Raw genomic sequence first — 144179 nt, forward strand, 5'->3', positions numbered from 1 at the left:
CAAGGCTTATGGGTCAATACTACAGTATTCGATAGTACAGCACACTGCCCTCGTGGTCAGACTGTAGCTTTTAAACTACAGCCCACACTGGAGGGGATACAGAAGAATGACAAGCAAGCACTGTGTTACTGCTGTGCAGTGCTTGCTCTGCTATTCTTTCTACACAGCCCACTCCACCACACACTACACTGCGCATCTGTTCAACTCTGATTCTACTGTACAGTTTCTGAAACTGCCGTTTCCAGTACCAATCATCCTGTATAAATGTGTTACTTCCAAACATGTCATATAATTGGCGCCATTCACTTTTCTGTTTTATTCTCTAGGCTGGATTGATGTATGGCAATGGATGCTGTTTCCATCGGCTTTCCCCCCTTCATTCACTCTGGAAGTTCATATCTCAATTTTTCCTCTATTATACGGCACTCATCTTCTTAGCCAAATCCTCCTTCTACAAGGCTATATACATAAAGTGTGGGGTCAAGCATAGCAAAAAAAAATCCTGGTGCTATTACAGTTTTATTTATTTATTGCTTTAAATTAACAAACTGCACACTAATATCCATCCATCCATATGTTTGATTAGAAATGAGACATATAGGTGAAACTATGGAGTAAATATTAGAGGTGGGCATATCAGTTCATATAAAATAAGAATGGACCTGGATCTGCTGTCAGAACACAACCCAAACATTTTTAAAGATTAAAAATCTATTTTAAAACAGTTTTAAAAAAAGGTTTGGGCACCTCTGTAGTTCTTGGTTTGAATAGGAACTGGAAGTATCATCAAAAAAAATTAGGAAGGTTATTCCAGTACTAATCAGATGCATTAATCACATGGGGCAGTCTGCTGACCTGAGATTCCATCCCAAATTTAGTGTGGTATACTGAAGAAGTGCTGATATGGTCATTTAGATAAACACTCAGACTTCAGAAGGATTCTCTGAGCTAAAATGGATGTCTGAAGGTTTTGAGATTTACCTGTCAGCACTAAAGAGTATCTAAACTACTTGGTCCATATGTTCTTCTGGGAGAACAATGTGCTGCCACAGATAGACCCCAATTTTGTGGTTCCTGTTTATTGGTTTCAGACACTATTGTCTTCCATACCCATTACACATCAGAGCGACTCTTCCCATGGATGTATTTCACCTGTGCAGACGAACACCAAAATGGTTGATCTGCAAAGAGGAAAATGGCACTTGACAAACTAGGAAGTTGACACTACATCTGAGATGCAGCCACCTCTGAACTGAGGAGACACTGGGAATGTTTCAGAAATGAGACGGGACATTTTTATCATGGGCAAAACTTTACCCTGATAAAGGATCCCATGGTATCTTCAGAGTCCACAGAGACCAGACAAGCCTTCAGTTTTCAAGATCTCCATAACACACTGCATGGAAGAAAAATATACAAGCAGTCTTCTCTGAGACCCTTCCTACCCCACGAGCAAAGGAAGACAGGAGTCAGAAGATTCTGGAAGTGAATCGCTGGCTAGGTAAGTGGTGCAGGGTGCAGGGCATTGGTTTTGTGGAACTTTGGTCCACCTTCTATGGGGAGAGGGGGCTGTATAGTCTGCATAGCCTGCACTTCAGTAGAAGGGGACGGGCTGGCTAGAGAAGTCAGGAGGGGGTTAAACTAGTAACAAAAAGGGAAGTTAAAAAGAGGGAAGATATGACCTAACAGATAAAGAGAAATGTATCCCAAATCTAAATTATACTGGTAGCTTAGGTACAAGTGATCATGACTTGGTCACATTTATCATGTACAAGCAGAATAAAGTCATACCAATAATATAAATAGTTGGTGCTTTAATAGGGTCAATTTCACAAAACTAAAAACAATTTATGAACCAAATCAGCTGTGAGGAAGAATTTATTCAGCAAAATATGAATGATAATTGGCAATCACTTAAGGACACCTTACTAGGTGCCCAAAAAGACACAATCCCATAACTGAGGAAGAAAGCTGTGCTGGTTTAAAAAAAACAAAAAACAATATGCTTTAGAGGGGACATGAAAGCAGCTGTAAAAAATTTAAAAAATAATATATAACAAATGGAAGAAAGGGGAAGTTGATAGTAATGAAGATAAATCAGAAGTTAGGAATTGTAGACAATTGCTAAGAGAAGCCAAGGTACACAAGGAGCCCTCTATGGTCAGCAGAGATAAAGACAATAACAGGGAGTTTTTAAAATATATTAGGAACAAAAAGAATCCTGACAAGGTATTGGTGCATTGTTAGATGGAAATGGTAGACTTATCAACAATAATGCAGAAAAGGCAGAAGTGTTCAATAAATATTTGGGGGGGGGTGATGATAACACTGTTTCTATTCCACTTCTGTCTCTGAGGATGTTACACAGAAACTACTAAAGTTAGACATTTTTAAATCAACAAGTCCAGATAACTTGCATCCAGGAGTTTTAAAAGAGCTAGCTGAGGAGCTCACTATACTGTTAATGTTGATTCAGTAAGTCTTGGAGCACTAGGGAAGTTCCAGGAGACTGGAAGAAAGCTAATGTTGTGCCAATTTTTTAAAAAGATAAATGAGATGACCCAAATAATTATAGACCTGTCAGCCTGAGATCAATCCTAGGCAAGATAATGGAGCAGCTGATATAGGGCTCAATTAATTAAGGGCTAAAAGAGGCTAATGTAATTAATACAAATCAACACGAATTTATGGAAAATAGCTCTTGTTAAACTAACTTGATTTTTTTTATGAGGTTACAAGTTTGATTGATAAAGGTAATAGCATTGATGTAATATACTTAGACTTATGTAAGGCGAATGACTTGGTACTGCACAACGTTTTGATTAAAAAACTAGAATGATATAAAATTAACATGACACATATCAACTTGCTTAAAAATAGGTTAACTGATAGGTCTCAAAATGTGACTGTAAACAGGGAATTGTCATTAAGGGGGTCTGTTTCCAGTGGGGTCCCTCAGGGATCGGTTCTTCACTCTATGCTATTAACATCTTTATCAATCATCTGGAACAAAACATAAAATTATTACTGGCAAAGTTTGCAGATGTCACAAAAATGGGGGGAATGGTAAATAATGAAGAGGACAGGTCACTGATTCAGAGTGATCTAGATTGCTTGGTAAACAGGGCGCAAGCAAACAATATGCATTTTAATACAGCTAAATGTAAGTGCAGACATTTGGAAACAAAGAATGTCGGCCATACTGACAGGATAGGGGACTCTATCATGGGAAGCAGTGACTCTGAAAAAGATTTGGGAGTGTGTTTGAATAATCAGCTGAATGTGAGTATCAAAAGAGCTAATGCAATCCTGGGATGCATAAACAGGGGATTCTCAAGGAGGAGGAGAGAGGTTGTTTTACCTCTGTATTTGACACTGGTGCGACAGCTGCTGGAATAGCATGTCCAGTTCTGGTGCCCACAATTCCAGAAGGATTTTGATAAATTTGGAGCGGGGTCAGAGCAGAGCACCGAGAATGAATAAAGGATTAGAAGACAGTAACTTAGAAAAGATTAAGGGTTATGTTACAGTATATAAGTACCTACATGGGGAACAAATATTTAATAATGGGCTGTTCAGTCTATCAGAGAAAGATATAATACACTGGCTGGAAGCTGAAGCTAGAAAAATTCAGCCTAGAAATACCATGTAAATTTTTAATGGTGAGTAATTAACCATTGGAACAATTTACCAACTGTAGTGGTGGATTTTCCATTGGTGACAATTTTTAAATCAAGATTGAATGTTTTTCTAGAAGAGCTGTTCTAGGAATTATTTGGGGGAAGTTCTGTGGCCTATTATCGGATCCTCCCCAATATTAGAGGCTTTGTCTTATATACACAACCAACCCTCTTCCCTCAGAAAAGAGTCCTGATTTTTCACACTTGCTATCTGGTCACCCTATTCAGCATGCAGCAGCCCACGGATGCAAACACATTAGGGTGGGGCTCTGGCTGCTTCAGTGGCTCCCCACCAAATACTGGCTCAAAGTCAAAGGCTTCTTTTTGATGATTCAGGTCTGGACTATCTCAGGAACCCGCTCTCGATCAAAGTTCAGGCCTTACCACATCAACAGTACTCGAATGGTCAAGAAACAGTAAGACTAGTACCAGTAGGGCAGTGGTTCTCAACCAGGAGTCCGGGGCCCCCTGTGGGGCCATGAGCAGGTTTCAGGGGGGCTGCCAAGCATGGCCAGCGTTAGACTCACTGGGGCCCAGGGCAGAAAGCCAAAGCCCTATTGCATGAGGGTGAAGCCTAGGGCCCCGCCACCTGGGGCTGAAGCTGAAGCCTGAGCAATGTAGCTTCCTGGGGGTCCTTTTGGCGTGGGGCCCCCAGCAATTACCCTGCTTGCTACCCCCCCATAATGCCAGCCCTGGTTTCTATATGCAGAAAACCAGTTTTTGTGACACAGGTGGGCTGTGGAGTGTTCATAGCGTGTTGGGGGTGGGGGGGCTTCCGAAAGAAAAAGGTTGAGAACCCCTGCAGTAGGGGACAGAATGTTCTTGTGAGTATGGAAAGCCCTTCCATGAGAGCTGAGAACCACCTTCAGTCTTGACACATCCAGGGTGAAACATAAAACCCATCATTGCCTCACGGCTTTTCCCCAAATTAAAAGAAAAACTGGCTTTGAGATATGCTGTTGGAAAGGGAGAGAAAACTAGAGACCCGAGTGATTTTCATTTAGGCGCTCGGACACCACAGTGAGAAGTGCAGTAAGAATACCTAGCTTGTTCACTGCCTAAGTAATCACATCTGTGCATTAGCACATCTACCCTGGGAAATTATTAGTCACATTTTGGTTACATTTGTGTAATCCCAGTGATTTCAGTGCATTGACTTGGGCCGTGTCACACAGCTGGGATGGAGAGCAGAATTTGGCCCTATGGCTGGATTGTGTGCATAGGGAGATAGCTCAGCCAGTGTGTGTGTTGAAAAAATAAATTGGTATTGAAATGTAGGTCTCTTCAATTGAAGTATTATTGAGCTACATGTATCAAGTTAAATGAAAATAATGGTAAAGCGCTAACTATGCCTTTAAGGAACAGTGCCAGGTTAGAGAGCCTGGCAAACCTTCTCAAGATGGGGCGTGTTCTGTCTCAATGCCGCAGAATGTTCCTGCAGTGCCCTAGGCGCACAGGGGACGTACTCCCACTATGACGTCTGTTTAGGTGGTACAGCCTATGCCTTTGAGTGCGCCAGTCCCACTTCCCAGACAAGTGAACAGGAGGTTATGGTCATGACTCCCCCACGTTCCCAGCCATCCTACACCCTATGCTCCCAGAGGAATAGGAATGGGGCAGTTTCTGAGCTCCCTGTGTGCAGGAACTGAAATTCTACTTACCTAGCTGTGCAAAGGCCAGAAATCCCTGCCCCGCCATCTGTACACCCAAAGAAAGGCCAAGCAGAATCTGGCCCAAAGTGCTACAACCCTGATGTAATGTGATCATGTGTGCCAGCAGTTCAGTCTTCTAGGCATAGAACACTTTCCTAAGCTCCTTGAATGGAAAAGTCCTACAGAATTTAATAATAATTGATCAACTTTGCAGAGTTTGGGTTGTTTTTGTTTGAAACCATTATATAGAATTTAATGGGGGAGTGTGTCCCTGTTACAGAATTATGTAGATTGGTTAAAAACAACCCTATAGGCTCTATTCATGGTGTATTATATGTGATTGGTTTTTTACACACAGTAGTTTGTACACAAGCCTATTACATTTTATAGGACTTTTCCATAAGACGTATCATTTGAAGAATCAGATTTTGCTCTCACATCCTTTCCCTAAAAGTGGGCAACAGAGGGGGAGATGGCAGTAGAAACTTTTTGGATACTGTGAGCATAAATATGAGTAGACACCCCACCACACACCAATACCATGGAATCTCCCACTTCCTGCGTTTTCTGGTGCCATAATCTCCTTTGCTGCTTTAGAGGTTTCACAAGATATTTCAACATACATATGGTGGTGTGTTTCCTGAGGAATGTTCCCTGAAACACAGCAGACAAGGGTTATTTGGGTGAGGAAGGGGGAAACAAAGCTATCTTTGGCTAAGTTTAACTCCGAGAGAAAGAGAGAGAGAGAGAGCGAGCCAGGCAGAAGGCCAATGCCTGTTCTTGGTCGTAACAGTGTAAGTCCATGTTTTACAGACTCGTCCTAGAACAGAGGGAGATGACAGGGGAGAGAAGCTCTGATAAAGGAGATGGAACAATAGAAAGCTCTGAAGAGAAAAACATAATTGAGAGCTGTTGGTTTCAGCCTTTTCTCTCTCAAGCGTTCCCTGGGCCAAATTCTGCTCTCACTTCCATTAATGTAAATCAGGTATTAACTCTGAACTTCATCTGAAGTCAATGGTGGAACTTCGGATTGACACTGCTATGAATGAGAACAGAATCTGGCCCAGAGAAGGCGTGGAAGAGGAAAATGTTGAGCCCAACAGCTTTGAATTAGGCTTTTCTCCTCTGAGCTGGCTCCATGCCTTTCCAGGCTTACCTCAGCTGCCAGTCCATTCGGTCTCTGTATTCTCTCTGCTCTTGGACAACTCTCCTCCCTTACTTGGTGACGCTACTAGGAAGGGTATCAATTAATGCCAGTTGTGATAGGTTTTGTGGTGTGTTTCTATCCACAATGGTGTCCTTACGGGACATCCAATTGTCATCTGCTGGCAACACAATGGAGAAAAACTGATGATCTGATGGTGAAAGACTCTGCAAACTCTTATCAGTCCCTTGAGCCTTCCATTCGCAGTTTTTGTCTGACTCTTCCCTATACCCAGTCTTGTCTTCTCTGGTATTTTCCTATTCACAAATTCCCCAGATTTCTTCTCTGGCTGGAAGTGGTGATGGTGGAGAGAGTGGTGCCGAAAGGTGCTGCCTTTTGCTTCCTCCTCCTTCCCAGGCCCTGTGTCACAGTGATCTTACCCCTCCAATGAAGAGAGATGGACTTTACTCCCGCCAAAGCCTTTCAGTGCTGCTCCGGCAGGTGGCCAGATTTGTTCCTTGGAGAATGCTGTAACACATGGCATGCTCTCACCTCCCAGGGGCTCAGCACAGAACAACGGAAGCCAGACACAGATGGTCCCTATTAGATTATCCAGTCCAGCCCCATGACAATGCAGGATTGTTCCAGCCTACTTCCCAGGTTTTGTCCAAGCTACTCCTAAGCGTTCCAACTGTGGGGCATTCCTTGGGAGACTATTCCACAGGCTAATGTATCTCAGCATCAGGAAGTATTTCCTGATAGTCAGGCTTATTTTTTTCCTTTCTACAGATCAGTGCATTACCCCTTCCTTGTATCCCACTGTCCTACACTAAATAATTTGTCCTTCCTTGGTACCCTCGCCATAATTCAACAATCATAATTGCCAACTAATTTCCATAATACCTTGGCATGCACATCCAGATTAACCGATGTATATATGTTCTTATTGCCCTAGTATATCCCTATCTGCTCCTTAGCAATAGTTATTTGGACAATTAGGATAGAGCCTATACATATCTTTACTGTATTTTTCTTATATTTTTGGGTTCTCCCTCATTTCATCCCTCTCCTCAATCACTAATGAATGTACTTCCCCACCCCATCACATTTATAACAGCTCATCTTATTTCCCATAATTACTGTGACTGGCTTCATTTTCTTGATACCACTATCCTTCCCTGCAAGTCTGAGTCCTCCAGTTTGGTTGCTTCCCTGCTTTTTCAATACTAATATAGGGTTTTAGAAAATCTCAGATGTCTCAGCACCACATGTGATTCCACATCAGCCAGTATGATTTTTTTCTTCTATTCTTTTTCCAGAGAACTTGTAGTCTGTTGTACCTTAATCATAACGGGCCTGATCCTCCACTGTCACACACCTTCCATAGCTATTTAGCCCTGTGCAACGTGGGTGTAAAACACTACCAAATCAGAACAGTAGCATTTGACACCAATTTTGCAAAGGTGTAAATGAATATACAAGGTGCAAAGCAATCTAGAATCAGGCCCAGTATCTTTTACCATTCCCCAGATGGTGGATTTTAATACCTTCTTTGATTGCATCTTACTCATTGCTTCCACAATGCTCACAGCCCAAGCTGAGCCTTAGGTAAAGTCCTGAGCTTTAGCCTTTCAGAGTATGTCTACACTGGAATAAAGGTCAGCTGACTCAGGCTCATGGGGTTCAGGCTGCAGGGCTAAAATTTGCTGTGTAGACATTTGGGCTCGGGCCAGACACGGGTGTTTAATTGCTGAGTAGACGTACCCTAAGATTGATCCTCCACAATATGGTATTGCAGAGCCACAGTCCACGAGGTGGGGCCAGATAAATTTTCTTGAGATTCCCATCCAGGAGTATGTATTCTAACGATAGTAGGTGAGTTCAGGCTCAACGTCTTAGTGGGTTCAGGCTCAAGAAAGTTTACATCAGAATTTGGTGGTATATCACTTTGCTGCTGTGTAGAGGCAGTTTGTTTCAGTCAATTCTGAATGATATTTAATGTGGGAATTTGTGTTACTAGAGCAAGTAATGGTAAATATTATATTGTGCTTGTCAATGCTTAGTGATAGATTGGCTATGAAAGGAATGGGCACAAAAAGGTTGTTAGTATTTTATAAGTGAAATAAAATATCTCTAGCATTTCCTACCCCTTTCCCTAAGCCTTGATGTGCAACGAGTCCGCTAGGACAGGGCACAGATGTACTGGGATGCACTGGAGAGCCTTTAACCTTGCAGAGTACATCTATGTGGGGACAAAGGCCCACAGCACAACCCTTGCTGGCCCGGGTCAGCTGAGTTGGGCTCACAGGACTTGGGCTCAGGGCCTAAACATTAACGTGCAAATGCTTGGGCTCGGATCCCGAGCTCTGGGGCCCTCCACCCTCTCAGGATCCCAGAGCAGAGAATCCAGCCTCAGCCCAAATGTCTACACAGCAATTTTTCAGCCCCAGAGCCCAAGCCCTATGAGCTCAACTCAGCTGACCCGGGCCAGCCACAGGTTTTTTATTCCCAGGTAGACATAGACCCAGTAACCAATCCAAATTGAGATGTACAGTAGTCAGAGGGCCAAGAATTAAGGCCTTCATTCAGCAAAGCATTGAAGCAGGTGTTAACTTTAAGCATAGGAATAATATCATTGAAATCAATAGGACAACTCCTGTGTTTAGAATTAGGCATGTTCTTAATGCTTAGCAAAACTGGAGCTTAAATGACCATGAACACTCATCCTTTTGCCCTTCTTTACTGTCCCACCATGAAACTGAGCATTTCAAACTGTCAAGCCAGCACCTTTCCCCAGCACTAAATTCACCTTCATTTTAAAAACAACAAAAAGAGTGGAGTAGCATAACGACAGGTGAAGAGAGATGCAGGCTATGTCTACACTTGAAATGCTACAGTTGCAGTTTTCCTTCGCTGTAGGTAATCCACGTAGACAGAAGAATTCTTCTATCTATCTAGCGCTGTATACTCCAGGGCTTAGGTCAATTTAACTACATCTCTTAGGGGTGTGGATTTTTCATACTCCTGAGAAATCTATCACTGCCTATGTATTTTTTCAGTGTAGACCACTCTTTAGTCTGATTTCCAGTTTGGGCACTAGTTCAATTTACCCTTCAGTCCTTACGTGATAAGAAGAATACAATTACAGATTAATGTAATAATATGCATCTAATTATTGCATTAATATAGCAGGTGTGCTCAGAATTATTTCATTTTTACACATTTTTTCCTGGCGATTTGGTGGATTTTTGGTCACGTGTATAAGGAAATTTTATGTTACAGTGATGTGTGTTTTAGAATTCATTTATTGTCCTAAGTAATTTTTCTTTTTCTTTCCACAAATTATAGACCCAAATCCTGCTTGCCCTAGGTAAGATATCTCTTTGCTTTGTACACATGAATGATATGAGCAGGATCTGGCCCTATCATACTTGGAAAGCTATAAAAGCTTGAAATTATGTTTAAAATGGGTTATTATTTGTATTGTGTTTCTGGTTAATTCAAAGCTAGTTTCATCATTTCTAACTCTCTTCTCAGGAAGAAAAATAATAAAGAGTAGATGAAACCCTTGGAATGATGTTAAAAAATATCATGGACAACGATGACTTTTAATTGCATAGGATTTCTGAATAATGTTTCAAAGTGAAAAAGTAACTATGTGCCTGGTACACAAAGAACTATGTCTCCTGCCCTTTGTGAGAGAGGAATCAATGGAATTCATAAAAAGGGGAGGGGGAAAGATGAGAGATAGGAGATGCCTTGCTTAGCACAAGCAGGTCACAAGTCCCTTGAAAGGAAGTTGCTGACTGTATCTCCATATGTACAGTAAAAGCTGTGTTATCTGGCACTTTACCAATCAGAAAGCTCTAGAAACCAGCATTTCTGATATCTCCCAATATAAATTTTCAGTAGGGTTACCAGGCTCCCTACCTGGCTCTGCGTGGCTCCCCGGAAGCAGCAACGTCTCCCCGCTGCTCCTAGGCAGAGGAACAGCCACAGGGGCTCCATGCGCTGCCCCTGCCCCGAGCACTAGCTCTGCAACTCCCACTGAACCGCGGACAATGCGAGCTGCAGGGGTGGTGCCTGCAGGCTGAGGCAGCGTGCAGAGCCACTGGCTGCGTCTCCGCCTAGGAGCAGCAGGGACATGTTGCCACTTGTGGTGAGCCGCCTGGGGTGAGCGCCACCTGGATCTGGCACCCTGCATCCCCTCCTGTGCCCTAACCCCCTACCCCGAGCCCCCTCCTGCACCCAAACTCCCTCCCAGAGCCTGTGCGTCGCAACTCTCCCGTGCCCCAGCCCCTTCCTGCACTCAAACTCCCTCCCTCCATTGGTAAGTATAACTCTTAGTTAATTAGAATTTTTTGACTAACTGGCATCCCCCATTCCCCCCAACATGCCAGATAAAGCTTTTCCTGTACCTTTTTGTTCCTTGCCTTGGATTTGCTGATCAGTGACATGCCTCTTTGCCTGGCTCTATCTAGAGTCTGTAGCCTACAGGAATTTGGACAGAGTGGTACAGACATCGCCGATAGAGACTGCGATCACTGACTATTCCTTTAAATGCAGTCTCATGACTTAGACCTTACTCCACCACATATTAAAGAAGGGGACAGAAGTACATACGGAGCTCCAGCTCAGCCGCACAGGACACAGCAAGGCAATTAAATACAGCAAACTGTGAGTAAACATAAGGAGTTAGAGGTGCTCTCTAGAGCAAAGGGCAAAGAAAGAGATTTGTGTGAAATCCTAAACTGAAGCCAGAGTAACTTTTTAAAAAATACACATTTGCATAAAATATTCAGAATCTAAAATGGTGTATAGAAAACTAGTGTCTCATTTCAGCAGCTTGGAGGGTTGATTTATTTATTGCTTTTTAGGAAACATTCTAAATAGTTTTAATCTCTTACTACCTCAGACCTGATGAAAAAGATGACATTCCCCCCTATAAAAATCCAAAGCGGTGACCCTGTCAGCGATCACAGAGGTCTTTTGCAAATACAACCCCGTTTGCAGTGGAGGTATTCTATCATGGTATTTGGGAGGGATGCCTTGGCTACAGATTTTTGCACGCTAAGGTCAAAATTCTCAAGCCTGGTACTCAGCCCCTTTGAAAATTGATCACTTTTATTTGGGTACCTAACTATAGATGTAGCAGCCGATGGATACAGAGCCTGTAAGCACTCAAGGGTCAAAATTGTAGCTTAATAAATATTAAGGAATCAAAATCAGAATTGAACAGTTAGTTAATATGCTGGACAGCTGCTTTTCACACCATGGAGTATGAATAATTTTTTTGTGGGTGCATCTCTGGGTCACATGTATTGTAATGGTCAACCATCAAATGAGAGTTGCTATACTGGCTGTGGTCTTGAAGACTGGACATTTTTAGCTGGTGAAAGTACATCAGTGTCCAAAGACATTTTCCTTATGCATGACATCAGCTGGACTGTGCCTTGGTAGGTTCTTTACCAGTATTTATTTCCATGGTAAATCTCAGCTTAATGAGCCTGTAAAGCAATAGTTCAGATGTCATCTGTCCCTATCATTTTCTGACTGTTTGCATTGTTAATTACAGGTGTAATTATCTGTGGGAGATATTCCATAGGGTGCCTTCATGTTGCCCCTTGTCTTCACTGTGCTCGTTCTGTACTCTTGCTTCTTAACCAGTGGAAGCTGTGACCTCTATGATGAGCTAAAGGAGTTGAAAACTGAATTTGACATCAATCTCTACCAGCGATTAGCAGAACCAGAGAACAGAACTAACTTGATAGTTGCACCAGCAAGTGTGTCTATTTCTTTGGGGCTACTGCAGTTTGGAGCTCGAGGAAACACCTTTATGCAGCTGGAAAATGCTCTTGGATACAACATCCACGGTAATGTGCACTTAGACAAATTATTTTTAGCAATAACTGCTCTGCATTATGTCATAAATTCACACTACCTCTTCCTTGACTAAGGAGAAAGCAATTGCACAATCAAGCTAAACTTCTTTCTAATTAACAAGATCTGTAAGAGCTCATACTGAATTGTTTTTTTCCATATTTGACTGAACTGTAGGAACTGTTTAACCAGCTGATACGTATGTATGTATTCTTCCTACTTTCTGAGCAGTGCTCACTCTTTCTACTACACTTTAAAACAACTAAATTAAAAAAATGAAGATCTGGAAGGAACATGGAACTCCAGCTAAACTAATGTTGGATTCTCAGGATTTTCTTTTCATTTTAACCAAAGATTAATCCTACCACCTGACACAACATAGCTATTTTTCATGATCTGCACACTGGTTATAGAAAACAGATGACTGTCTCATCTTCAAAATTTGTAGCTTATACATACCGTGCCAGCTTTCGAGCTATCAGTATTCTTAAGCATGACATTTATTTTCATCACATGAAGCTAAAAGTTAAAATTTATAGAGATTGCTATGTTGTGTTCTGTAACCTTACATAGTCATTATTGCCTTTCTGTAAAGCATTTGTATTCAGAAATAACCATTCCAGCTCAATCCAGCTATTATATACAGAAAAAACCTATAGATGCTATATATTTTCTCTGCCTCTCACACACAGGATCTACAGCACAAATACCCTATCAAACAAAGGTATTACTTGCAATGATGCCATTTTGCTACAATTCAATCAAGTTATTTTTACCCAATACTCATTTATGTAAGCATTGTACCTTGCTATTTGCCATACACTTTGCCTCTTAGGGACTTAATCATTGAGAGAGCTTTAGAAAATGGACTAGATAATGAAATTAAGGCAATGTCCCATCCATATAAAAAGTGACAAATAGCACTGAAGAGGTTTTCCACTGATTGGTGAAACCTATTACTTGTTTCAATGCTTTCCTTCCTTCCTTCCTTCCGTGCTGTGGATAATATTAACAAAATGGAATATCCCTGAGGAAAGGCTGGCATTAGTTTTAGTTGTACACATCACAAACCACATAGGTTTCTGACTTCAGGTAAACATACTTGTGTTTAATGTGAAAATAAATCAGAATTGCAAATATGACCAATCTGCAGCAATAATGAACTTCCAGAAAGAAAAGAAAGAAAGAAAACCCATTTCCCCAAATGGCATGTTTGGCTAAATCCAGCAGAAATAGATCAAATAAACATTTTCCTTGAGATGAGTAAAACCAACTCACTGACATACATAGCAGATAGAAAACTGCATTCCTCTATTAAACTTTGGTGCTAACATTTTTGTAGCTCTGCCTTTAACTATGATGAGGGATGTGGTACAAAAATGCACCAATCTGACAAAAACTACCCCGATAGCCATCAGTATCCATTGAAAGTTCAATCGCTCTTTAGGGAGAATCAGCTTTCCCTGGCTTTAATAACCTCTTTTAATGTGCTGCAGCTTTTCTAATATCTGTTCTAGCACAGGCTGGTTGAGCAAAATAATGTCTAAAGACTTGTCTGTCTGAATAATAAATATCAAATACAATATTTGAAAGCAGTTTTGAACTAGCCTACAAGTAAAAATTCAGAACTTTGGTTAGCTAAGATTGTTGGTATTACTAAGGTTACAAGCTGAGGATACTGCATCTCATATAACATCTGCTTCTTATTTTACCATCTTTGAGTTCTTACATCCACATAGGAGCTTGCCAAACACTAGCATACTAATGCAAAACACATGAGAAAGGCACTTTACACCTAAAAAATATCTGATTCTTCTTGACATCTGTCCAAGGAATTCAATATTTTCCCCTTAAAGAGTAACAGAGCTAAGTTTTAACACTAAGCTGTATTAGTCTTCATGCAGGTTATTAAAGGGACACCATTAGGTTAAAAATCATGTACTGGATTCTGAGGTGATGTAAACTGGCCAATTTGGAATTTGGCCCCATATACTTAAAATGTCCTCACTGAGAGGCAGAAGGATCCTGTTCATAGGACATAGGTTTGGCAATCAGGAGAATTAGGTTCTAGTCCTTATTCTGCTATTAACTTGCTGTGTGATCTGTAGCAAGTCGCTTCAGCTCTCTATGTTTGTGTTTCTCCTCCCACCCTTTGTCATGTCCAATTAGATTGAAGCTCTTTGAGACAGGGGTTGCTTATTATGTGTTTGTAGTTGTGCCCAGCACAATGGAGCCCTTATTTCCATTGGGTCTCTAGGCATTGCTATATCACAATGAACTAATAAATAAATAATAATAATAATAAACACCACCTCTGCTTATTAAAAGGGGAAGAATATTTTGAAAAATCTACTTTGCTTTTCCCCATTTATGCTGTGTGTTTCCTGTTTGGATTTCTCCCCCTTTGAAAAGTGGTAAAGAAGCTAGTAATGTTCATTTTTGTTTGTAGTTAATTCAAGCCAATCATTGTCCCAGGTTCTCTTGCACTAGCAAAGTGCTGCTGTGTTTAAGTTGCAAACATTTCAGGGGGATGTTAATCCATTTACAAAATAAAAACCTGTTTCAATTAGAATTTGTTAACAGAGAATTTCATTGACACATTTTTAGTGGTTTTAGATTCTGTAAAAATAAATTGAAGCAAAATCTCTGTATAAAACCAAATTGGACGTGACAGTGTCCTGCTCAGTGTATTTTAGGTTTATGCTAGTTAATTTTGTGTGTTAAGCCCAAGGGGGAGCTTGTCTCCCAGGCGCTCTCCTTTTCTTTATACTGGGTAGGCTGGGTATCACCACTTCCGCAACATCATTCTCCTCTACCCCTGACTCCACAGAGGACACACAACAGTCCAAGACCCTGTGGAATGGGGCAGGAGAAGGTTGGGCACAACCTTGCCCTCCCTTAACTCCATGGAGAAATCCGTGCAGCCCAAGACCCCCTCCCTGTTGCAGTGGGGAGAATCCTGTTGCAAAATCCCCCTTTCAGAGGGGATTCTGGAAAGAGCTGTTGGCAGAGGAAGCGTTGGCACCACGTTTCCATTTGAGGGGAGAGCAGGAGGTTCCGGAGCCATGTAGAGGCAAAGGGTTCTTTAATGACAGTGCTGTGCTTCCAGCACAGTCCAAAAATCTGAGATTTAAGGGCATCAAGCATGTGTGTGCATCCCCTCAACAGAATGATTTAGGGAAGATTCCAGAAGGGGAAGCTCCAGAGTTTTCCCTCCCCCAGCATTCCTCTTACAGATGAAATGAAGCTTAGTGGATTGTATTTTAATGCTAATAACACCCTAGTTCTTATAGGGTGCTTTTAGATTAATTTAGATGCAAAATATTATTGCATTTTAAGACTTCAAAAACTTTATGGTGACCAAACCAAAACCAAGAATGTATAAAAGAAGGGTTACTTATTGATAACTGTTGTTCTTCAAGAGTTGCCTCTATGCCTTCACTAGGGTGACCAGATAGCAAGTGTGGAAAATCGGGACAGGGGGTGAGGGGTAATAGGAGCCTATATAAAAAAAAGACCCCAAAATCGGGACTGTCCCTATAAAATCGGGACATCTGGTCACCCTAGCCTTCACATTTATCTAGTGCCTCTAGTGTTGAGCTCCAGAACTGTACAATAAAGCCATGCCCACTGGTGGTGCAGTAGCGCTCTCCTATTAGAATGAGATCATCGGCTTCATCTATAAAAGGAAGTGCACCTCTCTGACAATCTTAGTTCCTTCTCCCTAGCCTGCAGAGTCCTGAAATACAAAGAACGCTGAGACAAAGGGGAGGGTGGGTTGGTAGTGTGACTGCACAGAGGCAACTCTTAAAGAACAGCAGTTTCTAACTTTCTTCAAGAGCCTCTGTGAATTCCCATGAATGGGAGTTTAGCAAGTGGTGCCACCATCAGAGGACAGCAGGCAAGGAGTTCTAGGAAAAAGCAGATTGCAACACCGCCTTACCACACAAGCATTGCCACGCGATACCAAGTCCAACGACTAGCACTTAGTGAAAGTGTGTCAGAACTACATGTAGCTGCTTTGTAAATCTCTACAATAGGAATTTAGCTCAGAAAAGCTACAGAGGCAACTGTGGCCCTAGTAGTGTGTACTGGTTTTTTGGTGAAGTAGTAACAATGTTCAATACGTCTCTTAACCAAGTGGGAAAGAGCTTGTTACTAATAGGCTCCCCCTTATACCTCTCCCCAGAGGCAACAAATAATCTGTTTGATTTTCCAGGGGGCTTAGTCCCACCCAGGTAATAGTAGAGATAGATGCAAAAAGAGACTTGTGCTGTTAAGTATAAACATCTTTTGACATTTAAGTATATACAGGACTCCCCTGGCTGAGCATGACATTTTGATTAAAAGACTACAACAATATAAAATGAACATGGCACATATTAAATGGATTAAAACCTGGCTAACTGCTAGGTCTCAAAATGTAAACGTAAACAGGGAATCATCACTGAGCAGATGTGTTACCATTGGGGGCCCCACAGAGATTGGTTCTTGGCCCTACACTATTTGGTATTTTTATCAATGATGTGGAAGAAAACAAAGTTTGCATTGATAACGTTTGCAATGACACAAAAATTGTGGGAGGACAGATCACTGATACAGAGAAATCTGGTTTGCTTGGTAAGATGGGCGCAAGCAAACAATATAAGTTTTAATATGGTTAAATGTAAACATATGTATCTAGGAACAAAGGCTGTCAGCTGTGCTTACTAGGTGGGGGACTCCATCCTGGAAAGCAGTGACTATAAATACATCAGAGGAATAAATACCACGGGGAGAGAGGAGTTATTTAAATTAAGCAGCAATGTTGACAAGAATAAATGGAACAACAAGTTTAGGATTGAAATTAGACAATGATTTCCAAATACCATAGGAGTGAAGTTCTGCAACAGCCTTCCAAAAGAAGCAGTGGGGGCAAAAAAAAACCTAACTGGCTTCAAGACTGAGCTTGGTAAGTAATGGAGAGGATGGTATGATGAGACTGCCCACAATGGCATGTAGCCGATCTGTGACTGCTATTAGCAAATATCTCCAATGGCTGGCGATGGAACACTAGATGGGGAGGGCTCTGAGCTACTTCAAAGAATTATTTTCCAGCTGTCTGGCTGGTGGGTCTTGTCCACATGCTTAGGGTCTGATTGTCATATTTGGGGTCCAGAAGGAATTTTCCCCCAGGTCAGAATGGGAGAGACCCAGTGAAGTTTTCGCCTTCCTCTGCTGCATGGGGCACAGGTCACTTGCAATTTTAAACTAGAGTAAATGGTGGATTCTCTGTAACTTGAAATCTTTAAATCATGATTGAGGACTTCAGTAACTCAGCCACAGGAGTGGGTAAGTGAGGTTCTGTGGCCTGCAATGTGCAGGAGGTCAGACTAGATGATCACCATGGTCCCTTCTGGCCTTAAAGTCTATGAGACTGAAAAAGAATTGTGGGTTGTGGTGGATAAACCACTGAACATGAGCACCCAGTGCAAAGCTGTGGCCAAAAGGGCTGATGGAGGAACTAACAATAAAAAGAGAGAGTTCTGTTTAGGTCTCTGGCAGCAGAGAAGGAACTGAGATGGATGGGGGCTGCATTGTCTTATATAGATGGAGCCAAAGATGTCATGTTAGCACAAGCACTACTGTATTTCCTCTTCTCCTCCCACAAGTGGCCACAGCTGTGTTACACAGTTCGGCAGCTCAACTCTCGCAGCAGATAGCATAAGTGGGGATACACAGTGACCCCAAAGAAGAAGAGTATTTTTTTAAAACAAGAGCCAATAGAATGTGATGTAATGTCAACTACTTAGGGCAGCCACAATATAGCAATTTCTAAGGTAATGTCTATCATACAGCTGCATGTAGTAACACTACAGAGCTTGGGTTAAATACAGAGAGAGGCTTTTTTTCCTCTGAATTTAATCAGTGTTTTGAATTCTCTTCAACTTCCTATGAAACAGATGGGCAGTTACTTGAACAGCCATGCCACCTGCAGGTATACATAGATGAGATCTGTAGCTACAGTGATTTTTGCTCACATGCACAGAGTGGAAATAGCAGCCAAATTTAACACCAGGGCATGTTGGAAGGTACCTCTTAGGCTTTCTTCACTTTCCTCTGGAGCAGCGAGCAGGGTTCATCCCTTAGAATTAAGTGCTCGTGGCCACACAGTCATTTTCCTGTGAGTGCAGTGAGGGAGGAGCATTGGTGGACCTTTGTTCTTTCTATTAATGTCATCTGGGTTTTGCTACAGAAAGCTCTCGGTATGTACAACGCATTGCAGGGTATCCCTAGGCAATAGTCTCCGCCTCACTAGTAGTTTCACATACTTGAATTTTGAATGACTTTACATTGTTGTAGCATCCAGAGCGCCCAATCACCATTGGAACCCTATTATGTTAAGTGCTGTTGCAATCACATAGGAAGAAATGGTCCATTGCTATTTGTTAAGTGCTGACAATTTTCTCGGCAATGAATTATCATTAACACTTGATTTTTGCTATTTTAAGTTCAACATGAGAATTACAGCATTGCTTTTTCTCCGATCTGGCAGATCCAAAAGTGCAGGACTTCTTGCATACCGGATACGAAGAAGTGACCAACTCTAGCCAAGGCCCTGTAGTTCAGCTGGCATGTGCCCTATTTGTGCAAGCTGGAGTTCATCTGTCTCCTGACTTCATTGAACATACTGCACTCTGGGCAAACAGCAGCCTGCAAAAAATCAACTTCAGTGAGCCTAACAGCACTGCTGCACAGATAAATGAATGGGTTACCGGTAACACTGAAGGTAAAATAACTAATAGAGATGATTATGTAGGACCTGGCTGTAATAATAAAAACTGTACAGATACCAGCAGTTAGCACTCTAGTGTTTAACCAAATGTAATAATGTTAAGTCTATGCTCTCTACAGAAAGGCATAGTTTAGCAGTCTTGAACACAAGGCTGGGAACCAGTAATGCCTGTGCACTAATCACAACTCTGATATTGCCTCACAGCATAACCTTAGGCAAGACTGCAGTAAGTCTAGGTACCTAAGACCTGGTCTACACTAGGGTGGGGGCTCGAACTAAGGTACGCGACTTCAGCTACGCGAATAGCGTAGCTGAAGTCGAACTACCTTAGTTCGAACTTCTTACCTGTCCAGACGCCGCGGGATCGAAGTCCACGGCTCCCCTGTCGACTCTGCCACCGCCGTTCGCGGTGGTGGAGTTCCGGAGTCGATGGAAGTGCGTTCGGAGTTCGAACTATCGCGTCTAGATTAGACGCGATAGTTCGAACTCCGAGAAGTCGAACGCTACGCGTCGACCCGGCAGGTAAGTATAGACCTACCCTAAGTAAAGGATTATGGGATCAAGCCCTTAACCAGTCTGCCTTAGTCCCTTGCTTTGTAAAATGGAAATAATATCATCGACCTCGCAGGGATGTTCTAAGAATAATTAGCTAAAACCAAATTCTCCCAGCTATCAGAGTGTAGTATTCACCATGATGAATACTTCCAGTACACTCAGTAGTAGGTGGCTGTAGTATTGACCCATTAGTTTGTACAGTGAAAATAGAAGATTAAATTAGCTAACTTTATTCCTTTACAAGACCAGGAAGTTTAATAGGCAGCAGGTTTAAAACAAATACAAGGAAGTTCTTCACACAGCACACAGTCAACTTGTGGAACTCCTTACCTGAGGAGGTTGTGAAGGCTAGGACTATAACAGCATTTAAAAGAGAACTGGATAAATTCATGGAGGTTAAGTCCATTAATGGCTATTAGCCAGGATGGGTAAGGAATGGTATCCCTAGCCTCTGTTTGTCAGAGGATGGAGATGGATGGCAGGAGAGAGATCACTTGATCATTGCCTGTTAGGTCCACTCCCTCTGGGGCACTTGGCATTGGCCACTGTCGGTAGACAGGATACTGGGCTAGATGGACCTTTGGTCTGACCCAGTACGGCCGTTCTTATGTTAAAGAAACTAAATCCAATCAATGAAAAATTGACTGTAAGCCAATAGACTCACTGGGCCAAATTAATCACTGGTTCATGCCACTGATTTTGCATGAGTTATACTAGGGATGAATTTGGCCATCAACTTGATCAGCAGATAACTAATGTGATTTTAAACATGCATGTTGAAGTTGATACTAGTTGCTCTTGAAAAGTCTCCTCTATCTTCCTCAACCAGAACTATAACAGGACTTTATGACAGAAATTGATTGCTCCAGGAAACATTGTTGACAATGTCAGCTCGCACTTTGATAACATTTTCCTATATTTTTTGACACTGCCAATGGCTTTCATAGTAGGGAGGTGAATAAAATGGCATGATCAGTTAGAAAACTTCACACTAGAGCTCCTATTTCATGGCAAAGAGGACACAACCATGCCCAAGGCCTCTTTTCTATCATTGACACTACCAAAGTCTCGGGGCATAATTTCACGTTCAACTTATTGCACATAGATTTAGCCACACTTTTTTCATTACTGCTAGAAGCAGTTATGCAGTTATTTAAGACTCTTAAAATTTACCCTTCTTAGAGATTTTAAGGTCAGAAGGGACCATCATGACCATCTAGTCTGACTTCCTGCACATTGCAGGCATGCAACCTCATCCACCACTCCTGTAATAGACCCCTAACCTCTGGCTGAGTTACTGAAGTCCTCAAATCTTGGCTTAAAGATTTCAAGTTACAGAGACTCCAACATTTATTCTAGTTCAAACCAGCAAGTGACCCAGGCCCCAAGCTGCAGACAAAAGTGAAAAACCTCCTAAGTCTCTGCCAAGAAAAAGTAAGGGATGCGCTATTTTTTCTGTGCTCAAATATGAACAAAAGTATGAAACAGATGTCAGCCTGATCCAATTTGTTGCAGGTAGAATGCTCACCTCTGTGACTTGGCCACTTTTGTAGCACATCAGGACAAAAAGATTCAGAAGAGTTTGAAAAAATAATCTGATAATTTGGTCCTATGTATAATGTCACTTAAAAAATGAGAGAGATAGATGCAGGATTACCTCTGCAGAGAGAGAGAGAGAGAGAGAATATAATTCTTCTCCTTTTCTTATGCAGGTGGAGAAGCAGACTGCATACATCTGGATACAGTTGGTTCACCACTTACTCAGATGGCTGTGGTGAGCACCATGTATTTCAAAAGCACGTGGCAAAAGAAATTCTCTTTCACAGATACTCAGTCCTTGCCTTTTACCACTGCGGAGGGTGTCACCCTGAAAGTGCCCACAATGTACCACATGGCTGAAGTCAATTATGGTAACTACTTTTCATGCCATGTCTGACATATGAAACAATATTGTAAACTACATACATTTTTTATTTACTTCCAGCACTGCCTGCAATGTGCTAGGTGCTGCACAAACATGGAGAAAAGCGCTTTGGGAAAACACCAAAATATAATAGCACGGAAATAGACCTTTTCTCTGACATATAAATCCTGTGTGTGTTCTGCTTCTATCCAAACTTCTTCTGAGATAGATACTGTAGTTTAATGATGACTGAAGGCAAAAGTAGGAGCCAGGAATGTCCTACAGTATCACAGGCTTGAACATGAGATCTTGTTTTAGGTTTCAAACCTGCCCTCGCTGAAGTACATGGCAAAACTCCTGCTGACTTCAGTGGGAGTAGGATTGGACTCTCATTGAGAGATGGAATATTGAGCAGAATACTGGGATTTTTCCCTGCTCGATCTGAAAAGTGTGGGATCTCTTCGCTTGGAGAGCCATTTGAGGACGACAGGAAGCACAGCTGATATTTTAACATCTCCTGGATAGAAAAGTGTCATTAACAGTGCAGCACCCTCTCTCGTGCATATTGCAAAGGCTACCTGGGTCAGAATCTAAATCCTACTGCTGTACTGGAACCCATGATTTTCAGAAGTAATGAGCACTACCAACTAAACCTTACTGACATTTTGTAATGATATGCAGCCAATTACTTATAGAGACATTATGGTTACACACCAGATAGATCTAATGATCATGGAGTCAAAAAAATCCAAACACCTCAACTCTTAAAGCAGGGGTAGGCAACCTATGGCACACGTGCCGAAGGCGGCACACGAGCTGATTTTCAGTGGCACTCACACTGCCCAGGTCCTGGCCACCAGTCTGGGGAGATCTGCATTTTAATTTAATTTTAAATGAAGCTTCTTAAACATTTTAAAAACCTTATTTACTTTACATACAACCATAGTTTAGTTATATATTATAGACTTATAGAAAGAGACCTTCTAAAAACGTTAAAATGTATTACTGGCACATGAAACCTTCAATTAGAGTGAATAAATGAAGACTCGGCACACCACTTCTGAAAGGTTGCCGACCCCTGTCTTAAAACATCAGCTGCTATATTTAACACCTTCTCTGTGCTGACCACTGCAGGAGTTGTTCTTGGACATGCCATTATTCCATTGGAACACTGGGTCCTTAAAGGGGGTTTAGCAGGGCTGTGATATTGTACTGCAAAAAGTTATATATGCATGTATGAGATGCAGTCAGCAACTAGTTAATATTAATGATACCTAAATTAATGGATGCTGTACCCTGTTCCCTAAACAATTATTCGTTTGAAGGTCCATTACATTGTATCCTTTTTTGTGGTTATAGGTTTAAACATTTTTGTCTGAATTTGACAGGTTTTAAATGCTTTGTAGTTCAATAAAGCTGTGTGCTTCTTGAAAGCAGCTTAACCTGTGCTATTGATTTGGGTGTATGGATGAGTGCTTTGGGCAAAGTACTTCTCACTGAGTCAAACAGGAGCTGCTTTTTCTTTTCATTTTTCTTTTCTAGTGTAGTTCTGCTGAAAGGTGCTACATTGAAAGAGCTGGAGAATGAAGCCATCTATTTATTCAAAAACAGCTGTCGTAAGACCAGTCACATTGTAAACTCACCCACTCTCATCAATGTTCCTCAGCCCTGACCCAAAGGGAGTATCATTAGGGTGAGAAGACAGCTAAATCACCATGCTCCATTGGACTGGCCACTGAGATAGCCACAAAGGATGTCAGTTATCGCTATATATGTTAGCAAATGTGCTATGTGGACACCTGTCTGCTCGGAAGTGGATTGAGATCATTAACTCAGTTCACGTGAGCCTGTGATCTTCATTTATTAACAACCTGATCCATATTCAAGCCAGTGACTTAGTGGTGAAAGACTCTGTATCCTCGTACTAGTGCCTTGAGCCACCTAGTTCTTCAGAACTGCTTTTTCCCTTGAGTGATGCCAAGGATTATGTTTTCAAACCCGCAGGTCAGTTCCACACCGCATCGCTGGAGCGGTTCAGTGTAGCCGAGTTGCCTTATCTGGGGGAGACAGTCAGCATGTTTGTGGTGCTTCCCAGTGATAGGAGGACATCTCTGACCCAGATTGAGTCACATCTCTCAGCTAAAATCATCACTGTTTGGGCCAACAGCTTAAAGAGAATGAAGATGGATATTTTTCTACCTAGGTAAGTGACACTCTCTTTCTCGAGGGCTTGGCCATCCTCTAACCATATATTTTATTGTCAGAGTTGTGTTGTGTACATTATTATAGGCATAACCAATGATATATAGGACATCTGTCCACCCAGGGCTGAAGTCCTTAGGGCTTCGGCCCTAGGCCCCAGCAAGTCTAACGCCAGCCCTGGCAACTCCATTAAAAAGGGTTTGCAACCCACTTTGGGGTCCCGACCCCCAGTTTGAGAACGGCTGTTATATAACTAAAAAACTATTTATTTATTTAAAAAACAACTTGAATTTGATTCTACAAGTCCTAATTATATGTAAGAAGTTTATTTGGGATACAATAACGCTTTAAAAATGTACAAAGGGAAAAAAATTGTGCCTATTTTTGCTTCTTTTTGCTTCATAAAGAAAACTTTAAAAAAATTGTCTAAATATTTTAAAGTATTTTACTATGTGTTTTTAATATTAGAAATATTAAATGGCGCTCAAGCACCTATTACCAATTACTGCATTTCTTCTGTGTACAGGGCAAGTTCACACGCTCCATCAATCCAGCCCTTCACTATTGCCAGAATTTGCACATGACCCCAACCCTATTTTTCAAACAAATAGAATGTTAGGATGTACCATCTCGGTGCAAAAGAGGGAAGGTATTTCCTGGATGTACTTAGCACATCAATCAGCACAGAAAAGCTTTATTACATACCTCCAAAAATACATTCCCCATGCTAATGAAACACTGAAAAATGTTTTGTGCATTAATGTTCTTTTTCCAAGCTAATGTTTTGCAGATGCATTCCTACCTACAACCAAATTTATTACAATTTTTTGAAAAAGAAAGCACAAATGGGGGCAAATGCAAAGTTCACGTATATATTTAAATGAAATCTACTGTGTTAATTTTAGATTCAGAATTCAAAGTCACTTTGACTTAAAAATGGTTTTACCTGCCTTGGGAATTACAGACATGTTTGATCCAACTGAGGCTGATTTTAAAGGTATTTCAGGTAAGATTATTCCCCATATAGGAAGTGATCACTCAGTGTATAGATTTGTTGTAGATGTTTATATGATATTTGTTTGACTGATTCAAGAGAGCTGGTCCTTCTGTATTAATTAATTAATTACTTCTGGCTCCATGAAAATTAAAAACAATCCAGATTCTAATTTCTTTCAAACTACTGCATTTTAGGTTAAGCAAAATCTGGTAGTGGGGAAAGATTTTTTAGAGATTAAAGCCTGTGAGACAGAACATTGCTGGAATGTGTTTGCTTAGGTGCTGGCTGAAGTCTACAAGGATTGCTGCAGACAAGGGCGGCTCTAGACCCCAGCGCGCCAAGCGGGCGCGTGGGGCGGCCCTTTCCCGGGGGGGCGGCATTTGGCTCCGGTGGACCTGCCGCAGGCATGACTGCGGCGGGTCCCCTCTTCCCGCGGCTCCGGTTGAGCTCCCGCAGGCATGCCTGCGGCAGGTCCACCGGAGCCGCGGGACCACGGCACCCGCCGCAGTCATGCCTGCGGCAGGTACGCTCGTCCCGGGCTCCGGTAGACCTGCCGCAGGCATGCCTGCGGGAGCTCAACCAGAGCCGCGGGAAAAGGGGACCCGCCGCGGGACCGGGGAAGGGCGGCGCAGCGCACCGCGCTGCTTGGGGCAGCCTGATTTCTAGAGCCGCCCCTGGCTGCAGATCAAGCATTTGTTACTGGTTCTAAATAGCCATTCCACAGTCAGTGACATTGGTGTAATAACAGGCCTCTTTATTCTGCGTCTTGATGTCACTCATGCAAACAACCTTTACGCATGCCTGAAATCTCCCTTTGTTTCTGTCCCGCAAGCCAGCAATCAACATAATACACCTCCATCCCAATATAACGCTGTCCTCGGAAGCCAAAAAATCTTACCGCGTTATAGGTGAAACCGTGTTATATTGAACTTGCTTTGATCCGCTGGAGGGTGCAGCCCCACCCGCCCCAGAGCACTGCTTTACCGCATTATATCCAAATTTGTGTTATATCGGGGTAGAGGTGCAATACCCAGCCCACAATATGCCAAGACCACGTGTTGTTAAGATAGAAACTGACTACCATGTCTCAAAAACCCTGATGTTATTCTGCTCAGTGGAAAGTTTTTTCTTGATTTAATATTAAAAGTCTCCATAACTGTCCATATGCTTTGACTGACCTATCACTTCCAGCAAGGTAAACAATTCCAAGTTGGGCACTTGCATTCAAAGACTCTTAAATGGAGATTTTATGGTAAGACTCTCAGACTTTCTAATATGATTCTGGTCAGTGTGTGACTGTCATTAAATGGAGGCACAGCCACAAGCCCATCTTGTGATACAGTGGAAACTGCTTTAGAGGAAGTTCCTGATGGAAGTTTGCTTCCACGGGACAAAGCTCATGGCACAGATTTTGTTTTTCACCTCCTATTAAATTTGAGTATGTGTTCATTATAATGTGATCATTAATTGCACAGAATGCCTTGTTAATTAGAAATGAGGTGTTAATATGCTGACTAAAGTTTGCTGATGGTTCACATTATAAATATGTATAACAGCTATTTAGATAGGATGAGTGCTTAAGGAGGATGAACTACAATGGACCAAGGCATACTGGGGACCTTCTTTTATACTATTTATGACTTACTCCCATTGTGCTTTTTGATTAAGAAAAATTTGAATGGCACTTTTCCGCAAATTTTCCCTGTTATATTATTTAAGGGTGTCTTTATTTTCCCTGTCTCCTCCCCTGCGGTATTATTTGAGTTGACCCACAGGCTCAGGCACAAACGAGAAAAGCAGTGCAATTGACTTTTACCCATAATAATAAATATTGAATGGGGAAGCTACTGTTCTGATAGATACAGAACTATCCTCAGCAATCTTTTTAAGTGTCACTTTTCTCAGAGTTCTATTTTGTTTTACCAGTGATTCTTCCTGCTCAACATGTTTTTGTGGGAGTTTCGTTGGATTGCTTAGTTGACCCAGCATTAGTTCATTGTTCCCAACACACTTGGTAGTTGTCATTCATACCAAGAAATCTTACTGACTACTAGAACTAGTGAAAGAACAATCAAACCACTAGTTGGTCACTTACCAATAGAACTCAGCATTTAATGCAGTGTTATTAATCATGTTTATTGCAGTAGTGCCTAAGGACTGACCAAGAATGGGGCCCTGTTGTGGCAGATGCTGTATAAACACTGAGTAGCAGTGTCCATGGCCTGAAGACCTTACAGTCTAACTGGACAAGATAGACACAGGGTTGGGGAGCGGGTAGAATACACAAGCAGCATGAACAATGTGATTGTAGCAAACGGCAGTTAGTTCCACTGTTTTTTGGTGGGGAGGAGGAAGAGGGTTAGTTAGGAAAGGATAAGCTAAGTGGAAAGAAAAATGAAGGGAAGGTGGATGAAGGGGACAGGGCAGGAGAGAAGGAAGTAAGAGGGGCAGGTATGAAGTGAGGGATGGACAGGAGGAGGGCTAGAGCAAACAGCCAATGAGCACTAGGGCAGAGAAAGTCCAGTCAAACCTGTAGAAAGTTTGGTGACTGTCTGAAGGTCCCTGCAGTGGCTGTTCCTGTTCCTGCCAGCTGGAATCTCTGGATGGTTCCTCTCTGAAGTTTTACCCAAGTGTTGGCTACATGGTGGGTACATGAAGATGAAAGAACAGGAAGGAAACAAACAAAGACTGTATGCCATCTTATCCCTTAAACCTTGTCCCATGCTTATAAGCTGCATTGCAGTGCAGCTCCTCTCTAGGAAGACAGTGGGCCTGATTCCCATTGCCTTACACATATGCAAAATGATTATTCAGAGAATAGGGGCCAGATTCAGATCTGTTGTATCAGTATAACTCTCTAAAAACTCTGTTCATTACACATCTCTGGAGTTACTCCAGATTTACACACTGATAATGGATCAGGATTTAGCCTAATGACTTTTTAAAACAAAATTCTTAAAATAGATGACCAGACAATAGTGGGTTGGTTCCATCTTTCAACTAATTCTAGTGTCAAAAGGTTCTTGGCGTGAATGATACAAGAAAGGTTAAGTGACTTGTTTAAGGTCACACAGCAAATCATTGGCAGACAGGGGGACAGAAATCAGTCTCCTATTCTTACTAGCTTTCTGATGTTGTTCTTACTAGCAGTTATTTCTCCATAAGGTAGGCAGATAACTTTTAGACTAGGTTATCCTCCACAGTTGTTCATGGCTGCTACTAAAATGAAACAAAAAAAATCTTTAGCAATCATGACAATGACATTTCCCTGCAGGTGTTCTCTCAATTGTTGTAGAGCTGTGACATTTTTTGGCTTTAAATCAATTTTGATGTGCTCATTTATACATGGTAAAATAGTTTGATGCAGATGATACCACAATACGTAATTGCAGCACAGCCCTAACCAGACCTAGAATTTTATGTGGAACTTCTAACCTATGGTCATGTGGTACTTCACCTATACTTAAGTTATATAGTTATTTAATCTTTTTATAGCTATTGCACTTTCAGGTTTTGACAACCACAAATGTTTAGAACTGTCCAATCAGAGAGTTGTCTGTGGAGATACAGGCTTTATCAGCTGTTAAGCGTTTGTAATACTGGTGAGGCTGCTGAAAAAACACTATATGGATCAATTCACCGTTAATAAACCCAGAAGGGATCATTAGATTATCTAGTCTAATCTTCTGTATATCAACAGGCCATATAAATTCGCCTCATTCCTCTGGCACTGAGCCAATAACTTGTCTGTGAGTATGAAGAATATGTTTCAAACCGTAATAAATACAGTAGAACCACTGAACACCAGAGTTACAAACTGAACAGTCAACCACACGCCTCATTTGGAACCGGAAGTACGCAATCAGGCAGCAGCAAAGACGAAAAAAAATGTACACTACAGTACTATGTTAAACGTAAACTACTACAAAAATAAAGGGAAAGCAGCATTTTTCTTCTGCATAGTAAAGTTTCAAAGCCGTATTACGTCAATGTTCAGCTGTAAACTTTTGGAAGAACGACCATAACATTTCTTTACCATCATTTCAGAGTGACGAATCACCTCTTTTCCCGCAGTGTTCGTAACTCTGACGTTCTACTGTAGATAATTTATACTGGTAGTTAGTGTTATATAGAAGAACTTCAAACTATGTCTCAAAAAGCTGGGAAAACATTATTATTGCTTGTGGCACCTTAGAGACTAACAAATTTATTTGAGTATAAGCTTTCGTGGGCTACAGCCCACTTCATCAGATGCATGTAGTGGAAAATACAGTAGGAAGATTATTTTTTATATAGATATAGATACACACACACAAACTTGAAACAATGGGTGTTACCATACACACTATAAGGAGAGTGATCAGTTAAGGTGAGCTATAATCAGCAGGAGAAAGAAAACTGTTTGTAGTGGTAATGATTACCACTACAAACAGTTCTTTTTCTCTCCTGCTGATAATAGCTCACCTTAACTGATCACTCTCCTTATAGTGTGTATGGTAACACCCATTGTTTCATGTTCTCTGTATGTATATATATCTCCTCACTATATGTTCCATTCTATGCATCTGATAAAGTGGGCTGTAGCCCACGAAAGCTTATGCTCAAATAAATTTGTTAGTCTATAAGGTGCCACAAGTACTCCTAAAAAAGCAGCAAAGAGTCCTGTGGCACCTTATAGACTAACAGACGTTTTGGAGCATGAGCTTTCGTGGGTGAATACCCACTTCGTTGGATGCACGAAGTATTTAAGTACTCCTGTTCTTTTTGCGGATACAGACTAACATGGCTGCTACTCTGAAACTTATTATTGCTGTTTCACATATGGGGAAAATGGAGGCATGAAGAAAGTCAAGTGACTTGTCTAAGCTCACACACCAAGCCAGTGATAGGCAGGGGGAACAGAACCCAGATGTTGCGCTACTGTGTCCTGTTCTTGCTAACCACTATACCACTGCCTCCCAAATGACAAGTGGTTACTTTACTTAGCATTTATATAGCAAAATATTATTTACTGACTGAGCCCTAAACCCCCTTTGTAAGATAAGTTATACTATCCCCAGTGTACAGATAGGGAGACAGAGGCACAGGCCCACATTCCTCCAGACCACCTCCCTACAACACATTTACACTGTAAACAGACAAGCAGAGTAAAACCAAATCTCACCATGCGGGCAAGTTTCTCTCCACCATCTTTTTGAAGAAAATTTATTTTAACATCATGGAGGGAAGAGATTGGTGGAGAACATCTGTGACAAAAGGAAAGGTTGTACCTACTATGTAGATTGTAGTCAGCGGGTTATTACTTTACATTATTGCAGTAAAATACCTGGAAAACTAACCATTCCATAAAAACTGGACTAACTTTACAAAGTCATTCAATTTTTTTAGTTAATGCCATTTTGTAAATCATTTACAATAATTAAAATTAAATGAGAGAAAAGGTTAAAGGAGGGATTGCCATGGTTTACAACCAGCATTCATTTTTGATAGAAAGCAGCAGAAATAAGTGCCATTTGTTGGAAATATTCTGATGTGTGCTGCTGTTTGTCTAGCAGTGTTAGAAACAATACCTGCAATTAGTAACTCCACAAACTGATCACATTGTGAACAGTGCTGGTAAAAGCGTATTAAGAATTCTAAACTGCAGTCATTCTGTGAATTCTGAATGTCCTAAGAAGTCACCAATGAACTACACAGGTTAAAGGGTTTTGACAGCAGTGGAAATGTGTTTATTTTGATCATTATTCAGAAATTACAATGACAAACATAACTATTAATACTTACTTTTGGTTGGTTTGTTAGAGCAAGGCGGGCTTTACATTTCAGAAGCTATTCATAAAGCAAAGATTGAAGTGACAGAAGAAGGTACGAAAGCATCAGGAGCTACAGGTAAATCAGACATACAAACGTCAGTAATGTTTTGCATCTGAGCCATATCATAGCAGCAACAAATGTTATAATTAAAGGCCCTGATTTAACAAGGAATTTACACATACTTAAATCCATCCCTGTTCAGCCAGTCACACAAGAATGTGCTTTATTGAAGCCCTATTAACTCTAAAGTTAAACATACCTCTATGTGCTTTGATGAATTAGGCCCATATTTAATAAACCGTTTCCATTCTACCTCCTATTTTCAGTTGCTCATAACTTTCTTAAAACATTTTCCTTTTCAAGTTTAGTCTTGGAACAACATGGGATAGTCTGAGAAAAACCGAACCACCTATTTTTCAGATTAGCAAGCATTGAACTACCAGCACCCAAAAACATTTTTTTATTCAAACCTTCTATTATGCTCAAGTAACTTTAGTGAAAGGCAATTGACACAGGCGCCATTTGCTGTGGGGCAAGGAACATCGTTACTGCCTCCTCCACCCCTATGTTTAATAGGTCAGTATATTCCACTATGTCTCCTATTCCTCTCCCTCCCCTCAACTTTGCATATATCATGTATAATGTTCTTTGTGCTGAAACAACATTGTCACCCTCTCCCAATTTTTCTGAGATGGTGCCCTGGCAACTGATCTTTCACGCTTGGCTTATAGAGCCAGTGTTTTGAGGAAAGCACTACAATAATGTTAAAGTTAAGGATTTGAAGTTTCATCTTTGTGCATGCTTTGCAGATTTAGTTTCTCACTTGATTTGGAGTTGCATTTCCTATGTGCAACAGTTTCTGGGGGCAGATGGAATTTTACATTAAAAGGAAAATGTTTTCTATGCAAAATCTCACCTTCCAGCATAGATTGTGGTTTAAATTAATGTTTTCATATGTTTTTTTAAGCAAATAAAACCAAAAACTACTGATATGTAAATAGAAAACTCTACATTCATATTATTTGAATGTTGCGAATTTTAAAATAGTGAGATTCAAAAGTAATTGTCTTCAATTCCTGCTCCATCATCTTTGTGCCACAAAAGCCCTACCATGGCATCTGGGGATTCTCCTTGCTTATGGGAATATCCAGGTGGCGCAGAGATGGCACATCCATGCCTGTGCCACCTGCTGCTGGCTATCCCAGCACAGGGAATGTGTTGGTAGAATATCTGGAACATGCTACAGCTTTTTAATCCTGAGCTGGAATACTCTGAAGGTGCTTCAGCATATGGAGGGACTAATTTGGTCCCCAGCAGCTATTGAAATGAGGCGAACATAAAGGTGGCTTTAAGCCACATGTATCTGGTCTACTTCCCTTGTGTCTAGCACTAAGTATTGCTCAACCACACTTAAGGATCTGGCTCAATATGTCTGTGGTAGCATTATCTTGATGCTAGTTTCCATATGCACACTATATAATTAACTTTGCTGTGGAGACAAAGATTGAGTTCCTTGACTAAGTTCTCATCCTTATTGGTAAACTAACATACCTGTAATGTTTCCAATAAAATCCCCTATAGAAGATAGAAGTTATCCTATAATGTTTACATATCAAAGACTAAACATAACTGCAATCAGCAGACATATCACCCGGTCTTAGTCCCACGGAAGTCAATGACAGAAGTCCCATTAATTTCAGCAGGAGCAGGCCCACTGAAAAGAACTGCTTTCAGAAATAGAGCTGGTCTTCAGGAAGGGCTGGAAGAGTAGGAAGGCAATCTGTCATAGAATCATAGAAATGTAGGGCTGGAGGAACCTCAAGAAGTCATCAAATTCACCCCCCTGCACTGTGGCACAATCAAGTATACTTACACCATCCCTTGACAGGCATTTGTCCAGCCTGGTTTTTAAAACCTCCAATGATGGTGAGTCCATAACCTCCTTTGGAAGCCTATTCCTGAGTTTAGCTGCCCTTAAAGTTAGAGAGTATTTCCTTATATCTAACCTAAATCTCCTTGACTGCTGATTAAGTCCATTACTTTTTATCTTACCTTCAGTGAACATGGATAACTGTTCATTGTCCTCCTAATAACAGCCCTTAACACACTTGACAATTTATCAGGTTCTCCCTCAGTCTTCTTTTCTCAAGACTACATGTACCCCCCCCTTTTAAACTTTTCTTCATAAATCACATTTTCTAAACCTTTCACCATTGTTGCTGCTCTCCTCTACAGTCTGCCATTTGTCCACATATAGCCTCATGTGGTGTGTAGAATGGGACACAGTACTCCAGCTGAGGCCTCACCAGTGCCAATTACTTCTTGTGTCTTACATACAACACTCCAGTTAATATACACCAGAATATTAGCTTTTTCTGCAGCTGCATCACATTGCTGACTCTCGTCCAATTTGTCATGAATTATAACCCTCAGATCTTTTTCAGCGGTACTATCACCTACCCAATTATTCCTCATGTTGTAGTTGTGCATTTGATTTTTCAAATGTGAAGGCAACAAAGAGAGAGCAAACGGGCCAGTACCAGAATATTTATAAACTTAAGTACTGCACATATTCAGGGTAGTACCATCTGCTTTCCTCTACTCTCTCTACTGTCCCAAATGTGGTCAGCTTGATAGTGTCTTTGCCATTGTTCTTATCTATCACTCTGTCTTCTACCTGGTTAACTTTCTCTTTAGCCACCAAGGTGTTCTGTGCTCTTCTTCCTGTACTCCATTGCCAGAGCAGTCACGGCTGGTATTAACATGTTTATAGCTACATGTAATTGTACAAGATCTGGTTACGTAACCTGGAACGTCTAGTCATACATTTTATTGCAAAGAAAAATTTGGAAATAATTAGATTGTGGGAGAAAGAAGGAAATCATTCTAATCAAACTAGATTTGTTAAGTATTTTTAATATACATCTTGGATTAAAATTATTTTTGGCAAATGGTTTTATCCTAAAAAGCCTACAAATGTGTTAATTTTTGGTCAGTTACATTACCTAGCTACCTAGAAATGCATTTGGGCAATTATTAGGGCTGTCAAGTGATTAAAAAAAATTGATCATGATTAATCAGGCTGTTAATAGAATACCACTTATTTAAATTTTTTGGATGTTTTCTAATATATTTCAGTTACAACACAGAATAGAAAGTGTACAGTGCTCACTTTATATTTATTTTTACTAAATACTTACACTGTAAAAACCAAAATAGTATTTTTCAATTCCCCCATTACTGTAGTCCAATCTCTTTATTATGAAAGTTGAACAAATGTAGAATTATGTACAAAAAAATAACTGAACTCAAAAATAAAACAATATAAAACTTTAGACCGGGGTGGGCAAACTTTTTGGCTCGAGGCTCACATCTGGGTATGGAAATTGCCTGGTGAGCCATGAATGCTCACAAAATTGGGGGTTGAGATGTGGGAGGGGGTGAGAAGTCCAGCTGGGGGTGCAGGCTCTGGGATGGGGCCAGAAATGAGTTCAGGATGCGGGAGGGGGCTCTGGGTGGGACAGGGGGATGAGGTGTGTGTGGAGGAGGTGAGGGCTCCAGCTGGGAGTGCGGGCTCTGGGGTGGGGCTAGGGATGAAGAGTTGGGGTGCAGGAGAGTGCTCCGGGCTGGGACCAAGGGGTTAAGAGGGTGGGAGGGGGAATCAGGGCTGGAGCAGGGGGTTGGGGGACAGAGGTGCAGGCTCCGGGTGGCTCTTACCTCAAGCAGCTCCTGGAAGCAGCGCCATGTCCCGCCTCCAGCTCCTACACAGAGGTGCAGCCAGACAGCTCTGCATGCTGCCCTGTCCACATGTGCCACCCCTGCAGCTCGCATTGGCCGTAGTTCCCAGCCAATGGGAATTGTGGGGGCAGTGCTTGGGGTGGGAGCAGACAGTGGGGGAACATGCCCCTGCTTCCAGGAGCTATGCGGAGCCATGGCACATATGGGGCAGGCAAGCCCCCAACCCCGCTCTCTGGCTGGAGTGCTGGAGCAGGGCAAGCCTCCAACCCCGCTCGCCAGTGGGAGTTCGAGGGCCGGATTAAAATGTCTGAAGGGCCAGATACAGCTCCCGGGCCATCGTTTACCCACCCCTGCTTTAGAGCCTACAAGTCCACTCAGACCTACTTCTTGTTCAGCCAATCACTCAGACAAACAAGTTTGTTTACATTTTCAGGACATAATGCTGTCTGCTTCTTGTTTGCAATGTCACCTGAAAGTGTGAACAGGAGTTTGCATGGTGCTGTTGTAGCTGGCGTCGCAAGATATTTACATGCCAGATGCACTAAAGATTCATATGCCCCTTCATGCTTCAACACCATTCCAGCGGACATGTCCATGCTGAGGATGGGTTCTGCTCAATAACAATCCAAAGCAGAGCAGACCAACGCATGTTCGTTTTCATCATCTCAGACAGATGCCACCAGCAGAAGATTGATTTTTCTTTTTTGGTGGTTTGGGTACTGTAGTTTCTGCATCTGAGTGTTGCGCTTTTAAGACTTCTGAAAGTATTCTCCACACCTTGTCCCTCTCAGATTTTGGACGGCACTTCAGATTCTTAAACATTGGGTCGAGTGCTGTAGCTATTTTTAGAACTCTCACATTAGTACCTTCTTTGCGTTTTGTCAAATTTGCAGTGAGAGTGTTATTAAAATGAACATGCTCTGGGTCATTATCCGAGACTGCTGTAACATGAAATATGTCAGAATGTGGGTAAAACAGGACAGGATATATACAATTCTCCTCTAAGTTCAGTCACAAATTTAATTAATGCATTATTTTTTAAACAAGCATCAGAATGGAAGCATGTCCTCTGGAATGGTGGCTGAGGCATGAAGGGGCATATGAATATTTGGCATCTCTGGAACAAACACTTTGCAATGACAGCTACCAAAGTGCCATGCGGACACCAGTTCTCGCTTTCAGGTGATGTAAATAGAAGCAGGCAGCAGCATCTCCCATAAATGTACACAAACCTGTTTGTCTTAGCAATTGGTTGAACAAGAAGTAGGACCTGAGTGGACTTGTAGGCTCTAAAGTTTTACATTGTTTTGTTTTTGAGTGCAGTTATGTAACAAAAGAAAAATCTACATTTGTAAGTTACACTTTCACGATAAAGATATTGCACTACAGTATTTTTCAATTCATCTCATACAAGTACTATTTCTTTTATCATTTTTACAGGGAAAATATTTGTAATAAAAACTATAAAGTGAGTACTGTATACTGTATTGTGTGTTGTAATAGAAATCAATATATTTGAAAATGTAGAAAAACATCCAAAATATTTAATAAATTTCAATTGGCATTCTATTGTTTAACAGTGCGATTAATCACAATTAATTTTTTTGAGTTAATCATGTGCGTTAACTGCAATTAATTGACAACCCTAGCAATAGTTAAACAGGGTTTTTATTTTTATAATTTTAAAAATGTAAGTTAAATAGATAGTAAGAAAATAACTGCAGAGAGGAAGTAGTCTAATAGTTCAGGCATTGCACTAGGATTCAGGAGATTAGGGTTCAATTCAGGGGTCTGCCATAAGCTTCCAGTGTGATCTCAGGCAGATCACTTCATCTCTCTGTTCCTGTTTTTCCCATCTGCAAAAAGGGGATAATTTGCATCACTTGTCAATTTACAGTAAACTCTGTCTATGCATAGATGGTTATGAACAGGGCAAGTGGTGCAGTCATTTCTTGACCAGGCATTAGTACTATCAATGAAAAAAATATCAGTGGTGAGTCTTAAAACTCAAAGGCAAGCAGACGTAATTACTCAGTGAGTAGACAGCACTGCATTACCTGTGTAATTCATCCTTGCAAACTTACTTGCTCGTTCATCTGGGGTGATTTTTTTCTGCTGGGTTAAACAAATATTACATTTATTTTTATCACAGTAAGGGCAGCTGAATAATTTGGTGGTTAGGGTAGTAAAAATCGGAGAGTTTTATGAGGGTGCTCTATTGCAGAGAAGGCAAAACTGAAACTGACGTGAATGTTTTCTCTGTCTTGCATGGCAGCTATGGTGCTATTAAAAAGATCTCGAACTCCTATCTTCAAAGCAGACAGACCTTTTCTCTTTTTCCTAAGGCATGCCAATACAGGTAAGCATAATTCATTTATTCAGTATAGGAGTCACTCACCTAATAGTAAAAAAAAAAAATCTTACTAGTGTTTCCGATAAATAAATAAGGAGCTATTCTCTAAAATGACTTCAATTTCCATAAAACTCCTTAAAAAATATAATCTGTAGAATAAATTTTCAACTACAAACAGTGGAAGCAGAAAAACTGACAATCATGGGAATTCAGTGAGACTTTTCTTCAGCATAAATTTAGTGCCCAAAGGCACTCTGATGGCCCTGGGGACAAACACCCATTTATCTGAAGAATGGAAAGGTAAAGCACAGGCAGAGGCAGTTCAAGTTTCTCCTGCCCTGTCCTGCCCCTAGGACTCACATCTAAGCATCTCCTTATTTGGAGAGGCATGGAGACTAATCTGTCCTGTCACTGCTTGGTCTCTTGCAGAGACAAGCAAGAAAGTTACCACTTGTAAGTGTTAAAAGTGGTTTTAGTAAGCAAATTGAACAAAAAAATTAAAACTTACTATACTCAACTATGCACTTTATAGGATGAAAATTAGAGTGTAAAATACAAATTTAGAGAAATCAAGTAGAGCAAGAACACCAAACAGCATTCTAATCAGAACAGCATCAGAAACAGTCATAGCATAGCAAATCACATTTTTTCTTCTATTTAGCATTTAAAAAGTGTAAAAATATATAATTGCTTTTGGTAGAAGTCTGTCTTTGGGGAGGGGAAAAGAATAAATAAAGCTACTATTAAAAATACTGGTATTTAATGTTTGGCTTATTATCCATTTGGGGGGCAGCAAGCTCCAAACTCCTACCACCTGCAAGTTAACAATAGGTCTCTCTACAGAACAAAAGCCCAGGAACTCTCCCCCTATATTTATATTCTGCAATGTGCTAGGCACTTTCCAAATACTGTGGAAAATATAGCCCCTGTCCCAATTATGATACAATTAAGAGCATCACTTTTCTCTCTGAAATTCAACTTCAGAACATCTCTGTCTAGAGAAAAAAGACAAGCTGATAAAATATCATCCCATTTCGGTTTATGTGATTTAAAGCATAGGTTAATTACTGAATCTAATAAGGCAGTAAGCCAATGGGACAAATTCATCTCTGCTGTAACTCTAGTACATATACATAGGGATGAATTTGACCCATTACTACTTGGTCAAGTTCAAAGCCATTTTCATTTTGGCCAAGATTTAGGCCAAAGGATAGGAAGATAAGGAAGCTTCTTGTTCAGCTGCCAACTCTTTAATAAGTAACTGAATCTAATGTGCAAAATTAACAAGTTAACCTGGCCCTTAACTGACCTGGCCCTTCACAGACTTTTAAAAATGCAACAGTTACTACAATTGGACCCACAAAACCAGTATTTGCATGTATGTGACCATCTGACAGTTAACCTACCAGTTGCATGTACAAATTAGGTACACAATTACATGTATACACTTTTTGAAAGTTAGGCCATAATTGATTGTGTGCACAATTTTAATGACGTGTTTATTTTAATTCACAGGCTCGGTGCTCTTTATAGGAAGAGTTACAAATCCCTCAGAATAAGTGTGTCCAATGCACCCTCCCCTTATTCCTTCTGCAGCCATCTTTCCTTCAGTGAAACTGAGGTGCACTGTGCATATTTATTAAAAACTGGATACTTGTGGATTTTTTGCAAAATAATTTTAAGGAAGAGTGGATAAATGTTTAACCAAATAACCTTGTAAATAAAATGTATTACATTTGCATTTTGTGTAGAGTGCTTTTATTTTGTAGCTGTATAAAAGCATCTTTTACTCTTTTTAAAAATGGTTGGAGTCACAAGGTAACAGGAGACTGGCTAAAACCAACAGAATGTATTACAGTTATTCGTGTTCTTTGCTCACAAGACTGAGTTAGCTGAGAGGAGGCAATACCAGCCCACCACAAAGCTTTACATTAGCTGCTATTTTTCAAGTGGTGGTTTATTTTCTGCTCCTGAAACTGAAGTGTTAAACAAAAAATTAAAAACTGAAGTAGGGTACAGAATCAGTTACATTACCAAGCTGAAGTGGTGAGGTAAACAAGCAGCCTGAAGTGCAGCCAAAAGAAATAATCCATCTGAGGGATAGTCTGTTAAGGAACTGGCACCAGGACAGCAGAGTACAAGCCCACTGGGGACTCTGACTATGGACTTGGGTTGTTAATCTGAGCCACCACGTCTACACTACTGTTGTCACCCGGTCTAGCTAAATTAAAGCTAACAGCTCAGGTAGGCATACCCATGCTACACTCACACCTTCACTTGCAGTAGACACAGCCTGAGTTTCTATACTCGCCTAAACAAATGAATCAGTACCACCACATACACTTCTTCCAATGCAGATTTTACATTAAAAAAATTTTTACTTTACAGTGCAGGGCCTGAGAAGGGAGAAGGGGTTAGGCACACAAGCAGCCTCGTTAAGGAGCAAAGGATGAGGTTGGGGTAATTGGAAAGATTGTTAAATCTCAAAGAAAAATTAAATAATCCCACATTTTGCCATTTTTCTGGTGTGCATATCGTACATAAGATGTGATGCTGTTCAGTAAAAATAAGACTTGAATACTTGATGCTATGCCAACTTATCACCATAAAAATGCGGTCAAACAGAAGCTTTCTTAGTTTCTTTTTGTAATTTATATCTTATTCTGAGAACCAAAGAGTCAGCATTTCCATGCATCCGATGAAGTGGGTATTCACCCACAAAAGCTCATGCTCCAAAACTTCTGTTAGTCTATAAGGTGCCACAGGACTCTTTGCTGCTTTAGCATTTCCAGTGAGGCTTAAAATTGTAGCTGGTTCCTCAAAACTGACAATAAAACTGTGTAGATCTAAAAAGGGGAGGAGAGAAATGAGCCACTTCAATGAAAACTGTACTCATTCCTAACCACCAAAGATTAAAATAGAGTTGTTTTTTATTGATGGAATAACAAAAGTGCTCTTCTTAAATATTTTTCAAAATACATTTGTACAACTTACAATAATATATCCAAAATAACTGTATATACAAAACATTACCTTGTTTAATGTATGTGCTTTTTTTGAAAATTACAAAGCAACTTTTTTTTTTGTTTTTTGTTTTTTGGCAAAGTTCAACCTTAACAGAGATGATAGTTTTGAAGGTTGGGTTAAGAAAATAGAACCTGAGGGAAAGTGACATTTAAGTCAATGACAAGCAAGAAATCCTCTATTTTTAGTTTGTTAAATAAAAATGCTTTTAGTGATATTTTTCACATTACAAAAATAACAGAAATGAAGAAAAAGATGACGTATACTTTTTCCATCATACTAGAGAGCAGCTTTTAGTCTTTCAGATAGGGGACTTGAGCCAAGAGTGCATGTCAAAAATGAATGCAGGTAATACAGCCGTGTCCTACTGTGGCTTTTCTATGTGTAAAACATCTCTTAGCTGCTGTTGATATGGTTGACTTGGTTGGCTCTGCGATGGATTTCTTCCAGAAAACCCTCAAGCTGTTCTATCAGCATTCGTTTTTTAAACCTGAACGGAAAAGGAAGTATAAAAATAATGCTGTTAATATTAAACTGACAGTTTAAAGAAATGGACTTTGTATAACCAGACTTAACTCTCAAAACTTTTCACTATCCACTGCATACATCAGAGGTTCACTGTATATGCACTGTTGTCTGTGGAAGTTCTGGCAAACTAGTGTCATAGCACAATTATTTATTCTGATCCTCTTTCCTGTGTATGTATTCATTGACAAAAACTTAATTAACAGTCATGATTACCCAGTGGTACCACGTGCCTTTCCAGAACATTGAAGTCAGCAAAACTCAAACCTCTAAAAACCAGGAAATACAGAATTAACATATATGTCAATGCAACCTTAACTCTACACTCTGAGCAATGACCAAATACATCCATAATGTACATATTTGCACACTGCCTTTGCAGACACTGGAGAATATTCAGGGAATAGGCACATGACCAATGTAAGACAGAACTGTACTGAACAGGAGCTACCTATATTTAAGCCCACTCCACAGAAATACCTCTGCTGCTGAATTTTACAATTTCAATCCCTTTTACAAACCCTTTCACCCTTATGCACAGGATGCCATTTAACACTATGCTTTCACTTACCCCCTCATGAAACCCACAGACCACTCGTATCCTGCCTCACTGTGGACAATCCCCATAGCAATAAGACCCTAGTGCCCAGCTACTAACACAACTTTCTGAACTCACTGCTAAAAGGAACATATTGGATCTCAATAGGTACACATGCACCTCTTTCCTTTATTCACACACAAAGGGGGACAAGGGGAGGTGCGAAGTCCCCAGATCTCACATCACAATCACAGCTCTGCCATACTGCTCCAACCAATCCTCCAAACATTCCGTACAGCTACACTTAACATTGTGAACACAGCTCGAGTCCATGTAGATAATTCCCATTGGCTACTGTCAGCTCCAAGGCAGCAGAGTTAAGGTTGTGCTGGCATGCACATTAATTGTATATTCTCTGGTTTTCAGAAGTTAGAGTTTTGCTGAACTCTGTTTTCTAGAAGGGCACAAGATACTCCTGAGATAATGCTCAGACTCCATACCACTGCTCCAACATTCTCGCCATCATACCCATTGTTCTGACCTCAGCTCCTCAGATCTTGCTGCTTTGAAACCCATCCCCCATTGCCCTTTCCCCTCCTCCCCCACACAGCAACTTCACCCTTTTCCACGGCCCTGGCCCTAGGGAAGTGGGAAGGTGGTGTATCTGAGAAGTGCCCATATCAGCTGTAAGCAGGAAGAGAGAGAAGAAAGAAAAAAGCCCTGTGGATCTGGGCCTAATGTGTGGGGAATGGGCTCTACACATCCATCTGCAGCATAGGAAGCTCAGAGAGATGGGAAGTGGCCCATTCGTCTCAATGAGATGTTCTCAGCTGAATGAGAACACCCCATGGAGAAAGCTCTGAGGCATGTAAACTGTTCTATTCACCTCAATAGGTATTTCCGTCCCCACTTCTCAGTGACAGTGCTGTGAGTTTGTGATATGCACCAAGCATACCTATATTCAACTCCTCGGCTTGGTCTCAGCACTATGTGCTTGGTGCATGTTCCAAGCATGCCTATTCTCAAGCTTACCATCCAGAGGGGCAGCCACACCATGCACTATCCACCCACCAATTCCAACACACACACACACACGCAGGGAAAGGAGTTCAGACCCCTCAGAGTCAAGGCTCCCATGTTCCTGGGTTTGACATGAGGGGCAGGGACAGAAGCTCAGATCCCCTCAGAGGGGCAACCCGACTCTTCAGCAAAGAAGAGTTCTTCCAACACTGTTGAAACATTTCAGCAACCAATTATTAGCAGTAAGGCAATAACTTAATATAACAATCAACTTAAGACAATTATATGTTTAAATCTCACTTTAGAGAAAAATTTCAGTTTGTATTCTGGTCACTTTCCAGACCACCACGGTGAGTTAAATGAGGAGAGAGGCTGCTAACAGAAAAATCTCATTTTGTTGCACACCTTCTCTGGATGAAATTGAAACCACAGGGAAACCACTGGGTGAGGCTTTAAAGGAATATTCCTACCAGAACCCATGTTGGGATGGGTGATCTCCTGTAAATCTATTAGCATGCAGGTAGATTATTTTATTGTTTTAATGTTTTCTCTGTAGTGCTTTTATGTTAAGAATAAAGTATGCTTGCTTAGAAGAACTGTGAGATAGCATAACTGTGGACAGTTATGCTATTAGTCTCTGAAGAGAAAGCAATCAGGTCTGTTTAGAAAGTCTATGTTGCTGGGAATAACAGTGAAGGCAGGGAACTGTTCAGACTGGAGATACCCATTAAAAGGGAGAAGGATGCATGTTTCTACACCAGAAAGGAAATGGGTAGGGAGCTGGAAGCCTGAGAATGGGTGCCCTTGCTGAACCACTAAGGGGAACCAGGTGTAGTTGCCCTGACCTGTGACTTTTCAGCTTGGAAAAGAGACAAGTAAGGGGGGAGATGATAGAAGTCTGTAAAATCATAACTGCTGTAGAGAAAGTAAATAAGTGTTATTTACTCCTTCTCATAACACAAAAACTAGGGGTCACCACATGAAATTAACAGGCAGCAGGTTTAAAACAAAAAGAAGTATTTCTTTACACAACGCACAACCTATAGAACTCTTTGCCAGAGGATGTTGTGAAGTCCAAGACTATCACGGTTCAAAAGAGAACAAGATAAGTGAATAGAGGACAGGTCCATCAACAGCTATTAGCCTGGGTGGGCAGGTGTGACACAGGGTCAGAAAGGGTTAAGTAACCTGCAGGCTAAATGACCCTAATTCAACCTTCAAAGACATATTAGAGAAATATATAAATGGTAATTATGGCTATTCCTTATAAATAGCTAATATAGCTATGTTAGATACACTAGAGCTTTGAAATGTAAACATGCATAGTTAAAGAATGAGTGGTAATACTGATTGTATATGTTTATTTCTATCTTGTTAGATGTTAACCATGTAAACAGATGGTTCCTGTCTGTTACTCTATCTGTTAATTCAAAGATCAAAAGGGAATACACCTCTACCCTGATATGTGACCCAACAGAACATGAATTCGGATATAACGCGGTAAAGCAGCGCTCTGGGGGGTGGGGCTGCATGCTCTGTCGGATCAGCGTGTCAGGCTCCGACATGCTGCTCTAAGCAGCATGTTAAGGGTGCCGTGCCAGAGGGTTGGATAAGGGGCAAAGGGTCTCATGTGACAGTCGGGGACAGGGAGGAGCCACAGCATGAGGAGGGGAGCTGCAGTGCAGGGGAACATCACACGGGCTCCAGCCGGCACCGAGAAGTTGGGGAAGACTGGTCCACATGGGGAAGTTGCGGATCCAGGAGAGGTGCTCATCCTAGACAGCGCCGTGCAGGTGCCCCTGTCCCAGCGCTGGAGGGATCAGCACACAGTGGGCCCGGTTGGCATGCTGCATCCAGCTCGCAACAGCGCCAGGCAGGCTCTCTGGATCCATAGTGCGCCACACTACCTGCCTGCAGTCAGGGGCTCTGTGCACCTTGGTGGGCAGCTGGCCGTGGCATCCTCACCGGAGACAGGCTGTTCAGGGCTCTGCGGAGGAGGAGAGATGGGCTAAGCGTGGGCATGCACAGCAGGAGCTGCCCGCCGATGGCTCACCTCCCCTGTGGGCACGGGGCAGGGAACAAGCGCACACGGACGCCTCGGGCGAGGCTGCCTGCCCTGCTGCCACGCCGGGCTGGGCACGCTCTGCGGACAGGGCAGTGGCTGCCGGGCCAGTTCTCCCTGCCCCACCCCACAGGGCTCGCCCAAGATGTGGTCGAACAGGTGTGAGCGCTTCCATACACCAGCTCCCCGGGTCCTAGCGCCCGTCCCAGTGTGGTGCATGGCTCAGCATGGGAGTCCTGGGGTAATTAGGGACAGGGGGAAGGGAGGGTTGGATGGGTCGGTGGTTCTGAGGGGTCAGTCGGGGTGGGAAGTAGGTGGGGTTGGACAGGGGGCGGGGCCATTTGCTGACTATTAATAACAGATGCTCGAAGCCAAAGCAAGTTTGATATAACACAGTTTCACCTATAACACTGCTCTACAGCCAAAATGCTTCTGAAATAAATGTAGTCTAACTTTACTAATTCTGGGTCACTGAGAACGAAAATGATGCTTAAAATTGTTGATTGGCTCTAGTTTTCAAGATATGCTATTGGGTCAGTATATACGACCCTTGACTTGGGAATAGCGGAGGATAAGTGAGTTATAAAGGGAAGGGATCTCAATTTAAACCAGAAATGACTAAAATACATCTTTGACTGGATCTATGAATAAATCTATGACTGGGTTTGGACAGTACTTGCTTTTTAGGCAAAACAATGAATGATGCAATCTGAAGCTGGTATTGCATCATACATGATATGAATTGCATCATGTTATTCCTAGAAGTCATGGATGATGCAATCATAACGAAGCTTACATCACTCTGCTGAACAAATAGCCCTATATCAGCTCTAGAAATCATACAGTGTCGTGCTCTCTTATTTGTCAGTGTTTGATTTTGCAAAGGGACACATTTCTGTTTAGCCAAAGTGAGCGGAGCTGCCTCATACTTGTGTGAACAGTGCAGATAACTTCTGCTATGTTTGTGGTGAAGTGACTTTTGCATCACAAAAGCGCAGTATAACCACTATGGTTAAGAAAGCCTATCACCTTTATTTTGGCTGCAAAATTGGAGATCAGGACAAGAAGTGGGCCCCACACATATGCTGCAACACTTGTGCAACAAATCTTCGCCAGTGGTTGAACAGGAAAAGGAAATCTATGCCTTTTGCAGTGCCAATGATTTGGAGAGAGCCAACAGATCATACCAGCAATTGTTACTTCTGCATGGTGCCTCCAGTTGGGAAAAGTGTGTCAAAGAAGAAAAAGTGGACTGTGCATTATCCAAACATTCCATCAGCTATACGGCCAGTACCCCACGGAGAAGGACTGCCGGTTCCTGATGCACCAGAATCATTCTCACTTGAGTCAGACGAGTAAGAGGATGAAATTTCTGGTCCTGAACCATCAATGTCACAGGGCCCACATTTTCTCCCATCCTCCTCCTCTGAACCACACCTCATAACACAAGGTAAACTGAATGACCTTGTCAGGGATTTGGAACTACCCAAGAGTAAGGCAGAGCTGTTGGGCTCCAGACTACAGCAGTGGAATCTCCTGGCAGGTGATGTTAGGGTTTCCATGTTCCGTGACCGTCAAAAGGATCTTGTCCCATTCTTCTTCATGGAAGGTGATCTTGTAGCCTGCAACAACATCGATGGTGTGATGGCAGCCCTCAACATCGTTCACGATCCAGATGAGTGGAGACTATTCATTGATTCATCGAAGACGAGTCTTAAAGCTGTTTTACTGCATAATGGCAATGTTTTGCCATCAATTCCAGTTGGTCATGAAGTCCATATGAAGGAAACCTATGACAACATGAAACAACTTTTGAGGTGCATAAACTATGACCAACATCAGTGGCAGCTTTGTGGCGATTTGAAGGTTGTTGCTCTCTTGCTTGGTCTGCAGACTGGATACACAAAGTACTGCTGTTTTCTCTGCAAATGGGATAGTCGTGCAAGAGATTCCCACTACATCAAGAAAGATTGGCCACTCCAACAGTCATTGGAGCCTGGGAGGAAAAGTGTTCAGCATCCACCACTTGTTGAATCAAGGAAGATTTTGTTACCACCCTTACACATCAAGCTGGGTCTGATGAAGAACTTTGTCAAGGCCATTGACAAAAACACAAGCAGCTTTCAAGTACCTCCGTGGAAAATTTCCAAGGTTAAGTGAAGCTAAGATAAAGGAAGGTGTCTTTGTTGGTCCTCAGATTTGTGAACTTCTTCGAGACGATGCATTTGACCATGCACTGCGTGGCAAGGAAAAGACGGCATGGAAAGCCTTCCAGTTAGTGGCAATCAATTTTCTCAGAAACAACAAGGCAGACAACTACAGGTTGTTGGTGGAAAACCTCAAGGCATACAAAAGCCTTGGTTGCAACATGTCATTAAAGATACATTGTTTGCACTCTCATCTAGATTTTTTTCCACCGAACTGCGGAGCAGTGAGCGACGAGCATGGCAAGCAATTTCACCAGGACATTGCGACAATGGAGAAACGCTATCAGGGCAAATGGAGTCCATCAATGCTTGCAGACTATTGCTGGACAGTGACAAGAGATGCTCCATTTAATGAATACAAGAGACAAGCCAAGAAGCGCCGAGTAGACACTGAATAGGACTAAACTATGTACATAAGTTTTTTGCCTTTTGTTTCATAATAAATTTTAGTTAGATAACCCTTTTGCTGATTTTTAAAGTGTTACATAAACAGGACAGGTGAAATATTATCATGTAAAGCAACAATAAACACATGAAGAGACCTAGGTTTACAATTTATGATTAAAACTCTACTATCTACACAATATACATAGACATAAAATGTAAAAACTTAAATATCTTAGAAACAGTAGCCAATCAGTTGTTTTAATTGTCATATTTGAATTCAGCACATCAAAATACATAATAAATAGCACATTTTATCTCTGAAGCAGACAACTTCTCAAAAATTGTAGACCAGTGTAACGCGGTAAGATTTTTTGGCTCTTGAGGACCGTGTTATATCGGGGTAGAGGTGTATTACGATTTAGATGAAACATGGGTGTGAATGTCATTGTCTATATTTCACTTTGAAATCTGTAGTAAATTTTCTATGAACCGCTTAATGAATAATTGCCCTGTGCTAATAAATGTAGCTGATTCCCGGTGATGCTTACAAAAGAGAAGATTACTTCAAAAGTCTACTGTTCACCCAAGGACTGCATGCTGAGAAGAGGTTGCAAAAAATCTCTATAAAAGCTCTTGGAACCTGATCCTTTCATCTCCAATGTGCTTGTGCTTATGCTTTGTCAGGAGAAGCTTGTGCCACAAGACTGAGGTCTCTGATTTCATTTTGGATCACCCTGATATTGAACACTGAACTGAACCTATGGACTAATTCTGAAAGAACTCTGCAACTCTACAGCTCATCATCTCTAATTGAGACTGACCTAAGAACTATATTCATATCTGTATGTATAATGATCTTTAACCAGTACGCAACTCTCTTTTTAAATAAATTTTTGTTTAGTTAATAAGAATTGGCTGTAAGCATGTATTTGGGTAAGATCTGAAATATTAATTAAGTTGGTGGGTAATAAGGAGGAGTCCTTGTGGCACCTTAGAGACTAACCAATTTATTTGGGCATAAGCTTTCATGGGCTAGAACCCCCTTCATCCGGACTCCTCGTTTTTGCTGATACAGACTAACATGGCTACCACTCTGAAACTTGGTGAGTAATGTGTCTGATCCTTTGGGATTGGTAGAACCTTTTCATATGATGAACAAGGTTTTTAATAATCCTCATCATATTTGATGTGGCTGTCTGGGAGGAAGCCCCAAGGCTGGGTTGCTTTAAGGGAACTATGTTATTGGCTTCTGGGTAACCAGTAAGGCATTATAGAAGCTGTTTTATTACTAGCTTGGTAGATTTAAGAATTAGAATAACCACCAATTTTGGGGATTGTTTGCCCCCGTCTTTGCAATTTGCCCTAATTGAGCAGTCTCAGTGTGGCTCCCCTGGGACCTCGATGACATACAGGGTTAAAAAAAGAACTAGATAAGTTCATGGAGGACAGGTCCATCAATAGCTATTAGCCAGAAGAATAGCTGTTGCCAGAAGCTGGGAATGGATGACAGGGCACGGATCACTTGGTTACCTGTTCTGTTCATTCCCTCTGAAGCACCTGGCATTGGCTACTGTCGGAAGACAGGATACTGGGCTGGATGAACCTTTGGTCTGACCCAGTATGGACATTCTTATAATCACTAATGGGAAGTAGCGAGCAGTGAATAATGAAGCAGGAAGGAAAGGATAAGCAGAGTTTTAAATATTACATTAGAATAGCAGCAAGGAGTGGAAATTCCCACACTCCGTATAAAGGAAGTATCCAGTAGCACCTCCCTCCCAAAGAATGTCTCTTCAAAGGTATGGACATTTACTTTGCAAATCTTCCTCAGATGAGGCTCAAAACACTTTTTTCTTATAGCTCCAGACACCTTTCTGTTTAAGGGGAGTTCCTCTTTCCGCAGTTCCTGGGACAAACTGCTTGTCAACCTAAGGTACATGAATAATGTAGCTGGAGTCAACATAGCTTAGGTCGACTTACCCCATATGTCTTCACTGTGCTGGGTCGACAGGAGACTCTCTGGTCGACTTCCCTTACTCTTCTCAGAGAGCTGGAGTACTGGGATTGACCAGAGAGCGCTCTGCCGTCAATTCAGCGGGTCTTCGCTAGACCTGCTAAATCGACCCCTGCTGCATCGATTTCAGCAGTGTCAATTTCTCCGTAGTGAAGACAAGCCCATAGTTCTCCCATTGTTTTGTTCTAACTCTTAGACCTCCTTTGGAGGGTTGTGGCATAAATGGGTATTCCAAGGGCTCTAAAGATGCGTCTCAAGAATATGGAGTACACAAACCACTTGTACCCTGTTCATCTCATTGTATTCAAAATGCTAAGGCCTTAGGGCCTCAAAGTTGCTGCAGGCAAGGTATTAAAATCCTGCACCAGTTGGCATGCTAGGTGTCTGGAAAACTCTTCACAGAAGTCCTTAGGTGCATTTGGAAGAATAACCTTTTCCTCATGTCAACCACAATGGGGTTCTTGTATAAAAGAGAGGCCAGAGCCCCGTTTTGCTGGGCCCTGTGCAAACAAAGCAGCAGTCCCTACCTCCAGTGCTTTGTGTCCTCTTGCACCAGAAACCTACGTTTGACCAGATCAATGAATGAAATTTTCCTGACTGAGTTCTGTCTAGATACCAAAATGTATCAAGAAGCTAATGGAGAATCCATACTACACTACATTTCTCTTCCAATAGCCAGGTAGTTAAATGTAGCTTTTCCTAGTCCAGACAAAGGAGTCCATGATTCAAGAGGTCTAGTCCTTACTACATGTGCAGCACAGGTTCCTTGGTACCTTGCAAGTGTAAAGTGCCTTCTGGGCTAGCAGAGGAAGAGGTTTTCAATTCTCCCCTTTCCTGTGGCCTTTATGTTAACTGCCTTGAAAGGTAACATTCTTCTCTGTCCAGGACATTATTTCCACTAGCCTGGAGAAGTTTGTCCTTTGATTACTTCCTGCTTTTGAAAGCGATATAAACATTCATACCTCAGTCATCAGCCAACCTCCAATGGGAAGCAACAGACTTCTCCAGTAACCACAATAAATTGCCTGCTACATGGTTTTCTTGTACCTTCTGCTGAAGTGGCACTGGCCACTATCATACAGAACATTGGTCCTATCCTGTACGGCCATATTTAGGGCAGGGGTTGGTTCAAACACACCAGAGCTATAAAAGGGAGTTAAAAAGGATGTATACTCTAAAATTTTGGAAAATGTGTCTTTCAAGTATGCTCCCTACCTGATAGGCTTGCTTCCACAATAAGCGTGCAAGGGTCTACAGTGAAAACTGAGTTGACTTTCAGCATGTTTGTACTTACTTGCTCACAAAGAGACATTCAGATGTGATCTGAGAATAACACTTAATTTTGCTTTGTATCAGATGTGCAGTTCCTTGTCCTCTAAAGGAAATTCTGCAGGCACATTTTGGATAACCTATTAAGGGGCTGAAGCCAATGCGTGGCATCAGAAACCCTAGCCTTTGGAGATAACTAGTATGGATGACCACTGCCAGGAAGTGACTGATATAATAACCTACGACCTGTGTCCTCCTGTGACTTCTAACAGTCATTTCTTAAGACTCTGGATGCAGAGGGTGGATCAGAAGGAAGAGTCTTATACAGGAATTGTGAATTCTCGTACACATGCTCTTTGTCATGCTGAGGATTTTGTTAGTTTGGAGGATATTCTATCAATCTACCCTTGGAAAAAAAACGGTTACCTACCTTTTCGTAACTTTTGTTCTTCGAGATATTGTTCATGTCCATTCCACATTAGCTGTGCAAGCGCTGCGTGCACGAGTGTTGGAAACTTTTCCCTTAGTGGTACCTGTTGGGCCCCACACCTGAGCAGTGCCACTGCACGGTGCATATATACCGCCGCTGGCCCGATCCCCTCCAGTTCCTTCTTGCCGGTGACTCCGACAGAGGAGGAGGAGGGCGGGTGGTGGAATGGATGTGAACAACACATCTCAAAGAACAAGAGTTACAAAAAGGTAGGTAACAGTTTTTTCTTCTTCGAGTGCTTGTTCACGTCCGTTCCACATTAGGTGAATCACAAGCTTACCTTCGGAGGAGGGTAGGAGTCAGGGAACAATAGATTGGAGGACTGCCCCGCCGAGTCCTCTCGGGCCTGCTGGTTGCCGTGTAGTGGGTCGTAAAGGTATGCACCGACGACCAGGTGGCTGCTCTGCAGATCTCCTGGATCAGGACCTGTGCCAGGAAAGCCACAGAAGCTGCTTGCGCCCTGGTTGAGTGGGCCGTGACTGTCAGGGACGGAACACCTGTGAGGTCATAACACGCCCGTAATCCAGGAGGAGATTCGCTGCGCTGACACCGGGAGGCCTCTCATCCTTTCCACCATAGCCACGAACAGCTGTGTGGATTTATGAAAGGGCTTGGTGCACTCCAAGTAGAACACCAACGCTTGACAGACATCCAGGGTGTGCAGGTCCGCATGGGGTTTGGGAAAAAAACACCAGCAGACAAATGTCCTGGCCTAGATGGAATTGTGAGACCACCTTTGGGAGGAACTTGGGGTGTGGGCGGAGCTGCACCTTGTCTTTATGAAATAACGTATATGGTGGCTCTGAGGTCAGTGCCCTCAGCTCAGATACCCTTCTGGCCGAGGCGATGGCCACAAGGAATGCCACCTTCCAGGAAAGGTGGAGGAGGGAGCAGGTAGCAAGGGGCTCGAATGGGGGCCCGATGAGTTTAGAAAGGACTAAGTTGAGATTCCATGGAGGGACTGGGGGGTGAGTAAGGGAACACCCTCTCCAGCCCCTTAAGGAACCGCCCCACCATTGGGTGGGAAAACACCAAGCCCCCTGAAAACCCTGGCTGGAAGGCGGAGATGGCCGCCAGACGCACCCTGATCGAGGACAGGGCCAGCCCCTGCTGCTTGAGGTGCAGTAGGTACTCAAGAATGGTAGGTACCGGAGCCTGGCATGGCTGAACCTATTGCGGCCCACACCACCACGAGAACCTCTTCCACTTGGCCAGGTAAGTCGTCCTGGTAGAGGACTTCCTACTACCAAGCAGAACCTGCTGCACATGGAGGGAGCACTGGCTCTCCAAAGCGTTCAGCCACAGAGCTTCCATGACATTAGATGCAGTGATTGCAGGTTGGGGTGAAGAAGCTGCCCTCTGTCCTGCGTGATGAGGTCCCAGTATAGGGGCAGAGTTACCGGGGCTTCCACCGACAGCTCCAGGAGTGGGGGTAACCAGTGCTGGCGGGGCCAGGCCGGGGCGACGAGGATGACCACTGCCCTGTCCCTGCACACCTTGAGCAGGACCTTGTGCACCAGAGGAAGCAGGGGGAAGGCATATTTCAATTCCCCTCCCCCACGGGATCGCAAACGCGTCTCCTGTTGAGCCTGGGCTGCGGCCCTGGAACGAGCAGAACTGTGGGCACTGGGTGTTGCCTCTGCTGGCAAACAGGTCTACCCGGGAAAACCCCCACTTGCGGAAGAGTGAACACATGACATCCGCTCTGAGCATCCACTCATGCATGCGGTACGACCTGCTGAGGTGGTCCACCAGTTCATTCCGCATCCCTGGGAGATGTGACGTGGGCTATGCAAAAGTCCCAGAGGAGGAGAGCCTAATGGCAGAGTGGTGAGGAATGGGCTCCCCCCTGCTTGTTTGTGTAAAACATGGCGGTTGTGTTGTCCGTCAGAACTGTCAGGCTGTGAACACTCAAAGTGGCGTGAAAGGTCTTGGCAGGCTAAACAAACTGCCCCTGAGCTCCTTCACATTGATATGGAGCGACCACAAGCCCTGAATCTTGAGGTCCCCTAGGTGAGCACCCATCCAAGGTCTGACACGTCCGTCACAAGCGTCAGGTCCGGCTATTGTACAGCAAAGGGGATGCCTTCGCAAACCATGGTCTGGGACAGCCACCACTGCAGGGAGTCTAATATGTCCCTCGGGGCTGTCACTACCAAGTCCAGGGGGGGGTCTCTGCCTGGGCAGTATACATGGGTGAGCCAAGCCTGCAGTGTTCTGAGTTTCAGTCTGGCATGCTCGACCACATGCATGCATGCTGCCATGTGGCCCAGCAGCCTCAGGCAGCACCTGGCCGTTGCAGTGGGACACTGGCACAGGGAGTTCACTGCGTGCTGGATGGCCAAGAATCGTGATACTGGGAGGCTCGCCTTTGCCTGTACCGCAACTAGGACCGCCCCTATGAATTCCACTCTCTGCGTTGGAATGAGTGTGGACTTGGGGACGCTGACCAGGAGCCTCAGCATGTGGAACAGTCTCAGGGCCACTTGCACATGGGACTGAACCTCCTCTTCGGATCGGCCTGCCAGGAGCCAGTTGTCAAGGTACGGGTAAACTCGGAACCTCTATCTCCGTAGGAAGGCCGCCACTACTGCCATGCATTTTGTGAACACCCGTGGGGCCGCAGCTAAGCCAAACAGGAGAACCGTGAACTGGTAATGTTCTTGGTTCACAGTGAAGTGCAGGAATTGGCGATGCGCCGGGTGGATGGCAATATGAAAATACGCGTCCTTCATGTCGAGGGCAGTGTACCAGTCCCCCGGATCCAGGGAAGGGATGATGGTGCCCAGAGAGACCATGCGGAACCACGCCTTGACCAGGAACTTGTTGAGCCCGCGCAGATCCAGAATGGGTCGAAGGCCTCCTCTGGCCTTGGGAATGAGGAAGTAGCAGGAATAGAACTTTCCCTCTTAGGTCCTTCGGTACCACTCTACCGGCCCCACCTCTAGGAGCGTGCGAACCTCCTCTTCCAGGAGGTGCTCATGAGAAGGGTCCCTGAAGAGGGACGGGGAAGCGGGATGGGGGGTAGGCAGGGAGAACTGCAGTATGTAACTGCCTCACACCATTCGTAACACCCAATGGTCTGATGTAATGCTGGACCACATATGGGAGAAGCAGGACAGGTGATTCAGGAAACAAGGGGATGGATCCGGTGATTGGTCTGGTATGCTATCCTCGAGCACACCTTCAAAAGCCTGGTTTAGGGCCAGGCTAAGACTTATGCTAGCCTTGGCTCTGGCCTGGCCTATTGGAACCATTATTATTATTATTATTACGCCGCCTCCCATTATCCCCATTTCACCTCCAGTAGGGCTCCTGCCTAGGACGAGGTTGGTAGTGACGCTGAGGAGGTGGCTATGGCTTAAAGGGCTTTCTTTGGGTTGCCGGGGTGTGCATACCAAGCAACTTCAGTGTGGCCCTCGAGTCCTTGAGGCTATGCAGCTTTGCATCCATCTGGTCCAAAAAGAACCCGGACCCTTTGAAGAGGAGGTCCTGGAGCAAGTTCTGGACCTCAGGTGGCAGACCTGACCCCTGTAGCCACGCTGAGCATCACATGACCATGCCAGATGCAACTGTCCTGACCGCCGCATCCGAGGACGCCTGGAGAGAGGTCTTCGCTATGGCCTTGCCTTTGTCCACCAGCACCATAAACTCCTCTTGGAAACCCTGCGGGAGGTTGTCCTTAAACTTCCCCACTGCCACCCAGGAGTTGAAGTTACGTCTGATGAGGATGGCCTGTTGGTTAGCAATCCTCAATTGGAGGCCCCCTGAGGAATACACCTTCCTGCCAAACAGGTCCAGGCGCTTCGCTTCCTTGGCCTTAGGGGCCAGGGCCTGCTGCCCATGGTGCTCTCTTGTTTACCGCTGAGACTACCAGGGAACATGGGCTTGGGTGGCAAAACAAGAAGTCGTACCCCTTTGACGGGGCGAAGTACTTGCATTCCACACCTTTGGCTGTTGGAGCCCTGGAGGTCGGGGTCTGCCATATAGTCTTATATAGTTCGACTGTATGGTCTTAATGAGCAGAAGCACTATTCTGGATGGACCCTCTGGGCTCAGGATGTCCACCATGAGGTCCTCCTGCTCAACTCTCTCCTTGGCCTGTAACCCCAAGTTATGCGCAACCTTATGCAGCAGCTCTTGGTGGGCTCTGTGGTCTACTGACGGCGGTCCTAATACCGCTGTGCCTGCCACTGCTTCATCTGGGGATGACGAGGAGGTCAGCAGCTGCTCCGCTTCCTCCTGCTGGTCCCCTTTGTTCCCCTTCCCCAAAGGAGGGGCTTCCAGCTCGGCCCAGACAGCTGATTCCTGGGGCGGCACCGGACTCGACGCCGGTTTCTCCAGTCTCTTGCTCGGCGATGGTGCAGGTGGTCTGGACGCTGTAGCTTCCCACACAGAGGAGCGTTGGTGTGGGGGACCGGGACCGATGCACCGAGTAGCTGGCCCTGGAGGGAGCCCCCTGCCGCTGGTGGTAGGCCGAAGGGGTCCAGAAGGGCCAGTGTCCCAGCGGTCCCCACTAGGGGGTGGCACCCAGCCTGGTATTCTCTGCTGTCCGGTGCGGGTAACTGTATCGGCCCAAGTAGACACCGGACTCTGGTGACGCCAAGTGCAAAAGCCACGGCGGTGCCGTTGACCTGTGCTGGAGGGAGGCCAACAAGCAGCTTCTTGCTGATCGGGACCAGTATCGGTGCTCCCAAGACCTGGACCGACCTGTTGACTTCTGGAAGCCTTCGGCGATGGACGGCTCACCTTTTCCTAGTGCCGGTCTCTGGGGGGTGCCAGAGAGCGTCGGGTCCCTTGCACTAACCCCGTGCGCTGACTGGTCTCCGGTACCGAGGGCTTCCTTCTGTGCCAGGGGTAACAGAGTCCACAGACTCGACACTCGACCGGGACCAATGCCGGGAGCGTGTCCTCGAACGGCACACCATTGCCAGCTTTCTCCTCAACGGCACCATGGGCCTGGGTGCCGGAGGCTTCTCCCTGATCAGGAGGGGGCTCACCGCCAACAACCCGATGAGGTCCTTCGCCACCTCAAAGGTGTCAGGTGTGGAGGGCTGATCTATTACTCCCTCGAGCCCATCGTCCTCACTGAGTTCACTTAGGGCTGGACTCAGTGGGACTTGTGGCGCTGGTGCCATCGGTGCTAGCACCGACACAATGTCCATCCCGCTCTCTCCGGTGCCCGGGCCCTTAGATGGCGCTGATCTCCTATGTGGGGAACGTCTGCACCCTTTTGGTTTGGCCTTGGGCCGCATCGGGGAGGATGAGTGGTGCCGTGGCCTACTTTTCTCCGAGGACGACAGCTTGTGGTGCTTATCTGGCACTGGGTCTCTTGATGTCTCCGGGGCACTCTGCACCAAGGAAGTTGGAGCCGGCATCGGGCACTCCAGGCCCGATGGCTGCAGCGCTGCCTCCATCAACAACTGCTTCAAGCGAAAGTCTCTCTTTCTTTGTTCTAGGCTTAAACGCCTTGCAAGTCTTACACCTCTCTGTTTGGTGTGCTTCCCCCAGACAACGTAGACAGGAGTCGTGGGGGTCACTAAGTGGCATGGGCTTGCGGCACGTGGCGCAAGCCTTAAACCCCTGGGCCTGCGGCATGCCCCGCAGCGGGTGCTGGAAGCCTCCAAGCATCTATTCTATTATTATTAAGTGTCTACAACAATAGAATGCTAACGAACTGATAGCAACTAAGTACTCTAAAGCTAAGGGATTGCTTCTCATACGAGAGCAAGAGGTTGTTCCAACATTGCCATGGATGGTAAGAAGGAACTGGAGGGGGTCGGGCCAGCAGGGGTATATATGCATGGCACAGTGGCACCGCTCAGATGGGGGCCCCGCCGGGTACCGCTAAGGGAAAAGTTTCCGAAGCTCGTGCATGCAGCACGTGTACACCTAATATGGAATGGATGTGAACAAGCACTCGAAGAACTTCTTCAGAATTTTTGCTCTGTTGGGGAAATAGTCCCTTCCTGGACAGCGTTTGTGTTGATAGCAACAAACATATTGTTATGCTGGCTTTGAAGTGAGGGTTGAGGCTTCTCTGCATTCTCAGCATTCCCAGCAACTAATTCCTCTGTTTCTCCAAACAGCTGCTCACCTGCAAGTATTTGTTTAGGACTGATTGCTATTTACGTGTGTCACAGCTTCCTTGTAACTACCACATTAGAAGCCAGTGCGCTACTCACAAAAAATCACATCAGGGGTTTGACCAGGACAAAACCTGAGATGTTTCATTCCAGGCAAAAGTAATACTCCTAGATGATGTAGCATTTGCATGCCACCTAGTAGGCTTCCCTTACTAAAATATCTGAACATTTTTTGGTCTGAATGGATATAGCTGAGGGTTTGAAATTATTGTTCAGTATCTTTTGGAAGAAAGTCTCCTTCTGAAGGCATGGCTGTCTTTAACTGGTGGAGCTACTTCTGCATGAAGCTTTGGAAATTTATTTTTATACATTTTAGTTTAACATTTGGATTTAATCAGAAGTCCTCATTCAGATCTTAAGATGTCCCAAAAGAGGTTTCCATGGGAAACTGTGCATCTAATAATGCTTGAAATGGAATATATTTTATTAACGAGTTCCTTACAAGCAACTGGAATCCTGTTCTGCAAAGTCCTGCAGGTTTTTTGTTTTTTGGTGGGGGTGGTGTTTGATGGCACGTGTGGTATTTGCTCATGTTGTTCACAGAGGGAGGTAGCATGCTATTCATCCTGCCTGAGGATCACTCCAAGGAAGGGTATTGGTACAAATACCTTAATTTAATTGTGGGAGTAACTTGTTAGAGGTCCCTAGAAGCCTGAAAGGTTGCCTGCTTGCTCCTCCACTCTGGCTAGTACCCAAGGAGCAACCTAATACAATCTGGGGCTTTGTTCAGTAAGTCAGGAGTTGTTTTGAACATTAGAGGAGATTTCTCATTTACAGCTTCATGGAGAGTGGAATCCTCATATGCCTCTGGTCTGGTCAGTCAGCCTGAAATGCCCCTTACACTTTAATGTGGAGCCAGCCTGTGAAACGGGAGGGGTAGAGAGAGACCCATTCCTGCCTTTTAGACTCTGAGCCCCTGTTCCTTGCTGATGAGCAGAAGGCACAACTCCCATTCTGCTCATGCCTGAAATCCAAGCCCCTTTTCCTGGCAGAGTGAGGGGCCCTGGGCTGAAAGCCAAACAGGTACAATTTCCATTATACTGCAGCCTAAGGGAGGGCTTCACAGGCACAGAGGTAACAGGCTTCTCTACGTGCTTCTGGGTGGGGGAGGGCTAGTGAGCTGAATATGAGCATTGAGAAATCTTCTGTGAGAAAAGCCCCCCAAAACACTCCTTCAGGGCAAGAAGGAAAAGGAGAAGGGGTCTAACCCTGATTTTCATCCTACTTGTTCAATACTAACTGCTGCCTTGCAAAGGTAATACCGCCTTTTGCCTTTTTGGGACCCAGAGATCTCAGGTTTGTGAGACTTACTCCACAGCATCATAAAAATCCCCTGGTTCACAATGGGAGGAAGAGAAGCAGTGCAGAAGCTCTTCTGTCAGGAAGCTCCAGACCCACTTCAGCATCTAGGGGGACTTTGGATCCTTTCAGGGGTTTGTACCCACTGACTTGGGACTGTTGCAGGATTTGCCCCTTCAGGGGGCCAAAGTGTGTCCTTAGACTCCCTCAAAAAATGCTCAGGAATTCCTGAACAGGCTTTTCTGCACTGGATTCATGGGTCCGCAGGGCAGAGGAGAGGACCAGGCATGCTGGTCCAACTCTGAACCCTGTGCCCTAGCACTGCGCAAGGGTCATGTGGCTGTGAACAGGCAGGGCATAATTCACCCTCTATAGAGCCTGTAAATACTGCCTCAGATCGAGAACACTGCATAGATTTAGTCCAGTGTTGGCCGGATAGCTCTGCCATACATAGGGGGAGGAGGAGTGCGGGACGGAAAGAGGAGTCCCAGAGAGGAGATGCTGCATTGGCAGAACCAGGTGATTGAAACTACCAGGCTGCCAAAAACTAGATCCAAGGGAGGAGGAGAATGAAAAAAGAGTATAAACATTACTGCACAAAAATGAAGGAATAAAATAGTCAAGAGACGCTGAACTGCCAATTTGTTCCACCATCAAAGGCAAAAAAACTGGTGTCCTGAGTTAAAGGGCAGGGCTTGTTGCTGAAGGCTCCAGCAACACTGGTCACTGCCTCCGAATTCTGTTGATTGGGAGTGTTAACCCACTAGTGATGAATGAGGAAAGAAACTATGCAACATCTTGAAGACACTAATTCTGAATGGTCAACTCATCAAGCCCAACTAAGGGCTGCAAGAGATCCTAACACCAACAGAATTGGCATAATTCCACTGTGCTGGGAAATTAAGGAAGCAAACACTATGCATAGGCCTCCATACACCTTACAAGCTGGAGCACACCTCTGAAGGGGGATTTGAGAATGGGTGGCATAGCATATGAGTGGCATAGCAAAGCGTGGAGGCTAGAGGGACTATGCAGGTGCTCCATGAACTGTTCCCATGGTTAGAGAGACAGGGACACCCTATCTATAATATGCACAAGGGCCAAGATTTTGCCCACTACCCACTAAATCTATCTAACCTCTGACTAAGGAAGTGTGGATTTAGCCCCTTCTGGAGAAAGTCAACATGAGGAGTCGGAGGACATCTTTCAGGAGCAAGATGAATGATGCTCCCATATCAAAGTATATAAGGCCAGATCCTGAGCATCCAGTTTATGTTGAGTTTTGTCATCTGACAATCTGGCCCACCGTCTTTATAATACAGTGTCTCTCAACATTTCCAGATTACTGTACCTCTTTCAGGAGTCTGATTTGTCTTGCATACCCCCAAGTTACACCTCACTTAAAAACTACGTACTTGCTTACACAGACAGACACAAATACAAAAAAGTGTCACAGCACATTGTTATTGAAAAATTGCGATTTTCTCACTTCTACCATATAATTATAAATTAAATCTTTTGGAATATAAATATTGTACTTGCATTTCAGTGTATAGTATATAGAGCAGTGTAAACAAATCATTGTATGAAATTTTAGTCTGTACTGACTTTGCTAATGTTTCTTATGTAGTCGGTTGTAAAACTAGGCAAATATCTAGATGAACTGATGAACGCCCCTAGTTGAGAACCACTGTTATAATACACAGCTCTTTGAAATGGGAAGCACATTCAAATTCATCCTTGAGCAGTGCAATGCTCCACATTGTGGAATAGGACTGATTCTCTCTCATTTTACATCATTCTTGTCCATGTAGGGTTTATCTACAGAGATTTACTGCTCAGCAAGCCGGGATATAAATCTACAATGCACCAGGTTGCCACGCAGTAACTGGCTGTGTGGACACTGATACTGTATACCAGAGGTGGGCAAACTACGGCCCGCGGAAACGTCCTGCCTGGCTCTTGAGCTCCCAGCTAGGGAGGCTAGCCTCTGGCCTCAACCCGGCTGTCCCCCCGTTCCCCACAGCCATGCTGCCGCACGGGCAGCACTCTGGGCAGTGGAGCGGCATGCTCCTGCCGAGCAGAGTGGCAGCATGTCTAGCTCCGGCTGGGCGGCGCAGCTGCATGGTAAGGGGACCGAGGAGGTTGGATAAGGGGCAGGGAATCCTGAGGGGCAGTCAGGGGACAGGGAGTGGTTGAATGGGGCAGAGGTTCGGGGAGGGGGGGAAGAACAGGTAGGGGATGGGGAACAAGGGTGGTTGGATAAGGGGAGGGCGCCTGTCAGGGGGCAGGGGTGTGGATAGGGGTTGGGGCAGTCAGGGGACAGAGAGCCGGTGGAGGGGGGGATCCCGGGGGGGGGCAGTTAGGGGCAGGGGGTCCCAGGAGGGGGTGGTCAGGGAACAAGGAGCCGGGGGGGGGGGTCGGATGGGTCGGTGGTTCTGAGGGGGGCAGTCAGGGGGCGGGAAATGGGTGGGAGCCAGGCTGTTTAGGGAGGCACAGCCTTCCCTACCCAGCCCTCCATACAGTTTTGCAACCCCAATGTGGCCCTTGGGCCAAAAAGTTTGCCCACCTCTGCTGTATACTATGGAACTTTTTCAAACAGCGGCAGGTCAAAGCACACTACAGAAGTTTTAGTGTGCAGGTAGCAGGGTTCACATGGCCAGCTAGCATGCAGCAAGCTAGTGCACTGGACAGTGATACTTCAACTTGCTAGATTTATGTGGATTTATCTATTTCGTGCTTTAAACTCCTTCAGTAATCATTTCCAAGACATTCAATTGAAAAGCAGCAGCAAAGAGCTGAGTTTGTACAAGTATAAGGGCTTGGGGGGGAAAAAAGCAAGAACTACATAGATCATGATGAACTAGAACAGAACAGATTTCCTCCCAGGGCCTTTTGCCTGTAATTTGAAGCATTTGTGTGGTTAATTTTTAGGATAAGTTAATCAAAATGTGAATGACACTTACAAATGTGTGGGTCTCAAGCAGACATATATAGTGGCTATGGACATACCTCTAACTACATACAGTACATTAGCATAATTTTACAAGATTTTTAGGTAGCTACATACCTTGAGGCTTCTTTAATAACGTTCTGTAAAAATATCAGTCGTGTTTGTAAACTGCCTTGTACATGCTTCAGTAAAAAGAAGATTCTTTCATATTCTTAAAAAATAAAGTTAAAAAGTTCATTAGATGAAACTTACACAGATATATCTGTTGCAACACCCTGCTTCATGAGCATAATTGCAAGCTTCATTCAGGTTTTCTACAGCTTAAGTAATAGTACTGTATTTGTATTAAGTAGGCAAGTAAACATATAGGTTACCTACCTGTAACTGAAGGTTCTTCAAAATGTGTAGTCCCTATCTGCATTCCACATGTAGGATACACGTGCCTGAGTCCGGAATTTTTTTGCGAACAGCGTCCATTGGCCTGCACATGTGCCATAGCTCTCCTCCTGCTCTGAACAGAGAGCATAAAAAGTGGTGCAGGCAGACACCTCTCCAGTTTCCCATTCTTACCACAGTTCAAACAATCCGCTGCAGAGGGGACGGAGGACGGGAAGTGAATACAGACGGGGACCACACATCTCAAAGAACTCCCGTTACAGGCAAGTAACCTCCATTTCTTCTTTGAGTGATAGTCCCTATGTGTTCTCCACACTAGGCTGATTAACAAGCAGTAGTCAGATGGTCACAGCTATAACTGCAGTTGACAACTGGACCAGAGCATCTCTCATTAAGGTATGCAAAGAGCTCCACAGAGCTGCTCTAGATATCTCTAGATGGGGTACGTCTCTCAGTGATGCCGACGAAGTAGCTTGCCCTCTAGTGGACACAGGTGCCTGAACTAGGGGTGCTGCTGCACCCCTGGCTTGAAGTGGTTTCCATCATATACAGGGTTTACAGTTTGGTTCAATGGCTCTCAGTACCCCCACTATACGAATTGTTCTAGCACCCCTGCTAGCGGAATGAGCACTCACACCCCCTCCAAAAGGGGGATATGAGCTAGTTGGTAACAAAGGGTAATACAAACAACCCAAGATCCATTTTGAAAGTCTCTGCACCAATATAGCTAGTTTAGGTGTTTTTCCAACATCCTTCTTTCTTTGAAGCTAAAAGCCCAAAGCCCTTCAGACATCTAGAGAATGCAGCTCTCTCTCCATCTGAGGCATGCAATTTTGGAAAAAATACTGGTAAGTGGATTTCTGGCTCATGTGAAACTTGGCAACTACTTTAGGAACAAATCTAGAGTGGAGTTGTAATGAGACCTTTTCTTTAAATAAGGAAGTATGTGGTGGGTCTGCCACAGTGTTCCCAGTTCACGGACTCTTCTGGCTGACATTATGGCTATAGAAAAGCCACCTTCCTTCATGGACAGATGGGCCATTGCACATGTGGCCAGAAGCTCAAATGCGGGGGGGGGAGGAGTTAGTGAGCGACGGTAAAACAAAATTGAGGTCCATTGAGGAACGAACTTCACCAATGGTGGAAAGGATCCGAGAATCCCCTTTAGAAATCTAGCTGTGACAGGGTAAGTGAATCTTCTATAGAACTTGTGGTATCAATGGATGGAACAGATGGATGAGGATGACCCCAATGACCCTACGATGACACCAATAGGGCATCTCCCATCAAACGTTTACCCAGAGCTGCTGTGGAGCAGTACCAAGGAAGTTTCCTGTTCTCCTGTGAGGCAAAAAGATCCCAGGCCAGTGTTCCCCACTGGGCAAAGTTATCATCAAGAACCAAGCTGTGAATCTCCCATTCGTGATTTATGGAAATATGTCTATTCAGGCAGTCTACTATGGAGTTTTGCATGCCTAGTAAATATGCTGCTGACAGGGTTATGCTATGACTGATGGACCAATTACAGAGGGCGACTGCCTCTCTCTGCACAGAGACACAAATCTTGCTTCCTCCCTGCTTGTTTATATAAAATACTGTTGTCACATTGTCCAACATTGTTTGCACGCCTGGATTGGATGAGTGGGAGGAAGGTATCAGACACTTGATGGACCACCTGGAGTTCTAGTAAATTGATATGCATTCTGGACTTTTGTAGGGTCCATGTCTTGTGCCATATGATGACCCACGTGAGCACCCCAACTCAAGAGGGTAGCGTCCGTAATGATGGTTGCCTTGGGAGTCAGATTGAGGAAAGGAATCCCCACACAAATGTTCTCTGATGCTGTTCACCAGATGAGTGTGTCTAAAACTTTGGGAAGAATTGTCACATTACCATTCTCTGCTGAGTACACTGAGAGAAGCCAGGCCTGTAGGCAGTGAAGCAGAAGCCTGGAGAACAGTGTCAAGTGTGCGCATGAGATCACGTGGCAGAGTAGGGAAAGGCAAGTTCTGATGAATGTCCTGGGTCTGATAGCGAACCTAAGAACGGCCATACTAAGTTAGATCAATGGTCCATCAAGCCCACTATCCTGTCTTCTGACAGTGGCCAATGCCAGATGCTTCAGAGGGAATGAACAGAACAATTATCAAGTGATCCATCCTGTCATCCAGTCCCAGCACCTAGCAGTAAGAAGCTTATGGACACCCAGAACATAGGATTGCATTCCTACCTATCTTGGCTAATAGCCATTAATGAACCTATCCTCCAAGAACTCATCTAATTCTTCTTTGAACCCTGTTATAGTTTTGGCATTCACAACATCCCTGGGCAACAATCCCACTGGTTGTCTAAGTGCTGTGTGAAGAAGTACTTCCTTTTGTTTGTCTGAAACTTGCTGCCTATTAATTTCATTGGGAGACATTTATTTCTTTTGTTATGTGAAGGGATAAAATAACACTTCTGTATTCACTTTCTCCACATAATTCATGATTTTATAGACCTCTATCATATCCCTCCCCCCCAATCCTCTCTTTTCCTATCTGGATAGTCCCAATTTTTTTAATCTCTCCTCATACGGAAGCTGTTCCATAGCTTTAATCATTTTTGTTGCCCTTCTCTGTACCTTTTCAATTTCTAATACATCTTTTCTGGGATGGGGCAACTCTCTCTTCTCATCCACGTTACCACTACTGAAAAAAACATTTGTAAAGATGTTAGATGCTGCAGCTAGACCAAAGGGGAGGACTCTGAATTAGTAATGTTCTTGACCAAAGAGGAATCTCCTGTGGGCGGGTGGATGTCTATGTGCAAATGTGTGTCTCAGGTTGACAGCCATGAACCATGTGTCCTCCTCTAACAAGTGAAATACTGATGCCAAGGATATCATGTGGAATTTTAGTTTTTGAATGAACCTGCTCAGTTGTCTCAAATTAAGAACTGACCTCCATCCCCCAACCTTGCTGAGGAATAAAGTAGTAAGGGGAATAGAATCCCTTCCTTTGAGGTTGAGGTGGAACCCTATCTATGACTCCCCTGAGGACAAGGAATTTTGCCTCTTGTCATAGAATCTCCTTGTGAGAGTGGTCCTTGAAAAGTGTCTGTGGGTAGGAGGTATCAGAAGCTGAATCAGATAACCACCCTGAATAACCTTTAATACCCATTCGTCTGTAGGTAGGGCCCTCCAGTTTTTTGGCAAATTGGGTAAGGTGGCCTCTGAATATCAGAGGAGGGGAATGAAGCAGCATCAAGAAAGGCACATGGGTCCTGTCAAAAGAAACTCTTCACTAGGGGATTAGAGTATAACATGGCGGTGGATGCTGCAGAGGCTAGGTTCCTGGGTATATAAACTTTCAGTCTCTTGTGTGGTGGCTCCTGGTGTTGGTGGTAAAACGGCTGAGGAGGCGGCCTTGCCCTATACCCATGTCTACAGTGTTTCCTCTTAGGGGCAGGAGTATAAATGCTCTGCAAGTAAAGCGTTATCCTTGAGTCCTTGAGGGAGTGGACAGACTCATCCACCTCCTTGTGGAATAGGTGGATAGTATTGAAGGGGAGATCTTGAATGGTACTATGCACCTCTCTAGGGAAACCAGAGGATTGTAATCACAAGTCTTTCCTCATAACACATCTGTAAGCCATTCCCCTAGATGCAATATTTACTGCACTCACCACAGTTTGGAGGAAAACTCTGGCCACCAATCTGCCCCCATTCACTATGGCCTAGAATTAGGCACCCCTCAGGGAGCTTGTCCTTAAATTCCAAAACATTATAATTAGTAAATCATATTTGGACAAGATGGCCTGATCATCTGAGATCCTGAACTGGAGGGAGGTGGAAGAGAAGACCTTTCTCCCTAGAAGGTTGAGTCACTTGTGTCCTTTTTCAGAGGGAGTAGCCTTTGGGGGCTGTTGCTTGGGCTGCTCTGTAGCTGCCTAAACCACTGAAGAGTTTAGCAGTGGGTGAGAGAACAAAAACTCCTCCGGGGATTGAACAAAGTAGTGTTTCTCAGCACTGTTAAAGGTGGGGGCAAAAGAAGCAGGAGTGTGTCAACTATCTGTGCTTGGTCCATGATGGCCTCGTTTATGAGGAGGGCCACTCTACTGGGACAGGAAGGCTGCAGAATGTTTAGAAAAATATGCTAAGGTTCCAGGACTTCCTGAAGCTGATTTTATAGCTCTGCAGCCACCCTGGGCATGAGCTCTTGATATTATTTCAGGTTATCTGGCAGAGACGGAGAAAATGGAGTAAACACCTCATCCAGTGAAGACAACAAGATTGCTCCCAGAACCGTATGATCCTCCTCAGTCTTCCCTTCCAAATATTCCAACAGAGCCAGTTGTGGGTGTCTAGGTGAGGACAAATAGGACTCCTGCACCAATCCTGGGTGTCTAGGGTAGGGATCCCACACTCTTCACAGTAGGATGGATCAACTGGCAGAGGAGGACCCTATGTCATAGGTTATCACCTGTTTCTTTGCCAATTGTATCTGGTCTGAGGTTGGAATCCTGATCTTGTGTCTCCTGTCTAGTGCCACCTCCACCCAATGCTGCACAGACTCCTGTGGAGACTCAAATTCATCCAAAGAAAAGGCCTGATTCCTTATCTTGTGCAGAACAGTACCAATGGCTGTGCCTCAAGGCTGCCAGGTGGAATGGAAGAACAACTCTGCCTCATTGGGATAGGCTCTTCCTCTAGTGTATCAACATCCCAGAATAGAGATGGTACCAACAGGAGGGATGAATGGACATACAGAAGAGCAAAGATGTCTTCTGGGAGACAGAGGAGAGTCCATTGGCAGAGCTGTCAGAACTGGAGCTTCCCTGGTCACTGTGGCAGTCGGCTCCCTCTGGGGCCACATTTCTACTGGTATTGCATCAGCTATAGAAATGGAAGGGAGCACCAGAAGCTGTTCATCCCGAGCCTTCACCATCAGACCTGATATTTGAACCATGAGATCCATATATTTATACCCTTCCTTCTCCTGTCGAGAAAATTTACTCAGGCCTAAATTCTTAGCACTCACCTGCACCAGTTCTCCTGACTGACTGGATTGGGGAGGGATCCCTTCTCTTCAGGGAAGTTTTCGACAAAGATGGCATGTCCTTATATCTATGAGAGTGCCCTTTGCTGTCATGTGAAGCCTTCTCCTCTGGCTTAATGGTCTTAGCCTCCGTTCCTGAGCTTGTGCTTGAAGAGGCGCTGCCTACTTGGTGAGATGAGGTACGGGGAGGTCCCTGGCCAGCACATGACTGGGTCTTCTCACCCCCTTCATGAGATATTTTCTGAATTTCAACTCCTGACTCTCATGAGTTTGGGGGGAGGGGAGGAGAGGGAGAGGGAGAGGAGCAGCCGATGCTGCACTTGGCAAAAATATGAGCCTCACTCAGGCAGCAGAGGCAACGTTGTTGTTAGTTGCTCACCAAACAGGAATGACGGCAGAAACAGTTTTTGAACCCTGGAACCATGGACATTCTCAGGGTGAAAAAGTCACTGGGTGGGGAAGAAAATGGGGAAAAAAACACCATCTAACTATACTATAGAGACTACTATAACTAACTATACACAATACCTTACAGCAATGACACAGTAAAAAAAAGGAGCTGAGGACACCAAAGATTCTGACTCAGACCTTGCGGCAGTAAGAAAGAACTGGAAAGGTGTTGGCCCACACCACCTTTTATGCCCTCGCTTCAGTGCACGAGGAGAGCTATGGCGCACGTACAGGCCAATGGACACTGCTCGTAAAAAAAATTCCAGACTCAAGCTCATGGTGCACATGCTTATCCCACATGTGGAATACACATAGGGACCATCACTCGAAGAAAAATTAAGTTATTTGTCAGCTTTAATGTAAAAACCAAGCGTACTAAATCTAGGCTACTGTCAAAGTAGGTAAGTACAAAATCTGAAGAATATGAACACAGATGAATTTAATCCTATTCCACCCACCCACTCAGGAAAGTATGAAAGAAAACAGATTTTCAAACTTTTTAAAGAGGCCTTATAAACTTTGAATTAAAAGGATTTCCTCTCTACTACACGTCGGGTTTCTCTTCTCTTATTTTTACATCTGCTAGAAATCACAGATCTCTATTATAATTCTTGCATGACTCAGTATCTTACAAAATACAATGATGTAGTCTAAATATTCCAACCAATCTAGTTGTCTCTCCAATCTGGATACAAAGACAGTGGTTTGCTGTTTTTATACTTACTTCTTCCTGGCTTTCTAATCTCCTTCATAATTTGTGCTTTTAGTTCTATATTAACCTCTCTCGCACTTCTGGAATGTATCACTTTTTTTCCTTTGTTGGGCAAAGATGCTGGCAAGTTTTCTTGAGTACTGCGATCTTTACCACCCGACTCTTCATTTTTCATAAATTCATCGATGTTAAGGTTATTAGTTCCTAAATGTTCATGGTCTAGATCCTCTGAAGGAGTTGTTGGTCCATCCAGTGAATTGAACGGATAAGAGGACACTGAAAAGTCAGAATCCATAGTATTTGGAAAAACATCTGATGAAAGTGGGTCTGCAACATGATTCTCAATCACATCATCCGCTGCAATCTCGTTATTGGTTTCTGAAGCTGAAAAATAGAGACTATGAAGAGGGACAAAGTGGCAAGCATGCATTAAAAACCATCAAAATCATATACGATTTGGTACTGGGTAATCTAGTCTTGTGCAGTCATGTTGCAGCAGGTAGGGTTAGAGGAAGGTAAGAGATACTTCTGCAACACTGGGGAGTCAGAAGATGATGTTGCTGGTGGCACAGAACACCCTGAATGTCCACTGAGGGGTGGTGGTCTAGCAATACAGGGAAGCATTCTTTATAAGGAAAAGGGAAGAGTTACACAGATTAGCAACAAAGCAAGAAGTCAAATGAACAGAAGATAAAAGACATTTCTGTGAGGAATTACTTACCTGGTCCCATTAAGATTAATGGAAAAAATTCACTTCAGTGCAGAAGGGCTGGCTCAAGACCCTATGCAACACACAGGCCCACATTAAAGGAATAAAGTTCACTCTTCACTGGAGTGAATCTCACCAGATAAGATTGTGTGTTGCAACATTTTGGAGTGACTCAGATCAAAGAGATTGTACTCGTTAATATATCAGAGATCAGTGAGACCGACTTAAAGGGATATACCGGCCTTGCTCTTTTACTTTATTCACTGCATTAAAAGAGAAGAGGGGAAAAACTCTTTGTACTGGGAAGGTTCCTAAATTTTGTTATAAGAAGGTACATCCCAGTACTTCTGACTATATATAGTGATTCAAGTGTAATTTGCCCGGGTGTCAATTCCCACAGAAGAGTAAATATCCACTGGATTGTTAACTACATGCTTATTTGCAATATTGTCCTACCTCCAAGAAGTGAGGAAATTACTGCAAACATCCAAATTAAAATGCAATTTGTTCTGTATTTTACCAATGAACTGGAAAAGCAAACAATCAATTGTTGAAATGTATTCTATTTTACCACATGAAAAACATTTTATATATATATATATATATATATATATATATATATATATATACACATATATATATACACATATATATATATACACACACACACACCCACACACACACACCCACCCCTCCCTCTACCCCCATATAACATGACCTGATATAACATGGGTTTGCATACAACGCAGTAAAGCTCTGACACGCTGCTCTGAGCAGCGTGTTAAGGGTGCTGGGCCGGGCGGTTGGATAAGGGGCAGAGGGTCTCGGGGGCAGTCAGGGGCTTCCCCCCCCCAGGGTCTAGGAGACAAGAACTGTGGGGTGGGGGGGCAATTTTGGGAGCCCTGCAGTCCCAGAGTGGCCCGGGGGATTAGTGGGGGGCCGGAAGCAGCCCGCTCCACTTCCTTCGCCCCGGCCCAAGCTGTGTGGCTGGGGGAGAGGGCTTGAGGGAAGAGATCCTCCCCGCACTCACCGGCAGCGGTGGAAGCAGAGCAGCCCGGCCCCAGCCCGCTCCACTCTGCCAGCTTCCAGCTGTGGCGCTCTGCTTCCCGCCACAGGGGAGTGCAGGACTTTCCCCAACTCCACCCCCAGCAACACGGTTGGGGCCAGGGCTGGGGCAAGGAAAGCGGAGCGGGCTGGGGCTGCATTGCTCCACTTCCCGCCACTGGTGAGTGCGGAGGGAAGCGGAGCAGCCTGGCCCCAGCCCGCTCCACTCCGCCAGCTCCCAGCCACAGCGCTCCACTTCCTGCCGCAGGTGAGTGTGGGACCTTTCCCCAACCCCCCAGGCTCAAAAGAGTGATTATGGAGGAAAATATAAATCCTCAATATAAAGAGTGCATGTAGACAATCAACAAATGACAAGTATCAGAGGGGTAGCCGTGTTAGTCTGGATCTGTAAAAGCAGCAAAGAGTCTTGTGGCACCCGTCTGTTAGTCTATAAGGTGCCACAAGACTCTTTGCTGCTTTTAACAAATGACAAGTCTACAAATATGAAACCCTCCCCTATTCTACCCCCTCATAGATTTTCTGGGAGGGTAACTACTATACATTTCACTGATGTTTATTTTACTTACTATAAAGTTACAATCAATTTATAAAAGCAGCAAAGCGTCCTGTGGCACCTTATAGACTAACAGACGTATTGGAGCATGAGCTTTCATGGGTGAATACCCACTTTGTCAGATGCATGTCAGTTTATGTATCACTAAATCCTAAAATGTATGTATGTGAAAGAATTAAAAGGCACAGAACAAGTACCTTTGTCTACATTGTATAATACTTTCCCTTGTACACATCAAGGTAGTTTTAGTTTTAGAAAGTGGTGTTTCAATGGCAGATATAAAGATTTCAGAAATTTAACTATTGCTTTGAAATTACAAAAGAATGGCACAGATTTGTCACCCCTGAGGTGCCAAATATGCAAAGTAATTGGATAATTAAGGCTGAACATTTACATACTGATGTTTTGGAACTGGAAATTCAAATACACGAATTTGAGAAATCTACAGCATGCTTACTATTTTGATGACCAACTAAAATATTCTTTTGTATAAAGAGTAAAGCGAATTATCTGAAGAGGAACCAAATGAAGGTAACAGGAAAAATTAACTGAAATAGAGTTACACTTACTTTTGTGAATAGGAATAGGTTTAACAAGATCTGGCTGTGCTTGTGTTACAGGTGTAGGTGGCCCTTTTCCTCCAATGTGATTATTCATGACAGGAGGAGTCTGTGGCCGGCCTCTGAGAAGGGGTGACATACACCGACGTCTTTTAGGAATCCCCTGCATATTTGGTTCTCCGGGTCGTTTGTGTTTATTTTGAGGCCCTGATACAAATTCATCTGCCTCATCTATCATCATTCCCTGTAACAAATAAATCTGTTTTAAAAAAGCAAGTTTAACAAAAAACACATCCAACAATTTCCTGACTTTTGCCAGATATAAGACAATTCAATCAGGAAAATATACCACCTTGTCTTGGCTTCTCTCAAATGCCAATTAAAAAAAACCTGGGCAAATGATTTACTCTGGGAGAGATTAGGACTGATGTATTGAAGACCACTCTATAAACAATATCCCAAGTAAGAAAGCTGACTATGGTTATAAAATTTTCCTGTAAAACATGACCTCTAAACTGGAGTCAGACGCAAGGTAATTTTAAGTCAGTTAAATATTCAACTATCTTGGTAGTTCACTGAAGTCAAAGGGCTAGATTTGTGAGGGATTGAGAATCCATGTCCTTGGGCTAGTGGAAAACTAGAGAAGCCATCAAGTTAATGCAAGCTTTTTGCTAAGAAAGGGTTTAATAAAACGGGGCAGAGGTTAAAAAAAAAAGGAGGTAAAGTGTTGGCAATTTCACAACATATGAATATTTCATACTAAAAATGCAGAGGTTTCAATAAGTGATTTCTAGTCAAGTCTGCCTCTCCATGAAAAAATAGGTGGTCTAAAAAGGGTTGAGTAAATTTCTTAAGAAATATAGTGGCCTTCTTTTCCTATGCACTTTGATGGCTTCTATCTAGTTAGCAACACATACAAATGCCATAACACTAGTATTACACAAAATGAGTATTATAGAGAAATTACCTTCTTGTCCAATTTAAATGGATTACCAAATGTATGCAGCCTTCGGGGTTGATCAGGGTCAAGCTCTCGAAGAGGAGATGGTATCTGTTTTAGGTACTCCTGATAATTTCCCATTTGCGCTATTGGTACACTGTGAACTTGATCTATTGGAATTGAAGATAGTTTTTATCAAAAGACTATGCCTATACAAACAGTATGACATTGTTTGTTTTGTCAGGATTTAATTCTGGCTGCATTTCACGCATCCAGTTTTCATATTATCCCATCTTTTTTATCATGATATAGCAACATAAAAGTATATAGAAATAGATGCTCAAAACCCATCTTCCTCCCTACCAACATAATAGTTAAAATATTTAATATACTACTTCACATACTGTGGAAGGCTTGCTTGCGGTTGAAGAAATCAATGTATGTAATATGTGTATTGATCATCTCCCCCTAGAAATGAGTGATAGCCTCCTGGGTACAGTTTTCGTTTTCCCAACATTATACACAATTCTTTTTGGATAGGATGGGTGGAGGGAAAGGAATGGAGACTATCTGAACGCATTAATTGTAAATGCACTGAGGCTACTATTACACTGATGTATGAAATTATTATGTAATATTCCACCTTACATGCTACTCTGAACTTTGATTACACAAAAAGCCCCTTCCTAACTGCCAAACACATTTTATTAATTAGAAGTAAAACACCAACAACTTGAGAAATGTCCTTTTCTAATATTGTCAGCACACTGAAAACACACTGAAAATTCAGCATTTTCTTAAGAGTCCTTGTGATTCAGGTCCTCAATGTGTTCTTGACCGCACAACATGTCAAAATTCACCCATCAATCCCTTTGCTCAGCAAGGAGGTAGGTTGGGTAGCAGATTACATTAGACTTAATACCAGTTGTAATATGGGCACCTCTCCAGAAACTGGACACAACTTTAATAGTCATTAGATGGTAGTGACGTTCTATCATTACTTAGGCCAGACGAATATTTGTCATTGAGAAATAGTTACAAGTCCTATTTTTTCTTGTCTTTTTTCCTTTTTCTTGTCTATTCTTATTTCATTCTTTCCATTATTGTCTTCTACTCATCAGGTGCCACAGTGTAATGAAGCACGTTAACTGCAAAGTACTCAGAGTACTTCTCTTGAGCTCTACTACTACATTTATGGCTAGCACAAGTTATTGTATTGCCTGCTGAAAGTCACCACAGAGAGAAAAAAACTGAATTAGCATGGAGACAACTGCTCTCTCACTGAGAGAGGTGCTCCTTTCAGGTAAAGGGTGAGGCAAGTTGGCAGGATGTGGGGTGGAAACCTGCTCTGCCAATGCCTATTATGTACCTATTATATGGACAGAGGACTTCAGTGTCCAGGACTGTCCAGAAGATAATTGTCCTTTGATATACCCACAAAGACGGAAAAAAGGTGAAACAAAAGCAATCAAAAGCTGAAGAAAACAAGACTGTTCTTAAGACAAGGACAGTCAAAGAAATTAAATGGAAGATATAAGTTTTGTCTTCCATGAGCCACTGGAACATGTCTAACTTATAATAAAGATGTGGTGAGAAAGCCCAAGAAAAGCCACTGGGGTTCGTGTGCAATAGCAGCCATCTTAGAATAAGTTTATTTCAGAAACACAACCTCCCAATTAAGCATCTATTGAAGAAGGCTCAATTTTACTCCATTCAGCACACTATACAAAGTTATGCTAATAGTACTAACTACTACACATATTAAGATATGCAACCAATAAACAAAGAAATCTAACCTTCATCTTGTCCTTTGAGAAACTTGCGAGTTATCTTCATAAGATTAGACCTCATTCTTGTTAAGTGATCCAAAAGATTCCTTCTGGGTATATCATAAGCATTTCTAAAGGTCTGAGGTTTCAATTCCTACAGTTGCAGCAATATAGTAAAGCTTTGATTAATACTACATATGAAATAACATCTAATACTTCAATGGAAGTGTATCGAAAATAACAACATTACACATAATGGTGCTTACCTTATTCAGCAAAGCTATTTGGAACCCAGCATACTCCTTCATATTGAGGTCTAGAAGTCTATGAGGAATTTCCCCAGTAATCCCCTGTAGCAGTTGTTGAAAATCGTTCCTATGTGCCATAGACAGGTTGTGTGATCTGCTTCTGACCTTAATTCCAGTCTCTTGCGCTACCTTTTTGCCTACAGAGCCAATGACTCTATCGGACTCTATTTTGGCCTTAATTTGAAATAAATAAATAAATAAATAAATAAAATTGATAATATACTCTTAAAAGGATTAGTCAGAATATTAAATTCATTCCTAATTCTTACCTAGAAGATTCAGCAATGTGCTAATACACTATAAAAAAATATAATGTGGATGAGTGTTTAAGGTGGTTTGCTGAATGCACTACTACAATTCTAAATCATTAGAATATGGTAAACAGTTTTTGTGTCTAGATCTTACAGGTATTTCTAGGGTGCCCATTATCATAATATCTAAGCACCAATATGCATGCAATGCTTTTATTTTCATAAAAATGCCATGATTACGATTATTGGAAAACTGCGCCAGAATTTCTGTATGTGCTCATGGATTTCACTTTTCTCTGTGAAAACAGCTGAAGTCTTATGAGAATTCTCACAAAGTAACTTATCTCATTTAACTGTATTTATTATGGACTCATAGGATGGTATCAATTTCTTTTTTTTTAAAAAGTCAGTAGAAGATAGGAAAAGAACCCGAGATTAAAGGAAGAGAGACTTCAGCTCCAACAAAATAAGGGAACACACAGCAATCTTTTGATTCTTCCTCCATTTGGCAGACAATCCACCATAGCCAGTAATTTTTCACCTGCCAAGTATGTCCCAAAATCAAATGTATTCTACAATGCATCACTAGTAGTTTGGTAGAATACAGTTGAACAATGAGCCAAAAATCATTTGAGAACTTCTGACTGCCATACAATGTTTATTCAGAGGTTGCAGTTGAGAAGTTCCTTCCATACTGAAAGTTCAAATGTTATTTCCCATTTTAAGAAAAGAACTCTCAAACTGGTAGAATCTTTCAAAAGGAACCAAACATTTTAAGGAGGATTACTAGTATACTCTAATGTAGGTATAACATACTGTACAACAATGTATTTTGAGCCAAAAATGTATAAATATACAGATTTATACATTATGCAGATTTTTTAGCAAAATGACCACACAATTTGGTAAGATTCATCACAGATTTCCACAGGTTATAACTAGGAGTTTAAAAAATAAGATTTATATTGAGGGCTTTTAAACTCTGTTCATGAAATGTTAACATACAAAGTCATTAATATTTGCATCTCTATATCCTTTTGTGTCAAAGCTACTCAATTTTGCGATTATCCAAAAAAAGTTGGGGAGAGACAACAAAATAGAAAGTGATAATGTTAAATCAATGGTTTTTACCTGCCAGAGCAGGAGATATGGGTTCTACTCCTCACCATTGCCAGTGGCTTGGGGTGTAACCTTGTCCATTCTCTGCCAGTTTCCTCATTTGTAAGCAAGCACTTCAATATGGATGAAAGGCACTGTTTACTATGTTTTATATTTAGCTAATGCCTTTCATCTTTCATGGATCCTGAAGCACTTCAAAAACTCTGGGCCAAATAGGAAAGGCGGCTACATTCTGGCCCAATTACATATAGGCACAAATCCCTAATCGCATGCAAGGTGATTTTTAGCAGAGCAGAAAGGACTGTCTTTTTAACCACAAATATATTCAAATTGGCACATATGAAAATGCTGCTTGCATACTATATACCTTGAGTTATCCAATCAGCCACATTTCAGTATGTATGTACAGTTTAGCCTATAACAAAAAAGTTTTCAACTAATTTAGAGAACGGAAGATGTACCAACGGTAATCACATGTAGGAATTCAGGTAACTTGAGGTTTCTTGCCCCTGTACTATGAGAACCAATATGGTTCACTGATATTTTCAAGTTAGTCTGATACTAAGTGTTTTTCAATTTTAGTTTTCTTTTTTGTACTGCTCTTTTGCATCAACATTACCTGTTGACTCAACTTTTTGAGGTATGCAATGACACTGTAACTAAGTCCATATTCCACACCATCTGCTATAAGGTTAGGCGCTCCCATCATTCTCACAGCTTTCTTCAAAGGCTGAAACAAGTAATATATACACTTACATATGTATATCCTTGTATATTTGTATCCTTAAGTTTGTAACAAGAATTTAAAGCACATTATTGCTTAATGCGTTCATTTCAAAGTGAATTTGTAACCCTTTAAGGCAACATAACATCCTTTTCCTTTAAGTACTGCAACATTAATGCGGAATTATTAAATATTAATGGAGGTATAGTTCAAGCAGTAGTTATACTTGACCCAGTTTTTATAACATTACAGTCAAAGGGAAAAGTCAAGACATTAATGTAAATTTTAGGAAAGTAATTCTTCCGGGGCATACATGATGCCATAAATGTGAAATCCTAGATTTGTACACTTTAACCTTTTATTATGTTCAGAACATCCTAATTGCTTTATAAAATATAATCCAAAAGAAGGCAGTTAACACAAGCTAATAACTGAAGATACAAGTTTACCATAAACTATAGGATACAGCAGAAATTTTAAAACACACATACAATAAATCTTACCCCTAGATAGTAAGGAGGCATTGTCTTCAAATAGCTTTCAAATGACTGCCGCCATTTTAAAGTTGGCTTTGCCTTGTGTACTTTGAATAAGTCATCTAAGAAGTTATACAAACAGAGATAAAGTTAAATGAGAGGTGCGTTTCTAAATGTAAGGCATCACTCACCACACATTGTCTAAGAACATTTCTTCTAAAGGTTCGTCCTACTACACTAAGCCTTAATCAGAGCTAATTACTATTGGATGCAATCCATGCGGTGCGTAAGGAAGCAGAATCTTGGGAGTGGGAAAAGGGCTTTGCAGAAGCAGCAGGGGGGAAAAAGTGGCAGCCATAGCATATTAGAAGGGGAGTTTATCTGAACAATAAACACTCATTTTTAGAAATCAACAGGATTATACTCAGAATCAGGAATGATAGTAATTTTTTGCTAAGTGAATCATGAATATAGTAGATACCAGAAAAATTAGAAATGTTCTCTTTTCAGTAGGAATATTACATTCTTAATGTTTTGGATTTGCATAGGCTTATGGTTATTAACAGCAGCATTAACAACAAAAAATATAACTAGGCTGAAGCAATTTTCCATCTGCCTACCACATCAGAAGGATTTGAGAAAGCTGTATTTACCTAAGAGTGGAAGGAGGACTGGATAATTGTAAGGCATCACAAACAGGTTCACACAATTCAGTGCTGTACTGGCTTTCAAGTAACCAAAAGGATGGCCAAGTTCACTATATTTTGCACTATTGCTCACATACACCTGCAATAAGAAGAGTTCATGTAATTCATGTTGTACATAAATAGTTTTAAAGTATGAGTTATAAGTTAAAGGTGTGATGTCAGTAAGTTTATAGTAAATCAACACATGTAATTAGAATTTCATTCCAAGTTATTTACAGAATACTATTTCTCAGATAAATGTCCTTTAGTTAATACATATTCAACTTGCCTGCCAGCAGGTCTGAGGAGATTTCCTTTCCAGAATAAACTGGGTCAGCGGTGAAGGTTCTAACTCATATTTATCAAAAGGTAGTTTGTCAATGACCATTGGTTCACAGTCAGTGCAGGAGAACTTCACTACAGGGTGAGATGTGCGAGGTGGCTAAACAGAAACATTCAGCTGTTAAGTGTGGGTCTGCACCAACAAACAAGATCTAGTCATACTAAATCTTATTCTGAAACAATATGAAAGTGTTTTGGAAAATTGCCCCTTAGTATTTACTACCTACCTAAACCCAACAGCTGTTCAAGGTTCAATAAGATGAAATATTAAGTTAGTGTTCCTATTTCTTTATTTCAGAGACACATTAACAGATACTATCTTAATATAGAGTGTAAGTATATTTAGAAAGTAAAAGCTAAGTACTTTAACTGCTAAGTCAACAGGTCAGGCAAGGTCAATGATTTGCAAATGGAATAATTATTCTACTCTAATGCCTTCATTTATGACTGGGAAGAAAATGAAATCACTACTGATAAAGTTTGCAGATAACACAAAAATTGGGGTAGTGGTAAACAATGAAGAGGTCAGGTCACTGATTCAAAGCAATCTAGGTCACTTGATAAACTGGATACAAGCAAACTATAAATTTTAATACAGCTAAATGTAAATGTAGACATTTGGGAACAAAGACTAGCCCATGCTTACAGGACGGGGGAATCTATCCTGGGAAGTAGTGACTATGAAAAAGATTTGGGGACAAGGATGGAGTATGGGGGATAAGCAGCTGAACATGAGCTCCCAGTGTGATGCAGTGGCCAAATGAGCTCATGAAATCCTGGGATGCATGAACAGGGGAACCTTGAGGAGGAGTAGAGGTTATTTGGCACTCGTGCAACCACTGCTGGAATACTATGTCCAGTTCCAGTGCCCACAATACAAGAAGGATGTTGATAAATTGGAGAAGGTTCAGAGCATAGCCACAAGAATGATAAAAGGATTAGAAAACATGTCCTACAGCAGTGGTCTTCAACCTTTTTACGCGCAAGACCACGTTTTGAATTTACGATCAACCCAGGATCTACCTCACCCCTTCCCCAAGGCCCCGCCCCACTTACTCCCCACTTACCCCTTTCCCGCCTGCTAGAGCTGCCAGAGGGATTCCCCCTGCCCCGCTGGGGAGCTGCCACTGCCTGTGAGAATTGGGGAGCTGCAGGGGGACCTTGCCACTCCAAGCAGCAGGGGGACCCCGCAGCTCCTAGCCACCACAGGAGGTGAGAGTACCCTGAAGCTCCCAGCCGCTGTGGGCTGAAGTCATGGAGGTCTGCGGTCCACAACCTCCATGATCAAATCGTAGTCTAAGTTATGTTCTTATGATTATATTGTTGTTTTGACAAATAAAGTATGTAGAATTTTAAAATATCATGCGCATAATTTTAAATTTTTTGGCACAGAATTCTCACACAGATAAATAAGGGTACTTCCTTAAGCAATACCACTAAAGTTGCTTATGCTCTTGTAGAACAAGCCCTCACCCTAGGAGGGGAAGGAAGACGCAACTACTGGTAAAGCAGGATATAGCCCGAGATGCTCAGAGATCCTCTGCGACAATGTAGCTTGACCTCAGACTTGTTCTGCTATACCGAGAAACTATCTAGGTGATTTTCTACTTTGTTTTGTCCTTTTCAGGTAGAAGGCGAGAGCATGTCATACACATCAAGGGAGTGAGGTCTCCCTTCTTCAGACGCATGCGGTTTTGGAAAAAACAAAGAATTGATTGGTTCATAGAATCATAGAATGTCAGGGTTGGAAAGGACCTCAGGAGGTCATCTAGTCCAACCCCCTGCTCAAAGCAGGGGCAATCCCCAGACCCCTAAATGGCCCCCTCAAGGACTGAACTTACAACCCTGGGTTTAGTAGGCCAATGCTCAAACCACTGAGCTATCCCTCCTCCCTAAATGTGAAACGCCGAAACTACTCTGGAAGTGAATTTCAGACATAGTTCTAAAGAGACTGTCCTTATGGAATACAGCATATGGTGGACCCCACCATTAGGGTTCCTAGCTCACCTACCCTTTCAGTGGAGGTGGTGGCCATAAGGAAACCAACATTCACTAATAAGTGACACATGTAACATGTAGATAATGGTTCAAAGGGAAGCTTTGGGAGTGCCCAAAGTACAAGACGCAAGTCCCAATGAGGAACACGTTTCCTTTATTGGCAGAAAAGTTGTAAGTCCCTTTATGAATGTGGTAGTCAACAGGTGAGCGAAAATTGAACAACCATCTGATAGTAGATAGCACGCACTAATTGCTGCCAGATGAACTTGTACAGAGCTTTGGGAAAGCCCAGCTGTTTTGAGAGAGAGAAAAGCTAGTCCAAAATGAGGGATATATCCACTGACTCTGGAGATAAATGTTTTGATGTAGCCAGATGGAAAAATGTTTCCACTTGGCTGAATAGCATTTCTTAGTGGAAACCTTTCTGCTATTATTAAGGATGGTTTGTACAGCTTGAGAGCAGTAATGTTCTAATGTTGATTCCCATCCAAAAGCTAAGAGATTAGAAAAGCACTTCAGGGTTGGTATGTTTGATCTTGCCCTTCTCCTGCATCAGGAGACCAAGAAAGGACTGGATGGTGATCAGAGAATCCGATGACAGTTGTAGGAGTTTTGGAAACCAAAACTGTCTGGATCAATCAGGGACTATAAAGATGTCACCTGCCATTGTCCTAAAGAATTTTCTGCAGGACCCGAGGAAGGAGTGCTTAAGGAGGAAAGGCATAGCTGAGACAGTCTGATAAGGGAAGAAGGAAAGCATTGCCCTGAGAGTGTAGTCCTCCTAGCACTCCTGTGGAGCAGTATGTTCTACATCTTTCATTTGTTTGAGAAGGAAATAGATCCCGATTGGGGGTCCCTCATTGAGCAAAGATGCTGCTGAGAGTGTCTCCCAACACATTTTGAATTCATGGAAGATAAGCTGCCATGGTGATTCAATTCTTGATACACCAATTCCACAGGATGACTGCTTCTACACCCAGTTAAAATATGGTTGTCATGTTATCTGACATTGAGACATGAGCTTTCGAGTCATGTCCCTGGGACTCAGGATGTACGAAGTCTTTAGGGTTTGAACAAGCAGATTTGCTTGATTTAGGCAAAGTTGCATTGGACGTCTTCAAAGCAGAATTAGAGGGTGCTCTTATGCTTGTCCAAGTGTTCTGTCTCCTGACAAGATGCCAAAGGGCAGAATCTGTGGGTACGGATTGCCTTGAAACAGTCAGACCTTCTGGCAGGAAGTGCACTCTGTGTCAATTCAGGCTGATGTTTGGGGGTTGCCTCAGCCTGTGTCCAACGCCAGCTTTGTGGCCTTCTCCATGAGGTCTTTTCTAAGCCAGAATTCCCTCAGGTCATCCCCTATGGCTAGGGAAAGAGTGGCAGGTAATATACCTAACTGCGATGTGTGCCTCCCCAAGACACTACAGACAGAGCTGGTCATTGTTGCTGATGAAGACAGAATGGGGGCAGGACACAGAGTTTGAAGTCCCAAGTTCTCCCCAATACTCACAAGGGAGTATGGGAATAGAAAAGGTCCCCAAGTTGGGAAATCTAACTACAAAACAGCTAAAAACTATAAAACTATTTAAAACTTACTATCAGGAACTATATACAAAAGGCACCAAGGGTAACTTTGAAAAATTTACAGATTGGAGGAATCAAAGAAAAGCCCCAGACACTGGAGGTTCTGACCAGGCCACACACTAAAATACTAGTCTGTGTCCAAACATGTCAAGCAATCCATATTTTCTAATTAGTTTTAAAAACCCAGATTAGATCAGATTATATAATTAAACTGTGCGTAGTTCAATAAAGTCGCAAAATCTGAACTCTATTGTCCCAAGTAAGTAAGTTTTTATTTAAGGGGGGGGGTAATTTGGTTGAAGGGAGTCACCAAGTTTTAAAATATCTGTAAGGGAGCTTCACTACTAGAAAGTGTGGGAACCATGGGCCTAGAGCAGTAATTCACAAAACTGTGTTAAACCCAGACTCAAGTGAATGAAGAAAGGCAGACAGATATGGGGTATGCCCGTTGTGGAGCACCGGAGACAGGGAGTTCATTTGCAGGAGCTCTTCTCCCACTAAACAGCTCCATAATACCCAAGTGCACAATGTTTGGGGTGGGTGAGTGTATTTTTATTTATTTTATTTTTAACAGCTGCAGGAGATTAATTTTTCTTCAGAATAGGCTGGCCTGCCATACAGCTCAGAAGGCTGTGTACGCCTTACTGGACTGGGCACAATGAGACAATGAATATACACAAACTAAGTAAGAACTAAATTTAAAAATAAAATACTCCCACACACTACACTAATCTTCAATTTTCTATACTGAGTTGAAGCACTTCATGTTCTCTGCAAGCCAAATGCATAGAACACCTTTAAGTTTGTAAACTTTAATAAATCAGATGTAGGGCACAAAGACTAACAGTGAAGATCCTCTTATAAAGAAGGAAATAGCCTAAAAGTACGTCAGTTCAACTGTAATATTTCCAATCAACATTGAATGTTATATTATACTACATTACAAATACAAATTGGCACAGGTACATCCTTTTATTCGTAATTAAATAGAGCACAAAGAAAACTAATGTATTGCCAGTGAGAAATTTTTTTCAATTTGAGGTAAAGTTTCTACTATTTGTGGTAGATTAGAAGCACTGCTACACTGAACAGGAGATACGGGCCAACTCTGCCACTTCTGCACTGAAAGAACACTGTCACCATGAGCTTCACCTTTTCCCAATTTAGGAGATATTTACATAAAGATCCTCCCCCATCCCCTCACAAGCAATAGTGTCTTTTGGATGGTTAAATATGATAGTTTACAAAATAAAGAGATGAACATGCATCAGTTCTAGGACCTTTGTTTGCATTCTAAATTGTGTCCTAAGGGAAAATTCTCAGATTGAACTCCAAAGAGACATATTTAAGTAAGATGTTTTTATGTTCATAGCATTGTGCTCAGATGTTAGCAATAAAAGTCTTATAGGCAGTTTGTTTCTTAAAGAAGCAGATGTCTCTTATGCAATTATTCCACAATGAACATAGTATGTTAATTGCCATTCAGTATCTTATTCACAGCAGTTGAAACATCTGTGTCTGCTGCATTTCCTTTCAGACTTTAGCCTAAATTTCCTTTGCAGTGCTCATATTTGAACCAGGTAGCCCAGGATTTAAAACCCATGAACAGGAAGCAGTTAAATGACTTGTCCCTCACTTCAACTACTTACCAATGTTGGAGAATTTTGATCTGGCCAAAAGGATTCTGGAACAGGCCAGTGGCCTATGGGAACTCCAGTTTTAGGGTTTGGTCTGACATAGATAAGTTTGTGACAGTTGTGCCAAGGATGGGGTCCAAAAGACCTAGCTATATCCATTTGTCCATCTATAAAAAACAAAATTACCTCCATAACTCTATATTTAATTATATAGTATTTCAAATTATTTAAACACTTTATATGGAGTGTGCAAGGATTTTTATACACCTTAATAGGGATATCCTTAAAAGTATATTAGAAACCACAACAATAGTACATACCAGTGTCCAAGTAATTTTTAGCATTTCCAGCAGAAATGCTAACTAATTTAGAGTTGAGTAACACTGTTGAATGCTTAATGAATGAGAGTCTGAAAAAAAACAGTTGTTCTATTATCTGATATACTGTGAACTCAACTGAAGTTTCCTTTCCTTATCACAAATACTAGATGAATCAAATATTTTCCTGGTGCATGAAGATTTAACACACATTGATCTAATATGAATGACACCAATGAACTTTTAATATACAACATTTCAAGGTTAGAAAAAAGCTAGTATTTTCCATGAACATGTTCTAGAAGAAGTAGGCAAGTTATTTATATTTAGAAGAAGTGGGGGAGGGGAAAGGGATAGCTCAGTGGTTTGAGCATTGCCCTGCTAAACCCAGGGTTGTGAGTTCAATCCTTGAGGGGGCCACTTAGGGATCTGGGGCAAAATCAGCACTTGGTCCTGCTAGTGAAGGAAGGGGGCTGGACTCAATGACCAGTTGAGTCCCTTCCAGTTCTAGGAGATAGGATATCTCCATTAATTTTTATTTATTTTTTATTTATAAAAAGGAGTAAATCTATAGAAATTTAATCCACTCAAGAATTTGGCCATATTACTACATTGGAAAGGAACAATGGTGTCCCACACTGTAGTGCTTCTTCCAAATTAAACTATGTACACTTCTGGCAATTGTTAAATTTGAATACCAAGTGCAAATCTAATTGGTCACAAAAGTATGTAGAATTTTTCAAATACCTTCAATTGGTGAAGGATCTGGTCCAGATTTTTCAAAGTTTATTACTACTCCACTTTGCACTTTTTGAACCAATGACTCAAGACACTGATTCAGCATTCTTGGAGAACACACACAATACGAGCGACCTAGGATGAAAGAAAAAAAGTCTCAAGAACAAGTCTACTACCTTATATTTCTCCCTTCACCTTTGAAATTTTTTCAGACTAATCTATTTAATAGAAGTCTAGCTATAATGCATTTAATTTAAGACATCTACCATCCTTTCCCAATGTAACAAGTATTCTAGAACTGCATGTTTATTACATTCTCAAAATTGAATTGGCCATGCAAGCAAGTATTTTTGTTTATAAAGCAGTGGCCATTCAGATAACACCATATATCAACATATATCACATTATGGTATTTGAAGCGCTGCAGTTATGTATCATTCTGAAGTACCCTGTATAAGGAAATAGTGTAGCACCTCAGATACTATGTTAGTGGATTATTGTTAGCAAATATCTTATTGGTAACTACTGTATAACCAACCACACAGTAATTAGAAAAATCAAAAAAGTATCAGCAAAACTATACAATTACTTAAAGTAACAAGTTTTGTGTGTATAGAATAGAAGATGTCTTCATAGATTATGTTTGTCAATATAAGTAAGGATTCTGATTGTCAATGTAAAGAAACTATCCAAATGACAAATAATGCCCTGCTGTGCTCTTTGCATCAATGTCTCAAAGCCAAAAAAAAAAAAAGTACTTCTATTACATCCTGATGAGGAACCTGAGGTATTGCCCTAATACCATTAAATATTGCACTGAATCCTTTTAAAAGGTATAGCACAACTAGTATGATTTTATGTTCTGTTAAAATGCTCAAGATAGCAATGGAGAGACTTATAAGGTCATGCAGTCCACATCAATGCAAGATTGTCTCCTACACTATATTATAGGTCTGTTTTCCCAAGGGGGCATCCTAAGTTCCCTGTAAGCTGCACAGCCATGCATCAGACTATCAAGGGCCGTGCAGGTGGGGAGAGGCGCCCCTCCCCCAGCCCCGCTGGAGCTGCCAAGAGACGTGCTCCTCCCCAGGTCTGCCAGAGCTGCCAGGGAGAGGAGCCCCTCCCCTGGCCTGGCCCAGGCCAGGCCTGGCCAAGCCAGAACTGCCGCAGCCAGGGAGAGGCCCCTCTCACCCAGCCCCAAGCTGCTGCGGTGAGAGAGGGCTGGCGGAGTCCTTTCTCTCGACTGTAGCCCCAGGGCAGCCTGCAGCCCAAACCCTGCATCCCTGGTCCCACCACAGAGCCTTCAGCCCTACACGGAGCCCTCACTCCTTGCACCCAACCCTTTGCCCCAGCCCTGAGCCCCCTCATCCCCTGCCCAATCTCAGAGACCACACCCCCAACCAGAGCCTCCATTCCCCCACCCCACAACCCTCTGCCCCAGCCCTGATCCCTCTCCTACACTCTGAACCCCTCGGCCCCACCCCCACCACATATCACCTCCATATTGGTGCACATAACAAAATTCATTCCACACATGCACGTAAAAAACACTGGTGTGTCCATAACTTCCCCTGGTAGACACTGCACAGCCCAATACATCTGTAATGTTTTTCCTACCATAATTTCATTTTATTATTCTTAGTTATACCTCTGTGTTTCACTATGTATTTTCTCTTCTACTTTGGAGATTATGCCTATCAAGTATTTTTAGACTTATGTCCCCTCTTAGTCATCCCTTAGTCAAGCTGTTGACATTTAGCCCTTTTAATTCTTACTCATCAAGAAACTAGAAGGGCTGACTTATGATTTTTGCTGATGTAGTTATGGAGAAATATATAAACAAGTTACAAAGAAAACATATGTCACTTAATTGAAGCAGCAAGACAGTCATTAAATGATTTCATTAATGAAGTTCTGCACGCATCTCGGTAACAACTAAAAACATTTTGTTTTAACTTTATTGCCTTTTACATTTTAAGAATTTCCTTGTTAACTTAAGGTCTCTATTGCATTCTTGGAATGTGAGCTCCCCCTTGTGGCACACTTCAACACCTTTTAAATGAATCAAAAAGCCTGTTTAATCCAGTGGTTAAGGCATCTGCTTTACATTCTGAGAAGTTGGGCATCACATCTGATTTAAGTTTCTTTTACATCTTTAAATTCTTTCCTTTTCTCCCTCTTCACCCACCCCAATTACTATCAAATGGATTTTATTTTTTTTAAATACTTGGTGTGTGTTCATGGCACTCTATAGAGAAGACAACTTCTGGACTGTACCAGAGAAGTTTACAATCTAAATGAGACAGATAATCATGAGAGATTACAAGAGAACACGAGAGGCAGTGGAGGAAAAGGGAAAATGCAGAAATTTGTCCAAAAATATTTTTAATTTAAGAAATATTTATCAGTTCTCAAAAGAAAACACATTCCATGGCCTTCAAATGCTGGCATGTCCCGTGCCAGCAAACTGAACACTACCTCACTATCGAGCAGATTTCATGATTCTTAAGACTTCTGGATGAGTGCCTAAAATGCAAAGTATATTTTCCCCCTTCTGGTCAAAATTGCTGAAGAAAGCAAATGCACATCCTTTCAAGACTATTAAGATGAATTTATTTGTAATTTTACTACTTATGTGTCCTAAGAGAGCTGTAAATATGTAGCCCCGTTGTGCCCAGGGTTTTAAAGAGATTAAACCAAGGAGTCCGAAATTTTCAAATACTGTCTAATACAACTGAGCTATATGCTAAATCACTTTTCTGAAAGATCTACTTTGTCAAGTGAAGCTATGGCACTCACCTCCTGTGACTTCACACATAGGTGTAATTGCTGAGTCATCAACGGGCACACCTGCTATCTGCTCTGATTCTGGAGTTGTGATGCCAGGTAAACGCAGAACTAAAGCAAATAGTCTCTGATCCCAGCGAAAAGGTTCCTTAGTCAATTCACTTCCAGGTAAAGGAGAATTGAGAGGTAAATGCAGCTGAAAAGAAAAATATTTAAACTTTTTCTTCACAAAAAAGTGCATTCAAAATCAAGTAGCTATATGACTGCAATTTATTGTACAAATCAACCAAATGGATATGTAACCCAGAGAAGCTTACAATATAACAAAGATCAGATATTTTATATATAAATAAATATGGGAGATCCATAATTAAGTCAGCACTGTACATAAACTCATTTCACAGCAATATGAAGTTCTGAAGATGTACGTTTACTTTTAAGTTCTTTAAACTTGTTTTACTGAGAATTCCTGCAAGCAGAACTACATTACTGCAATGTTCTTTCCACAGTAATATTAAGATCTCATTTGCCTAAAGTGCACTAAATTGAAGTTTGTTTTTGGTAAGCACTGAAAGGATCCAGGCTCATTTCAGAAAGTCTGTTTCTCTGCATTCATCTTCAAGATAAAATGCACCAATGAATGCACAAATGAACTATCAACTAAATGGAAGACCAGAATATTGGTGGGTACAATGATCCTGCAAAAGAAACATTTCAGTGCCATCGTTATTAAAATCTAGCACTAATGATAAATTAAGTCTCTGTTACAGGCCTTCCAGCTTGCATAGCAGCTTAACTGAAGAGTAGTTCCTGCTTATCTTTATCCTTTGACAACTTCTGGGGTTCATTTGGTGATTACACCATAAGAACTAAGAGTCAAAGACTTAACTTGATAAGAATTGCAATTTTTATGACAATATCACCTTTAATGTAGCATACAATGAGCAATTTAAAGAAGTGATTGAAACACTTCACTTTAGATATACTACAGACAGATTTTAACTTTTAGGTCCACCACAACATGGTGCAAGAAGAGAAAAATAAGATTAAAATTAATATTAATGTAAGATGACATCGCATGTTCACCCAAGGACATCAATGTCTAACAAGCATCCATATAGGGAAAAATACCTTCCTACTGCATGCTGTTTACTCATAACATCTGAAGAGAACTATGAAGAACTTTTAAGCTGCTAACAATGCCATCCAAGAATACACAGTACAACACATCTTCCCCATTTTATGTTCACTGTCTGAACAAAGGACAAAGAAGAAGTTACTCACCTTGTGCAGTAACAATGGTTCAAAATGTTTCCCCGCTATGGGTGCTCCATATGGAGGTATGCTTGTGTCACTGTGCTGATAATGGGAGAACTTTTGTAGCAGTGTCCTTTGGGCCCGCACATGTGCTGTCTTTTCTTGTGCTCATATTGCCGCTCTCCAGATGTCTGAGATAATGACATCCTTGAAGAAGGCAACAGATGAGGAGATTGACTTTGTTGAGTGTGTATGAATGGCATCTGGAGGGATCATATGACGGACTTGGTAACAAAGTCTGATACCTTTCGAGACCCACTCGGAAAGTCTTTGGGCTGATATTGCTGAGCCTTGGAACTTTCCACTGTGCAGAGATAAAGCCTAGGGGAGTTTCTGAAGGCCTTTGTCCTATCCAGGTAGAAGGCCAGGATTCTCCTGACATCCAGGTACATAATATATCCTCCCTGTTGTCTTGGTGAGTCTTGGAGTAGAAGACTGGAAGGTGAATCAACTGATGTGAAAGTAGGAGGTTACCTTAGGGATGAATTTTGGATGCAGTCTGAGCATAACTTTATCCAGAAGAATACCATGTAGGAAGTATGCACCATAAGAGATACTCTCTCTCCTATTCTCCTGGTCAAGATAATCACTACCAGGAAGGCCACTACCAGGATAGGTGTTAGTGAACAGGTGTCCATGGTTTCGAAGGGGAGCCTAGTCAGTCCCTAAAGTACAAGATTCAGGTCCCATGTGGTGGCAGGAAGCCAAAGTTGAGGGGAAAAGTTTATTATGCCCCTGAGGAACCTTTTTGTAGTTAGGTGTGACAGCACTGAGTACTCTACAGGTTGGTGAAAGGCTTTAATAGCTGCTAGGTGGACCCTGAGAGAGCTTAGAGATAGTCCGAACCATTTTAGGGTTAAAGCATAGTCTAGGATATGTAGAAGAATTGCAGACGTTGGGAAGGTTTGTTGGGACATGTACCAAATCTGAAACCTGGACCATTTCTGCAGGTAAGTGCATTATGTCTCTTGAACAGAAGCTTTCTAGGTGTTGGAACCAATCAGGAGCCAGGCTTTGAGGCAGAGAATTCCCAGGTTGGGATGTAGGGTATGTCCTTTGCTCTGTGAGAGGAGGTGCAGAATCGCCAAGAAAGAGATCAACAGACATGTTGCAAGCTGAGAGAGGTAAGGGTACCACATCTGCCTCAGCCAAGTAGGAGCACTCAGAATGACAAGGTCCATCTCTTTATTTTCAGCAGGACCTTTGACAGTGAGGGAAATGGAGAGAAGGTGCAGAAAAGGTTCCTGTCCCAGAGGAGGAGGAGAGCATCACCTAAGAAGTGTTATCCCATCCCCAGTCTGGAGTAGTAGCATGGACACTTCTTGTTCAGCTGAATGGCAAACAGAACTGTAGACAGCATCCCCCATTGTCTGAATAGGTCATGAAGTACCTATATATGGTGCATCTCCCACTCGTGGTCGTGTGGGAATTAGCAACTGATACTGTCCACTACCGAGTTTTGTGTACCTGGAGATATGCTGCAGACAGTGAAACATCATGGGAGATTTCCAAATCTATAATCTCATGGCTTCTGCGCAAAGGAAGGGGGATCCGGCTCCCCTCTGCCAATTGATGTAGTACGTACAGGCAACGTTGTCTGTCAGGATCTGTGTGTGTGATCAGTAGGAGGAAATGGGTACAGGCATTCTGACCACTCTCAGCTTGAGGAGATTGATGTGGAGGGATATCTCCGTGGGCCATCATTTGCCTTGTGTCATGAGGCCATTTAGGTGCACGCCCCAACCTATTAGTGATGTCTTGGTGGCAAGGAGCAATGATGGGGATGTTTTCAAGAAGAGGATCCCTTTGCAAACAATGGCTGGGTCCTTCCACCAGTTTAAGGAGTTTTTGATCCTGATGGGTAGTGACAACCTGTCCTTGTTCGGTCAATAAACCGAGCCAAGCCATATTTGAAGGCATTGCATGTGAAGCCTGGCATGAGGTATCATCACCATGTCCCTGCCATATGTCCCAAGAGTTGGAGGCAAAGCCTGACCAGTATTTGTGGGCTGCTTTGAATGGTGCCTATGAGTAAGACTAAGGATAGGAACCTATGTTGAGGTAAGAGGGCTTTGGCCTCTAACATGTCAAGGTCAGCCCCTATGAATTCCAGGTATTGCACTGGAATGATGGTTGACATCTTGGGTGTTGATCTGTAGACCCAGCTCTATAAACAAATGTATCGTAGTGTTGGTGACTTGGTGAGCTTCCTAGAGAGATCGGGCTCTGAGGAGACAATCATCCAGGTATGGATAAATCATTATCCCTTGAGTGCATAAATGAGTGGCCACCACTGAGAGAACCTTGGAAAATTCTCTCGGGGCTAATGATAGACCAAAGGGAAACAGTCTGTATTGGTAGTGGTCATGTCCCAGAGTGAATCTGAGAAATTGTCTGTGAGCTGGCAGATCAAGATGTGAAAATAGATGTCCTAGCAGCTGAGGGTTGAAAACCAGTCTACCTGTTCCAGTGCTGGAATGATCATCAATAAGGTGACCATCTTGAATTTTTGAGCCTTGACAAACTTGTTGAGAGCTCTGAAGTCTAGTAAGGGTTTCCAACCTTCCTTTCTTTTGGGTATTAGGAAATAACGAGAGTAGAACCCCTTCCCTCATAGATGTTGAGGTACTAGTTCTATGGCTCCTAGCTGGAGGAAGTGACCTATCTTGTGTCATAGTAAACTCTTGTGAGAAGGGTCCCAGAAGAGGAATGAGGAAGAAGGTTGTGAGGGGGTCGGGAGGTAAAACTGAATGGAGTACCCAGTTCAGACAGTCTCATTAGTCTGATGTTATGCATTTCCAGGCACTGCGGAACCCTGCCAATCAGTGGCCAAATGGGTGTGGAACAATGATCGGCTGCGTCAGTTGGGGGGAGTCGTCTAATGGTGCCTTGACCTGCCCATCAAAAGTGGTGTTTAGCTGTAGACAGCTGGTCTGAAGATTGTGGGCCAGATGTTTTCTGTTTAGGGAATTTCCCTTTCTTTATTTGCAGCTTATAGTGGAGCTGAGGTTGGTATTGAGACATGCATGGTCTATGCTTGGACTGGGGACTAAATAGTCTCTTTTGTTCCAGTGTATAGATACCCAGTGACCAGAGGGTAGCCTTAGAATCCTTCAGGATATAAAAGGAGGCGGCAGTTCTCAGCTAAGAGCTTCGTGCCCTCAAAACAGAAGGCCCTCAACCATGGACTGCACCTCTTTTGGAATCCCGACAAATGAAGGCAAGATGCTCGTTGCATCTTCTCAGTTGTAGAGATGGACCTAGCTGCCGTGTCAAGGGCAGAATACAGCAATGTCTTTGCCACTAATTGGCCCTCCTGGATAATGGCCCTGAATGAGTCATGCTGTGTTTCTGGCATTTTTTCAATAAAGTCATTCAGCTTTGAGTAGTTTATGTAATCATATTTTGCCATGAGGGCCTGGCAGTTGGTGATACAAAATTGTAGAGTGCTTGAGGAGTATGCTTTTCTACTGAACAGATCAAAGCATTTCCAATTCATGTTGTAAGGAGAAGCCCTTGACTGGTGGTGTTGGCCGAGAGAGTTGACAGCATCCACAGCGATGGAGTTGGGTGGTGGTGGGAGACTAGGAATTCAGATTCCTTAGCAGGGACATATTTTTTGTCCGCTCACTTGCAGGTCGGGGCTGCTGATGATGAGGTTTGCCACATGGTCTTTGCCAGGTCTAAAATAGCCTCATTAATCAGGATGGCACTCTTTGAGGAGGCAGAAGAATAGAGGATATCAAGGAGTTGATGGTGGGTATCCTTGACTTTCTCCAGTGGAATCTGGAGAGAGTGTCTGCCATCCTCTTTGCCTGTTGCTGAAAGAGATGAAAATCGTCTGCCAAAGATGGTGGAGAAGGCATGACAGCTTCATCTGGAGAGGAGGATATGGTCCTCAGAGTTACTTCCTCCTTGTTACTGGCTTCCTGTTTGTCTATGTTGAAAGGTGGCTCTGAACCCCTGGATGGTGTGGCCAAGGGAGTGTGCCACAAGGGTTCTCGGGTGAGGCTTGGAGCTCAAGAGATATGTTGGCAGTACGTCGCCAAGGGTCCCAAGATGGCCATTGGGTTGGTGGCGGAGCCGAGGGATGGCCATACCAGAACAGTGGTGGTGGGGCCATCTGTGGGTATATCCTTGAGGTCTGTTGATAGTGAGCACCGTATGGAGCTTGGGAGGAGTACTGCGACACTACTGCCTCAGGCTTGCTGTCTGAACCTTCACTAGAAAGCAGAGGGACATGGCATGGCGGCAGGAATATTTCCTGTGCTTGTAGAGGCTCGGTACCGAGAAGAGGGAATTCCAGAGCATCCAGAGGTTTCCTGAATGGCAGAGTTCTGTCTATAACGATCGTCCCGGCATCAGTGGCAGTGCCAGGGGGGATGAGGATCTTGTTCACACCGGTTGCTACTGTGCTGATCAAGCCACCGCTGGTGGTACAGATGCAGGCTCGCATACCAGGATCATCTTTTTAGAGGAGTGCTTACTCCTGTCCTTTGGTGCCAATGACTCGGGTCCATGTGCCTGTCAGCAGTACTGGTTACTGTTGGTTTCCGTGAGCCATGGGTGCCGGTCTGAGATGGTCTCAGTGCTGAAGATAGCCGCAAGCAATCACCATCTTCTTCGGTATCTTAGGACTCATGAAGGGGGCTTCCTGCTCTCTTCTTAGAAAATCTGTGACACGGGTCTGCAGCTTCCTTTGACCCACAGCCCTCAGATGTAGAAGGCTGTAGGGAAGACTCATGTCTACCAGGTGACTGGGGTTGGAAAGCTGCCTCCATTAAAACAGTCTTCTGGTAGAGCTCTCTATTTTTGTGGGATCCTGACCAGAGACGTTGGCAAAGACCACACTTCTGCTGTATGCGGCCTTCCCCGAGGCAGTGAATGCACGGAGAGTGTTTATCTGTGATTAGGATTGCCTCTTTACAAGTAAGACACTTCTTGAAGCCTGGTAAACAGAGCATAGGCTGTTGGTGTAAAGGGCACCTGACGGAAGAAAAGGTGGAAAGAAAAAGAAACTATTTTTCTGTTTTTAAGCGAGAGAAAGAGGAAGAGAGAGAAAAACTACAACTAGAATTATAACTAGGAGACTACAATGGATAAGTAGATTAAGATAAATCTTAATGGACTGCTAATGGCTCCATCTCTAGCCAGGGTGGTTGAAAAGGAACTGAGGAAGGTTAACCCACACGCGCTGGATAGTCTCGTGGCGTAGCATGAGGAGAGACAGCATATGGGTGGGCCCAACGGACACTGCTATCAAAGTTCTGTGATCAGCAGGGCAGGGATGTAAGCACACCTACAGTGGAGCACCCATAAGGACTCTACTTTGAAGAACAACTTTCCAGGTGCAATCATTCTGAACATCCTATGTATTGCCACTCAGAACACTATTTACTACTCATTGAAACGGCAGCAGTGATTAACAGTGCTAAAGTTAAATAACTCCTAAAGTTATTCTGCAACCAGTTAGCCAAATGGCTAGTTAACTGAAAGGGGAGAGACTGATGCCCCAGCTTCTCAATGACACACTGTGGACCTCAACAAGGTTATGTCTCTATTTGCGTCGAGTACCTCAAGAATGTTGAAATTTACAAAGAACACAAAGACTTATGAAGACAAAGCAAGGAATTTTAAAGGCACTAAACATAAGAGTAACTGAAGGTGGTTTCAGAGGGAATTGACAGATTACATGACGAAAATATTACTGTCAATACCAGTTAAAATCTGGCTTATCTAATTAAAGAACTGGAACCACACGAGAACAAAATCAAAAAATGATTCAGACATGTATCATGTTTCCAACATGCCCGATGACATGTACAAAGGTTATAGGTTAAGACCAGAACAGAAACTGAAATATGGTTGGTAGTCAGAAGCTTCTTCCTTCTCTTCTAGCTTTTAAAATTGAAAATGCTGCCCTCCAGGAAAAATTCTACCCCAAAACTACCTTTGCAAAGGAGGTTCTGATTGTGCAGGGGTGGAGCCACGTGCGGCTCTTTAGAAGTTAATATGCAGCTCCTTGTATAGGGACGGACTCTGGGGCTGGAGCTACAGGTGACAACTTTCCAATGTGCTGGGGGAGGGGGGGAGGCTGCTCACTCCTCAACCCCTGGCTCTGCCCCCACTCCACCCCTTCCCACACCCTCCTCTGAGCCTGCTATGCCCTCGTTCCTCCCTCTCCCCACCTCCTGCACACCGCAAAACAGCTGATTGGGAGGGGGAGGTGCTGACCGGCAGAGCGGCCGGTGGGCTGGAACGGAGCTGATTGGGAGGGTGGGGGCTGCGGACATATTACTGTGGCTCTTTGGCAATATACATTGGTAAATTCTGGCTCCTTCTCAGGCTCAGGTTGGCCACCCCTGTGATTGTGTGTTGTAACAAAACTGGGAAAGCCAAGACAATAGGACACTTGAATTTAGAATTCTGTCAGTTTTTTAAAAGAATACCTCTTGCCTAGTCAGCTCTGCATCAATTGTTTTTAGCTTTTTTGATTTGGTCAGAAATTTCTAACAAGCTACCTGCTGAAAAAGCAATCAAGCAAACACTTTGGTAAAAGTGTATTGGTTTCTAAAGGTAGATATGACAAAGTGTTAGGCATAACTGATTAGTGGACTGAGAGCTCAGCTGCTTGTGTTCTTGTGTTTTACTTGCAGAACTACAAGCATTTCCAGTAAGAACAATTTCAGCCACACTGCTGCTTATTGACTTAGAGCATCTTTGTCCAATAGCCCATTGGATTTAGAAACTTTAAAAAAACAAAACAAAAAAAACACGGGCTCTGAAAGCATGGAATGAATACATAACCCTCAGTTTCACAATTTATATGGGAGAGAATAAGCAAATTCTCTCAATAGTCAAATTGATATTTGCCCTGTAATTCTCCTTTTGCTGCTGCAAGTGGCTAGAGTAGATGATACATGAACATTTTCCCAAACAGAACCCGTCACTTGAAATCAGTCAGAGGGCAACAAGGCCATGCATCTAGGTTATTGCTGTATATGTGGTATCTTCTACTGTATTCTTGTAATGAGAATAATAGACACCAATACCCATTTGCAAACCATATTGAAAGGCAGGTAGGACAAAAAGTAGCCACATTTGCACTGCATGATACAGAATATTCTGGATTGGTATGGCCAGAAGATGTGTTTAACCATAAGAAGCACTACAGTGCCATCCCTTCAGACTTCCATTATGAGACCAAGAACAGGATGGGAAAAGTTATAGTGAGTGCACTGTAGCCTTTGAAGAATTCTAAAAACCATCTGGACTAACACAATTATGGGAAGTCAGGAATAATCTCAAGGACCCTGAAGTCAACTTCATAATCAGATGCATCAGGGTGATCTCCAATGCATGAATCAACAATATCAATGTTTCTCTGGGAGGAAAGTTATCTGAGCATACTTGGAGCAGTACTAGACTATCTCATTACTCAAAAAAGCACGGGGGGGTCAGACTAGCCCAAAGACCAAAAAAGAAAACCCAAAACATCAAATACGCTAAAGCAGAAATTATCAAACTGAATTAGACGACTTGCTAGTGGTCCACAGACAGGTGGCTTCGCACATGATGCAACCTTGTCCTTTTTCCTACCCTGCTCCTTATCAACTTTTAAGTGCATTAAAAGAAAGCTAAAAATATATTTCACACTTCCTTAATATCACTTTTCCATGAAAACACTTTCTCTAATTGCCACAGGAATGTAATACCATGAAAACAGGAGAAAGTCCGCACAATTACAATTCGGAAGGGAGGTGGTCTGTAAAATAATCTCTATATTAAAATGTGATGCACCATACAAAAATGTTTGAGAAACTGTTCCATTGAAAAAAAAATCAAGAAATACCACCAGCACTGAAAGGGGTTCAGATATTAGCCTTTGCTTTTGAAAAGAGGGACCTGCTAACAATGTTTTTCTGTTTCAAGGCCTGTACGCATAAGAAACCAGACCAGAACCATTGTATCAGTAAAGAACTCCTCACCATTCATCTAAGAAGAGGCTCCGACAATCAAAGCAGTTGGGAATGGTTGCAACTTCACAAGCAGGAAAGCTCATGCCATCTGGTGATGAAACAGCTTATTGCCTCAGAGTTTTAGCAATGGTGACCCGTAAAGTTTATTGTGAGCATGGATCCAGTATTTTAATCTTAAATATTCTAAGATATAACTGTGGATTTAATTTGAAATGAACTCCTCTTTAGCCCACCTTTTTGTTTTAGATTGTTATGGGACATTCCAGAGTCCAGACAATAATTCTAAACAGACAGCTATAAAATCCAGAAGCAATCTCCTCCTCTTCTTCTGCACTTCATGTGTCCCAATCTGCTCTCTGGTTCATGGTTCCCACCCTTGGAAGATCACTACATTAAATCAGGTCTATACACATTATGTATGTTTACACATTTTCAAGATGTATATTCTTCAGTACAATAAATTTATTCTGGTAAGCCCTTTAAAAAACTATGTATACTCATTTGATAAGTGTCTCAAACTAATATCTCAATTACCTTCAATAGAACTGAGTTGCATGTCTCTGCCAGTATTTTAAATCAGACTGTGAAACTGGCAAACTGAGTATTTTAGAAACTCTTCAAATCTGTTTAAAGATACTCCTTAAATATGCTCAAATTTTTACTGCTGAAAAGGCTTTTAAACCATTTCTAGCACAGTATGATTACATAAGAATGTCTAAAACTCAAGGAAACACTGCTTAAATTTATCCCGTATGTACATTTGAACACGTTTAAATAACTGGTAATCCTAACATATCAGCCTTCTATCAAAAAGTCTGGTACAGTAGATAAACAGATCAGACCTTACCTCATCCTGTATCCCACTCGTGGTAGTTAATTTACTCCCATCAGTAACTGTTATAATTATTGCTGGCTCCAGAAAAAAAGGGTTTCTTCCCTAAAAGAAAGTGTAATTACATTAGAAATGCTACATTCAAATTTAAAAGGTTCTTGCTTAAACCCACAGTGGTGCACCAATGGCCCAATCCACCACCCACTGAAGTCAAGGGAAATATTCCCACTGACTTCAGAGAATGCTGGATTGGGTTTGTAGGTAGATCGTTTGGTTCCATGGCAATACTCTAGGCTATGAATAGGTTCCTCAACCTTTTTACATCTGCAATCCTAGAACCAATATATATATGCTACATATACCTAAAATAGGCACACACATTTATTGACTATACATTTCATAATGTCATGTTAAAGTAACAAAAAATGGTTAGTCTTTTTGAGAATTTCATTAATTGCACATATGCAAATACTAAATGTTCAATAAATCCCAATGGTGTAGCTGTTAACAAGTGGAACATTATCTTCATAATCAGAAGAGCCTGCAACTCCGTCCTCTACTACCAATCAAAAATTAAGATTTTCAGAATACTATACAATCACAAGAAAACATCTTCACAACCTAAAGGTTGAGAACTAATATTCTAGAAAACAGAATTTAGAACTGGGTGGTACTCAGTTATTTGGGTCACATTCCAACCAGAGTGATTTTCTCTCTCTCATGCATGCACACCCACACACCTGTTTCATTAACTATTCGAGTCTTCATAAACATTGACAAGCTTTCTACATCAGCGCCATTTAAGATACAGTGTCCAAAATTACAGAAGACATTTTGTGACCTCATCTGTCAAAGTGGCTCGAAGGCCTTGGGGTCCTGGTCAACTCATAATTAAGCCTTGACAATCAGATCTATGTTGCCACTGGCACTTCCCATTTCCACCAGAGATTGCCAGGAACCTTCAAGAGGAGGATCTAGCCAGTGGGTTCCATCCATGCATGCGTCAAGTCAGAGTGGGTTACTATAATTCACTGTATCTGGAGTTGAAGATAGAACCAGGAGCATCTCTCTCTGTTCTTTCTTCTGTCCAATGGTTTCCAGTCTGCTTCTGTTGACAGGTTTGAGAAATCTTTGGCTATGTCTACACTTAAAATGTAGCATTTTAAGTGAAAGCACTTACTACAGCAACTGGAGAGGTTCTCTGATCGTTATAAGTAATTTACCTCCCTGAGAGGCAGTAGCTAGGTTGACAAACATTTCTTCTGGATTTTTCACACCCTTGAGAGACAAAGCTATGTTACAAAAAATTTTCAGTGCAGTTCTGACCTTTAAAAGCCATAACTGGGTCAGGATTCAGCTATATCAGAGACTACTTCTCCATCCATAATCCACCAAAACAGCTGTGCTCCTTTGGACAAAATAGTTTACAAAACTCAGGTCAAAGCGTTAGAGAAAGCACTCTTAGTCCAGGGATTTAGCTGTGCAGTGACATTCCAGATATTAGACATTTCCATGATCTGACCATTCAGAGCATGCTGCAAGACCCTCCTCTTTGATAAATCTTTCCCACCATAACCAGTATATAAAAAATGTTTTAGGATAGAAAATCAAAAGATTCCATGAAACTGCTCTGGACCTCATCATTCAAATTTAGTTTTGTATTTTTACACAAAAAATTAAGAGCTCCAGGTTAACCCTCAAGATATTTTTCCTAAATGTTTAACAGTTACAAAATTTAATATTTTATTGCTACAGAGAACTTAAAACCTCAAGCACTGAAATTAAACAGTGAAGATCAATTTCTTCTGAGAGAGAAACTACATTATAAACCAATTTAACATTCATAAACTGTTTTAAGTAAATGTCTAAAGTACACATTCTTTTTTATTCAGTTTGCCAAGATCATCCAGTCTTGTTTTTAAGTTCTAAGCAACAGTTGTGGTATGCTATCCTGTCAACTAGTAGTTTATTACAACTGTGAAACAACAACTGAAAGCTAATTATGTTGAAGTTCATTTAATTTAAAACAGATTTCATTATTACAGGAGGAACTCTGAATCACTAGTAAAAAGCATTTATATTACAGCTGATGAAGGAACAATGTCAATTTATACAGCTAAGGGACAAAAATATCTTGACCTAATCAGTATCATAAATGACATTAACAGTCAGTCTTTTTCATGACTTTATTTGTCCATCATGTTCCACATCTAAACTCTTCCAGATCAGCAATCCCGTGTAAATCATCCTTCAAACAATTACACTACTTTCCTTGTTTCTCTTAAGAGGAACAACCCAATTTTTCAAAACTTCCTATTTAGAGATACATAAAAGCATCCAACAGACGAAGCATTTTCTCCTAGTCTTAAACTAGTGTTGGTGTCCCTATACTCTAGTAAAATCCAGGCTCATCTGCAATTACTTTGGTCCTAAGCCTGAAGACATTCAGGCAAACTTCCCACTGTTTTTTGGTTTTTTTTTTAAACTGATCAAGGACTTCAGTCTTAGAACATTTCTTGCCTTTTAATTTCACAAACATTTTAGCTATAAGACAGCTGACTACAGAGGTACTTATTCAAGAACTTGCATTGTTATTATTACAGCTATTTACCTAAAAACCCAAAATCTATTTTTCACAAGCATAATTTGTTCTTACATATTCTGCTAAAGGTTGCTGATCTTGCACACCTTTAGAGAGATGACTAGAACAGTCACGACTGCCAAATCAGAATTCTACCTCCTTGTAATGGTGTCGGCACCCGCCTCTCACGAGCACCCCCTTTCGCTGGCCGATAGTTCTCTCGACTGGTCTTCAGCGATTCAGCCCTCCAGCTGTACCCCCTTCCAAGGTAAACAGTCCCAAGTTCTTATCGTGGCCCTGGTATGGGGCCATAGCTCATAGGTTTCTTCCTAGAGGCACTGCCTTCTTCAGACACCCGCTGTGGCCCATCTCAGTACCCTCAGCTGGTGTCCTTTTCAGCAGCCCTCCCTGAGCTCATTCTGCAACCAGACCAGCAGAGACCATCTCGGTACTCTGGTCTGGCCAAGTTCTGTGCTCAGTCTGCTCATAATGACCTTTTGATGGTCCTGCTGCTCTTCTATCTAGCCAGGCACTTGGTCTTTGGCATCCTTCCCTGGACTTGGTTCTGTCTGGTGAGCTCTGTGCAGTGAGCCCCAGTCCTCCCTCACTGAGCTCCGCACAGCAACTGATGGCTCTGCTGCTTGTCTTTTATCTGGCCCTTCTGGCCCCTTATCGGTTGCTCCGGCAGCCCCCCTGACTGGCTGCTCCTCTGCAGCCACTCTAGGCTGCCTGGAGGACTTTTCACTGCTCTACTCTGGGGCAAGCTGATGCAGGGCCGTGAGGCCTGCAGCAGGTGGCCTCCAGACCTAGTCCACCCAGCCACACTCCTGCAAGGGTTGATGACATTGAACTGGTCTACACTGATGCTCTATAATTTAGATGATAGATATATTTCTTGGTAGTCAAAGACTGTAGATTAATGCAACAGCTGCACTTCAGTTGTCTAGGAGACCACAGAACGAGGCTAAAGATGAGCTGAGTTCAGGACCCCATGTACCTCATGCAACAGTTTGTAACATCATGAACACCTACACCACTTTGCCTTAAGGAATGGTGATATAATTTACAATGGGTAAATATTGGGAAAAGATTTCTGCTCAAAATGTTTTTTTATTAAAATTTCTCTATTTTCTGACCAATTACAGATGTCATCAACTCTTGAAGGAAACAGAGCAATCCTGATTTACCAGCCATGACTTTTCAGTTCATCTGTAAGAAGGTATGCAAGACAAGCAACTTTAAATCAAGTACTGTAAAAAAAATATATATATATATATACACACATGTAAGTTATCAGAAGTTGCAGTGGACTAAAAAGTTGCTTTTTCACGTAAGCTATTTATTCCACGGATGTCTTGGTAGAATTTTATTTACTTCTCTAAAAGTCTTTGTTTCCAATTTCAAAACAATCATTCAAATCCATTTTGCCACTGACCTTTAATACTCAATTGGACAAAGTCCTACACAAAAATATACTTAACCCAAAAATACCAAATCCTTTAATAGACTTAAGATGATATTAAGATAGACTGTTATGATCATTGAAGGTGAATATGTATATCATATCTCTAGAGCTTTAAACATTAATTTGTTATATTTAATGCTGTACATAAGGCTGGCGAGAAGCAATGAACAGCAAATTCCAACTCCGCCTGCAGTAAACTGAGAAATTTACTTAATCATCATCTAAATAGACTTGCTCACAGACAAGTTCCTTACAGAAGGTGCATTACTGATGATTCTAGTTGATGAATTCAAAGTGGCAACTTGCTCCTGTAGAGACTTCAGCTGATTGTGTCAAATAGACATCTAATTAGCTCAGCTGGCATTTTTCAATAGCTTCCAATACTCAGTAGCTACTAGAGTACTGATCTTGCCGCAACTTCTTTGGAATAATTTTCTTCCTACTCTAGAGCCTTCTAGTAGGGGTGGAAAGAATACCCAAGATTGAGGAAGAAGCATCTGATGGCAGACTGACTCATTCTATTTGTTTAGCAGATATTATCCGGGAAGTGGAAAAGTGTAAATTTCTTCCCTTCACTCACGCCCTGCACCATCAAGCGCAGATGTGTACTGAAGTGAAAAGAAAAGGTAGTTGCTCCATTAGCTCAGCATAGCAAGTTTTAAAGAAAATTCTATTTGAAGTTGGCATAAATGGCATAACAGGGAAAACCTGAATCTGTTAGACTAATATGAAATATACTGGGAAATGAAGGCTTCAAACTCTTAGAATGAAAGTACCAGTAAAACAGTAACAAGTTAGTATCTTAATTACTGTTGACATGATATCCCAATACATCACACAAAATTTTTGAATAGTTAAAATGGCATTTTTTTTGGCCCACATCATGAGGCAATTAAATCATGATGTTTATTACCACTGTACCAAATTGGGGTATGTAGTCCACTGATCCCAAGGTTCCTTGACCAAGCCGGGACTGGGAACTCTTTGCAGAGCTCTTAAATAACTCCCTCTAGCCATCCCAAGAAGCCACATCTAGCACACTTTGGTCAACATGACACCTTTTGAAGGGAATCTGGATCACCTCTGAAAGACTAGAATAAGAATAAAGTTACTGATAGAATGTCATGATTTTACAGTGTAACAAACCATTTCACCATTATGTGCAAATAAGTTTAGAGATCAATGAAAGCTGAGCCAGATGCATCTATATAGATTGAGAGTTCAAAAAGTTTATTATAGGTAAAGCAAAAGAAGGGTAAGACTTGCATGAAGTGAAAAAGAAACCTTGCATATTCCACCTTACAAGATTATTAGATTCTCAGTGTCTTAAGAATTAAAGGACAAAGTACCTAAATTCCACTGTAAAATCCATCAGGAAGTCAAAAGTATCTATGCAGGAAGCCTAAAGCCATAGGATGTGGATTTTAACCTGAGGAGCCTGATATTAGACCAGAAAGGTAACTAGTCTATTAAGGTAAACTAAAAGACTTGTGGATGGAAAGGCCATTCTTCCGAGATCAGAAAATGATCCAATCTGATTTCTGCTTTTTGATCTGAGTTTATCAGAAGGCCTATGCAACAGAGATCTTGTTGTACTGAGAACTTGATTGCTCTGGATGCCGCCATTCATTTCTACATACAACAGCTCCATCCGTCATACTTCATTGATAAAAAAGGGCCAAGTAGATCCCTGTCAAGGTTCCAGCGCCATGTTCCTGACTTTGTTAGGAGATCACCTTCACCCTCCTCTATTCCCTCAGAGATAAATTTCCCAAACTAACTAGTGTTCCCAAAATATACCTCCCAGCTGGCCAGATTAGCTTCAAATTAGTGGAGGTCTACAGACTACCATTTCCACTGGCCCTGAAATTTGTGATCTAGAATGGAAATCATTCATTTATATTTGCTTTCCTCTCTCTCACTGCCTGCTGTCAGCCAGAAGCTGAAGGAATAATGTTAGTTTCCCCAACTGATCTGGAATTTTCCTTTTAGCAGGAATAAAGAGACATTTATGATGTATTTTACAGTACCACCTAGGAATGCAATCAAGGTCCAGGAACCCACTGTGTTAGGCACCATGCAGACAAGTAACAAAGGGAACAGCCCCTGTTCCAAACAACTTGCACAATCTACAAGGTTCCAGGTAAGAAACAAAGGACTGAAGATTGTAAACTGGCAACATAACATATGACATTTGATAAAGCAAAGCAGAGTGTGAAATAACTGAAAGTTCAACGTTGTAATAATTCTCAGTATAACAAGGAGTTATTGTCCTCTACTGTTTTTCACGCAGCAATCAAAATGTTTTAGAGTATGTCTCTTTGTTAGAAAGAGGAACTGAATGGTGGAATCAGAAGGTTCTGTAACAATTGAGTACAATTTAGGCAGTTAAGAGAATGAGAAAGTGTAACTGCAACAGCAAAACTGAGTAGAAAGAGCAGGACTTTGCACCAGTGAGGAAAGGGTGAACGAGACATGTGAAAAGAACATGTGTGAAAGTTTGCTGAAGAAAAGAGGTTCAGGGACTCACTGCAGAGAAAACCAGCCAACACAAAGGAGAAAGTAGCAAAGGAGTATTCTGGAAAAATCAGATTCTCTCTTACTCCACTGAATATTGATTGCTGTCTTCTTATATCTTGGGTTTAAATATACAGAAGCAAATCTACCTTCACTCTTTTCAATAAACACTTAAATTCATCCTCAAATGACAATAACTCATTCTAGTGAGGGATGAAATGAGTTCAGGGGTCTGATACTACCACATACTGTAGTAAACTAATGGATTTTGGATCATCCATGCCTAATTATTTAGCAAGAGAAGAAAGAGCTCCCTCCCTCTATAGATGTCTTAAATCATAATCATCATCTGTAAATCCAAGTCAGCTGTACAATTTCTACCAAGTATCTGGGTTGGAAGAGGCATGGTAAGGAAGAAACATGCACAAAGCTGTAGAAATGCCAATGTCCAGAGCTTTGCAATAATATGGAGACTCTTCGACAGCAAAATAAAAGTAACAAGAACACACAGCAAGATTAATACAAGCACACTTTAAAACTGAAGGCACTCAGATTTGATTGAGGAAACTGGGGAATTATGAATTTACTTCACAGATCTAAAATAAGTCTAAAAAACTTAATCTTGTAGAAAATGACAAAAATATTGGGCATAAAATACTCTACCTTCCTGACTTTAAGGAACTGATTTGATCATCTCAGTACGAAAAAAAAATGAAATTCTTTTAGAAAAGTCCTCCAAGAGGTATCAATGAAAAGGGATGGAGGCAGAAGTGGATAGAAAAGCCTCTGAGATTTAAAGAATCGAGGAGCAAAGAGTCCAGGTGGCTACCCCATCTAACTAGGTTTACTATTACCACCAAGGTGGAATCTTTTCTTGTTTTTGCTTTGTCTCTCAACTGTCAAACTCAGATGTGGTATGATATCCCTCTGCTCATTACTGAGGGGATAGAGATGCTGAATACTTAAGACATCTTTTCTTCCAACGGCGTGCAGGCTGTTTGAGTCTGATAGGCATCAACATGAAAAAAGTCTAAATAAAAATATCCCATCAATTAATAATCTCGTTTCACTTCCTTGGTAATGTGTAATATGTCTACTAGTTCTTTAGTAATCTACAGTTTATAAGGAGAGAAGGGTAGACAGACAAATATCTATCTAATGTAAAGCAGCATTTACTTTTTGTTCAGGCCTTCATTTTGTATTAAACAAAAGTAGTATAAACCCAATTTTACTTCTATCTAAGAGACATATCTGGCTTTAAGACTAAGCTTGATAAGTTTATGGAGGGGATGGTATGATGGGATAGCCTAATTTTGGCAATTAATTTGGCAATTGATCTTTGATTATCAGCAGGTAAGTATGCCCAGTGGTCTGTGATGGGATGTTAGATGGGTTGGGATCTGAGTTACTACAGAGAATTCTTTCCTGGGTGCTGGCTGGTGAGTCTTGCCCTCATGCTCAGGGTTTAACTGATCGCCATATTTGGGGTCAGGAAGGAATTTTCCTCCAGGGCAGATTGGCAGAGGCCCCGGAGGTTTTTCGCCTTCCTCTGGAGGATTCTCTGCAGCTTGAGGTCTTCAAACCACAATTTGAGGACTTCAATAACTCAGACATAGGTTAGGGGTTTGTTATAGGAGTGGATGGGTGAGATTCTGTGGCCTGCATTGTGCAGGAGGTCAGATTAGATGATCATAATGGTCCCTTCTGACCTTAAAGTCTATGAGTCTATGAGTCATCTTTAGGAAAATTCAACTAAAAGACAGAAAAATTATACTAGCAGGACATAATGGATGCATATTTAAGTGCAAAAATAAAAGGAAATGAAAAGTTAAGGCTCTCATAGGATTTGATAACGTTAACCCTCCCACATTTGCAAATATTGCAATTACTAACTAGGCTACTGAATGCAAAGCTAAGTACTACTGTATCTACTATATGTTTAATATGGGTGAACTACTGTCTCCAATAACCTTTTTGTTTTATCTAACCTTACTGTATTAACTAATATTGCATTTAACAATTCAGGTGAGGTATGAGCACAAAGCACACACGTAATACTCATTTGACCTTCAAAACAAATTACATACTGTTCTGTAGAGCCACAAAGTTCAAACTTCTGTCCTCAAAACACTGATCAACATAGTACAACAAGCCAAGTGACTTATTCTGATACACCAACAACTGTCTTACAAAATTTGTTTTTATCTATCATTTCTTGGATCAGATCAATGCAGGGTCACCATCTACTAGTCTGAGTCACAGAAATTTAACAGAAACCCATATAGAGACGTTAAGATAAGCCTTATGACTTTGATATTCTGTACTTCAGTCAAGTTACAGTAGTCTTTTTAATCAGTGACTCCTGTAAATATTGTAAATTAACAGGGACAAGCTTTCTATTATAGCACTGATCCCCTAACAACAAAAATTATCATTTGAAGGTATAAGTAGTGAATCAGGTAACAATGTCTCTTTAAAACCTCTGTAATCAAATTAAAAATATATCACTACGATGACCATATATGATCCTATAGTTTTGCTTTGTAATTGCATAGCTAGCCAGCAGAGGGAGCATAAGTTAATAAATATATCCCCAGAGCTGTGCTGACCATCAAATAGTTAAAGAACTAAATTAATCAAGGGCACATTTTGCATGTATACAGCACTTTTCATCCACAGATCTCAAAGCACGTATGAGATAGGTAAGCATTTTTTTAAACAATGCATTAACAGAAGTAAAAAGATTAAATGACTTTTCCAAGGTTAGAATGATGCAGTAGTAATCAGGCACAGAATGCTAGTCTCCTGAGTTTTAAGTCCCCTGTTCCAAATACTGTAGAAGCATTTGTCTTACTACCCTCACAAAAGTCTCTTTAGGCTAATTACACATTCCACCTACATAAAATTTTCCCCACTTGTGTCAATTTTGTTAATTTTGCTTACTTGGGTAGAGAATTACTGGGTGCTTCAAATGGCTGCCATCTTGTACCCTAGAGGCAGCTGCAGTACATTATAGATTAAATGATCTGTGTATATGCAGTTTGTACAGTCATTCTGTAGTGCAATTTAGAATCTTTGGACAATAAAGTGCTAGAACAAATTAAATATGTAAGTGAAAAGTGACACAACATGAAATAATCACCAAGTGGTATTACATAGCAGAGCATGCATACAACATGAGACTTCTGATAATCCCCGACCAAAACAAACTCAGACTCATAACTTAAATACACCATTCAGTTAGAGTAGCAGCATTTTTTGCCTAGTTTTTTTATGCTTAGGAACAGACAGCTTGCTATATAAAGGTTGCTATATTCACTACATAAAACATCTGACAACTTTTCAAAGAGAAACTCTAAAATGGTCAAAACATGGTACAGCATCTCATGAAAAAAAGGCTCTTGCAAACCAGTGAAATCATGCTGTGACAAATGTCACGAGACTGAAAACTGAGCAACAGAGGGGAAGGAATTTGCATTTTCAATGGTCAAAACTTTTTTTTTTTTAAAAACACAAAAATTTAACACCAATGGCTAGCAGTTGGGAAAGAGGAGCTACCTTAAAAATTTAGCAATATGCACAACCTCTACAACTAATGGGTGAAAGCTTGAAACATCTTCTGAGAACCTCTCCCCCTCCCTGCCCCAGAAGTCCTCCAGAAAATATCAAACATAAAACATTCCTAATTATATTTTTAAAACACCCACAAGTTTCAAACATTCTTGATATACCATAAAGCAGCAAAAAGGTCCCAACACGCGTTTTCAAAAATCCTTCTGCAGTTCACTTTTTAAACTTACATTTTTCTAGCTTTGCCTGAGTTTGTAAATTTTTGAAACCAAATAGCCATACAGACAATTACCATCATGTCACATCTATCTTGAACTGTGCAACTGGCTGCTTAATGAAACATTTTACTGGGGGTGCTTGGTGCCACATTTTCAAAAGTTCATAATTTAAAAATTTTCTGACCTCACAAGTCTAACTAAGAAGGTGCTGCTTATTAAGATTGTTTAGGTACCTACTGTGAAACTTCAGCCTCTTTCGAACTGTTTAAAAACATGGTCATTTTGTTTTACACAAACTAGAAAAATGTTTATTCACTAATAACTCAACGAAGCCTGATGAGCTTCTGCTCAAACACAAAAGCACAGAAGATTCAATACAAAAGGCACAATATTTTTCAGTGTATGTTAATATGCATGTATAGAGATGGGGGGGAAGAGGAGTCGGAATGAAAATGGAAGCACGCATCTCACTGAAAACCAATGGGACTTGCGATCCTAAGTCCTACAGACCCTTTTAAAAATCCCCCCGACACACAAAAAAATCAAAGTGGATCAGGGAGATAAGTAAGAGGGAAATTATGTCAGAGCTAATTTAAGTGAATTCTAGCTAAAGGATTATATAAATTATTTTAACTTTTTGGACAGTAAAGTTTAAAGTTCAACTACTTCCTTGATAAATGTCAAGAAATAATAAAATCCTTGAATCCTGAGTAATCTGTGATAATCAGACCAATTTTTAAAGATATTTAGGCATCTCGTGGGATTTTCAAAAACACCGAGGTTCCTAAAATTCATTTAATTGAATGGATATTAGGCACCTAGATGATTTTGAAAATCCCATATGACGCCTAAATACCTTTAAAAAGCTTTCCCAATATCATATAGCAGGTCAGGCAAAAGCTTTGAGCTAAATACATCTAGTGAAGATCAGGAAATAAGAATAATGATCAAACAAGTTCTGTAGCACTTTTGATTGAAATCTAGAATTCTCAACAAAACTATTGCCAAGATGTTTAACATTGGGTTGCACTACAAAAAATATTAAAAATTAAGTTTTCAACTAAAAGTCAAGAATGCCAGTTTAATTGAAATTATAGAGTGATAGCTACTGAGCGTACATCTAATTTGCTTAATTTTTTTAATATAAAAGTAATTTGTGAGTGAATGTACTGTTAAAATGGCACTCTTGTATTCAGCTTAAAACTCATCATCCAACTATGGTATTGATTCCTGCTTACTAAAATGCAAAAGAAAGAAGTATGCATAGCCAGTTGCAGATTAAGAGAGAAGCCCACACACATATGCTAGTGTAATCACTTTGAAACTGGGATGCCCTGCCCCCAGGTCTTCTCAGTGGCCTAGTGAATTTACTTAAAGTTATTTAGAATCTAAGCATATTTCTATCTAGTTAGATTTTTGATTATAACTGTTGTACAAAAAAAGTCAAATTTGTCATACTTAAATTTTGGGCCTAGATACACTGTTTAGAAAAAGGATATTAAGTAAAAATACCTATTACCTTTCCTCCCTCTTCCTTCCAAAATTAGCAGCCTTACCTTTAAAATCTATCCCAAGGAATTTGGATCCCCAAGCTGGTTTTAGTTATGTCTTCTAAAGACATCTGTAAAGAGCTTGATCCGAATTCAAAAACAATTGGCTTCACTGGGCTTTATATCAGATCCTTAATTATTGCAGCCTTTTTGTTTTACTGGGTTGATAATTCTTTCCATACTTAGAGCACATTTAAAAAAATAATCATATGAAAGGGAGGATTGGCTGAGAAGAGGTATCCATATTTGGGTCTTAACAATTCCCCTTAAATTGTGCATTAAAATAAAAATTGGATCTCTCTCTCTCCTTTCATCTTGGTTAACATAACACAGATTCCATTTAAAGTTTTTTGTTTTTTTTAAAGACATGCAAAGGAGTTAACTAACGTCACTAATACAACACTGAATACATAAAAATGAGACCAACAAATGTATTGCTAAACAATGCCACTAAGAAGAGGTGGCAAGGTGCAGCGCTAAATACCATATGATAGAGCCAACAATGTTGGTAAAATCTGTGAGGAAAGATGATCTTGTGGTTAGGCAAGGGACTGGGAGTTAGGAGATCAGGCTGTATTCCCAATGGGACCAAAGATTCCTGTGTGACCCTGAGCCAGAGTACTGAGAAATCAATTTGTCAATGTTTGTAAGGCAGTTTGAGATGCTTAAGTGGAGAGGCAAGAAAGATGCAAAACATGTCCTTGCTAGATTCCACAAGCAAGCATGACTAGTTTCCAGCAAAGCACTCCAGCAGCAGTGCTAAAGAGAATTTGGCCAGGCATTCGACTAGAAAAGGAAATTGGATTAGAAAAGGAAAAAAAGATGCATGGATGGAAGTTACTGTATTTTGATTACTTTATATTTAGGCAGATTTTTAAAAATATAAAAACACCCCCATTACTGTCATAATTCTGTACATGTTTAATCTTGTCTGATTTTTTTAATGTGTGTACTCCACTTGTGTAACACTAACATACTATTACAATGTAGTTACATAATGCTATCATTCATTGGAGACAAACAAGGTATACTAACGTTTATCAGCCACAGCCTTTTAGGAGGTGATGTTTTCCACCATAAGGCTGATTTTGAGCAACTTTCTTCCAGGACTTCCCTCTGGAATCTGAGCTACATGTAACATACTCATTATCCAAATGCTTTATATCTACTTCAAACCTATTAAAGAGCAGAAACTAGGAAGATGCTCATATTAGTACTTTAGCTCATTTAGACAGCAAATTTTGATTTACATGAAAAAAAAGAGGTCAGTCATTTAGATTCACCTCAACTGTTACTGTTCTGGCTGAGTTCCACGTAGCTCTTTGACTGCAAGGAATGGTTGTCCACATAATATATGGGAAACTCAAGATGACCCCTCCACAGGAGTTGCCATGCCAGACAGATTATATTAGTATGTTGCCTCTAGCAGTAGCCAGTAACTAATATCACAAAGGAAGGAAAACCATAACAGATCAAGGCAATTGTGAGATACTGTAAATTGGAGATGACTGGGATGGACACAGGAAAAAACTTAACACTTGTAAAGGCAATTATTTTATGCCCAGAAAATTCAGTTTTATGACTCAGGTGAAAACATAAAGGTCTTGTCAACACCAAAAGGACATTTAAGGACATTTGAGTTGTTAGTTACAGCTAAACATGTTTTCAACCTGACTTGTATGTGTTTGGAACGCATATATATTTGGAAGCCATAGTACTAAGTGGGACAGAGTCTATACCACACTTTCTAGTAGCATACCAGTTTAAGCAAGCCTCTGAAAACCAGGTAATGGTGCTAGTTATCACCATGTTCAGAAGATGTTTGTCATAGTTCTGCCAAATCCATGCTTGACAACCATTTTAGAATAACCATTGTAGCTAGAATAGTCATGGCTTGTAGCATGGATAGGACCAGAGTCTCACTACATACTGTTTTCCTTTTATGAAAGGTAAAATGCAATCTGGAAAGTCTTACCGCCTTGCTCCCAAACACAAGGGCTCAAGTTATTCTTGTTGATATTAATATCCATGCTACTAAATACTGGTGACTTTCCACTTATTTGTAATAATAATTCAATTTAGGACACTAGTCCAGAACTTGAGAGACCTGCTCCACCACAGACATCTTGTGTGACCTTGGGCAAGTCACTTTGTCTATGTGCGTCAGTTCCCCATCTATAAAACAGGGATTATACTATTAACTACCCCACAGCAGTGTTGTGAGGATAAATATATTAAAGTTTGTGAGGTGCTCAAATACAACAGCAATGGGGGATATATACATACCTAGAGAGACAGAGATAGCTGTACAATAGATTTTTTTTAAGGGTCTAGCGTAGTCAGGAGCCAAGATCAGAGTACAAAACTCATTAAACATTTCCCCATCTAATTTGAATATAATGTTTTGACAGTGAAGAATCTACACATCTACACACTTTTCAACTAGGGTGTGATATAGCAGAGGAAAATTACTTATACAGCTATGATAAGACTGTATGAAGTTAAGACTTCTGATACGCATGTATCCTTTGAAAATACCACAGAGAAAATACACATGGTGACCAAAAATAATGGAACTGTCACTGGTGAAGTTACCTTTAAAATAAGAGATCTGTTGAGATATAGGAAAGATTTGCTCTAACTGCATTTAGAAAGGCCACCTTCTGTTCAACCCACCCCAAGAAAAACTGTGATACTTAAAATTAGAGGAAGACTGACCTACCCTTTGGAGAACTAAAATTAACTCCAGCACTCTCATGTCAATGCATACAGAATGTACAGCTTGATATGGTCCTGGATCACCGAATTAAAATAGCCAGGCATACCAAATGTGTTCTCAGACTGCTGAATAAACAACAGAACAATGGCTGAAAACAACTGAAAACATGCCCAGATAACACAAGGTCAAAAGGCAACAGTTTGAATTGGAAACATGTTCCTATAAAGCAAGGGTTCTCAAACTGAGGGTTGGGACCCCTCAGGGAGTCACGAGGTTATTACCTGCGGGGGGAGGGGTCGCAAGCTGTCAACCTCCACCCCAAACCCCGCTTTTCCTCCAGCATTTATAATGGTGTTATAAATACATAAAAAGTGTTTTTAATTTATAAGGGGGGGTCGCACTCAGAGGCTTGCTGGGTGGAAGGAAGGGGTCACCAGTAAAAAAGTTTCAGAACCACTGCTATAAAGGAAATTTGTAGGCAGCTGAGAATATTGGGTGAAATGAGACAAATTGTACAATTTCTCTTCCTACTAGTATTCAAATAAGTAGAATTTTGTGTAATGTATCTTTAACAGAAGAGGGATAGAATGGGATGGAATGTTGGAATCACAAAGTTTCACAAGAGGTAACAGTGATAGTTTTAACTGTGTACAGGAGAGATCTGAAGTGTGTAACAGTAGCAGCTCCCCTTATCCCCCAAGGAGAGGGACAAAAAGCACAATACTGAGCAGGATTTATCCAGATCACTTATCATTTGAGGTATATGAATTTTTTCAGCATCTTCCTAATTATACTGGTTGCTTTTATTCAACTTGCTCTTACTTACCTGACACTTGCTCAGAATATATTTCACTAAACACATGGTATAAGAAAGCTCTGAATTGCAGCCTTACCAGTCAAGGCTTAAACAAAAAGCTATTTTTCTTTCCATCCCCTTCCCTACAGTATATTCCTGCTTTTCTGATGGCAGTTAGCTCTGATGACTTGCAAATGGGTTAGTGGAAAAGTAAAAACTACTAGTATTGATATATCCAAGAAACAGGGTTCAGAGACAAAGACAGACAACAGGGGATTCAGTTGTCCATCCCAAGATACACTTTTCCTTTAATTACAAGTACATACTTGAGTGCCTCAAGAATCAAGATGATCAAAGCCTCACTGATGTACGAATATCAGGAAATACCTCAAATAAAAGATTCCATTAGTGGAAAGAGGGTAAGGATGATAAGAATGTTTTATTTCTGTGAAAATAAGGTAGACTTCATGCAACCTTGTTTACGAGGATGAGTCTTACTTTTTAGAACTTCCTTTAAAAACACATTAAGCAGCCTAAGGCAACAAATTTTAAGGATACATGAACATGGCTCAAAATCTAGTCACTACTTTAGATACTCATTCATTCATTCCAGAGCAAAACAGGTCACTGAGTTGGGCCCAAGCTCTGCCTAGAGATCTAAAACTATGCATGCTTTCTTGCAATGGTCCCCCAGTGGTGTTGACTGTTAACAGATACTGTGGAACAAAAGAGTTATCCGGAAATCTAAACTATTCTAGGAAAGCAGTGGAGGGGATGGCATGCCTAGAGATCAGAGAATGTAACTCCTTATACCAAAAATACATAATTGGAAGGCAAAATACTCAAGCTCAGTGCATACCATCCAATATGGAAATATGAAAAGACAAAAGATTCCACCTCACCCAAGCACTTTGCAATCAATGCCTTTAACAGAAGCCTAGAGTAAGTTATTGATAGAAGGCTTTGGATTCACACTACTTCGTAGCCTGTTCCAATTCCATTAAATAGCGAGATTTTGAAGGATGGAGAATCCTTCAGTGTACCTACTGCCATCAATTAACCTCCTTGTTGTTTTTGTAACTGTCAGGCCTTAAAAGTGTGGTGCTCCTGCTTCCTAATGGATAAAGTTCTCCCTAGACTGTGTTCCAGAGTTGCTCTGAGTAGAATTTTTTTTTTTAAAAAGATGGGGGAGAGGAGAGAAAAGAAAATGTAGTTACTCTACAGCAGTACAAGCTTCTATCGCCATCAAAGAGAAAAAAAAGAAACTGCCTTTGCAGCAGTTCAAGTCTGACAAGGCAGGAAATGTTAGTCTAATCTTGGGTTGCAAATCTGGATGTACTCTCAAAGCACAGGTTATTCCACTGCAATACTTTTCACAAGAGAATGCCAAGAGATTTATACTTGAAGGATTTTGATTATTTGTAAACAAGGGATTGCAGAGAAGATAACTACATTCTCTACCCATGCCCAAAGTCATGAGCTCCACGTCACATGAGGCACAAGCCAGGAGCCCATTAAAGACACCTTCCATACCTTCAAACAGCCCAACAGCTTTAAGGACATCTAGCCAGAACCCACCTCTCCTCTACGTCAAAAAACTACGAACTTCTAATAAAAACCTCAATAACTACAATCTGCAATGTCAAACACTACTATGGGCTAGTCTACACTTACCTGCCGGGTCGACGCGGTGAGTTCGACTTCTCGGAGTTCGAACTATCGCGTCTAATCTGGACGCGATAGTTCGAACTCCCCGCGCACTCCGGTACTCCACCACTGCAAACGGCGGTGGCGGAGTCGACCTTGGAGCCGCGGACTTCGATCCCGCGGCGTCTGGACGGGTAAGTAGTTCGAACTAGGGTACTTCGAGTTCAGCTACGCTATTCACGTAGCTGAACTTGCGTACCCTAGTTCGACCCCCGCCCTTAGTGTAGACCTGCCCTATGTAAGTGACTATATTCAAAGAAAAGTCAAATCAAACTCAGCATGACAACTAGTGTAAAATGTAACATATGCAAATTAAGAAGACATGATACAGTGAAGCACTCTTTACAACACCTCACTCAAAAGATGTTTAGATAAGCAGGCATTATATACATATACAACCCCTTTTACCAAAGTGACCAAGGTTGTGACTTGAAGCTCAATTACCAAATATATTTATTAATTTATGTTACTCAGTAACACTGATGTGAGGAGCCACAGACTGAAGTGTATGACTATTCCAACAATTTGGACAAAATAAAGAAGTCTTTCCACAAGCATAAATAAGATGCCTCTCTTACACAATCTAAATGTGCTACAAATTAGTAATAGTTCACATATTTAAGCCAAAAAATACTGATCCTCTGCAGACCAATGTGAAGCAAGCTTTATTGTGTAAACATTCCAATGATCAGAATAAATACAAATTTCTCTTGCATCTATAAATAGCTTTAATGAAAAATTAAGTAAAAAATACTTGTGTAGCGATCAATCTAAAATGAGGTTAGTTGAGAGAAGCTTGCAAATTGGATAAAATCTGGATAATTGGGTTGTTTTTTAAAAAAAAATCCCATTATATGTACAAAACCCCTCAATGCACAGGATGACAAATCTCTTTACAGCCCTTGGCTTATTCCAAAATGGCTTGAGATAGCCTTCATGTATTTAAGATTCAAATTTGATTTTAGATTATTTTCTGCTTCAAGAAACATGTACTTGTAAATACTCAAAATTAGAGCTGGCCAAAATTTTTCAGCAAAAAATGGATTCAGTGACACCAAAATTTTAAGAATTTGTTTTGATTTCACCAAATTGTTTTTTTGGGGGGGAATTTCTAAAAGATTCAAAACATTTTGTTTCAGCATTTTCAGAATGAAACATTTTGGTTTTCTGGTTTGAAACCACTTTCTATTTAAAAATTCTCAACAATGTAATTAAAAAAATCAAGTGTTTAATAATCAAGGGAAATTAAATGTTTCAATTTTGACAAAATATTTTGTTCAACTCAACAAATTGACTTTTTTAAATTGCAAACTAACAAAAAATGGCTATTTGCCCAGCTCTACCTGAAATGCACTGAACAAAATTAGGAAGACCTTTGCCAAGAGCAAGGCTATTGGGTGTTACTACAGTAATATTTTTCATGGGATTTATATTTTATTCCATGTAATGTGTTATTCAGTGTGAAGAAGAATGAGTTTCTACTTTAGAGAAAGTCCACTTTGATTACAGAAAAATATTCTTTCAGAAATTTGTCATCTGGGCTGTCTTTTGTTACATTAAGTCTGCTCATCAAATTCAGTTCACATCTCATGGGTCAGTTTCACTGAATCAGCCGCATACTTTAGAAGCCTGATTGAATGCAAGGTACATCTGTAGCAATACTGTGTTGGTGTCTGATAACAGAAGTTTCTATCCAAAATTTCAGGCTGGTGAAAATTTGAAGAGGATGTTATATAAAAAAAGTTAACTTGAACACTACTGCCTTAGTACTTTGTGAAAATACTTGTTTAAACAAGCACATTTAAGAGAGCAGTAAGAGAGCATGGTATTGACAGACTCACCACAGAAATAACTGTTTGCAAGACAAAGTGCACTAGGCTGCACAGAATCAGAGTTTTAGTGACTTAAAACAGATCCATCAGATTAAATCTTGCAGCACTATTGTACTTTTCATTTATATGCATTAATTTTTACTATTTTGGTGTTACATACCTTACAGCTTCAAGTTTATGGTTTCATTATCAAATTCAACAGTTTGCAATTTGTCAGGATAGGTATTTAGATGGTCCATTCTGCTTACGTTTCTGCTACATTATTTAGGAAGTTACATACTTCTAATGTTTTCCATTTCAGTGTTAACCACAACTTCAAACAACACTAGTAGTATATTAACCCTATAACCAGTATTAGCAAGCTGCATTTAGTATTAGTGATATTTAACTTTGTCCATTAAGTTAGGTAGTCACAATTTATCTAGCAATCATGAAAAACTATAGTGACAAGATGCACCACTGTATTGTAAGAGGTGACTGAGGAAAGTCTGCTAGTAAGAGGTCTAGCAATTCAGCCTAGTGTAGACAATGGATAGAAAAGTTGATCAGAGAGAAAATGTTATAAAACAAGTCAATTAGGTAAGTGCAAGCTAGGCTAGCAAAGTTACAAAGGTGATGTGATAGGCAGTAGATGTATTGTCAATGTATTTAAATGATTTCTCTATTGTACACATTCTCATTTAAGCTGTTTTTGTTACTGAAGCGTACCTAATAAAGATCCACAGTTAGGTGCAAAAACTCTTAAGTTCATCTATAAAAACCAGTCACAGAACATGAAATACATGAACAAAACTACTCCACTTTATGAACGCTGCTAGAGCCAAGCAAGGATAATATATGGCTTAACATCAAATGGAAAGAGTTACACAAATTAAAGGGACACAGCTAACTTAAAAAAAAAATCACATTTCTGTCTGAAAACAACAGCAGTAGGTGCAAATTAGCCCTTAGATTTATTACTTACATTAGGAAAAATATTTTTCCTTTTAGTCAGGCCAACTGTTCCCCTGTATAGTAAGATATTTTTAAGGATCTTGTTACCAAAGGAGAAACTGAGGGAGCATAAAAACCCTTGTGAAAACACTAAGAGGGGTTTATAAATTCAGGATATGTTTAAAAGCTCCTCTATTAGAAACTGGAACTTTAAAAAAAAAATTAGGTTAAGTGTCTCTTAAAGATCCAAATGTGAAATTATGTGACCTAATACATCTGTGCAAGTGGTAACTCAAACATTATCATTATCTGTTTATGAGTTGGTACCAATGCAATGCAAAATACATATAGTGAATTGAGATATTTGTATTAAGGTCCAAACAGGTGATGCAAGGAAATATGCAGCAGGAGTTTCTCTCAAGTTTAATTTGAGAACAAACATTCAACCATCAGTCCAATCCAGGAAGTCTGCTGATGGTGAACTCTGGCCAGCTTCAAAAGATGTCAGATATAATGAGTGGCCTACCCATTTAGATAAACAATTCAGAAGTTAGATGGTTTAACCAGATTGACTCTCAATAAGTTTGAGACATGTCTTATCATTAGTATTTATAAAAAGGAGCACATTTGTTCTACAGCTCAAGTACTAGAAACAAAAGGAATCTGAACAAATATTTTAGAATCTTGCCAATCCAATGGCGGGAGTGGTGGATAAATAACTTAGTGGACGAGACAGCCTGATATAATTTCCCAAATGCATCATTAAAAAATGTTTGAATTTATGCTTCATGTAATATCTTCTTTAATACCCTGTTAGATCTTGTTTATTTGTAAATCATCCTGTCTTCTGAACCCAAGAAAGTGTAGATCTAGCTACTCTATTTTAGACAGCTAAGCTAGACTGGTTGAGATATTCAAGTAATCTCATCAGTGTAAAATTTTTTTCCTAGGTGTTTTGTTTAAAAAAATTGATGAGTAAGAGTATGCTACTGTCTCCAGTATTTCAAAAATTGAGTATTCTTACAGTATTCTTCCTGAATTATTCCCACATCCTCTGCAACATGTAAATTTTAATATGTTTATTTTCAGAAGAGCTGTTTAACAGTGGATCTTCCCTTGCTGATGTCAGTTGACAGGATGGCAATATGTATTGCTTATAGGCCAATGTGAACTTGAAGGACCAGTTCAGTCCCACAAGTGAATTCCACTGCAGTTAAGTAATCTGAAATTTTAGTCTAATTTATGAAAAAGTTCTAGTCTGATAGTGGTGCTACAATGGGAACTAGGGACTTCAGCAACACAGGATCTAGCAGAACAAAACAATTTAACACAGTCACCTGTTTTTATAAAGGACACTGAAAAAAGTTCAGAAAAGATTGTTTAATCATGTGAGTGAATATCTGCATGTACCAAAAGTCATTCTCTTCTGCTAAGTCTTCCACACATGGAACAGTGTGAAGTATCTGATAAACTTTGTTTAGAAGTTATCGATTTATAACATCTAAAAGAGTACGAGTGTTTCTGAGGTCAAAGAAATCTGGTCTGGAATCAAAGATCTAAGGACAAGACAGACCAGGCACAAATGAAAACAATGCAGATGCTCGAAAGATAACGAAAAGTACTCATTCTTCATAGCCAATGAGAGTCATGGCATCAATTCAATTGCCCACTTGTTGTTAAAAAAAAAAAAAAAAGACTAAGTGAGCATAGCTGACTCACCCAGGGCATGTAATGTTTTATGGATGAATATCACTGCTGTATTAATTATCAATAGCTATGGCAAGGGTGGATATGGATTTTTTTTTCGCACCTGGAAGGGTAAGTTTCCATGAAAACTTGTAAGGCTGACCTAACTGAAACCGGAATGAAGGAAAGCAGAAAAACAGGTGAATGCACGTAGGTGTATAAGAGGGCAACACATGGAAATAGACTAAAGATTAGCTGTTTGTGTTGAATTGGTACATTTCAAAGTTTCATTACTGGGACTGCATTTAAAAACGTGTTTAGGGTGACTTGGTAGTCTAGTGGCAGTGCAACACAGTGAAACATGAGAAATCTGAATTTTCCTCCTACACAAGCAGAACATGGTAACGCAGAGACAATATGCTCAGCCTCAGAGCATTTGATTGAAGCAACTTATTTCACTCTCTAGCAAAACAAGGAGCAACAGCCTTTCTTCCTCTCAGAGGGCATTACGTCACAGGGAGAAAATAAAAAGGGGAAACAGGGCTAACAGAGCAAACAAGTGCAAAATATAAATTTAATGTGTGTACCCACTGGTAATGCTCTCCACTACTATACAAAACAAAATTAGGGCTAGATTCATAGTCCCAGTCTCTTACTCTTCAGGCCAAGAGCAACTGAGAGTGTTTCCAGGGCATACACTCAACTTGAGGGAGAATGGTAAAGAAGTGCCTCATTGTTCTACAGTGACCCATACTGTTGATTAAAAGGTAATGTTGACACACTCCAAAAGAAGTCCTGTTCAAATCCTTCTGAGCCAGAAGGATGGCAGCTCCAGTACAGGGTGTCAATGAAGCCAGAGCTTTAATATGAGGGAAAGAGATTGAATGATAAAAGATCTGACATGTAAGATTAAACCTCTGCTCCATTTAGCCCAATAGTTTGGTCCCCACAGTGGCTAATAAGTGTACTTCAGAGAAAAGCTAAACCCTCAAAGTGCACCCAACTGATTGTGCACCACTGTACATGGAAAAGAAAAAAATCTTCATGACCCCTGCATGCAATCAGCTAATGTGCTGAAATATAAGGTTTCATTATATTGATCATAATAAATATACCCAAAATTGATGTGTGAACCGAAACAAAAAAAAATCAATACCTACATTTGTGTTTAAAAAACTGAAGCAGTTTTAGACTGATATAAAATAAAAACTGAATTAAAACTGGGTACAAAACTACATCCTAGTAATGGGTTTCCCAATTGTTTAAGCACTGTTTATATGTAAAGTAGCCCCCCTGTTATGTTTTATACTTCATATTTCATGACTAGAGGTTATTTTGGTCAACTAATCATTTGTGGTCTCCCCTGTTTATATTCAACCTACCTGCCCATAGTTGTCTATGCCAGTTACTAATCTATTTAAGTTTAATAAATCAAAAGCTGTCCTTAGAGACTGGCCAAGAGTCGTAAGTCCTTCAGCTTGAAGGTTTTTCAATTCATTCATAAAGGTTGCATGATTTTCTTTCCAGCCAGCCTGCAAAGAGAAAGGCAAGAATGCTTATCCTTCAGATGTTAGCAGTGTACAGGGAGAGCCTTTTCTGTTAGAGATTACAAAAATGGTGTCTTCCTCTCTTGCATGCATGTAGTTAAAAAATACCCCCCAAACCACCAACTCATCTTACAAGTAACTAAGAACCTCTTCTGCTCTAAAGGCTTCAAAGCCCAATCTCCCCCCTCCCAAGCCTTTACGCCCCCCTTGTCCCCCAGCCAGCAGAATATCAGCGTTTGGTTCCAGGGTCCGAAGAGTGAGCCTACAACTTACTGCGGGTCATTGGAATAACCAGAGCCTGGTCCACGGCAGCGGACGGGGCCGGTCAATGACCTACAGCAGGTTCCCTTCTGATGTGTCATGTGGAGGCTCCGGGTCTCCACGCACGACGAGGGGGAAGCGCCAGCCAAGGCTGCCCGGCCCGAAGCAGGCATCGCTCCTCGCCGCCCCTTGCAGCCGAACTCGCCTTGGAGTTGCTGTCACTTCTCCTAACTTGAATCAATATCCCCCACAGTCCATTGCTGCTCACACACCGCACAGGAAAAATGTCGGCCATGTTGATGTCAGCGCCGCCGCCGCTGCCAGAGCCTGTGTGCCTGTGCGGGGCGAGCTGCGCTGCGCCGCCGGGAGCGCGGGGGAGGGGCGGGCAGCCCGGCCCGGGGGGAGGAGGGCGATTCACGGGGGTTACCTTGATCGCGTGGGGAGGCTCCTCGAAAGTGACCAGCATGTACCTGTCTCCTCTGCTGGCGGGGTCCCGGGCGCGGAGCTGCGGGCACAAAGCGCAGGGTTACCCGAGGGAGTCAGCAGCAGCGCCCCGCATGCGAGCCCCCGCCCGGCCCTCCCCAGCCCCGCGCCCCGCCACCCGGGCGGCAGGGCGCCCCCGCCCCCCACCTCGCCGCCTGTCGCAGGCAGAGCCGGTACCTTCATGAAAGTCTCTACAGCGCCTTTGGCTATGTCCAGATAGGTGGTGCCCAGATGGGTGCGCTGGTTCATGGAGGCGGACGTGTCTATCAGGAAGAGTAAGATGGGCATAGTGCGGAGCAGCAGCGGGGCCGGCGGCTACATGGACAGGGGCGGGGGGCAGACACGGGGGACGGGCGGGCAGTAGGAGCTGTGAGTGCGCTGCACGGGGAGGTGCGCCGCCCCGCCACCCCCTCCAGGGAGCTGCCCTGCTCGCCTTTGTGTGAGGGGCCCGCTCAAGCCCTGCACGGGCTGGTTTATGAGAAGGCGGCGGATAGGGCTGCACGGCTGCCGCCGCTGGCCCCCTGTTGATGTTACTCAGAAGTTTCAGGCGGAACAGCCGCGAACCACCCACCCCGGCACTTTCTCTCTCTGACTGAGGCGCTTCCTCGCTCGCAGCCCGCTTTTAAGGCAGCCTGGGCAGGTCGGGAGCCGCCCCCTACAGGCACGTCCCCAAGCCACGTGACCGCCTCCCTGCCCCGCCATAGGACTCCCTACGACCCTTCATTAGCATATTTAAATCGTGAGGAAAGAGAAACGAGGTGGCTCTAGCCGTTAAGGGAAAGGCAGTTGATGAGCACGCGTTCCCGTAGTGCGCATGCGCCTTGCAGCCGCTGCTCTGCCTCAGCGAGGGGGGGGGCGGTAACAATGACATAGTGGCCCCGGCTGCCCTGCACAGGGAAGGAAGCAACCCATAGGCACATGCTCAGCGGGGCTGGCTGGGGCACCGTGGGAGGAAGGGGGGGGGGGGCACAGGACGAGCCGCGAGAAGGGAGTGGGGGGGAAGAGGAAGCCCGGGGATAGGGGAAAAGGGGGGCCCGCGGGACGGGCCGCCAGGTGGGGGTGGAGATAGGCGGGAGACCACAAGGTGGGGGGCCGCGGGAAGTGTGGGGGGGGTCAAGGGACGGGCCGCGAGAAGGGGGGGAGGCCGCAAGTGGGGGGGTCAAGGGACGGGCCGCGAGAAGGGGGAGGTGGGAGGCCGCAAGTGGGGGGGGTCAAGGGACGGGCCGCGAGAAGGGGGAGGTGGGAGGCCGCAAGTAAGGGGGGGGGGTCAAGGGACGGGCCGCGAGAAGGGGGGGGAGGCCGCAAGTGGGGGGGGGTCAAGGGACGGGCCGCGAGAAGGGGGGGGGGAAGAGAAAGCCCGTGGGAAGAGGGATGGGGGGCCGCGAGGTGGGGGGAGGAGGGACAGGCGGGGGGCCGCGAGAAGGGGATGGGTGGGAGGAGGGGGCCCGCGAGGTGGGGGGGAGGAGGGAGGCCGCAAGGTGGGGGGCCGCGGGACAGGCCGCGAGGTGGGGGTGGGGCCCGCGGCTGTTTATAAGGTAGCTCCCGGCCGTCAGGGAGGTCGGTACGGGGCCGGATACCCGGCTGAGGGGCGTTGAGGACCCAAGGGTCGGCTCGGGAGTGACCTGCGGGGACGGGGCCCCAGGGACAGGACAGAGGGAGCCGCTTGTCTGCGGGGAGGGGGCCAAGCGGGCGCTGGAGGCCCGGGAGGCAGCAGGGCCTGCCGCAGGGAGCCGCTCGCCCAGCGACGGCCGGGGCGGTGACTGCGCGCTAGCCTAGCAGCTCGCTCGGTCCGGTCCCCCCGCGACTCCCGAGTGAGTCACGGGGCGGCGCTTCCGGCTGTCTGCGAGCCGCGCCTGTTCCGGTAACGCAGGCGCCCAGAGAGTCTCCCTGAGGCCGCGGGAAGGCCTCGCTGGGATCCTGCCTGACGGCGGCGCAGTCCCCGGCAGGGGCGGGCACAAGGAGTAGCCGGAACAGGGAGCGGGCGGGAGGCGTGTTCACGGGGCAGCTCCCGCTCGGCCTCAGCTACAGCGGGGGCTGGGACCGACCGACCCCGCCCGCATCCATTCCAGGGTCTGCGGGGACTGGAGGCGGAGTGTTTGCGTTGCACTCTACGTGAGGAGGCGACTGTCTCGTGGGAGGATCAAGGGCGGAGGCTTTGCGGGGCGACTGGCCCATTGGTGTGGGGGAGGCAATTGCCAGACACGGGGTGTTGCGGCCATGGGGGTGGGGCGGGAATTGGGACAGATGCTCTGACTCGGCGGCGGGACTCAGCATTGCAGTTTCTGGAGGAATAGGCTGGGGCAGGTCTACTGTGTACCTTTCAGTGAGACAGTTTATACCAGGGGCTGGCAACCTTTCGGAAGTGCTGTGCCGAGTCTTCATTTATTCACTTGGATTTAAGGTTTCGTGTGCCAGTAATACATTTTAATGTTTTTAGAAGGTCTCTTTCTGTAAGTCTATAATATGTAACTAAACTATTGTTGTATGTAAAGTAAATACGGTTTTTTTTAAATGTTTAAGAAGCTTCATTTAAAATTAAAATGCAGAGCCCCCTGGACTGGTGGCCAGGACCCAGGCAGTGTGAGTGCCACTGAAAATCAGCTCACATGCCGTCTTCGGCACCCGTGCCGTAGGTTGCCTACCCCTGGTCTATACGTTCAGATTGGCACACCTTGAGACAGCCTTGCATGCTTGGAGTGCTGTAGTTTTGACCTTAGAAGAACTGCACTTTTCTTCTGGTTGGGTTTGGGGGTGCTGCACCCCTTGGCTTGAAGTAGTAATAACAACCAAATGCATGGTTTCTGCTTTCAGCACCCCCACTACAAAAAATTTTCAGCTTTCCTAGTTAGATCTGGAATGTGACACTTAAGTTGTCCAATAAAAGCAAAACTGACACCCCACAAATCACTCAGGGCTGTTGCCAGCCCAGAATGCCCGAGGACAGCAACAGCGGTTCGTTGCCCGGTGTGCTTCGCTCCAATAAACACACCAAGGTGGAGAAGCAGACAAAGTTTATTTGAGATCTCAAAGCGTGATGCTAGGAGACAGACTTGTCTCAGATCAAGCACATACCTACAAGCAGTTTTTCCCTCTTTATACATAACTTCAGCTAAACATTCCTATTACCCCCACTACCCCCCCTTCTTCCCCCTCCCATCTATTTTTCTATAGCAGATACATCATGCAAGTAGCAATTACATCGTACTTGGCAACAACCACTTCATCTCGTTAGAAACTCTTCTGTGAACAGTTATCTTGTTTTACTTTCTTTGATCTGTTATTTTGCCCCTTAGCCAGGAGCAAGCAGGCCTCATTATAGCAGGCCTCATTATTGCCTTCTGGTACAGGTGGTACAACTGATAACCATTCTCTGTTGCTGGCCTGTTAGGTCGATTAAAGTTCAAACATAAACATGGAAGCGCTTTGGTCAGACATGGAGTGACTTTAGTTCATTCAGGCCTACTACAGAAGGGCTTCATTGACACTGTGGTTTTCCACCCTCCTGAGTTACCTAGAGTCATGCCTAATGACACCAACAGGGCCCACTCAAAGAACTTCAAAAACTAGCAAGATTTTGCTCCCGTTTAGTTTAAAGAAGCCAAGCTGTTTCTCAGGTTAAGTGGGGCCACAAGATCTGAGGCCAGGCCACAGAAACAAAGATATGACATTTCCTTTAATTTAAAGTGATGAGTTAAACTAGTGTGCATACCAGAAGTTTACGGTAGAATTATAGGACTGGAAGGGACCTCGAGAGGTCATGTAGTCCAGTCCCCTGCACTCATGGCAGGATTAAGTACTTGCAACCCAATCTGTTTTGTTTAGGGTTTTTAATGTATGAACAATTGTGAATAGTGCACAGGCAGAACCATCTCAATTATAAACTGTCAGGGGCTCAGACTGTGCATCTTACAGTTTGTCTAGGATAGGAAAAGTGGTAGATAATAGGTTGAGGTTAGGGGGTGCATTTTGGCTAACCCCAGTCTAACCTCTTCTCAATATTTCCTCCGTCAGTGCTGAGGCAACCTAAACTTACTTCCAATAAATCATAGAGCTGGGGCTGCTTCCAATCAATTAGTGCAGGGTTCCCACCAGTATGCTGGACCCCTCTGCTCCCATCTCTTTCTCCAGCAATTGGGCCTCTTGCTTTTCCTTTCTATTCCCTTACCCTTAAAGAAGTAGGAAACCAGAGGTTTCTTTTCTCTTCTCACTTGTGAATTTAGCAACAGCTCAGGGGCTTCTCTGTTCCCTACCTGATTTTTCCCTTCCTGTGAAAAATGTACAGTTCCAGTTGATCTGCTCCCACCACTCCCAAAGAACTAGAAGCTTAGGAGTTGCTATGCTCCTTCCGTTCTTACCTCCAGAAAAGAAGCCAGGAGTTCCCAGCCTTACTCAGCTCACTTTCCCAGGCTCATTTGGGAAACTGTGGTTCTTTGAGATGTTTTGTCATAGAATCATAGAATATCAGGGTTGGAAGGGACCTCAGGATGTCATCTAGTCCAACCCCCTACTCAATGCAGGACCAATCCCCAACTAAATCATCCCAGCCAGTCAGTTTCCCCTGCAAGATGCCAACTGAAGGTGTTGGGGACAAAGAGATCAGGTGGCCTCCTTGTCCGGAAGAGACACAGAGGCCAGAGGAGGGAGTGTCAGTTTGGAGCTGGCTGGGGAAATGGGGAGAGACTCAGAACTTGGTTCTGGGCTCCCCCCCAAGATGGACCTGACCGAGGGGTTCTGTTTTCTGTACCAACAAGCTCTGTTTAAACTGTGTTCCCATCATCTAATAAACCTTCTGGGCCCCACGGGCCCATATAACTCGCCGCCCCTGCCAGCCAGGGCTTTGTCAAGCCTGACCTTAAAAACCTCTAAGGAAGGAGATACTACCACCTCCCTAGGTAACCCATTCCAGTGCTTCACCACCCTCCTAGAAGAAAAAGTTTTTCCTACTATCCAATCTAAACCTCCCCCACTGCAGCTTGAGACCATTACTCCTTGTACTGTCACCTGGTACCATTGAAAACAGTCTAGATCCATCCTCTTTGGAACCCCCTTTCAGGTAGTTGAAAGCAGCTATCAAATCTCGCCTCATTCTTCTCTTCTGCAGACTAAACAATCCCAGTTCCCTCGGCCTCACTTCATAAGTCATGTGCTCCAGCCCCCTAATCATTTTTGTTGTCCTCCACTGGACTCTTTTCAATTTTTCCACATCTTTCTTTTGGCTCATATCCAGCTTCTCATCCACTGTGGCCCGTGGGTCCTTTTCTGCAGAACTGCTGCCTAGCCATTTGGTCCTTCCGTCCTAAGTGTAGGATTCTGCACTTGTCCTTGTTGAACCTCATCAGATTTCTTTTGGCCCAATCCTCTAGTTTGTCTAGGTCCCTCTGTATCCTATCCCCACCCTCCAGTGTATCTGCCACTCCTCCCAGTTTAGTGTCATCTGCAAACTTGCTGAGGGTGCAGTCCACACCATCCTCCAGATCATTAATGAACATATTGAACAAAACCGGCCCCAGGACCGACCCTTGGGGCACTCTGCTTGATACCGGCTGCCAACTAGACATGGAGCCATTGATCACTACCCGTTGAGCCCAATGATCTAGCCAGCTTTCTGTCCATCTTACAGTCCATTCATCCAGCCCATCCTTCTTTAACTTGCTGGCAAGAATACTGTGGGAGACCATATCAGAAGCTTTGCTAAAGTCAAGGAATAACACGTCCACTGCTTTCCCCTCATCCACAGAGCCAGTTACTGCCTCATAGAAGGCAATTAGGTTAGTCATGCATGACTTGCCCTTGGTGAATCCATGGTGACTGTTCCTGATCACTTTCCTCTCCTCTAAGTGTTTCAGAATTGATTCCTTGGGATCTGCTCCATGATTTTTCCAGAGACTGAGGTGAGGCTGACTGGCCTGTAGTTCCCCGGATCCTCCTCCCATTTTTTAAAGATGGTCACTACATTAGCCTTTTTCCAGTCATCCGGGACCTCCCTCAATCGCCATGAGTTTTCAAAGATAATGGCCAATGGCTCTGCGATCACATCCGCCAACTAATTTAGCACCCTCGGATGCAGTGCATCTGGCCCCAAGTTCGTCCAGCTTTTCTAGATAGTCCTGAACCACTTCTTTCTCCACAGAGGGCTGGTCACCTCTTCCCCATACTATGCTGCCCAGTGCAGTAGTCTGGGAGCTGACCTTGTTCGTGAAGACCAAGGCAAAAAAAGCATTGAGTACATTAGCTTTTTCCACATCCTCTGTTACTAGGTTGCCTCCGTCATTCAGTAAGGGGCCCGCACTTTCCTTGACTTTCTTCTTGTTGCTAACATACCTGAAGAAACCCTTCTTGTTACTCTTAACATCTCATGTTAGCTGCAACTCCAAGTGTGATTTGGCCTTACTGATTTCACTCCTGCATGCCTGAGCAATATTTTTATACTCCTCCCTGGTCATTTGTCCAATCATCCATTTCTTGTAAGCTGCTTTTTTGTGTTTAAGATCAGCAAGGATTTCACATTTACTATTCTTTCTACACATCGGGATGATTTGTTCCTGCAACCTCAGTAAGGATTCTTTAAAATACAGCCAGCTCTCCTGGACTCCTTTCCCCCTGATGTTATTCTCCCAGGGGATCCTACCCATCAGTTCCCTGAGGGAGTCAAAGTCTGCTTTTCTGAAGTCAGGGTCCGTATTCTGCTGCTCTCCTTTCTTCCTTGTGTCAGGATCCTGAACTTGACCATCTCATGGTCACTGCCTCCCAGGTTCCCATCCACTTTTGCTTCCCCTACTAATTTTTCCCTGTTTGTGAGCAGCAGGTCAAGAAGAGCTCTGCCCCTAGTTGGTTCCTCCAGCGCTTGCACCAGGAAATTGTCCCCTACACTTTCCAAAAACTTCCTGGATTGTCTGTGCACCACTGTATTGCTCTCCCAGCAGATATCAGGGTGATTGAAGTCTCCCATGAGAACCAGAGCCTGTGATCTAGTAACTTCTGACCCCTTAGGTCCTGCTATAGATGTATACACATCTAATGTGTAAGAGCAGTCTTTTGGCCACCAGTATCGTGCATGTATCCTGCACCATCACCCTGACCCCGCCTCTCCTGAAGATATAAATGAGTGGGTCCAACTTTTAGTTCCTTCGCCAGTCTAGAATCCTAAATTTAAAGGACTCCACAGTAGCAGCAAAGAAGGCTGGGTCCTGGGATCCATATGGACAAAACACCTTGAAGAATTAAAGTTACTGTAAGGCAAATTAATTATTTTTTCTTTTCATTTTTTTCCCACTTAAATCCCACTGTAGGTGATTGGCTAGCAGCTGTCTCCCTAAGGAGTTGAATGCCATAGTAAGACTGTAGGCTTGCCCTACTAAATTCAGTATCAGAGCTAGTAACTGCAACGAGAGAGTAATATTGAGTGTAAGTACTGAATTCCAAGTGGCTGCCCTGCAAATTTCTGATAGAGGGATGTTCGTCAGACATCAAAAAGGTTGCTTGAGCCCTAGCTGCATATGCTTTAACCTGAGAAGGAGCTAATTTATTTAGTTTCCAGGAGATCTAATACAATCTGATATGCATTTCTAGAGTCTGTGGGTCAAAATAGCTTGCCCTCTAGACCTGTCCCTAAACACTACAGGTGTTCAAGGTGACTTCTGGAAGGGTCTTGTTCTGTGAAAGTAGTTCTATGTAGGTAGTAAGAGAGTCTTTTCAACAAGTCAAGCATCTGGAGTTTTGCTTCTGCAGGAGTCAAAAGAAGTTTGGGAAAGAACATTAGGTGTATATACTGATCAGATGAAAGTCTGAGATCACTTTGAGTAAGAACTTCGAGTGAGTCTTAGAATCACCTTGTCTTTGTGAAATATAGCGTAAGAGAAACCTGCCATTATGCTTCAATCTCAGTCATTCTCAAGGGAAGTCAAAAAAAAGTTTTCTTGATAGTAATAGAGTGTAAAGCAAGAGGGGGCCAACAGGTCTAGTCTGACCTGTGTGTCACAGGCCACTAATCCAGCTACCCTTGTATTGAGCCCAATAGCCTGGATTAGACTAAGGTACTATACCCTTCAGGAGATTATTTTGTGCTACAGGCAGAAAACAGGAGGGACTGAGGTGCACCAATGTTTGCAACCCCTGCAGTGTCAGGGAATTGATTTGGTGAGATGTACCCACATGATCCTAGCAAGTGACTGACACCCCATGCTGCAGAGGAACGTGTGTGTGTGGGGGGGGAAGTCTCTGTCAATCTGACCTGGGAGAAAATTCCTTCTGAATCCCAAAAATGGCAATCCGTATGACCCTGAGGTCATGTGAGATGATAAAAGGAGCATGGTGCTATAGACAAAAATTGGGTTTCTCTGAGGGCCAGGAGCATCAAATTGAGCGTGAGAGGGTTATATTTCTAGTGGAAATGTGGATCAGATACTTCACAAATGTAAAAAATGTGGGTGCAAAAATACTGTGTGATCCCAAATTGGATGGTGATGGGCATGTACTGCAGCTAAATATACCCTCCCTGAGCTGAATGAAAATCCTCAGTGTTTCAAGAAAAATAAAATAATCCAGAATAACAGGAATAAATGTCTCCAACAATTGAAGTTGTTGCTGAGCAGCCCCAAATGAAAGATCTTACCATTTGGCTCTATCAATTAGCCTTGTAGAAGCTTTTTCTGCTCTGAGTCAAAATATCTTGTATCTCTCTAGAATGACTCCTGCGTACTGCACTTAAGCAGCTAGCATCCATGCTGTCAGATGTGGGGGTGATGGGCCTGGGCATAGGCACCAACTCCATGGGTGCTCCGGGGCTAGAGCTGCTACAGAAAAAAATAGTGGGTGCTGAGCACCCACAGGCGGGCCCCTCCTCCCCCTTCCCTCCAGTGCCTCCCGCCAGTGGCAGGTCCTGCCAATCAACTCTTCTCCCCACCCCCAGTGCTTCCCACCCGCAGCAATCATCCATTTGGTAGCATGCAGAAGGCGCAGGGGGTGAGGAGGCAAAATGGAGTGGGGGCAGGGGTGGGTAACGTATGCCCCAGATGCCGGGTAGTGGAAGGGGTGGGATCAGCCCCTTTGGGACACTGCAGTGTAGTGGACTGGCGGCTGCCTGGGAGAGCCTGGCTGGGGAGGCAGATTCCACTTCTGGCTTGGATGCTGGGGAGCTGGAGCCCCAACCTTGGCAAGTTTCCAGCTCACTCAGCTGTGATCCCCAGCAGCCAAGCCTGGGGAGGGAGTGGAAGCCTCCTCCTCTCCAGCCAGGCTCTTTCAGGCAGTTGTTGGGCTGCAGAGCAGCAACCAGGAGAGGCTGGTGTTAGAAGTTGCTCCCTCCTGCTCCCCGCCTGGGTTCCCTCCAAGGAGAGTGGTGGAATGTGTCAAGGTGGGGACCAGGTGCAGTCGGAGGACAGAGCGTTCCCCCGCAGGTAACGTGTGGCTGGGAGAGTGCGGTGGCCCTGGGCTGGGAGCAGGGGTTGGGGGGATTGGCCGAGGCGGACATGTGATCTCCCCTTTAGATCGTGTCCCCCAGTATTAGGAGGCACCAGTTGTCTATGGGGTGCCCTCAGGGGAGAAAGCGGGAAGGGGTGGGTGTGGGGCCTGAGAGGAAGGGGTGGAGTGGGGGTTGAGCACCCCTGGGAAATCAGGAAGTCAATGCCTATGGGCCAGGTGTAGGGTTACACCATGATTCTCAAACAATGTCCAGAAATCTGGAAGAGTAATGGACAGTTATGGACAGCTGAATTGATAGATTCATCAGTTCTGTGTACCAGAACTAATGTGCCCAGGCCGGTACTGACAGTATTAATGGGTCTTTGTCCTGTCATAATTTTCTGAGGACTCTGGAAATGAATGGAATTGATAGGAATAGACATCAGGTTCTGTTCCACTGGATCATGAATGTATCCAAACATGAGCCTGGGCTTGTGCCTTGTTGGGATTAAAAGTTGATACTTCTCCAGGTTGGTGGCAAAAACGATTCTCGTAGAACACCCTATTTTAGGAAGACTTGGCTGAGGTCCAGATCCTCAAAGGTATCTAGGCTTCTGACTCCCATTGATTTCAGTGAGAGTCACTTTCCTAAATACCATTGAGTCAAGACTGGATTTGTAGAGATTCAGGCCCAGATCCTCAAGAGCACTTTCTGCTGAGTTGATCGGCTAGGTGGTTCTGAAAGCCTGATATATGTACAGCTATGAGATTGATCTGCTGTTGAATGCACCAGTCACATATAGTCCTCAGAGAGGGGGATGATCTCACTCCCCCTTGTCTGTCGACATAGTGCAGCACTGTAGTGTTGTCTGTCAGGACTTGAATTGTGGTCCCTTGGAGGAGGGGTAGGAACGCTCTACATGGTAAATGTATGGCTGTGAGATCTAGAACATTTTTGACCTTATGTCTGAAGATAGTCTGGGTGTGCTCCCCATCCCTTTTTGGAGGTACCCCTTACAAGAGTAGTGGTAGAAGATGGTGAGGTGAATAGGATGCCTTGGCATACTTTTCATGAGTCCTTACACCAGAGAAGAGAGGATAAGACTTCTGAGGAGACTACAACCTGTAAGTTCATGCTGTGTTTTCTTGATAGATAAACTGATTTTTAACTGCCCCATAAAAGGTTGAAAGTGAAGTCTGGCACATGGCATCACAAAGATGCAGAAAGCCTTTTGGCCCAAAAGCCTGAGATGGGACATCACCAAAGACCTTGGTTGAATATGTATAGGGCCCTACCAAATTCACAAACCATTTTGGTCAATTTCATGTTCATAGGATTTTAAAAATCATAAATTTCATGAAAAGAACAGGAGTACTTGTGGCACCTTAAAGACTAACAAATTTATTTCAGAACAGGACTCCCCGCCCACAGCGGTAGAGCTTCCTGCAGCCGAGGGAGGTTCCTGGAGGTTCCTGGAGATGGGTCTGACCCAGCTGAGGGAGCAGCCTGTGCAGAGGAAGAGGAAGTCCTATACCTCCCCAACCCATCCAGGACTAGCAGCTGGTGCCCCCAGCTGGGGTGTCCTTAGCCCTGCCCTCAAACCCAGTGTTTGGTAGTTAAAAGGGCCTTGGACTGGCTGTGTGTAAACTGGGTTGACCACAGCACCCCCTCACCATGGGGCCCTGGGTGGTCACCCACCTGTAAGGCCAGCCCTGCCCTCCCCACAAAAATTGATGACCTCCCCTTACCATGCCACCCTCATTTCTGCACTGCTGCTGGTGGGAATGCGGCCTTCAGAGCTGAGGTCCTGGACAGCAGCCACTGCTCTCCGGCCGCCCAACTCTGTGAAATACGGTCTCACCTACAATAGCCAGATTTCACAGGGGAGATCAGATTTCATGGTCCGTGATGCGTTTTTCATGGCCATGAATTTGGGAGGGCCCTAGATATGTAGATTTGAGAATTGGTGGAGTGTAGTACAAAATCTCGCCTGTGAGAAATAAGCTCTTGCTGACCCCAAGCTGAGAAGTTAATTTTATTGTCTGAGTGGTCGTGAGAGTGGATTTGTCCTGATTGATTCTGAGGCCGACCAAGAAGAGGTGGCGAACCAGTTATACTGCATTGGTGACCTATTTTGGAGATATGTCTCAAATCAGCTAATTGCTTAGGTATGGGTGAATGTGAAGTCCTTAGAGTCAATCAGGGACTTTGCAGAGGAGCTGCAATGAAAAACAGGCATTTTGAAAACACACTTGGTGCTGTGGGAAGACTGAACAGTAGCATACTGAACTAATAATACATGTGTGCCACTATAAAATAAGTACTTTCTATGAGCTGGGTGGATGGACAGATGGAAGCAAGCATCCTTAAGTCAAGATTTCTGAAGGAGTCTTGGGGGATCTAGGGAAGGAATTATGAATGCTAGAGAGACCAACCTTGAAACTAAAGTGCTGGGATTAATGTGTTGAGTCATCTGATATCTAGAATGGAACACCATCCTCCTTTCTTTTTTGGGATAAGGAATTAATAGGAGTAAAACCCTTTGTTGTTGGGGAGAAGAGGGTACCCCCTCCATTGCACCAAGTTGTAGAAGGATATCTGCCTCTTGCATTAGTAGTATCTTGTGAGAGGAATATCTGAAAAGGGACAGGAATGGAGGAGTTGGCAAGGACTGAAATTGAACTGAATAACCCTTGTGTAACAGTAATTCTAGTGCAGGCATCAAAGAAAGAAAGGTGATTGCCAAATGGTGGAAGGAAGGGATATAGGTCCTTTTAGATCAGTCTGTGTCTTTTTATCATGATATCAAACTTTCTAATAGGGCTGTCAAGTGAATAATCGTGCGATTAAAAAAATTAATTGTGTGATTAAACAATAGTAGATTACCATTTATTTAAATATTTTGGATGTTTTCTACATTTTCAAATATCAATTTCAATTACAACACAATACAAAGTGTACAGTGCTCACTTTAGATTAATTTTTATTACAGATATTTGCACTGTAAAAAAGAAACAAAAGAAATAGTATTTTTAAATTCACCTAATACAAGTACTGTAGTAGTGCAATCTCTTTATCATGAAAGTTGAACTGACAAATGGAGAATTAAGTACCAAAAAAAAAACCTGCACTCAGAAATAAAACAAAGTAAAACTTTAGAGCCTACAAGTCCACTCAGTCCTACTTCTTGTTCAGCCAATTTCTCAGACAAACAAGTTTGTTTACTTTTGTAGGAGATAATGCTGCCTGCTTTTTTACAATATCACCTGAAAATGAGAACAGGCATTCACATGCCACTGTTGTAGCTGGCATTGCAAGATATTTATGTGCCAGATGCGGTAATGATTCATATCCCTTCGTGCTTTGTCCGCCATTCCAGAGGACATGCATCCATGCTGATGATGGGTTCTGCTTGATACAATCCAAAGCAATGCGGACTGATGCACAGTCATTTTCATCATCTGAGTCAGATGCCACCAGCAGAAGGTTGATTTTCTTTTTTGCTGGTTTGGGTTCTGTAGTTTTGGAGTGTTGCTCTTTTAAGACTTCTGAAACACACTCCACACTTCATCCCTCTCAGATTTTGAAAGGCACTTCAGATTCTTAAATGTTGGGGTCAAGTGCTGTAGCTATCTTTAGAAATCTCACATTGGTACCTTCTTTGCGTTTTGTCAAATCTGCAGTGAAAGTGTTCTTAAAATTAACAACATCTGCTGAGTCATCATCCAAGACTGCTATAACGTGAAATATATGGCAGAATGTGGATAAAACACAGAGCAGGAGACATATAATTCTCCCTCAAGGAGTTCAGTCACAAATTTAATTAATGCATTCTTTTTTTAATGAGTGTCATCACCATAGAAGCATGTCCTCTGGAATGGTGGCCAAAGCATGAAGGGGCATATGAATGTTTAGCATATCTGGCCTGTAAATACCTTGCAATACCCAGCTACAAAAGTGTCATGTGAATGCCTGTTCTCACTTTCTGGTGACGTTGTAAATAAGAAGCATGCAGCATTATCTCCCGTAAATTTAAACAAACCTGTTTGTCTTAGAAATTGGCTGAACAAGAAGTAGGACTGAGCAAGCTCTAAAGTTTTACATTGTTTTGTTTTTGAGTGCAGTTATGCAACAAAAAAAATCTACATTTATAAGTTGCACTTTCACAATAAAGAGATTGCAATACCATACTTGTATGAGGTGAATTGAAAAATACTATTTTATCAGTTTTACAGTGAAAATATTTGTAATAAAAATAATATAAAGTGATCATTGTACACTTTGTATTCTGTGTTGTAATTTAAATCAATATATTTGCAAATGTAGGAAAACATCCAAAATATTTAATAAATTTCAATTGGTATTCTGTTGTTTAACAGTGCAATTAAAATGCAATTAATCGCAATTTTAAAAATCATGGTTAATTTTTTCGAGTTAATGGTGTGAGTTAACTGTGATTAATTGACAGCCCTACTTTCTACCTCTAGTCAAGTGTTATATGAGCTTTAGCAGTAGATGAAGACAAATTTTTTCTCCTCTGATACTGAAGTCTTTTCTTGGGAGGTTTCAAGGCCTTTTGCTGGTAATAATATGGTGAGGTTGATCTTTGTCTGGAAAAGATTAGAGGTCTAACTTGTTTCCTTTTCGGTGCTGAAGTATAGCGACTTAGAGATTAAAGTATTGCTCTAGAGTAGAGCGGGCGAAGAGAGATAATTTTGTTTAGTGGAAGCTGTTTAGTAGGGTGAAAGAAACAAGCTTTCAAGCTTGCACAGAGCTCTTCAGGTCTGGGAAAGGTACTCAGAGTCACAGCTAATACAAGGTGGATCAGATGCCATATGGAGTTAACATGTTGCGAGAAACCATTGAAGGTGGAGTGGGCAGTTAACATCTCTTCAGTAACAGGACAAAGAAGGGTTAGTGGGTTATAGATTGTTGCAATGAATCATAAATCCATGTCTTTGAGTTTGGTTTTTAGTGTCTAACAAAGTTATGAATTTAAGCTCCAAGGCTTATTTTTTGAAGGTGGTGTGTGTTTCCTTTAGGGACAAGGATATAAGGCTAAGGTGGAGGAATCCAGGGAGTTTGTGCCTTGCTTGATTCATAGCTCTTACAGTGAAAAGAAGAACATCCTGATTCTCTGGCTCCCACTCATGAATTAACCCAGGGGAGTGGTAACTGTGGGAGAAGGACTTCTGCTATTTCCTGCTGAAGAAGATACAGAAGACTACACTTCCTCCAGAGGGAGGGGCTGATCTCTGAAGAGTTGAAGAGTGTTGAGGAGACCTAGACAATCTTCCATGTGATATGGTTATCAATGTCCATGATGACTGATGCAGTGAAATCTTCAGTATTGGGTCCCTAGGTTCCAGTACTGATAAAGGTTTTGTAGGTGCCCATAAGGGTGCCATGTCAAGAAGGGAGGATTCTGATTCCAGTGATTAGTTAAATCTGTAGATATTTTAAACATAGTGGGAGCTGAGATTGCTTGTACCAAAGGAGTTGATAACAGGGAAGATAGTAATGGAAGTATTAGTACTATAGAGGTCAGTCTGGATAAAGTTCTTGTTTCTAGTTCTGATGCCAAAATGTAACAGATGGTAACCATGTTAGTATCAGTGTAGAAAGGTTGACAGTGGCAACCAAGTTCAAATGGGACATTGCTGGTGACGAAGAGAGTGCATCATGGGAAAAGTAGAACTGCAGTTCAGGTCAGGCTTGGGAGGAGGAACTGTGGCCAAGTCAGAAATATGATAACTCTTCAACTTCCTCTTAGCACCAAGAAAGGTAATTAGTGCTCTCATCTACCATGGACATCAGGAGCAACTGAGTGACCCATTGAGGTCCATACTACACAATCACTACCTCTACCCAAAGTGTGGGACCTTTTGGCAGCCATGGAGTCTTGAGTAGTAGAGATAACAACTCTGGTTACCAGAGGACTGGCCAAATATAGTTTGTGAACAGCTGAGCCACCCTTCAACACATAGTTCTTTGAGTCAGACACACCCTTTATAGAACATTCTAGTAAAAATAACTTTGTCTCAGGCTTTCTGCATCTGTTTGGGGAGCAATCTACAGATGGAGTATTATCAAGAATTTGGCCTTCTCCAAGGCAAAAAAAAAAAGGGCATTTAGAATACCCATTGTTCCAGCGGCATTGCTGTCTTACATAAAAGGCAGGACTTAAACCATGTATACTTTGCTTCAGTGATGAAGCCAATCTCTCAGTACTGAGGGTCCTAGGAATTTCCAGTGTTATCTATGTTTTTTTATTGCCAGTGGGCTAAGAAAAACAGTATAGAATACTAACTAATTCTAACACTGACCTAACACTAATCCTAAATGTAACAGGCAGATGCAATTCTATGTGGTTGTCACAGGTGAGTGGGGGAGGTTTAGTTTGGATGTTAGGAAAATCTTTTTCACTAGGAGGGTGGTGAAGCACTAGAATGGGTTACCTAGGGAGGTGGTGGAATCTCCTTCCTTAGAGGTTTTTAAGGTCAGGCTTGACAAAGCCCTGGCTGGGATGATTTAGTTGGGCATTGGTCCTGCTTTGAGCAGGGGGTTGGACTAGATGACTTCCTGAGGTCCTTTCCAACCCTGAGATTCTATGATTCTATAAGACAGAACTGAGAAGCAGTTTGGCCCATTCTGCCCTTTATTCCCTTGGTGATGAGGCGGGGGCAAGGGCATAGAGGCCACATGAATGATCCCAACAGACACTGCTAGCCAAGAAAATCCAGAGTCATGTGAATGGGGTGCATGTGCACCTATAGTGGGATCCACAGGAATAAATACTTGATGAACCATATATGCACATATGTGCTTGCTGTGATGTTAGCACTGAAGTCAGCTGGCCTGTCTCTTCCCTCTCATGTACATGTCCCTGTCCTGTAATACTACTGTCTCTTGCTTTTCCATATTAGAACCCTTGTAGGGGTAGAAATAGTGATATCTTGCCTGTATTAGGTATTAGTGCTTTTTTGCCGGGAGCTGGTTGTTTTGATTATTGCTTGAGACAGACTTTTAAAATTTAAATGCAAAGTAATCAATTTAAGTCTTAAAAAAAAAAAGTTTGTCCCAAGCAGGTGTTAGAGCAGCCAGCTCTTGATGTAAAAATCCTAAGGACTAGGACCAGCATCACAGTGATATCTATAAAGCTCCCTGTATAAGGAATCTATTATGGAGGAGCAGGAAACAGAGACACTAGTGCTGATGCTAGTAGAAAGGGAGAATGGCACAGGCGGAGATTGGGGCATTGGCCCCCAAAACTCTATACTGGTCCTGGCGTGGGCAGCAAGAGACTCATGTTGGCAACAGAGTGCCCTATCTGTGCTGGGGCTCCGGCCACTGCAGTCACTTTGCCAGGGGCTGTTTTGGAGGGGGCATTGTTTTCAGAGAAAAGGGGAGGGCAGGAGGCAGCTGTGGGAGCTTTTATTGCAGCGCTCTAGAGCAGTGGTCTCCAACCTTTTTACGCACAAGATCACTTTTTGAATTTAAGTGCAATCTAGGATCTACCCCACCACTTCCCCAATGCTCCACCCTGCTCACTCCATCCCCCCTTCCTCTGTTGCTCGCTCTCCCCCCAACACTCACTTGGAAGGGTGAAGGGGTGCAGGTTCTGGGCTGAGGGGTTCGGAGTTTGGGAGGGAGCTCCAGAATGAGCCTGGGGCAGAATGTTGGGGTGCAGGAGGGGGCTCCGGGCTGGGGCAGAATGTTGGGGTGCAGGAGGGGGCTCCGGGCTGGGGCAGGAGGTTGGGGTGTAGGAGGGGGTACAGGATGCTGGATCCAGGAGGTAGCTCAGGGCTGGGGTAGGGGGTTGGGGTGCAGGAGGGGGTTAAGGGTGCTGGCTCTAGGAGGGGCTCAGGGCTGGGGATTGGGATGCGGGAGGTTTGAGGGCTCCATCTGGGCGGCACTTACTTTGGGTGGCTCCCAGTCAGCGGTGCAGTGGGGCTAAGGCAGGCTCCCTGCCTGCTATGGCACCACGCCACTCCCAGAAACAGCCAGCACACCCCTGCAGGCCTTCGCGGGGGAAGTTGGCTCCATGCGCTGCCCCTTCCCTGCAGGCATTGCCGCTGCAGCACCCATTGGCTGCAGTTCCCTGTTCCTGGCCAATGGGAGCTGCGGGGGCGGTGCTTGCAGGCAGGAGCAGCGCGCGGAGACCCCTGCTCTTCCCCCCCTCCACGGCCCGCAGGGGCATGCTGGCTGTTTCCGGGAATGGCGTGGGTCCAGGGCAGGCAGGGAGCTTGCCTTAGCTGTGCTGCACCATCAGACTTTTAGTCAGGAGTGCTGCCAGCTTTTTTGGCGCCCCAGGTGGCAGAAGGTTCCACCCCCGACAGAGGTGGCGGACGGTCCCGCCCCCAAAATACCGACGACGACCGGGGCGGCCGACGCTTCCCAAATGTTAGTGCCTTAGGCGACTGCCTAGGTCGCCTAATGAGTTGTGGCGGCCCTGCTTTTAGTGGCCGGAGATCGCAATCGACTGTCAGAGGCTCCAGAATCGACTAGTCAATCGTGATCTACCGGTTGGTGACCACTGCTCTAGAGCCTGCCAGAAGCACTCCCTCCTTGGCAGTGATGCGCATGGGATCTGCCCACTGCAGCAGAGTCCCATCAGTGGCTGGCAGAAGGGGAGGGCAGTCAGGTCTCCAGGGGCTCCCTCCCCCACCTAGGCACTCCTGCTCCCCTGCATCCCAAAGTACTGCTCAGAACACAGCTGGGTGAACTCAGGGACGTATGGGGGTGAAGTGTGTCCAAAGGTGGGTGAAGCTCCTCCAGGCTTGTGACCATCAGGGACTCCTCTCCCCCAATCACTCACTGTCTGATTAGGGAACGGAGCTGGTCACCCTCACCTTGGGTGCAAGTGCCCGCCCCCAACAGTGTTTTGCTGGTTTTCTCTTCTTGTGAATTCCAAGTAGAGTTTCATCTGAATTTATGTACATATAGCATACAAAATGAGATTTTTTTTAATTAGCAGTTTATCACTTCTGTGAACATTGTTTCTTCTTGCAATAAATACAGCATTGCCTGTGCTCTGAAGTTTGGGAGGAACCAACATTCAGTGAAAGTAAGACAGATGTATAAATGAAGCATGCACACAATCAGCTGAAGCATAGCTGGAGTTTGGGGAGGGAAAAAAAGAATCACATCAAAGTGACACTCTGGCAAGAGTTGCATGTAAAAGGCACTGATGAAACATTGAATTTTCCGTTAAGTGCTTCCTGTCTCACATAGCACACCACACCACATAGCCAAGCGTGATATTTTTATATAATATACAAACAACAGTCATGGATCACAAAGGGAGCAATTACTTTTGAGTGAGAGTTGAACATCCTAGTTCAACTTATTCAGTAAACACTAATGTAAAATGTTGAAATTAACCTTTTAAAGTTTTAACTTAGAATAAAATAAATTAATGGACCTATCTAAAACCGAGACAAGTTAAAATGGACATTCAGAAGTTTTTTCTGACAGTGACTCTTGCACCGTCGGTGGCTAATTCACTGCAGGATTTTACAACACCTCCAGACCGGGCCCAGACACTGCCTGCCTCAGGTTGTTACCCGCACAAATTCTCTGTCGCTTTAGGACATACCATCTCTACCTAGTTCCTAGGGCTCAGGGCTTCCACCTCTACCTAGTTCCTAGGGAACAAGGCATAACCTGGTACATTTGGACACCTCCACGCTTTCCCAGTTCCTCGGGCTCCAGGTGAAAGGCACCTAACTTTACCCCTCCGTGGGCTCCGGGCTCCAGGTAAACACCCATTCCCTGTGGACTCAGAGCAAACACCCATTCACTGCGGACTCAGAGCTTAATCTTTTGTGGGTTTACAGGGTCTTTTATCAGTGATATCCTACTTACCATCTATTTATTAACAATCACTAAAACAATGCACACGCTACACATGCAATAAGTACATCTCCCAATAAGACATGAACTTTTCTTGATGGCCAGTCAGGATCAGGTCGTATTGGGGGGACTCTAGTTTCTGCCTGGTGTCATTGGCTGAGTCTTGCGGTCTGGCAACTCTGATCTTTGGGCTGTGTCCTGGAGTTGGTTCCCAAAGAACTTCCTTTTTGACCCCAGTTTATATAGTGAAACTTGAGTCCTGCTTAGCTGCACCTTAACCAATCATTTTACTAAAATTTTACTAACCAGTCCTAACATATTATAACAAAATTATCTAACCTAATCATCCCATCACCGTAATTAATACACACATAGCAAAATTAATTATGTAACAGTCAGAAACAATCAAAGAAGCAGACAGAGATCATAAAGACAAACAATAGAGAACTGGGGACCATAAAGATAAAACAATAAAGAAATGAGGATTTCACATTTCTATTGTTAAATGATTTCTTGCCAGACAGAATGCTATCAAACTAGTAAGTTTTCTTTAACCATCTTAAGATTTGTTTCTTTATCTGGTGATAGTGGGTGCTATTAGCACAGGATTGCCTTCTTAACAGCTTGATATTATATTGCTTTAATGTAGTTTAGATGGAATGTGAGGATGTGACTTCCTGCTTCTTAGCTCTCAATATGGGTGAAGACAAAGGCCTTAGGCCTTACAATATGGCTACAGGAAAAGGCCGTATCCTTACAGGGTCTGGACACCTTAGCATTGCAAGTAGAGCAAAAGGATCTTGAATGTTTGCATGCAGTGAGTACAGGTTCTCTCAGCATAGATACAGCTGAAGTATGATGTGAGAAGTGTAACTTTTCCTACAGATCTTGGAGACAAAAGCAGTGGGCCTAATCAACCACATCTGCCTGATTTTCCAAGGAGAATGTTTGGGAAACACAGTCATTCTTTTCCAGTTTTCCATTACAACAAATTTCCTTGGGTTGAATATTCTGTTCAACAAGATGCTGTATTCTGCTTTCCCTGCTATCACTTCCACTCTGAAACAGCCTATGTGGATGACACCTTAATCAAAAATGGTGTGGGGGATTGGATGACAGTCTCTGAAAAATTGTCCAAACATACTGTTTCCAAGGTTCATGTGAAATGTATGGAAAAGTGGCAATGCTTCAAACATAGCAAAGAAACTGGATCAGTAGCAGTGAAGCTTTCAGCAAGTCATAAAAGTACCAATGAGAGAAACTGGGATTACCTTACTAAGGTTTGTGATATTGTCAAATTACTTTCAAAATTTGGTTTACCATTTCAAGGGCACGATCAGGGAAAGGAATCTAAATTGAAAGAGAATTTCCATGAATGTTGTGATTTCTTTTCAAAGTATGATGAAACTTTAAAGAAACTGCAGGCAAGTTATTTTAATTACACAAGCCCTGAATTTCAAAATAAAGTACTGCAGATGTGTGCAGATTTGTTTTGCAAATAAAAACTGTACAGGCAGTGAAAAAGACCCTTATTTATTTATTTATTTTTCTGTAATTGTGGATGAGGCCAGGTCATTTAAGACAGAGCAGCTTCCAGTTTGTATCAGATACTCAGAAAACCTAGAGATTAAAGAAAGGCTCCTGTGCTTCATCAATTGCTTTTCTTCCTGAAATGCAAATAGCATTTATACTGCCATAAAGACAGCTTTGAAGTGGATTGCAGAATGTGCCGATAGTTGCTCAGTCTTATGATGGTGCTTCTGTGATGTCAGGACACACTGCTGGGGTTCAGCAGTGAATGAAAAAAGACCATCTGTTTGCAGTGTATGTATATTGCATGGCACACAAATTCCACCGTGTCCTCGTGGAGTGCTGTAAAGTAAATTGTAGTGCTGTGGGCTTTCTAACTGTACTTGAGAAATTGTATTCAGTCTTTGTGGAACCAACCAATCATCAGATGTTTCTTGACATGCAGACAACTTTGGGTCTCAAGCAACAAGAGATTGTGCAGCCCACTGATATGCATTGGGCATGTAAGTGAAGAAGTGTGCTTGTAGTAAAAACGCAATACACTGCCATCATGCAGTGTCTAAAAGATCTGAGTGAACAAGGAAAAAAGTGGTCTGTAGAGGCAAATGGCCTTTATCATCACATAACTAGAGTTTCATTCATTGCATGCTTGATTATTTGTCAATATTTTATGAAAGTTGTTCATGTTGCTCACAAAGGACTTCAAGGCATCAATACCACACTTTCAAAAGCTCCCCTATCATAGAGAAAATGAAAGTGTACTTTGAGAAATGCAGATGTGAAGAAGGCTGGAAAGATATGTGGAAAGAATTTACAGAATTCTGTCAAGACCATAACGTTGCAGTACCAGATGAAGACACACTTCACTCACCAAAAAGAAAAAAGTAATAAAAGCCTCGGCAGCTCTTACAGACTTCATTGTCCCAATAACTTTGGGTCAAAGAGAGTGTGTAGAAGAAGCAACAAATGTATCTGAAATGCCCAAGATGGTAACTGCATCTGGAAAAAAACAGGTGGCATCAGCAGTTGAACCTTCCTGGTTTGAATGGCATAATTGCAGAGTTAGAGAGACGATTCTCAAAAGAATCAATGGAAATTGCTGAAGCATGTGGCTCACTCTTAAGTTGTGACAAAAATGGCATTCATCCACTCATGCAGAAATATGCAGACCTACTCAACATAAATCTTCACCTTGCAGCTGGAGAAATGGACATTTTTACCAGTACGGAATCTCCTGTTACCTTTCAAAGAGTTCAAGAAGAAATGTCTCAGATTATGTACCAAAACTATTACAAACTCATTGTTAGCTCTCACATTGCCAGTCAGGATGGCCACATCAGAACAAATCTTGTCTGCAATGAGACAGATTAGAAACTGGTAGGTGAAGAAAGATTTTCTTCACTGGTTCTTCTTCACATAGAAGCTGATTTAACTGCAAAGCTGATTCCAGAGAATATTGTAGACATTTACACTAACTGAAGGGAAAGACGATTGCATCTGCATTAAGGTAAATACAGTATTTCTATATTAAGACACTGTTTATGTAGCTCTGAAACCAGAGACATGATTCATAGTTACATGAAAGTGTTCAGTTCTGTTTATTCAAGAATTTGTTTTTCTGCTAATGTTGATTTTATAGCGGGTAAAGTTGTCAAATAATTAAACTAAAATAAAAAATGAATGATGATTAAATAATGAACTTAAACTATATTTGATTTCAAGTACAATGTAATTTCAGTACTACTAACAATCGGTAAATCCGGAAGTTAGACCTATACCTATTATTAATAGTATTTAGCCCTCCTAATCCCCCGAATATAGAAGTCAAACTATGCCTATAGGGAATGGGTACACTAGCTGATTTCTGTGCAACTAACTCCAAATGCTGATATCACAACATATACATCTGAGGAAGGGGTTTCCTTGAGATCATCAATGAAACAGATGTAGCCCTTTTTGGCCTCTCAGCTTTTTTACATAATAGGCATACAGTAACTCCTCACTTAACATTGTAGTTATGTTCCTGAAAAAATGCAACTTTAAGTGAAACAATATTAAACAAATCCAATTTCCCCATAAGATTTAATGTAAATGAGGGGGGTTAGGTTCCCAGGAAATTTTGGGGGGGCAGACAAAAGGAATTATATATTGTACTGTACTGTGGTGGGGAGGTGCCCCTGGCTTACCCCTGGGGCTCAAGGTGGGGGTGCAGGGTCTGGGAGGGAGTTAGGGTGTGGGAGGGCACTCAGAGTGGGGGTGCGGGAGGAGGCTCAGGGCTGGGACAGGCAGGAGGTGCAGAGCACTTACCTGGGGCAGCTCCTGTTTGGTGCAGGGGGTGTGCAAGTGGCTCTGCGCGGTGCGGCACCGCCCCCATGGCCACTGCCCCCCCCGCAGGCAGGGCCATCCGAACGCAGGGGCTTTAGGGGCTGCAGGGCCCTGGGCTAAGGGGGCCCCAGGGCCCTGGCCTGCAGCTCTAAAGCCCCTTTCGGAATGTGGCCCTGCGAGCACAGGCCGGAGGACTCAGGAGGAGCAGGGGCAGCCGCACAGCCAGCGGCAGGAGAGAAGCGGCGCTTTCCCCTTCAAAGCGCCACTTCTCTCCGGCCGGCTTTGAAGGGAATAGCACTGCTTCTTTCCAGCCACGGGCTGCGGGGCTGCGGGGCTGCCCCTGCTCCTCCACGGGGCCAGAGGACTCAGGAGGAGCACGGACAGCTGCGCAGCCAGCTGCCGGAAGTGGCTTTCCCCTTCAAAGCGCTGCTTCTCTCCAGCCGGCTTTGAAGAGGAAAGCGCTGTTTCTCTCCGGCCGCTGGCTGTGCGGCTGCCCCTGCTCTTCCTGAGTCTTCCAGCCCGTGCTTGCAGGGCCGCATTCTGAAAGGGGCTTTAGAGCTGCAGCCCAGGGCCCCTCCCTCCAAGAAAGTCCTAAGCGCCGCCAAACAGCTGTTTGGTGGCGGGGGAAGTGCTGGGAGGAAGGGAGGGGGAGGGGGTGAAGGAGGGGGAGGAGGTGGAGAAGAGGAACTTGTGCAGTGCTCCCTTGTAAAGTCAGCCAAACGATGTTATAAGGGAGCATTGAACAACTTAAACGAGTATGTTCCCTAATGGAGCAGCGACCTAACTTCAAAACAATGTTAAGTGGGAAGATGTTAAGTGAGGAGTTACTGTATTTATATCCAATATACAGTTTAAATTAGTGTGATAGTCACCTATTTTATTTGAAACATAAAGGAACAATCTCAATTTAAAAATCACAATTCTGTCTGAAAAAATAGTTTCTTGTGACACCCTGTACTCCACATTCACCACTTTAATAAGGTTTGATGTATTTTGTACAAAGTATGCCTTATGAGGTATCATTTGAAAACTCTCAATCTGCTGAACATAATTGTCCTGTCAAAATGTGTGTAACAACACTGTGTAAAGCTGTGGGATTTTACTGTATGATGTTACTAAAGTATGTGATAATTCTGGAGAATGCCCATAGATTAGTTCCTCAGAGACAACAAAGGACAGACCACACCCAGCAGGGGAGAAGGGGTAAACAAGAAATATACATTTCATCACAGGGATGATCTAAACCTCATTTACACAAGATACTGCTTGTCACCTCCACCCAAGCTAGGGTAAT

General features: G+C 42.7%; 2 protein-coding genes across 5 annotated transcripts; one reads left to right on the plus strand and one right to left on the minus strand.

Moving 5' to 3' along the window:
• Window positions 1-10775: 10775 nt before the first annotated feature.
• SERPINE3 (serpin family E member 3) lies at window positions 10776-38650 on the plus strand. Of its 2 annotated transcripts, XM_045014545.1 has the most exons (9): window positions 10776-11153; window positions 12052-12349; window positions 18892-19125; window positions 21399-21596; window positions 23594-23792; window positions 24697-24797; window positions 30591-30677; window positions 36616-36699; window positions 38209-38650. In XM_045014545.1, exons 2-9 carry the CDS (start codon window positions 12091-12093, stop codon window positions 38250-38252), a joined length of 1206 nt encoding a protein of 401 aa, XP_044870480.1. In that variant the 5' UTR covers window positions 10776-11153; window positions 12052-12090; the 3' UTR covers window positions 38253-38650. The 2 variants fall into 2 exon arrangements, with proteins under 2 accessions (XP_044870480.1, XP_044870488.1); XM_045014553.1 differs by lacking the exons at window positions 36616-36699; window positions 38209-38650 and adding an exon at window positions 32303-32435.
• INTS6 (integrator complex subunit 6) lies at window positions 38650-120306 on the minus strand. Of its 3 annotated transcripts, XR_006578966.1 has the most exons (19): window positions 119956-120306; window positions 119723-119800; window positions 118870-119019; window positions 95929-96018; window positions 85798-85981; window positions 83008-83133; window positions 81956-82110; window positions 76675-76827; window positions 76353-76485; window positions 75727-75821; window positions 75119-75229; window positions 73088-73303; window positions 72849-72975; window positions 71080-71222; window positions 70122-70356; window positions 67238-67609; window positions 61006-61138; window positions 60745-60838; window positions 40161-40207 (listed from the first exon to the last, which is right to left on the minus strand). XR_006578966.1 is itself a non-coding variant. In XM_045014526.1 (18 exons), the coding sequence occupies exons 1-18, from the start codon at window positions 120064-120066 to the stop codon at window positions 40114-40116; spliced, it is 2667 nt and encodes an 888-aa protein (XP_044870461.1). In that variant the 5' UTR covers window positions 120067-120306; the 3' UTR covers window positions 38650-40113. The 3 variants fall into 3 exon arrangements, 2 of the variants coding, with proteins under 2 accessions (XP_044870461.1, XP_044870472.1); XM_045014526.1 differs by lacking the exon at window positions 61006-61138 and having other exon boundaries at window positions 38650-40207; XM_045014537.1 differs by lacking the exons at window positions 60745-60838; window positions 61006-61138 and having other exon boundaries at window positions 38650-40207.
• Between the last annotated feature and the right edge of the window lie 23873 nt (window positions 120307-144179).

This window comes from Mauremys mutica, chromosome 1 (assembly GCF_020497125.1).
Source record: "Mauremys mutica isolate MM-2020 ecotype Southern chromosome 1, ASM2049712v1, whole genome shotgun sequence".
NCBI lineage: Eukaryota > Metazoa > Chordata > Testudines > Geoemydidae > Mauremys > Mauremys mutica.

Coding starts and splice junctions, on each gene's coding strand:
- SERPINE3 (XM_045014545.1), top strand. CDS start 12,091: ATGTTGCCCCTTGTCTTCACTGTGCTCGTTCTGTACTCTTGCTTCTTA. Junction 23,793..24,696: donor ATGGATATTTTTCTACCTAG/GTAAGTGACACT, acceptor TGTTAATTTTAG/ATTCAGAATTCAAAGTCACT. Junction 36,700..38,208: donor CCTAAGGCATGCCAATACAG/GTAAGCATAATT, acceptor TTTAATTCACAG/GCTCGGTGCTCTTTATAGGA.
- INTS6 (XM_045014526.1), bottom strand. CDS start 120,066: ATGCCCATCTTACTCTTCCTGATAGACACGTCCGCCTCCATGAACCAG. Junction 85,982..95,928: donor CGAGTGGGATACAGGATGAG/GTAAGGTCTGAT, acceptor TTTTCTTTTCAG/CTGCATTTACCTCTCAATTC. Junction 60,839..67,237: donor GATTAGAAAGCCAGGAAGAA/GTAAGTATAAAA, acceptor TTATTTTTTAAG/AATATGAAAGAATCTTCTTT.